The sequence below is a fragment of the Quercus robur genome, chromosome 9, assembly GCF_932294415.1.
Source record: "Quercus robur chromosome 9, dhQueRobu3.1, whole genome shotgun sequence".
Classification (NCBI taxonomy): Eukaryota; Viridiplantae; Streptophyta; class Magnoliopsida; order Fagales; family Fagaceae; genus Quercus; species Quercus robur.
This window is the reverse complement of record NC_065542.1, coordinates 3,108,070-3,252,248: the sequence shown is the minus strand read 5'-3', so window position 1 is coordinate 3,252,248 and position 144,179 is coordinate 3,108,070. Positions and strand designations below refer to the sequence as shown.

At 32.3% G+C, this 144,179-nt stretch overlaps 2 protein-coding genes and 7 long non-coding RNA genes across 14 annotated transcripts; 7 read left to right on the top strand and 2 right to left on the bottom strand.

Annotated features, from left to right (window-relative positions):
- Nucleotides 1–7,698: 7,698 nt before the first annotated feature.
- On the top strand, nt 7,699–13,543 carry LOC126700461 (uncharacterized). 4 transcript variants are annotated; one of them, XR_007647171.1, is made up of 5 exons: nt 7,699–7,944; nt 8,153–8,403; nt 9,907–10,010; nt 12,363–12,503; nt 12,918–13,543. It is a non-coding gene; the product is annotated as an uncharacterized LOC126700461 (long non-coding RNA). The 4 variants fall into 4 exon arrangements; XR_007647172.1 differs by having other exon boundaries at nt 7,700–7,944; nt 8,156–8,403; nt 9,907–9,971; XR_007647170.1 differs by having other exon boundaries at nt 7,700–7,944; nt 8,156–8,403.
- Nucleotides 13,544–31,642: 18,099 nt separating this feature from the next.
- On the top strand, nt 31,643–117,232 carry LOC126700432 (TMV resistance protein N-like). 2 transcript variants are annotated; one of them, XM_050398593.1, is made up of 6 exons: nt 31,643–32,349; nt 37,807–38,899; nt 39,052–39,267; nt 39,359–40,028; nt 113,205–114,420; nt 117,091–117,232. In XM_050398593.1, the coding sequence occupies exons 1-5, from the start codon at nt 32,069–32,071 to the stop codon at nt 114,407–114,409; spliced, it is 3,465 nt and encodes a 1,154-aa protein (XP_050254550.1). In that variant the 5' UTR covers nt 31,643–32,068; the 3' UTR covers nt 114,410–114,420; nt 117,091–117,232. The 2 variants fall into 2 exon arrangements, with proteins under 2 accessions (XP_050254550.1, XP_050254549.1); XM_050398592.1 differs by lacking the exons at nt 31,643–32,349; nt 37,807–38,899; nt 39,052–39,267; nt 39,359–40,028 and adding exons at nt 101,155–101,441; nt 107,455–107,976; nt 110,974–112,057; nt 112,216–112,431 and having other exon boundaries at nt 112,541–114,420.
- Nucleotides 41,791–50,093, top strand: LOC126700452 (uncharacterized). The gene is made up of 8 exons (XR_007647155.1): nt 41,791–42,497; nt 42,634–42,919; nt 45,208–45,340; nt 45,743–45,814; nt 45,949–46,003; nt 46,326–46,431; nt 46,594–46,990; nt 49,392–50,093. It is a non-coding gene; the product is annotated as an uncharacterized LOC126700452 (long non-coding RNA).
- On the bottom strand, nt 50,579–54,011 carry LOC126700445 (uncharacterized). Its single transcript, XM_050398632.1, has 3 exons — nt 53,708–54,011; nt 51,546–51,660; nt 50,579–50,875 (listed from the first exon to the last, which is right to left on the bottom strand). The coding sequence occupies exons 1-3, from the start codon at nt 53,948–53,950 to the stop codon at nt 50,802–50,804; spliced, it is 432 nt and encodes a 143-aa protein (XP_050254589.1). The 5' UTR covers nt 53,951–54,011; the 3' UTR covers nt 50,579–50,801.
- On the bottom strand, nt 77,619–83,372 carry LOC126700460 (uncharacterized). Of its 2 annotated transcripts, none has more exons than XR_007647168.1 (2): nt 83,132–83,372; nt 77,619–77,956 (listed from the first exon to the last, which is right to left on the bottom strand). It is a non-coding gene; the product is annotated as an uncharacterized LOC126700460 (long non-coding RNA). The 2 variants fall into 2 exon arrangements; XR_007647169.1 differs by having other exon boundaries at nt 77,619–77,900.
- On the top strand, nt 79,978–81,432 carry LOC126700479 (uncharacterized). The gene is made up of 3 exons (XR_007647193.1): nt 79,978–80,065; nt 80,780–80,844; nt 81,354–81,432. It is a non-coding gene; the product is annotated as an uncharacterized LOC126700479 (long non-coding RNA).
- On the top strand, nt 83,871–86,882 carry LOC126700474 (uncharacterized). The gene is made up of 2 exons (XR_007647188.1): nt 83,871–84,533; nt 86,491–86,882. It is a non-coding gene; the product is annotated as an uncharacterized LOC126700474 (long non-coding RNA).
- A 1,788-nt stretch (nt 117,233–119,020) lies between the features above and the next one.
- On the top strand, nt 119,021–121,879 carry LOC126700468 (uncharacterized). Its single transcript, XR_007647182.1, has 3 exons — nt 119,021–119,544; nt 119,645–119,981; nt 120,579–121,879. It is a non-coding gene; the product is annotated as an uncharacterized LOC126700468 (long non-coding RNA).
- Nucleotides 121,880–126,077: 4,198 nt separating this feature from the next.
- On the top strand, nt 126,078–131,961 carry LOC126700463 (uncharacterized). Its single transcript, XR_007647174.1, has 4 exons — nt 126,078–126,286; nt 126,495–126,742; nt 130,850–130,990; nt 131,405–131,961. It is a non-coding gene; the product is annotated as an uncharacterized LOC126700463 (long non-coding RNA).
- The last annotated feature ends 12,218 nt before the right edge of the window (nt 131,962–144,179 follow it).

Below are 144,179 nucleotides of genomic sequence, written 5' to 3'. Positions count from 1 at the left end.
AGAGTCACTGCGACAAGGGCCTGGCTACTCTTGCTTCAAAGTCTTATGAGCTTCTTTTGGAGCTTGCAACTTTATTACTAGGCAACTCTTCTGGCATTACTGTATCAGAAAACAAAAAAATTATCACTACAGATTTTTTAGACTAATTTATGGCTTTGTAGTGTCTGCATTTTAAGACATTATAGAAGATATTCGTTTCTTTGTGAGAAAATCTATGTAAAATTCTCCTGTTAATTTAAATAAAGGCATTTCAATAAACTATCAAATGGCTCTAGCTGAGTAAATCTTATATACATTTTTTTAATCGTGGAGTTTGGACTTGTCCTTCTTTCTGACTTTGAGCATCGCCATGGCATGATTGGCACCAATGAGTAACGACAACTCTGTGAGAGAGTTCATGTGACGTTATAGAAATAGTCATTACTCTTTTTGTCGTGTAGTTTTTGTTCTTGGTGCATCCAACAGCACCACCAAACCTCAGAACTAATTAAGAGTGACCATGCTGTTTTGTTCTATAGAATTTGTACTCTTCTCTATCTTATCTGCTACTCAAAAAACAAAGACAAAAAATTCAACCCTGACAAAAAAACTGAGTGAAATGCGACCTTCCCAAATTATCTTTAAAAAAAAAAAAAAAAAACATAAAATCTGTGGGGGGGGGGGGGGGGGGAAAAGACTAATAGGCCCATTTGAATATCTATACTGGGCCAAGGGCTCAGTCCATGAAAAACCCTTCCTCGGCCATGGAAAAATCCTCCTCAAATGGATATAGCCGAGGATAAAAGAGGTAACAGACCATCAATGACGAAACTCCAGACCATTCCATAGGGCAAGAAAAGCACGAAAGTGGAGAAAGACGACAGATAGAACGAAAGCGTACAAGAGAAGGCAACCTTTATTGTATTCAGTGCCTTGTGCCTGACACAGCCATACTTCCCTGTCCTTACAACTACTCCCAACAGCTGGAGGTAAGGGCGGATGGGACAAGTACTTGTCCTGAGGACCCCAGTCAGGAGGAGAAAAAAGACTATAAAAAGGGAGTAAAGAGAAACAAATAGGGGGATGGATCCCCAACACCTCGGGAGCACCAAGAAAAGCTCCTCAGATTCTGCTGAGGACTAATTCTCTCTGTTAAATTTGGTCCATGGGAAATACCTTGATGGTCGTCATTCACACACCAAAGCCCAGTTCTAGTAACCCACTCTCCACAAATTCATTGTTCAGGGCTCCTTGGGTCGGAACCACATAATTGTTGGGCTCGGACCCCGAATCGAGACCCTACAAAATCTATTTAGAAACGACTAGTAACTTCCCAACACTACAAATTGGTATACTACTATTGACATAGACTGAAAGACATGAACTCTAAACAATCAAGGCATTTTGGTTGTGTTGTTTAAACAACAGTTTTCGTTGTTTAAACAACACAACACGTATTTTCATAATACTTTTTCACCAACACGTATTTTTACTACACTTAAACAACGTTATTCTTAAACAACAGTTTTCGTTGTTTAAACAACACAACACATATTTTCATAATACTTTTTCACCAACATGTATTTTCATAATACTTTTTCACCAACACATATTTTCACTACACTTAAACAACGTTATTAGAACAATATTACCAAACGGACCTTAATATCAAGTAATCAAGAAAAATAATAAATTGTGTTAGAAATAAAGTTTGATTAGAATGTGTAAACTTTAGGCAATGAAAAGGTTATTTGGGATGTGTAAAGTCTATAGGAGAGATGTATATCCCTAAGTGTCTATAGGGGATCAAATGTATATCCATAAGTGTACTCATTATCCTATAAACTCTACAAGCATTCTAAGGTCTTATATATATGTGGGATTACTTTATTGTTATATATGATACACATCTATGAGAGATCAAAAGAATTGTGGGTGATCACTTGAATATAAGAATTTATCAATATATATTTCTTGTTTCTTTTACTTTGTTTTATATATATTTCCATCATTTCACAATAAATTGGTTTCTCAAAAAAATAAAAATTCACAATAAATTGGGTGATAGTATAGAGATATGGTAGACAGAAACTCAAAAAGACAGTAACTTTGATTTTTTTAGGATTGGGGTAGGTAAAAGAAAATCAAAAAAAGATAAAATATAATAGTAAAGGCAATTCCAATCAAGAAACTTCCTACAACTTTCCTTAACTCTCCAACTTAATCCTACTATAATAGTTTTCCTCTTCAATTATTGTCTCTCTACCTTTTTCTTTCTTTCTCAAACTGAGCACACGGAAAGTTTTTTTTTTACCACCAATTGTTTGTTCAAGCCTATTCGTCTCCTTGACCTCGACAACGTGGTCTGCATCCTCGAGGTCCTCCTTATTCTCTCATGCAATGTTTTGTGTGAATTCTCTGTTTTCTTTCTTCTTCTTCTTTCTTTTTAAAAAAAAAAATTTATTTAGGGTTTGTTTGAGATTCACTTATTTTGCTGAAATTGAAAATTTTTTGCTGAAAGTACAGTAGATAAAGGTAAAAGTTAGCTGAAATAGTACAATGTGATCCATAAATAGTATTAAAAAGTGTAATGAGACCCATAAATAATAGCAAAAATAATCTAAATAGTAAAATAAGTTGGCAAAAATAATTTTTGCCAAAGTTTGTGTTTCAATTTCTATTTGGATGATGAGAAAGCAGAGGGAAAGGGGAGGAACATAAATGTTTTTTCTTCGATTTTGTGTCTCATTTTTGTTTTATCTTTGATACAATTTATACTTACCAATTGTGATTGGCAAATTACAAAAGTTTTTCTCTTATCATTATTTGAAAAAAGTTAACTGTAAGCATATTCAGGAATAGTTGTAAATCTCATATAAATTTTTTTTTTTTTTTTAATTTTTGTTGATGGAAATCTGATATATTTTGTATTGCTTTGGTAAAATTAAATGGATGCATCATTTTAGTTTTGATAAATTACTTATTTGGTTTTTAATTTTTACATTATGTGTCAATTTGGTCCTTAATTTTTAAGCTAATACTTATTAGAACACACATGAAATTTTAAACCGGGTTTATAAGACATTACATAACTAGAGTACAACTACAAAATGACGTAACTTTTATAGTTGCAGACTAGGGTTATAAACAGTGGACACTAGACAAATACAACCTGTAGGAGCATTGAGCCTCAAAGCCCATTGTTTATGTATGTGTTCGGCCTAAGGCCCAAGCTGAGGACTAGAAACCGCCCAAGAAGGGGTAAACGCTATCAAGGGAATCCGTGTCAGTGGATGACGAGGTCAGTTTTGGTGATAGGGGCACAAGAGGGTAGGCCGAGGACAAATGTCACCTCGGATAAACAAAGTCGAGGTTCGGATAGGTGGTCTGCCGTCTAAAGAGACGTTCCCAGAAGTTCTACTGGCACATATAAGCACTGTAGAAACAAAATACAGAGGGAAGTCCTAAAATATCTAAGAAAAAAGCTACCACCGCATTTAAGGCTCTGCAGCTAACTTTCTAGCTGTATTAATGTGGAGAGGACACCTGAACAAGGCTATCTTGGTTGTTCCAACGCACAAATGAGCTTGAGGGGGTGTCCAATGGGATAGACACTCAAGTAGAGGCTGGGATGACCAACAAGTGGAAGGCCAAGATCGTTTAAATGGGACTATATAATAGAGGAAACCCACCATAGATGGGGAAATCGAAAAAATCAAGAGAGAAAGACTGTAGTAACTGAGAACCAAACTTGTAATCCAAATTAAGAACAATATATAAGAACGATTCTCCTTGGACCTTGCCAAGGACGGTTTTCTTCATCGTAACCTTGTGTATTTACACCTTCTTGTCATCTAAATCTACTGTTGTGTTCGTTTGACTCATTAGAACCCAGTTTTCCAACCCATCCTCTATAAATTCATTATTTTGGGCTTGTTGGGCGTAAGTCCATTTATCTGTTGGGCTAGGGACCCAAATCTAGTCCTTACACAACCAAACATCCTTTTTTTTTTTTTGGTTGAGAAAACAGTAATATTTATTAGAACACACATGAAAATAGTAATAATAGTATTTTAAATCAGGTTTTTAATACATTACATAACCAGAGTACAACTACAAAAGGGCCTAACCTATTAAAAAAAATTTATTACTACAAAAAAAAATTATCACAATCTATCAAATTTGGTCCTTAATTTCAAGTGTGTTAGATGGTATGTGTATTGCCATATCCATATGGAATAAAAAATTATATTAAAAAAAAAAAAAAAACCGTTTATGGTTTTGAAGCTGGGATTGGTAAAATTCCTACAATAGTGTCCTGGAAAAATTCAATATTTTCAATATCCCTTTAATTATAGCAAAATAACATGGGTACTAGAACGAATTTAATGTGGCTTTGGACAAAAAGAAAATTTTAATTCACATTTTCCGTTTAACTCACGAAAAACAATAGCACAACGGACAAAGTTTATATCACGGAAATTTAATGGAGAAACTGCTATATTCTAAAGTAAAAGGAATTAAGGTTTTTGTTAGTCAACTGATGCTTTCGGTGTTTTTCTAAATTTTTATAAAACAAAAACATTTTTTTTTTTTTTTTTTTTTTTTTTTTTTTTTTTTTTTTTTTATGTTTCTAACTGAGATATGGGTTCAAATCTCCTTTCCTCAACTATTGATTTTTTTTTTAAGCACTTTTATATTTCATGCTGAAAAGTTAAATTTGTACGAAAGGTTTTTTATTATTTTTTGGGATAATTACACTTTATCCACCTGTGGTTTGCCTCTAATTTTATGTGCTTACCCGTGGTTTAAATTTCGACACTTTGCCCATCGGTGATTCTCACCGTTACCCAGCCGTAACCCACCTCTCCAATTTTCGTTACTCCAACACAAAAAAGGTAAAAAACAGAACCCCAAATGGATCAAAACTCACTCTCTCCCAAAACTCACCCACTCCCATCCAACGCAACGAAGATCCACAAATGAGTACTATAATAGTACCTACACTTCTTGGCTATTATGGCGAGGCCACATGTACCAAAGCCATCACAACAAACAAGGACGAGTTCTTTGAAAGAAGGGAAATACTCAGCGAGATGTTTCAGATTTTCGTCGGTGACCGACATTTCAGGTAGACTTTTTTCGAGCCAAGGATAGGCAGAGCCCAAGGCGGCGACCCACAGCGCGAAGTGGGCCCCCCATTCCAGCGGCATGAGGTTGAAGTCGGTGAACCTCGATCTGCCCTTGATAGCCACGGCCCGAACCCGGGAGAACTAGGACATGGCCCGTCTGGGCGAGACAGAGTAACAGTTCCCGATGAAGAGCTCAGATCGGGTCAGGGCCTCGACTTGACACCACGACTTGCAGACCAATGAGGCGGCGTTGCAGTCCCGCTGGGAGGTGAGGAACTGGAGCACGTTCTCGAGGACGTTCTAAACTCAAATTGACTTCTAATTTAAACCAAAAAAAATTACCCATAAGAAATAAAGAAAAAATAAATTCAAATTATTAACCTTCATACACAATTTAGATGCATTTGAAGTGATTTTTCTCATCAAAATTAGAGGGTTTGAAATTTAAATTTCAAAACAAAAACTTGGAGGTGCAAGTCAAGAGATTGGGCCTGATGCTGTGTATATTTGGATTCAAGGTTTAACATCACTTGGAATTTTCCAGTGGGTTTAGGTGGTGCTCAATACTTGGTTCGATTGCATTTCTGTGATATTGTTAGTCATGCACTTAACTTGCTGTACTTCAATGTATATCTCAATGGGTACCTTGCTTATGAGGATTTTGATTTGTCAGTACTTACGTCCCATGTGCTTGCATCTCTGATCTATATGGATTTTGTTGTGGATCTTCGTTGCGTTGGATGGGAGTGAGTGAGTTTTGGGAGAGAATGAGTTTTGATTCGTGTGGGGTTCTGTTTTTTACCTTTTTTGTGTTAGAGTAATGGAAATTGGAGAGGTGGGTTACGGCCGGGTAACGGTGAGAATCACAGGTGGGCAAAGTGTCAAAATTTAAACCAGGTAGGCACATAGAATTAGAGGAAAACCACAGGTGGGTAAAGTGTAATTATCCCTTATTTTTTTATTTTATGGTTTATATATTCTGATAACAGCCTGCCTAAGTAATTGACAAAAAATAACGTGTCCATGTAATCAATAGTGTACACAAAGTGTCCATTATTTCTACTTGCACAAATAAGTATGCAGTGAAATTGAGTATAAAATTAGATGGGTTCCTATAATTTTATGAATAGTATTATAGTAAGTACAAGCTTTACTATATTGATTTTACTAACGAAATTGTTACAAATTAGAAATAGGCGATTTAAAATTCAGTAATGAAATGGTTGAAATTTTTGTAAACTTCATTAAGTAAAACTTGTAGTGTTTTTAGCATTTTCTTAATTTTATTATTTGAGTAGTTTTAGAAACATAATATATTGGCAACAAAACTTAGGTAATACTAGTCGCTAACCCGTGCGATGCACGGGATAGTTAAACAAAATTTATACACATTCACTTTTATTGGTACAATCATTTGAAAATAATTCTAACTAATACCCAAATGTAAGAGACGTATTGACTTACTATTTAAAGTAGCCTTCTGAAGAATTTACACATATTGTGTAACTGAGCCTTAATTTCTCATCAACAATAAAAACATGGAAATTCAAAACATGTAAAGAAAATAAAAATTACAACAATTAATTCCATTATCTTTCATGCTATACTTTGTAATTGTACGGAATTAAGTCAACTCAATTTAAGTAGTTGTAATAAAATTGGCTTCTACTATTCTCTATTCTATAAAGATATGAACATATTGGATTTCTCAAACAATTACCGGTATTGCAATAAAATGATTTATTATTGAAAATAAGAAACAAAGAAAATCTGTCTATAGCTTAAGAAACACAATATAATAAAATTAAAGAGATAAAATTTTCGGAGGACAAAATATTATAGATAATTTTAAAAACAGATTATACACTTAAAAGGGTTAGTAATTTATAGCACTTATCCCCCACTATTAGTATACAGATACCAAGTGCAGTCGTCGTAACCCTTTGAAAGAACCTTTCCCAATTGACCCTAAAAAAAAAAACACCTAATTAACAAAATTGATCCAAAAGGGTCTAAAAAGCACACAAAATCAATTCAAAAAACAAAAATATGAGACAAAGTAATTACTTTCCGTTGCCAATGAAATTGTCTTTTGTATTGCTGTTCCAAACTGCAACACTTATCTCTCTAAGGCCTTCAATTAACGAAAACACAAACTTCTCTTGAAATACCGGAGTATTATGACCATCTATACACACACACAAAACAAAATCAGCATAACTCACTATAACTCTATAGAAGCCTCAAAAATATAAAGAGAAATTAAAGGGGTTGAATTTGATATTTACGTTTGGAGAGGGAGAGTTTGCAGAAACTGTGGCTTTATATTTATTAATTTGATAGAGGGGTAAGGTGGCTAGGGTTTTGAGGGTAAGGTTGTTAGGGTTTTGAGGTGTTATAATGTTTTTATTTATTATTTATTATTTTTTAAATATTGTGCTGACGTGGAAAATTGTGGTGCTAGCAGAAGCTTCGGTTTTATATATATAGATTAGTTGTAATCTAAACCCACCGCTTTTTTTTTTTTTTTTTTTTTTTTTTCACCAAAAAACAACTTACAATTTGTCGTGAAATTGCAGTAATATAACATTTCTCTTATCGATCAGCTAAACTTCACTGGGTCATCGTTTTGCTAAAATATTCTAGGAAGGAGCGGACACCTTGCACGCCTACTCCACTCTACTTAAAAACAAAAACGCAAAAAATACTTGTGTTGAGTCCCCACGCCTCTGTGTGAAATTACAGTGCCTATTCCTTAATTAAGGAGGGAATTAATGTTTCAAGAGGCTTTCTGGCTTTCACGATCAGTACTGCAATTCCATTTCACAAATAAGTAAAGTTTTCACTTTTGCACACACCCATCTCATTTATTTCTCTCATATTATTCCCTCTTTGAAATGAAAAATACGCATCAAATGGTTTTCTTCTTCTCTAATTTATCTTTCCATTTAATTTTTTTTCTTCAGTCTTAATTGATAGTACTTTTTAAAAAAAAAAAAAAAATCTATTTTGTGTTTCAAGATTTACCGGTATATTTTCAGCAGCTTTCATGAGTACCCAAAAAGATTGGTCATCATGTCCTTCAACAGCAACATGGAAATATGACGCTTTCCTCAGTTTCAGAGGCAATTTTCTACAAAGTGGATCCATCTGATATACGGATACAAAGGAACACAGTTCGAGCCTTTGTTAAACATGAAATCCGTTTTAAGCAGAATCTAAAGGAGGTGCAAAGGTGGAAAGATGCTTTGAAAGAAGTTGCCAATATCTCTGGATGGCATTTACAAAATAGGTAATTTAATTTAACATATTTCTTTATTTAAAATGTTTCAAACAACTCTTCCTACAGCATTACGCATATGATTTTATTTTATTTTTGAGATAAGCATCAAGAATACTAATAACAGTACATCAAATTTTTATTTATAATACATCTAACAACAAGAATTAAGCATTTCTCCCAAAAATTTTGGAACTAATGAGTAGTCCAGCTCAATATAAGTTGATTTTTTATTATTTTTTTAAAATATTTAAATATCAATGAAAGAGTAAAAAATTCTGAGAATTGAATAAATTTGAAATTTTTATTATTTTAAACTAGGACAACAGTTTTTAATGTTACTAAAATATTGTTTATATGCATTTTAGAAACTTTGTGGACATTGTTATTGTAATTGTCACAATGCAACAAACTTTAGAATCACATCGTAGTTAGTGAATTTTCCTAAATTCAAACTATGAGGAGCTTGATCATAACTTACTTTTATGAGAAATTTATTTAGAAATGCAAATTTTCCTCTAATCTGATTAAACTATCTTCATTAGAAACCTATGATGCTTGTACGTATATGTTAATAGATGTGAAACCACCAACTATTTAAGATGCTCTCACAGGAGACAATCTTCATAGCTAAAAGCATTAAGTACCATTTTGTTTGTGTTAGGATCTTAGAGCGTTGGCTGATTCAATGTCAAATTTTGATGTATTTAAATCTTTCAATTTCATTGTATCTTGTATTTTGGGGGTTTTATTGGTATTGAGTTAGTGAGTGGAGGGAGGCATGTGCTGAAGTTGAAGCTGAAGTCTGCAGAATTCTGCTTCTCCAAAAATGAATGTGTCAAGCAAAAGTGTGGTACAAAATCAAGATTTGAAAAACCATCGCACAGAGAATTTGCCCCTTACTTCACTCGTACAAAAATTGATTACCTCTAAGTCATTGTCTTTCTTCTTACTCTTTAGTTTTGTTGGTTGCTGCATCATCTTTTTTCCTTTCCTTTGGCATATGCTTGAACTTATGTTTGATTTAATTTTAAATTCTAAATAGTATATTGCTAGCTGCAGCTTGTCTTCATTATTGGCACTTATTACAACAAAAGAATCATTAAAGGTTGTTGAACTTCTTGTCCTTTTTTCTTAATCAATTATATTTTTTCTTAAAGTTTTGCTGATTGCTGCACTATATTTTTTTCTTTCCTTTGGACACTTTTACTTAATTAAGTTTAACTTCAAAATATAATTTTACTAGCTGTGCTTTAGCTTCATTATTGGCACTTATTCCAGCTCTCATCTGGTCTGTTTCCTTGATCAAAAAACACATAGTAGTACACCTAGTTAATTTAATATGCGTATTATTAAATCTTATGGATTGGTTCAATTTGTAAAAGAATCATCCCCATTCTTGAAGCTACTCTTTTAATCCCAAAAAAAAGAAAAAGAAAAAATAGTTTTATAAAATAAACAATGATTAGGGTAATTTTGGTTCAGTGATTTGTGTTGGTTGCCCCATTGATGTAGGATTGTTGGACTTGTTCATGAGGAGAAACTGTCACATGGCCAAGAGAGAAGACAAGTGCATGCACGTATGCTTCTGATTTTCACTCGATCTAATAGATTGCAGGGTAAAATCTGCACTCTTGTTCATGTATAGATCACAATTAGAATGATTAGTTTGGAAAGACATAGCATCTAGCTTCCTCATAGAAGATTTTCTATGGTTTTGTAATAACCTTCAACCAAAGAAAATGCACTTTATCTGTTTAAGAGTTCAGCTGATTTTTCTATCCTTGTTTCTTTTTCTTTGAAATTTTTATTATTTTAATGTAGGATAGCAATTATAAAAGTTATTAAAATCATTTGTATTAGCATGTTTGAGGACATCGTTACTGTAATTCTCATAATACAACAAACTTTAGAATCAAATCTCAGTTAGTGAATGTTCAAATTTCAAACAATAGGAGCTTGATCATAACGTACTTTTATGAGTAATTAATGTGGATATGCAAATCATTGACCAAATCATTCAACCGAGCTCTTGATATATCCAAATATCATCAACATTGTACATAATTGATTGATCCATAGGCCATAGCATCAGTTATGTTTTTGGTAATTTGCTTAAGCTATCTTCATTAGGAACCTAAGCTTGTTCATAGATGTGCAGTAACCAACTATATAAAAAGCTCTCGCAAGAGACAATCTTCAAGGTAAAAAGCATTTGATTCCAATTTTATCTATTACCAAAACAATGCTATGAACAACTATATATTACTCGATTGTTGGACATGTTACGATGAATCAATGATCTACCATAATAGAGCATTGAATAGTAAGTATATTTGAATGGCCTTAGCCATGAAATCATGATACATGTTATTGTCTTATGTAATGCCTGTGTAGGAACATTGGTGAGACCTTAATAATATTGCAATCCCTTCTTTCTCTACTTTTTGTTGCTAGATATTCCTCCCCCCCCCCCCCCCCCCCCCCGGTTTCCTTATTCTTTTAAAACATTTAGGAGTTTCATAATTTTTTTTTTTTAATTTTATATATATATATATATATATATATCAGTGTAGTTTGAAAGAAAATGGGTGCTGCGACATGAATTTCCTCATTAATCTATAATATTAACAGTTTAAATTTCTTTTAACATGTAGCAGCTCTTTGATTATGTAAGTTTTTACCATAAGACTTTTGTGCTTTTGCCTCTTGATGTACTTGAAAGTTTCTCCACCTTTTTAAAAACTGTTGCTCTGAATTAAATTATTCATTGCAAGTTGTCCATGCCAATTTCAGATCATGAGCAGGCAAAGCTGACTGTGCCTATTTCACATGATGAAACAAACCAAGAGACCTATCTCCAAATCGTAACTTAATTAGGTTATAGCCTGTCAAAGAGACTCAAGTAGAATTAGAAGTAAAAGACAACAGTAGACAGTAGAGAATTCTGCCCATACAGCAGACTTAACTATAAATTGCTAATCATATCATCTGGTGCGTAAGCAACTGTGCTGACAAGGTTGAAAATTGGAGAAGGTAGTGATGCAGAAGATGCAAAAAGATTATTATTTAGTATTATTTATGTTTGCAAGTCAATTGTATTTTTATGTTTTAGGTCCTAGTAGTTTATTAGGCTATTAGTATTTTAATTTGGAAGTAAGGTTATTTTTGTAATAAGGCAATTAGGGTTTCCTAGCCAATTAGAACTAGGATTTAGCAATCCTTTATAAGCAACCTATTGTACTCCTTGAGAAGATATTTGATATTTTGATAAATGAAAAAATGGCCATTTAGTCTCTTTTGGTCTGATGCTGACTCCAGGTCCACCCTAGGTGTTGACTCTTAGTGGTTTTCTCGCTTGGTGTTGACTCCAAGCAAGGTCTAGGTACTGACTTCTAGGTCATATCTCTTTATTTTATTGTTATTTAAATTTTGTTCTGATTGTCTTGCGTCAAGTAGCCTACTTGGATTGGTAAGGCTTCTTGTTCTAGTTTTTACCGTTGTTTTATTATATCTAGAATTTAAGTTCTCTCAAAAACTTTCTAATTAGTTTTGTTATTTAGACTGATGCATTATGTTTCATAGTGGCAAGATGCTACGCTTTAATAATCCAAGCAAGGCCTAGGTGCTGACTTCTAGGTCATATCCCTTTATTTTATTGTTATTTCAATTTTGTTCTGGTTGTCCTGCGTCAGGTAGCCTACTTGGATTGGTAAGGCTTCTTGTTCTAGTTTTTACCGTTGCTTTATTATATCTAGAATTTAAGTTCTCTCAAAAACTTTCTAATTAGTTTTGTTATTTAGACTGATGCATTATGTTTCATAGTGGCAAGATGCTACGCTTTAATAATCATTCTTTTTTGAAGTATTTCCATTTTTTTTGTATTATATTTTGGGATATCCTTAAGGAAGTCGAAACAATCTGCTTCTGTTAATAAGTATTTGAAGTTAGCTTCTTTGACTTGGAAACAGGACCTGGTTAGGGAGCTATAATCTCCTGAAGTGGCTGCTCAAATTTCAACTGATACACTGATATGGCCTCATGTAACACATGGACGATATTTGATCAAAATAGCCTACCAATTGCTGCATGCGTTGGAAGTAAGGGATCAGGTAATGGATTCTCATCAGAGTTTCATGGCTCTTAGATGGAGAAATCTGCGGAGCTTGTAGCTTTCTTTGAATATGTGTTTTTGTGTGGAAGTGTTGGCAATAGTACATGGCCATTAAAACAGTTTAGTGGAAATGAAACATAGTGGATTGTACTAAGTGTGCTTTGATTATTTATTGCCAAAGTGCAGTCTTGCTCGGTATGTATGGTTTGGGTCAGATTTGACCCATAGAACCAATTTCATTTTGTCCTTCCTCTTTGAAGCAATGGTTGGCTCAATAGATGGAGGATCCAGAATTTAATAAACTAGAATATTCTCTAGATTGTTTTTCATAATCTCTGCAATAAAGTGAAGTTTACAAGTGCGAAACAGTCTGCTTATGAAGTGCTAATGCTCTAAATTTTTTGTTTTGCAGGTATTCAAAAGCCTATGATATACAAGTGGTGGATCAAAGTAACTGCTGGAGAGTGAGTACCAGCACTAGTGTATCTAGTTGTGGAGGAGTTACTAACAGTTGAGGAGCACTAGCAGAGAGATTGCAAATGGATTGGTTTTGTCCCTATGCAGCAAAATCAAGTTTTGGCAGGAATAATTATTGTAGTCTGTTGTAGTTACTGCCATTTGAAACTGAATGGAAGCTCAATCCCTGACCATTCAAAGTGCATTAACAAAGACTGATTGAAGACCACTAGTGCATGGAAGTTGGAAAACGCTAGTGGTTCATATATGCTGTGCTTGGGGGAGTCACTGCAAAGGCAATGGCCCTGCTACTCTCGCTTCAAAGTCTTATGAACATCTTTTGGGGCTTGTAACTTTACTACCAGCCAACTCTTACTGCATTTTTGTACCAAAAAACCAAAGGCAGAAAAAAGGCTATATTTGCACCTTTTTTGGACTAATTTATGTCAAACGTCTGCATGCAATTTATTAACATTTTAAGATAGGAATTAAAATTTCTCGTACTTGTTCAAAGTTTTGGTATACTTTGATTGTTGTTTTTATTTTCTCCCACAATGCAAAATATTATATTTTTTCTTGACAGCATTTGTGTCTTATGAGTGGCATTAAAGAAATTTCCAATAGAAAAACTTGGCTCAAATTGGTTAAGAGGTTGCTGATGAGAAGATAAATAAATTAAGAATACCTTCTCTTGTTTGGTAATGGAAGGAAGAAAATTGCATAATGAATTCAAATTTAAGAAGATCTAGTCTTTTCGGGCAGATAATAATGAATTTCTACTCTGCAACATTGGTTTCAACCAGGGCTGGACGCAACATATATAGTGGTAGAGAATTCAATTACACACAAGCATGATAGGAAAGTTCATTAGTGACTGCCTTTTTTCTTTAATCTTTCTTTTTAAGCGAACACGACGAGCTTTCTCTTCCTGTCCTATCCCAAGCGATTTCTGGGCATTTGCAATACCTTCTGGATCTGCAATGCTACACATCAAATAAACTATATTATAAATCCAATATCAGCTAGCCTGTTACAGTCATCAATACATTAATGGAAGGAAAAATGTCAAAGGTTTGATCACATGACCTAATCCTCAATGAACTTGGATGCAATCATATGCCCAAGATTAAATATTGATTGAGAGGTTCAGGTGCAATGTCAGCCAATTCTGAGCTTAAAAGTTTTACGAGGTAAAATACTTGATTGGACATTGAGAATCTCTATAAACCAATTATATTTTAATATCTATTTAGTAATTTGCTGGTCATATATTTAATTGAGATATAGACAGACAAATAACTGTCTCCCTGAATTTATATTTCTGTCCAAAAAGATGTAGGAATCAAACCCATTAAAACTGTTATTTCCAATGAAATTGTAGACTTGAAAACCCCAAATGCATTAAAAATGGTTCAGAAGCTTCACAAGCATACTCATTATGATGCAGATATACCACAACTCTAGGTTCAGTGAAAAGGGGAGGGGGCGGGGACTTAAAAGGAATCCTCAAAACTATTTAAGAGTGACGATGTTGTCTTGTTATATAGAAATTGTATTATTTCCATCTTCTCTGCTACCCATAAAATGTACAAAGAAATCAAAACTTACCAAAGAACTGAGTGAAAATGCGTGTGAAGAAGTTCAAGTTACGGGAAACATTGTAGGCCAGGCCATGGCAGGTGGAAGAGGTTTCACGATGGTGTCAATACCGAATACTCGTTGAAGAAACTGCATATACAAAAGAAGTATTATATCTCAAACTCAATTATGAATGGATTTAGATGGCCCGCCCCCAAGGGGGAGGGACCTTAAGAAAATAGAGTAAAGATATTATTGAGAACCAAATAAACAAAGACGTAAACTAGTAAACTGTAACTTCAAGCGGTGAATGACGCATAAGCTATAAAAATGTCAGTTGACAGGAAAACAGAACATGCTATAATATCATGGAAGATTCAAATATATAACCACACTTCATGAAACTGAGGCTTCAATCATATTAACAGCCAACCAATACTGTCAATAAAAAATAAAAAAGGGAATTCTGCCCGAAGAAAACAAAATAGCAGAATTTCCAAATCAAATTGAATACATAAAAGACAAAGCATCTTACGACTTCCAGAACATGATAACGACTGACAGTCTCATCAGTAAACTTGATTTCACTCTTTGCTGATGATGGGCCATTTTGGCAATATACACTTGCAGGAAATCCACCCTAGAAGATGCAAGCTATAATGGTCTTGTAACACTATAATGGTCTCTCCCTCATTTATGCTAGTGAGTTAGAAGCCGAAACTCATTAAGTGGTCTCTCTATTGTGGACAGAAAAAAGTGCTGTCTTTTGCAGAAGACAAAGGGCATTGGATACAGCAAGTCCTGAAATTTTAGATACGGGAACACAAGTCATCAAGAAACAAAAAGAAAAACCACAAAACAGAGACCTGGTAGTTACCTCGACAAGGGAATCATCGATCGTTGTCGTCTTGGAAGTCTTCTGTGGCTTCCTCTTCGCCCCTCCATGCCGCCGATGACATCAACTTCTTCTTCTTCTTCGCTGTTGTCATTGTCATTCAATTGCGTTTACAGAGAGGGGATAGTGTTGACTCGGAATACGTTATAGAAAGAGTTATTACGGCGAGATTTGTTTGGTCGTTACAGCTCCATCAGTGGCCTTTTAGTAAACCTGTTGTAACGCATTCTATCACATAAGCTTATATGAAAACCAAAGTGGACAGAATGGACCCAATAGGACCAAAGAGGATAGAAAGGACCGAATAGGATTGAAGTGGACCAAAGTGGACTGATTAGGACCGAATAGACCAGAGTAGACCGAATATAGAGCAAAGTGGACTAAATAAGACCGAACGAACAGAAATAGATTGAATAGGACCGAATAAGACTGAAGTGAGTTCAATTGGTCAATAGTTTGATCCATTAAAATGTATGCTTAATAAGTCTCTATATAATTTAAAATTCATGATATTTGAAATATCCTAAAATTGCACAAACAAATATTTTGTTTTTGGTTTTAGGGTCAAATACAGTTGGTCTAAAACTTTATACCCTATAAACAATTTTAGTCTATAAAATTTAAAATGATTGCTTTTAGTAAAATGACATTACCAAACTAAAAACAAAGTGTGTACATGATTGTCTTAGGTTTGAGAAACTTTTTATTCTATATTGACCTCATCAAGTTGAGAAATTTCTCACCCAAGCTAACATAATCCAAAATAGCTTTAAAATTTAACTCAACCCAACCTGTAAGGGTCAGATTGGAGCCATTTAGTTTGGTAAGGTCTAATAATAAAAAAAATCATTAAATCATTTAAATTCATTATTGAAAAAAATATTACAATATAGCCTAATATTTGAATTATATTAAAAATATATCAAAATATTAAAATAAATCAAACTATCAAAATTATACCAAGTCTCTAACTTTTGGGGGGGGGGGGGGGGGGGGGGCGAATTTAAATTAAAAAAAGTTTGTAATCAACCAGACCCAAAGGCCAAAGTCATAATTAGGAAACTTCCTATGTCTTTATTACACAGAAAATTAGTTGGCATGCCGCATGTTCAATCTTCTAAAGAACAATCCAAAACCCAATGCCCATTCTTAAATTTAACAAGAAATTTAGTAGAGTAGCACTAGTAATTGTTTTTTATTCTTCTTCTTTAAAACATGAAAAGCCCACCACGGAAGTTCCTTTTTTGAATTTAACGGCTCTTTGAGTTAAATGGCACCGCTTTTCTTATTTATTGCCACGACGACGTTTTGTCTTCTGTTACTACTTTTATTTTACGAAGCAACATTGTTTTGTCATTGTTGGTCCTTGCCAGATGTCAATGCCTCATTGGCTCCACGTTATTTGTAAATTTTGTTAGTTCTGTTAGAGTTACAACGGCTAGTTTGTTAGTTATATAAATAGATCTCTGGTTGCAATTGTCATCGAGTGATTCTTTTCCTCAAATCAAATTTCTGTTGTTTTCTCTCTCTATTTTGCACGCTTTTTTCATTTTACCTTGTTTACCGTGACATTCAATAAGTGAGAACACTGAGAAGGAGAAGAAAATTGCAGGTGAGTTTCAATTCAAGGTTCAGAAACATAAATAGTGGTAGAGTATCATAATTTATTAAGATAGTAGTTGTATATGTGCAGTTATTCTTTGTGATTAGGAAACCTCAATGTGAAAACAATTTCGAGTTATCTTATTGAGATGCAACAGTTTAAGTTTTAATAATGTAACTTTGAGATGCTATCTGTCTTTTATTATTAACTTAAAAGATATTTATACATATGAAGATGAAAAATACATATAACATGAAAATTTTAACTCTAAAGAAATTGAGTTGTAAGACAATTTTCCTTACCAAGTCATAGTCATGCCCTAAGTCATGTTGTTTTAACAAGTTGATGAATATTAGTCACCATTAGGTTAATCTATGTCAGTGTGTCCTATTTTCCTCTTTCCAGAAGCATGGAAACTAGGGAATGGTTAAACACTAAAATCAAAAACAATATAGAAAGTAAATCATAGCTAAACACTATAAGGTAAAAAATGAATATAGAAAGCAAATAGAATTTTCAGCGAAAGTTACCGCATGCATTATTTATCATATTTTTTCTCAAAAAATAATCATGTAGTCCACACTATAATTTGAAGTAGGGGTGTAATCGTTGTAGTTCAGTCGGTTTGAAGTGCGATTTTTCCATTGAACCAAAATTTTCGATTTGACCAAATTTGGCACCGACACCAAACTAACTGGATTACAATCGATTTAGTTTGGCCGACTTTTGATTTCTTCCAATTTCTTAGAAACCAAGTAGATCAAAGGGAAAAAAAAAAGCCTATTTCCCTTTGCTTTTCCACATTTTCTCAGCAACCAAACACCAAGCACAAAAAAAAAAAACTCAAAATCATGTATATATTCAGAGATCATACCAAAATAAGAAAATATATATTTCCCTTTGCTTTCCCACATTTTCTCACCACCCAAACACCAAGCACCAAGCAAAGTAGCAAACACACACCAAAAAAAAAAAAAAAAGAGAACAGCGAAGAAACGTATTGGCGAAGAGGTGTACTAAAGCAGCTTGATAGAGAGAGAGAGAGAGAGAGAGAGAGAGAGAGATTGGAGGAAGAGAATGACTAGAGAGGGAAAGGGGAGAATAGCTGCTGTTGAAGTGAGAGACAAATGTTGAAAAATAGTCAATAAGGTTATAAAGCAAACCCAAAACGACGTAGTTTTGGTAATAAGGAGAGAATAAATAAAAAAACTCTTATTATGGGTCGGACCTGGCTAACTGGTGGGAATGCGTGTATCCTTGCCACTAGGATATCATGAACTTTCTTGATATAATTTGTACAAATTAATATTTAATATATTTCGGTTCGGTTTCAATCGGGTCGATATATTTGGGTGGGACATCGAAACCGAAACCAAACTAAAATTTTGGCAACAGTTTGATCGGTTTCAGCCGGTTTTTTTGGTTTCTTGGTTTTGTGCACACCCCTAATTTGAAGAAAGCAATATCAAACGAAACTTCAAGGCAGGACTTAATGTCCTACTGTACTCTTTCCAAGATCATGGAAAGTGGGCTATGCTTTAATATGTTTTTCCTGTTTTCTTAATTATTACTTTAGATTTTGGATTTTAAAATAGGAAAATTGACATTATTTTCTTCAGATTCATTTCCAATTTTATGGTTTTGGAAGAATCGCAATATGGGATATCACGCAAACATTGATTTTTAATCTGTTGGGTGACTTTTGTCAAAACTACTGGGGAAAAAAAAAAAAAAACTAAAGTAAAATAAAAGGGATAATTACAGTAAACCCACCTGAGGTTAGGCCCGTTTACACTAAGCCTACCCGTGGTTCAAAACTTATCACTTTGCCCACCTGAGGTGCCTTCCGTTAGGGATCTGTTACCCACCTCTCCGTTTGCCGTTAGAAAAACACATTTTTAAAGAAAAACAAACATAACAAAGATCAAAAAGTTAAGACTTTTTATTGCTTAAGAACTTGTTTGAGAACAAAACACAGGAATAGCACAGATCAAATGCTATTCCTAATTAAAAGTGATATCATTGAGCATTTGTTTTTTTATTTATTTATTTTTTTTTTATAGATCTCTCCAACTTTTATTCAAACCAAACCAAACCCAAAAAAAAAAAAAAAATTCCAAATCCCAGAAAACACAAGCCACAAATCCAGAAAAAAAAAATCATATCTCGCCGGAGCGATCTCGCGTTCGCGAGATCGCGCCGTCGATCGCGATCTCGATCTCGCGACGGCGCGCTCTCGCGTTCGCGAGATCGCGCCGTCGATCGCGATCTCAATCCGGCGCGATCTCGCGAAGGCGAGATCGCGATCGACGGCGCGATCTCGAGACGGCGCGCTCTCGCATTCGCGAGATCGCACCGTCAATCGCGATCTCGATCCGGCGCGATCTCGCGAAGGCGAGATCGCGATCAACGGCGCGATCTTGCGACGGCGCGCTCTCGCATTCGCGAGATCGCACCGTCGATCGCGATCTCGATCCGGCGCGATCTGGCGAAGGCGAGATCGCGATCGACGGCGTGATCTCGCCGGCGCGAGATCGCGACGTTGATCGCGATCTCGCCTTCGCGAGATCGCACCGGCGAGATATGATTTTTTTTCTGGATTTGTGGCTTGTGTTTTCTGGGATTTGGAATTTTTTTTTTTTTTGGGTTTGGTTTGGTTTGAATAAAAGTTGGAGAGATCTATAAAAAAAAACAAAAATAAAAAAACAAATGCTCAATGATATCACTTTTAATCAAGAATAGCATTTGATCTGTGCTATTCCTGTGTTTTGTTCTCAAACAAGTTCTTAAGCAATAAAAAGTCCTAACTTTTTTATCTTTGTTATGTTTGTTTTTCTTTAAAAATGTGTTTTTCTAACAGCAAACGGAGAGGTGGGTAACAGATCCCTAACGGAAGGCACCTCAGGTGGGCAAAGTGATAAGTTTTGAACCACGGGTAGGCTTAGTGTAAACGGGCCTAACCTCAGGTGGGTTTACTGTAATTATCCCAAAATAAAATATGCGATAGCTGTACTCTTTCTTCGGCCATTGTATTGGGCCTATTGGTCGTGGTAAACCAATTATGGGCCTGTGGGGCTCCAAGGGAGTCTAGGGGGTTTCCTATTGTATCAAATCAAAATTTGAGATTGAAAAGTTTTTTTTTTTTTTTTTAAAGGGGTAAATAAATAAATATATAAGAGAAAAGTATAATTCAAGAGAAAAAAAAAGATGCAAAACCTATTGTTTACCTTTCAAAAGTGTTACGAGTTTAACTTTGAATTATTCAATAATTAAGTGATCAGCCTCTATCCTGTGAACATAGACAAAAGCATTGTGTTTTTGACAAGAGTATTGGACACAACATCCTATTGTCTTCTTTTCACGAACACGGAAAGTGGGTCATGCTGCTCCTAAGCCTTCTTTGATGACTGAGTTAATTTTTTGATTTATTGATTTTGAAACAACTGAGTTAAGTTTGACAAAAAAAAAATGATAAATTACACAAATTTCCCTTGAACTTCTTCAGCATGTATTTTCACCGAAATCCTCTCATAATAATAATAATAATAATACTGTTTTTTTTTTTATAAGAATAATAATACAGTTTTAAGCAATTTATGCAGCCCATTCCCTTTCCATAAAAGAATTGAAACTATACTATATAGCTGGCCACCACCATTAAGTTAATCTGTATTGGTAACTAAGGCGTGTCATATTTCTTTTTCCAATTTTTATCGAACATATGATTAATGGAAAGAGAGGACACTTCTTATAACTTTCCAAAATTCTCTAACATACATACCCCACCCCCCATCTGAATAATGGAAAGAGAAAGATATAAAGTCACCACGAAATTGCTCGCTACCCTCGTCTTCATGTTCTTGGTAGGTGGGAAAAAGAGAAAAGGGGGAAGATGCATGCACTGAAGAAATTGGGGAATCAATGACTTGCTGCAAGTCTTGCATATAACGTTAAAGATTGTAAAGGCACTGAAATAAAGTCTGTAAAAGAAAAAAAAAATAAAAAGAAAAAAGATATAGGAATCGGGAAGCCTTTTTGTTTTAACAGAAGAAAACTTCAAATCTTGAGGGACGAAGAATTGCCTATCTGAAAAACCCGCATAAATTATGTTCATAATAAATATATTTAAGCAAATTGGAAAACTTGGCACACAATTGGGTGATTAAAAAAAGCTAATTAAATTTCTGCTACCTGTACAGATTGTACTCCTTTGGTTAACTGTAATTATGTACTGGCTATACTAGTCATCAAGTCTACATTTATGTCTTGGGTTACGTTAGATCAATTGGCAATTCTTTTGCGATTAAATAAAAATTTAGATTTAAATTTTATCTACACTAAAAATAAAAGTCAATTTTTATCTATGTCTGGTGATAAAAAAAAAAAAAAATATATATATATATATATATATATATTATTGTAAAACTGATAGTTTGATACTATAAACTTAACTCTTATCATATAAAAAAGGGAAAAAAAATTGTAGTTACCAAAAACACTAAAGCAATTTATGCAGCACATTCCAATCTTATCAAACTATCTGTAATTATTAGTATGGCACTGCCATCCTAATAAATTACCCTGTAAAAAATTTTATGCTTGAGATTGAAGGCTGAAGCTTCACTTCCTGGGAAAACTATCAAATGCATGGAGCTGAATAAACTTTTATCATCACCCCTATTGAATTAAGCCATCGACTATGTTTTAATTTGATATTTAGGATTCTTCTGATATTTACTAGATGAATAAGCCAACAGGGATCAAAAAGCTCAAGTGTCACCTTATAATATGCTTAAGTGTCGCCTATGATTAGTGCACATAATTTTTTATTTTTACTAATAGTACCTATGGTGGTTCAGTGTAAGTGTTGAAATCTAATCATAAATTGACAAAAAATGTGAAATTGAATTTAAACTTGGGTGTACTATTACCACTAAAGCAACGTTTATACAGACCATTCTATCTCCATATATATGAATTGAACTTTATGCTTTATGCTTTATAGTTGGTCACCATTTAGGCCAATCTGTGTCCTATTTCCTCTGTTCGAAAGAGTGAAAAATGATTCATGGTTAAACACTAAAATAAAAAAGTAAAAATAACGCAGGACCATGGTTAAAGGAACAAATTAAGAAAGGCGCAGAAAGTGGATAGAATTTTCTCGAGTCTGGCCCAATTCACACTCTTATCAACCAAACTTTAAAGGCATGTGACCATGAAGTTAAGCTATGTCCTACTGTCCTCTTTTCAGGAACGTGGAAAGTGGGCTAGCTTGACTACGGAATTATCATCAAAGGTATTGAGAAAAAAAAAATCATATTTTTAGAAAACTTTAAATGATTCATTAACAAATATCCTAAAGGCATTTCTTAATCGGACACACGCATATATATTGTTAAAGTTAACATAATTGTCTTTTAAATCAATTTGAAGGAAAATTTTTAAAATCATTGAATGTCAATTTAAATAACTATTTATTTGTGTGTTTAACTCCATGACCAGTGACGGACCTACAGTAGGGCGTTCCCCCCCCCCCCCCCCCCAAATTTAAAAAAAAAAAACAAAAACAAAACTTGTATACATATGTAATCTGGAAAATTAAGATTTCCCTTAAATATATATATTTTTGGATTTCGTCTAAAATGTTGAGATATTGACCCACAACAAAAAATATATATATGGATTGAAAGTATAACATCAATAACCAACAAACTCTCATCCAAAAAAAAAAAAAAAGGACAAATGTGTTGAAATGTTTAAGAAACACTTATTTTATATGTTATATTTTGTCGAAATATTTATAATATCAAATGTTTAAGAAACACTTATTTTATATGTAGTATTTTGTTGAATATGAAATAGATGTTAGTTTTTATTTTCATTAAGGCTCTGTTTGTATTCGCGTTTGCTGCGTTGCGTTTCACTTTCTACGTTTTCTCCTTTTTTTTTTTTTTTTTTTTTGGTTCACGCGTTTTGTGTCTGTTAAGCGGCTACTGTTCATGTACGGTACATGAACAGTAGCCGCAACATTTGACCAGTTTAACGTGAACAGTGCATTCGTGCACTGTTCACGGACCCACAAATTTCATTTTTTATCAATTTTTTCATTAAAAATGGGTCCCACGATACTATTCACACATTTAAAAATTATTTTGCTACAGTGTTTTCAGTTTTCAGTTTTCAGTTTCAGCAAAATAAGTTCTATCCAAACACACACTAAAAAAAAATTGTTTTAAGCTTTGGCCCCCTCAGGTTCAAATCCCAATTCCGTTCCTATCCATGACTTATAAAAATCATATTAACTTATTCACGAATCATTATGTCTTTGTCCAACATGTAACATTGTAACCATTGACATAAGAAAATTGGTTAACTCATTCACGAATATCCAAAAACCATGATTATTTGACAAATTTTTAATAATAAATATTTATTATTATCCTATTAATATTTAAAAATGATTGTTATCAACAGTTTAAGAACATAAATTAATTCAAAAATCAATACATATTTTCTTGGGTTGGTCCATTTTTTTCTTTTTAGGGAATTCAAGTCCGTCTAAATTAATTATAGAATTCATCATTATCACGACACGTCATTTTTTTTATTTATTTAATCATCACAACGTCACATAATTGCTTCGAATAATAGTCAATGACTTATTTCTAATTTTTTTTTTTTTTTTGATAGGATCCAAAAGATAAGTTGCTATGACTAGACTTATTTACCTTATGAACATCATAAAAAGTGTAAATAAAGTTATAATTTTGATATTTTTAAGAGTGGACTAAGAGTCAATTCGGAAACTTTGGAGGAACTTTCCTAAACTCTCTAACATGAACAAAAATCAACAATTTATTAAAGTAGTAACCATTACTATCCGAAGTTCTCAATGACATACGCTTTGTCTCTATTATTTTCTCTTCTCTCAAACTCAGCACACACGCACAAAGAAAGCAATTATGTGCAATGGCATCTAGTTTTTGAATAGATATCTAAATTCTAAAGAGATAGAAAAAGAAAGCAATATAAATAGAACTTTATAATTTGTCAAAAAGCAATATGAACAGAACTTTATAGTTAGTCACCAAGAAGTTAATTCCAATCAGGAAACTTCCTACAACTTTCCTCAACTCTTCAACTTAATACCAATATTTTTCCTCTTCAATTATTGTGTCTCTGTTGTTTTTTCTTCTCAAACTGTGCACAAGGAAAGTTTTGTACCACCAATTGTTCAAGCTTATTCGTTTCCTGTTATATCAAATTAAATATAGAAGAAAAAAGTATAATTCAAGAGGAAAAAGATACAAAACCGATTGTCTACCTTTCAAAAGCGTTATGAGTTTAACTTTAAATTATTTATGTTTTGATTTTTTTTTTTCATAAAAATGTATAACTAACAAAATTTGGAAATAATTATATAAACTTAAAAAAAAATGATATTCTTTTCCTTAAAAGTTTAGACGCACAAATGGTTACTATATGGTTTAAAATTGTAATAATTTCATCATTTTATGAGTCTAACAAAAACTGATATAAACTGACTGATGATTATGAAATTATTAAAAATCATTATTGAGATTTATAAGTGGAATTTTGACTAAGAAAATACAATACAACTTACTCATCAGATATAAATAGTTAGATATATATATATATATATATATATATATATATATATATATATAAAGCAAATAAATACAAGGGGAAATTACATTTTACCAACTTGTGGTTTGCCCGAAAAACACTTTGCCTACCCGTGGTTTAAAAATTGACACTTTACCCACTTGAGGTTAGCTCTGTTTGTCTTTCATTATCCACCTCTATTAAAAACAAGGGAAAATTTGTATTTTTGTTACTTTTTATGTCTCTCTCCTCTCAAAACGAAAAAAACTAAAAAATCAAAGGAAAAGAAAATCTAAGAGCTAGGTTTTGTAAAAATTATTATTATAAAATTGATAGTTTGATACTATAAACTTAACTCTTATCATATAAAAAAAGGAAAAAAATTTGTATTTACCATTAACACAAGCAATTTATGCAGCTCATTCCATTTCCATAGATATATTGTACTTTATGCTTTATAGCTAAGCTCCATATAATGAGAACTTCATGAATTTCCCCATCAGATTCTATCAGAATGTCTTTGTCATATATTCCCTTAAGTTTATGCAAAGTGTAACTTTTTTCCATTAGAAATATTCTCATAGTCAAATTAATAATCTATATCAAGTAATCAATTAATCAAGAAATCTTCTCTATAAAAATAAAGATTAAAAGTTATCATTCTTTTATAAGACCTATTAAAACCTCGCTTACTAGGAGGTTGCCCATGAGTTACGTTTCCACAACATTTATCCTTATTGTTTCTACATTCCAACGGTTCCATTTTGATAAAGATATTTGCAAGTGCTGGTTCTACATCATATAATACTTGCTAAGTGTCATGTTGATATTAAATAATTTCTATCATCAGAATTGTTATTGTCTCACATCTTAGCCACCAAACCAAGATAAGTTAAGGTTTTGATACTAATTGATGTTGTGAGTGTGGAAGTTATAAGAAAATAATATCCAATTCACCATAAAATAATGGAGAAAAACTCTAATTTTTATTAAACTAAATTTGAATTGTTAAAAAAAAAAAAAGTTTAAAAACATTTACAAAACAAACATGAAGACCTATTTAAAAGCTTAGTAAAACTTGATAAATAAGAAAATATATTTTAAAATAAGTTTTAATTAATATTTAACCATGATAGAAATAGACCTAAAAAACTTTAAAAGCGATTAAAAATTAGAAAATATTAACTCTAAACTAAAAATAACAAAAATTATATAAAAAATACTAAAATTAATAAATTATATAAATTAAATCGTAAATTTTGTGATATAATTATTCCAAGATCACGTGTATTTTGTTTTCTTTTAAAAAAGACAGTGGACGTGGCCTTCAAGAAAGAAAAAGACTCGTCTTTTTATTGTTCTACTTTGTCAGTAAGTTCACTTCTTTCACAAAGAAAAACAATAAATAAAACTTGGTACTTTCTTGTTTTTCATGTGTATATCTAAGGCCTTTTCAGGAAAGTGCAAGGAATGGGATTAACTTATTCACCAATATCCAAAAGCCATGATTATTTGACTAATTTTTAATAATAAATATTAATTATTATCCTATTCATATTTAAAAATGATTGTTATCAACAATTTAAGAACATTAAATTAATTCAAAAATCAAAGCATACTTTACATGATTCTAGTGCACGCTTATAAATTATAGTTTCACAAGGCATGCATAGTGAAAAATTATTAACCAAAAAAAACACTATTTTAGACCCTAATTACCACTAACAAGTAACTACCAACATATATATATATATATATATATATATTCTAGATCTTAGTATCAAACTGATAAATTACCTTGTAAAAGATTTCATAATTAAATTTCTGCTACCTGTACAGATTGTACTCCTTTGGTTGACTGTAATTATGTGACTGACTGTACTAGTCATCAAGTCTACAGTTTATGTCTTTGGCTACGTTAGATCAATTGGTAATTCTTTTGTGACTAAATAAAAAATTTTAGATTTAAGTTTTATTTACACTAAAAATAAAAATCAATTTTTATATATGTCTGGTTATAAAAAAAAAATTATTAATATAAAAATGATAGTTTGATACTATAAACTTAACTCTTATCATATAAAAAAAGGTAAAAAAATAATAACTGTAGTTACCGGTAACACTAAAGCAATTTATGCAGCACATTCCAATCTTATCAAACTATCTGTAATTATTAGTATGGCACTGCCATCCTAATAAATTACCTTGTAATTAAAAATTTTTATACTTGAGATTGAAGGCTGAAGCTTCACTTTCTAGGAACACTATCGAATGCATGGAGGTGAATAAACTTTTATCATCACCCTTATTGAATTAAGCCATCGATTATGTTTTAATTTGATATTTAGGATTCTTCTAATTTTTACTAGATTAATAAGCCAACAGGGATCAAAAATCTTGTTAGCATTTTGTTGATTATATTATATGCTTGTCTGGGTCTTTAAGGTTTTGGCCCCACAAAGATTCACTTTTTTGTCAAATCTATTGAATATAGATTTTGTTTTTTATTCTTCTATTGTTTCTTTTCCCCATTTCACATCTATAATCATAGTTTGGTTGATATACAAATTTGAGTGTGAAGCTTTTGTGGCCAGTTTTGGTCCAGAGTAGATGGAAGATAAGGAGGGGGAAAAATTAAGAATCTTGCAAGAGTTTCATTTTTAGTTTTTGTGACATGGAGAATTATCATTTCTTTAACCCCATTTTATATATTAGTTGATGGTGTTTATCAAATCATATAGCTCAACTGAGTCTCTCATGTTAAAGCACTAATTTTTGCATTGCAAAACAAAAATCATTTTAGTTGTTATGCTAAAAAAGTTTAGTATTCTAAAAACTTGAATGTAAAAGGAACATATTAAATAACATAACTACAGATCTGATGTGTTCCGAGAAATGATTGTATGCAACCATTGCACCAGATATTTTCTTCTCCTTTTTCAATCTAATTAATTTTGACCCAAAAAATAGTGGGTACCTAAATTGGGTGGAGAAGAAAACAAAGACTCAACCCTGCTAAAGAAAGGTGTAGACTGGATAAAGCTAGTTCACAGTTCACACTTCATTTGACACGGATAAAGCAATCAGCCAATGACAATTGACTAAACACTGGTCTGAAGTTAAAGCTATGCTCTTCTCTGGAACTTGCATGGAAAGTTGGCTAGGCTTGACTACGACATTGAATTGTCGTTAAAGGTGTTGAGTTTTCCCAGGAGAAAATATCTAAGGGCTTTTCAAGAAAGCGCATGGAAATGGATTAACTTATTCACGAATACCCAAAAGCCATGATTATTTGACTAATTTTTAATAATAAATATTAATTATTATCCTATTCACATTTAAAAATGATTGTTATTGACGGTTTAAGAATATTAAGGTTGCGTTGGCATTCAGTTTTTTTTTTATTTAATTTATTTTTATTACTATTTAATTTATTTTTTGTAATTATTTATTGATCTTATTGTACTTTTTGGTACAATTCATGGATCATACGGTATATTTTAGTTACCTTTTAACTTTATTTACAGTACTTTTAGTAAAAAAATTACAGTTTCAGTTATTCCCAAACAGACGCTAAATTAATTGAAAAATCAAAGCATACTTTACATGATTTTAGTGTGCGCTTATAAGCTATAGTTTTACAAGGCATACATAGTGAAAAATTATTACGAAAAAACACTAGATTAGATCCCAATTACCACTAATTACCAATTACCTCTCAAAGGAAAAAAGAAAGGTTGTAAAGGACAAAAGGAATTGGGAAGAAGGGACTCAATATCGTACCGGAGGTCATTTTAGTTTGGTAAAAAAACAAAATATTTCGGTACTAATTAATACCAGTGTATCATTTCGGAATTATCGCTAATTTTATATAATAAAGGAGAGCACGCACTGTGCTACTGAATTATCATGATTGCTTACTCTTGCTTAACCAAAAATCGCTGAATTCCACTCACAATTTTTAATGAGACAAAAATTTCCCTCTCTTTCATATTGTATCTCACACCAATTTCTCACTTTTTCAATATTTTTCATTTCACTTTGCATCACTACTTTACCAACTTAAAAATTAAAAAATAAAGGGAAATGTTAACAGATTCTCTAAGGATATTGGTTAGTGAATCATTTTAGGAAAGTTTTTATAAGAAAAGAAAAAATATTTTGACAACTTTTTCTATTTCTCATAAAAGTGGTGTCAAACCTTTCCTAAAATAGTTTGTTAACAATTACCCTAAGGATATCCCTTACATGACCTAAAAATAAAAAATAAAACAATAGAAAATACTTGGGAAGGATTTAGGAAAGACTAATCATTATATTTACTAAAATATTCTAAATTATTCAGCAACACATGCAATACTCGAGAAATATAACATAATATATATATTTTTTTAATTTGAAATTTGATAATTATAGTAGTTATTAATAGACATTTATTATGATTATGTTTGTACGTGCAGGGAACATATATAATAATAATGACTTGTAAATTGTGAGGTCTTACAAGTTTATGTGGCATAATAATATTATAAAGTTAATCAAAAGTCAAACAACTTCCATTTATATATTTTGTAGATAGACTATAGATAATATACAATTATTACAAAATTATAGTTTTTTTAATATCCAAATTTTATTATATAATATATAATTTTAGGAGATGGGTTCAAGTTACACCTAGTATAACTCTAAAGAATTACAAATTTTTTAAACCATTGGATTTAAACAGATCCAATGGTAAAAAAAAAAACCTCATTAATACTAATATTCTAATTGATCTCATTTATTATCTATTATTTATGACATTCAATACATATTTCTCTCTTTCTCCTCCCTTATTTATTTATTTATTGTCCCAATTCCCAATTCAATGAAGTAGACATAAACTAGTTATAGTCAGTTTGATGTTTGCTCAATGTCTATATTATAATATTTATATAATTTGAATTACCACAATATTATAATCCATACTATATAGACATTTCTTTTTGAGCTCCATACTATATAGACGTCCATATTCGAAATTTGCTCAATGTCTATATTATAATATTAATATAATTTGAAGCAGACATTCCATAACCACAAACAAACCAAAATTTGAATTACCATGATGATAAGCCCCAAAGACAAAATCGACAAAGACCGTGATTGGAAAATAAACCTCCATTGTCCCCTAATCGTCGAGCGTGATTTCCTGGTCTCCTCGACATAGTGAAATACTTCTTCTCTTTTTCTTTCTAATTTATAAAAACAAAAACAAAAACAGAAAAACACGAATCTCCAACGTGGCTAAAGAGAGTGCATTGTTTAGTGAGAGAATAAGATCTGAATTTGGAAAATATCTCTGGTGAGAATTGTAATTGGGTCTGTATTATTGTACACACTGAATAGTGTGTGTGGGTAATGAAACTTTTGGTGTCGGTTGTGGAAATCCAATGGAATTGTGGTAAGTTTGTTAAAAAAAGTAGGGATAGAGAGAGAGGAATTATTGGGTGATGAAAGTTGAAAGATTTGAGTTTTTGAGTCAAGTCACTGTCTCTCATGGAGGTGGAACAATGGTGGAGGAGAAAGAGACAGAGAGAAACGTAAAGAGTCAAATATAATAATTAGCATTAATAAGAGTGTTTTTTTGATCATTGGATTTAAGTAAATCTAATGGTTTAAAAAATGTGTAATTCTAAAGAATTATATCAGGTGTAACTTAAACTCATTTCTAATTTTAGTTATTTTTTATTTATTTTTTATAAATTTAGTTCAGTTCTCACAGATCCTTATACAAGATTATACAAGACTATTTTTTTCCCTAGACCCATTTAAATATTTCTTTTTATCAATTTTCTCTTTCTAGTTTATTTATTCTTTAATGAGTAGGATAATTAATTTCATTCTAAGATTAAGAAAAAGTTGGTACCACCACCAGTTCATCACAATTAGAAAGAACAGTACAACACTCTCAAACATTTTTTTTTTTCCCCTTTATAGCATTGATGGGAACTTTTTTTTTTTTTTTTTTAATGTAAACGGTAGAAAGAGTTTATAAGCGGTATGAAAATGTACATAATATATTAATTAGGTAAAAATACCATTTTAGCCACTAAAATTTGGGGTTATTGTCATTTTTTTTTTTATGAGGGTTATTATCAATTTAGTTTCCTACATTTTGTTATTGTCGATTTGGTTGTTGTTATTTTCAATCTTAAATCAGTTTTTCTTAATGAGTTGATGGTAAAGGTTAATTTGCTATAAATTGTAAATAATATAAACTAAATTGGTAATAATATATATATATATATATATATATATATATATATGTTGAGAGAGAGAGAGAGTAAAGGTACAGGAAACTGCTTGGAAGGACTCCTACAGTACAAATGTTCCCTACCAACCAATCAAAGAGTAATTTTCCAATAGCTCTTCTTTTTATAACCCGGTCAATCGGTCATCATGCTCGTTGGCCCGCATGCACGAAAGTCCCTAATTCTAAGCCAAGTTCACACTGCAGTTTCCAGGATGCCGTTGCTGCGTTCTAAGCCAAGTGCAAGCCTTCGATTTCTATATTTTTTTTTTCTAAAGAAAATAGCACTAATATAAAAAGTAGAGATATAATAAAATGTGACATTATTTTTATAATATTATTTATTTTTAGTTGTAATCAATCTTAATCTAATAAAAGATTTAGAGATATTTGATAGAAAAATTTGAGTATTTTTAATATACCTATGAATGAAAATATATAAAAATATGTATAATATTATTTAAAATACTCAAAAACATGTTTAAAATGGACTACCAAACAAACCCTTAACTGTTTTGAAATTTTCGTGATAATTTTTTGCGTCCTAATTCAGTTGTAATTTTCATTTTGTAAATTTCCGTGTTTAGACACGCATCCCACTCTACCTTTTACTTTTTTTTTTTTTTTTTTTCTCAACCACACGTTTCCTTTCACCCTTGTCTTCTTCCACCTTTATATATTCTCCCATCCTTATCTTCTTTCTCTGCTTCTCATCTTCTTTCTGCTTCTCATTATCTCTAATAGAGCTACCTTTACGTTCCTTGCCCTAGGGCATTCTCCTTACAGAAAGTAAGATCTCATAAAGCTCTGATAACTCTCTTTCCAGGTTTCCATTTTCTTTGTACTGCAACTTCCTTTGTAACTTTTCCACAAAAAAGCTTGTTACTAAGTTTCCAATGGCTTCCACTAGCTCCGAAACACCATCTTTACCTGGTTCGGACTACGATGTTTTTCTCAGTTTTCGGGGTGAGGACACCCGCCATAGCTTTACAGACCATTTATATGAGGCATTTAGATCGAAAGGCATTGAAGCCTTTAGAGACAGCGAAAAACTCCAACTAGGACAAGAAATTGGTTCTGAGCTCATACAAGCAATAGAAAATTCCCAGTATGCAATCGTTGTTTTCTCAGAAAAATATGCCGATTCAAGGTGGTGCTTGGATGAACTTGCTGAAATTGTTGAATGCAAAAAAAAATAAGGGACTTAAAGTGGTGCCCGTCTTTTACCACGTAGATCCCTCCGACGTACGGAAGCAGACTGGGCCGTTTAAAAAAGCCTTTGACGAACATCAGAAAAATGACAGAATTGACAGAGAGAAGATCCAGAAATGGAAGGATGCTATGAGAGAAGTGGGGAATTTATCTGGCGAACATTTACTTCCACGTCAAAGGTAAAATCGTGGTTTATTTTACTAGCATTTTTTACACTGTTACACACACGTTTAAAGCGCATCTTGTATAAAAAGTTATTTCTATTTTAGAATAAGGATCTTTCTTTTTTTTTTTTTATTCACCTACTTTTCAAAATACCTATATCCAATTATCTATTTAACAAAACATTTCATATTAATTTTTCTTAATTTTTTTTAAAAAATTTCTCTTTTTTTCAAATTCAAAAACTAACGTTCCCTCTCTTTTTTCATTTTCAAGATATGTAATGAAAAAATAAAAAATTAAATGTAAAATAAATAATTTCAATATAAATTTACATGATATTTATAATGACGATGTATTTTTATACGGCTTTATATTCTGTTTGTTTTGATAATGATCATTTTTAAAAAATGTATCATTTTTAATTTTAAAAAGTATTTTTTATAATAATATCTCATTTTTCTATATTTGATATTAATCTTAAATCTGCAAAAGAAATTCTTAACTTTTTTTTTTATTTAAAGTTGTTTTTTAAAAAAATTTAGTGGAAAATAATCACTAAAATTAAGCCATAATTTTTCTATTAACTAAATATTGTTTTTCATTAACTTATTTTTTTATGCTATAAAATATTAAAAAACACAAAAAAAATAAAATATATATATATTTATAGAAAGTTTTCTATTTAAACAAACAGAGCAGACTAATTTTGGGGTTGATTAATTAAAATGTAGTACTTTTTAAAAGTTATTTCAACCAGAATTGTACTCTTTCAAGCGTGTGTAAAAGTGATTTTATATTAATTTTTTTAATTTTTTTCTCTTTCTTTCAAATTCAAAAACTAACGTTCCCTCTCTTCTTTCATTTTCAAGATATGTAATGAAACAATAAAAAATTAAATGTAAAATAAATAATGTCAATATAAATTTAATGAAAAAATTAAAAATTAAATGTAAAATGAATAATATTAATATAAATTTACATGATAATTATAATGACTATGTATTTTTACACGATTTTACATTATTTGAAATATATTCCGATTGTTTTGATAATGGTAATTTCTAGAAAATGTATCATTTTTCAAAAAGTATTTTTTATAATAATATCTCATTTTTTTATATTTGATACTAACCTTAAATTGGCAAAAAAAAATTCTTAATTTTTTTTTTATTTTGTTTACAGTGAGATAAAATTATTTTCTAAAAAAATTTAATAGAAAACAATCTCTAAAATTAAGTCATAATTTTTCTATTGACCAAATATTGTTTTTCATTAACTTATTTTTTTTATGCTACAAAATATTGAAAAACATAAAAAAAAAATATATATATATATATATATATATTTACATACAAAGTTTTCCATCTAAACAAACTAAACAGATTAATTTTAGGCTTGATTAATTAAAATGTAGTACTTTTTTTTTTATTATGCAAGCAACTATAACTGTGACCCTAAGTCATTTCAACCAAAATCGTACTCTTTCAAGCGTGTGTAAAAGTTATTTTTTTACTTTATCTGCAATTTGTGTCTCTTGTACCACCCAGTCAAAAAAGCTGTCTCATTTAGGATTTTTTTTTTTTTTTTTTTTTTTTTTGAAATGGTAGAAAACTTTATACATAAAGAATGAAAAAATATATAATAAAAGTAAAACTAGGTGAACATAGAGATATATATATATATATATATATAAAGAATAAAAAATATATATAATAAAAGTAAGACTACGTGAATACTCTATATGTTTACTTGGAATTTTAGTATTCGGCCCAAATTCATCTCGGCCCCCTAGTATGATCCTTAGCCCAAACATATAACAAAAATTAGTCCAACGAACGGCAAAATTAAACCCAAACAACAGCAAAAAATATAGATCTCTAGCCCATTTTTAGCCCTGCAAAAACATGAATTTTTGTTGGTTTCATATTTTAAAAAGTAAATGACAAAATTTGAAGTACAGAATATGATGAGTTTTTTTTTTTTCTTTTTTTTTTTTTTTTTGGAGAAGAGAATATGATGAGCTTAAAGTCTTAAACTTGTCAAATTAAAAAGATACCCCAAAGAAAAATCTTAAATGGTGGGAAGTGTGGGGGAAAATAGATACTTCATTACATTTGAAAAATAGTGAAGGAGTTAATGAAATTTTTTAAAAATAATAATATAATTAGGCAAATTAAAATTTTAATAAAAAAAGTGCTTCAAATCAATTAAAATTTAGCAAATTGCAGTTCAATCGGTTGAAGGTCTCTCTCGATCGGTTGAGCTATTCAGTTTCTGAATGCATTTTTCTGCCGCTTGTAGGTTCTTTAATCTTGACTTATATCAACTTAAGCAATGTCTAAACCACTTCAAAGACACTAAGATCTTATTCTAGACTAGTTTTTGTTCTCAATTTTCCAACATACAACATATTTAGAACCTAAACATTTAAGACTAAATATTTAGAACCTACCAATCCTAATTCAAGATAAATTCATGAAGAAGTGAAATTTCTTTAGGGTCTAACCATGAAAAGAGTTATTTAAAGCAAGTATAACATAAATCAAATTTCTACAATAATACAACAAATAAAAAAGTCCTATGGATCTTAACATAAATAAATGCTATGTATAAATTGCTCACATTATATAAATAGCAAAGAATAAACTCAACATCACAAATAAGACATTTAAGTTGTCATGTCCTGTGTGTTGTCCCAGCAAGAAGGGTCACACTTATATGGGTTCATCAATGAATATGGAGATTTATCAAGTATGACTTTTTTTTTTTTCTTTTTTGAGAAGAAGACAAATGGACTTCATTAATCAAACAAGGCTAAATTGCCTAAAGTACATGAGTAATGTCTTGTGGCACATCTTCCATGTAGAGCAGGAAAGTAGGACTTACATGTTGGATTTATAGAAACCTCAAAAGGAATGAGTGTTATTTATATAAATGTTGTTGGGATGAGTGTCATCTCAATAAATCTCAAGGAATTTTGATTTAATTAACCCTAATTTTAAGTATAATAATATATGATTTGATGTGATTTTGACATCAGCTTATATAATTATAGCTGATATCAAAAAAAAAAAAAAAAATTATAGCTAATTTTAATGTGAATGTTTTGGTGACAATAACTAAATGACCAATAGTTATATAATTCTAAAACTCTCATATATTGTACCAAATATATTGTAATTTTGCATGGAATAATATTCTTAGGAGCATCCGCAACCCAAATGCTATATGGCATATATTGAGATATTTTAGCATTTCAGCCTTCAAATGTTGCTCTAGCCGGACTTGCAAAATGTGTGGGTTGTAAAAAGTTTTACAATACTGCTACAGTACCATCTTACAAATAAGATGGTACTGTAGCAACATTGTATAATTATAAATTATTATTATATTATCTGATTCTTCTCTCTCTTCCTTTCTCATTCTTTCATTTCCCTCTCTCTCTCTTGTCTTCTTCTCTCTTGTTTGTTCTCTCCTCTTCAGACCCAAAGCCATGGTGGACATGAATGCCATCACCAAACCACCATGGCCGGACTCACTGCCACAGGCCCCACCGCAAGCCACCGTCAAGGCCACCGCAAGCCACCTGACCAAGCCTCTCTCTTCTCTCTCATCCCCTCTCTCTCTCGCCATCGCTGCCAACGCCAAGCTTCTCGTCTTCTCCGTGGATCATGGTGGGTTGTGGTGGATCATCTTCTCCATGGATCGTGGTGGATCATCTTCTACTTGGATTGTCTTCTCTGAGTTCTGGATTGGGTTTTTTTTTTTTTTTTTTTTTTTTTTTTTTTTGCTGTGATGGGTGCTTAAAGGAATTGGTTTGATTTTTTTTTTTTTTTTGTGGGTTCATGGTGGTGGAGTTGGGGGTTGCCGTGGATTGGTTTGATTTTGATTTTGATTTTGTGGGTTGCCGTGCTTGTCGGAGTTTGTGGCTGGGGTTTCAAGCAACAGTTTGGGTATGTTCTAGTAGCAAGTGGTTGTGATTTGGGTCTTGAGTTTTGGGTTTTTGTTTTTATTTGGGACTTGGATCGTCTTCTCTGAGTTTTGGATTGTTTTTTTTTTTTTTTTTTTTTTTTTTTTTTTTTTTTTTTTTTTTGTTGCTGTGATCGGTGCTTAAAGGAATTGGTATGATTTTTTTTTTTTTGGTGGGTTCATGGTGGTGGAGTTGGGGTTGCCATGGTTTGGTTTGATTTTGATTTTGATTGTGGGTTGCCGTGGTTGCCGGAGTTTATGGCCGGGGTTTCAAGCAACAGTTTGGGAATGTTCTAGTAGCAGGTGGTTGTGATTGGGTCTTGGGTTTTGGGTTTTTGTTTTTATTTGGGTTTAGGGATATATTATTTTATTATGTGAAAATATTATTTTAATGAGTAGAATAGGAAAATAAAAATTGGGTTGCTGAGAGTATTGTAAAATTGTATTGTATAATTGATAAAGTGACTTTTTGGGATGGTAAAATAGGATGAGATAGGAATTCCGGATGTGGATGCTCTAGGCAGGCATAAGTCAATTTATGTCAATTTTTGTTATTTATAGTTCACAGTAACTTATTAAGGGCGACAATTGAAACAATTAAAACAGTTAATGATTTGATGTACAATACAATTAAACAAAGAGAAAGATTCCACTGTTTAATGGTCAACAAGGCTATTTAGTCGGCTCTTTTATTTTTTATATTTTATTATAATGATTTTTTTGATAGATTTAGTAGACTTATTAAGGAAAATGCTAAGGACACAAAAAATCCCACAATTATTGCCACAATTTGTCACATGACAAACTGTGAATTGTGGAGGTCCAATGATGGGTCCACACCTCTACCACTCATAACTCACCACATGGCAAATTGTGGCAAAAGTTATAAAAAAAAATTTGTCCCTTGCATTGCTCGACTTATTAATGACCATTGCTATCGTAAGCAATGGGATTGGATGATGACATTGAATTTCCTCATTTCTAAATAGTCTGCAGCTGCTTGTTTTCCCTCCCGTTCATAGATTTTCTTCTTCTTCCTTACTCCCTGTAAATTATAGCTCTAGTTTGGAAGGCCAAGATCTTGGGAAGTAGGGAAACGTTTCATATGAAATTACACATAAAGAGGTATAAAACATGTTAAAGATTGAAGATGTAAAATCTAGGAAATTTCAACCACAATTTTTTATGAAAATTAAGAAAGGAATCAAGGAACAGTTCATAATTGTATTGCTAAAAATGAACGATGGTAAGTTGGTAACCCAATATCTATATGGGTAGTTAAAAAAACTTATATGGGTAGCTCTTTGGATTTTGGCTCGAAGCGTTTAATTACATTATTATAAAAAATAATATAAAAAAGAAGCATTCGATTACATCTATTTGTCCCAATTTCATTTTTAACAAACTAAACTTAATGCCATATATCTATTAAATTTATATTATGGATATATCCTGCACTGGTAGATTCAGATTCACAGCTTATTATTCTCTCTTTTTTGTAGGTCTGAGGCAAAATGTATTGAAGTCATTGTGAAAGAGATATCAAATAAATTGAGTAATACATTCTCAGTAGATACTGCTGGACTAGTAGGAATAAAAACCCGAGTTGAGAAATTGAAGTCACACTTAGCTATGGAGTCAAATGATGTTCGCATTATAGGAATTTGGGGGACAGGAGGAATGGGTAAGACAACTCTTGCTAGATTTGTTTATGATATGATTTCCAATAAATTTAAAGCTTGTAGTTTTATCGCTAATATTAGGGAAGAATCTAAAAATTTTGGTTTACGTAAGATACAACAAAGACTTTTGAGGGAACTTTTGAATGATAGAGATTTGAAGGTACACAATGATCATGATGGAGTTCTCATGATTAAAAGAAGGTTACGTACAAAAAAGATTCTTCTTGTTCTTGATGATGTAACTGAATTAGACCAATTGAAGAAGTTAGCTGGGGAGAATTGTTGGTTTGGTTCAGGTAGTAGAGTTATGATAACAACAAGAGATAAGCATTTGTTGAAGTCGCGTGAAGTAGAAGAAATATATGAGGCTGAAGTCTTGAATCATGAGGAAGCTCTTCAACTTTTTAGTTTGAAAGCTTTGAAAATGGACCATCCACCTGAAGATTATGGAAAGCTATCTCAAGCTTTTGTAATTTATTGTAAGGGTCTTCCTTTGGCCCTTGAAGTTTTGGGTTCTTTCTTGTTCGGAAAAAACATTGATGAATGGAAAGATGGATTGGATAGGCTCAATGAATTTCCTAAAAAAGAAATACTTGATGTGCTTCAAATAAGTTTTAATGGACTAGAACCAGCAGAAAAGGATATTTTCTTATATATTGCATGTTTTTTTAATCACATGTATCAAGATGTTGTCATAAAACTACTTGGCTATCTTGGGCTTTATGCTAAAATTGGATTAAGGGTTCTCATTGATAAATCTCTAGTAAAATTGCATGAAAATCAATTGTGGATGCATGATTTACTACAAGGAATGGGCCGAGATATAGTTCATCAAGAGTGCCCTAAAGACCCCGGGAAACGTAGTAGATTGTGGTCGTTTGAAGATATTGACGATGTGTTGACAAAAAATATGGTAAGGGGTTATTGAAAGAAACTAAGCATATATCTTATTTTACTATTCAACATATATTTTTTTTTAATAAAGAATGATATGGAGTTTAAATTATATTAGTCTAGTAATAATATAACACATTTTATACTAATCCCTCTTATTCTTATTAATAGGGAACAGAGGCAATTCAAGGCATGGTACTAAAGTTGCATGAACCAAAAATGTTATATTGGAATCCTGAAGCCTTTTCAAAGATGCAAGATCTAAAATTGCTTGAAATTTGTGGTGTTCAACTTATGCATGATCTCAAACATCTTCCTAATAGCTTAAGAATTCTTGATTGGAGAGGGTACCCTTCAAAATCGTTGACATCAAGTTTCCCATCAAAGGTAATTTAGGTGCCCTTATACTACTTTTTTTATAATAAGTTTGTTTGTAGAAGCTAATTGTTTCTCTCATTTTTTTTTTTTTTTTTAACAGAGTTTTGAGAATTTGAAATTCATGAATCTGAGTGAATCTCTAAAACTTATTGAAGCTCCAGACATCATTGAAGTCCCAAATCTTGAGAGTTTGGTTCTTAAAAGTTGTATAAATTTACGTAGGATTCACCCATCAATTGGAACTCATAAAAAGCTTACTATTCTTGATTTACAACGGTGTGAGAACCTCATGAGTCTTCCAAGCAAGTTTGAATTAGAGTATCTTGAGGAACTTAATCTTACTGAGTGCTCAAAATTAACAGAAATTCCAGAATTCGGGAGAAACATGAAAAGGGTACGCATCCTTTATTTAGGTTCTACTGCAATTACAACACTACCACCGTCAATTGAGCATTTGACTGGCCTTGTTGAGTTGACTGTAAATAGTTGCAAAAATCTTGTGCATTTACCTAATACCATTTTTAATTTAAAGTTGGTTAGAAAAGTCTCTCTCCAGTTTTGCTCAAAATTGGATAGACTGCCAGAGAACCTAGGGGATGCCGAAAGTCTAGAGGAGTTGGATTTGTGGGAAACTACTATAAGAGAGGTCCCTTCTTCCATTGGTCTCTTAAAACATCTTCATTCCCTAACATTGAGTGAATGTAAGGGGTTATCAATGCCAACAAGTCCTCATCCCATCGACTTGCTATTCTCTTTATCAATGCCAATAAGTCCTCATCCCATCGAGGTGCTATTCTCTTCTCTATCTCTATCACCTGCGTCTCCTTTGACCCACTTGCTTTTAGGTGACTGCAATCTCAAGGCAATCCCTAATGACATTGGTTCCTTAGTCTCTTTAAAATGGTTGGTTCTAGATGGAAATGATTTTGATTGCCTTCCGGAAAGCATCATTCAACTTTCGAAATTGAAATGGATGCACTTGAATAATTGCACAAGTCTTCGATCATTGCCAAAGCTTCCATTGAATATTGAACTCGTGGAGGCAAAAGGTTGTATCTCACTGGAAATGTTACCAGATCCATTAAAACCAAGCGATTCATGGGAACCATCTCTCAATCTTGAAAATTGCTTTAAATTGGCTGACAATCAAAGCTGCATAGACTGGTTTATCTCAGGGATAAAAAAGTTCCTCAAGCTCTCTCCCTCTCTCCCTCTCTCAGTCCTAAAAGAGTCATATAACATTGTTTTTCCTGGAAATGAAATTCCCGAGTGGTTTAGCTACCCAAACATGGGGAAAGAAGTGAAAATAAAAGTACCTTCTCATTTGTGTAAGAACGTGGGAATTGTTATTTGCGTTGTGTGCCCCACGCTTGACTATTCGTTGACAGCCAATGGAAAAGAAATTTCTTTTGAAAGTGGCTCATTTATTGAGGTTTCAGCAGATCACCTTCGGCTAGTCTATGTGACTCCTCAATTCTTGGACGAGGAATCAAATAAATTATTGAGGGAAGGTGACGTGAATGGATCCAGTCAGATTATAATTAAAACTGAAACCCATTATTCAAGCGTGAAGGTAAAAAAATGGGGGTTCCATATGATATACAAGAAAGACATAGAAGATCTTGACATGGATGTTCTCCATCATAATTTCGACAGTTTGTCAGTGGAAGTGGAAGCAAGCTCTGATTACAATATGGCTGGACCCAGTGGAGAAGGAAGCTCTGATTGTGAGGAGTCAAGTGAGTACGAGGGTTGCGATTGGGAGTAATCTAGTGAAAGTGACCTTGATTATTAGTCAACATTTTTCTCCAGTAAGTCACTGTCTTTCCTCTTAATTCAAGTTCTGTTGGTTTCTGCATTTTCTTTTTCTTTTACTATACATTTATTAATGGATTGCCCACCACATGTTTGACTAGAGTTGTAAATGAGACTCCTAACGATTTGACAGCAAAGAACGGCAAGAAAATGCTTTTGTTGGTGTTTTAAAAGCATGCTTTTAATGTGATTATAAGTGAGTAAACATCAAAACTGGAAGTTGCTGCCAAATCTCATCTTAAATAGACATATCTTTTTCCTTTGCATTTTCTTAGCTAGACTTTTTTTTCCCCTATTCTATTTTTTCCTCCCCAGGCATTTAGGAGCTTAACAGAATATATATAATGTCAAGTTTGAATGGAAAGGGTGCTGTAGCCTATCACATGTATTGCCTCCATCTGCAATATAATTACCTCATTTATCTGTGATATTAATACTTTAAAACTCATTTTATAATTGCTCTTTAATTATGGAAGTGTTTGACATATGATTATTGTTCTTTGGCTCTTGATATTCTTGAAATTTTCCAGGTTTTTTCAGATCATGACCAAGGTCAACCACCCATGTCCATTTCACATGTTCATCTTTATAGTAATTAGACCCAAGCAGGCAAGCAAGTATTTAACAAGATTGAAAATGGGAGAAGGTAGTATGCTTAGATTTGTAAACCCCACTTTACTTGTTATTCTCGTTTTGATGCATTACACCTATAATTTAAGTTTTGTCACATTTTCTTCATTGTTTTGCCATTTTAGCCTGATTTATTACATCTCATAGTAAATTGATAATATACCTTTATAGACATCCTAGTATATACATACGGTTCTAATTTTTTTGCATGTCAATAAAGGGGTGTCTTATGAAACTGTTTAGTTTCTATAAATGTCGTGGCAGATGTGCTACTCAAAGATACTTTTAGCCCGGGTGGAATTCTGGATACGTTTGAAAACTCTATAGCCGAAATGATTCTGAGAGAATTTTACAAATTCATGTTTGTGTTACTAACAAGCTCATAAGGTCTCATTTTAAATCTGGTGCTTATTTGGTTGAAAAGGATACTGGCTGTTGCTTAGCAGAAATCGTAGAAACCATGCCAGCAGGTCCTTTTTTGATCTCACTAGCACAACCATAAGTGAAGACCTTGAGCATTGGAGCCATTTTGTAGGTTACAATCACCTTCTAAAATTATTGTCATTTTTTGGAGGATTTTATTGAATTTTCTTCTTGTGAGGGCAGAATTGAGAAGACTTGTGAGGACTTTTTTCCTGTGTGTCAAAGATGCAGAAACCTTAGACCTTATTTTTTTCCCTTGTCATCTAGAGAAATCTGGTTTGGTTTGATCTGTCCATTAGAACTAATTTCATTCAGCCTTACTTGATTCAGGCATGGATGAAGAGAAATCAGGGCAATTTAGAGAACTTAAAGTACTTCTCGTTGTCTTTTGTCTCTATCTTATGGTATATTTGGACTTATAGGAACAAGGCAACTGTGAAGAAAGTGCCTTTCTCTGCCACTAATGTGGCCATGTTTTTTAAAAGTTTGTTTGATTTCAATGCGCAGGGTAACTAACGGTTCAAAAAACAAAGAAAAGCCTCAACAACAGCAAGAAAAGCAAATCCAGACCTTTAGAGAGGGTTCAACTGCAACCAATCCTGCTGGAGGAGAGCTGCAAGGGTAGGGGATGGAAATAGCGGGGATCCAATTTCTTTTTTAAAAATAGAGAATATGCATGTCCATAGCTGCTTGTGAGGAGTCAAGTGAGTGATTAGTGACCTGAGATTTTTTCATTGGAAGGAATTTGTGAAGTGACCCAGAAGGTTGATCAACGCTTTTCTCTCTATCGCCCGTAAGTCACCATCCTTCTTAATTTGAGTTTTGTTGGTTGATGCATCATCACTTTCCCTTTCCTTTGGCATATACTTGTACTCTTTTGGGTTAATTTTAACTTCAAAAAAGTTTCTTGCTAGCTGTACCTTAGTTAATTATTAGCACTTATTCAAACTCCCTTCTGGTTTGTTTAATCAAAAAACACAAAGCAATACTCCTAGCTAATTTGATACACATATAAAAAACAGAGTCTTATGAAATAAACAATGATTAGGGTCATCTTGGTTTAGTGATTGTGTTACTTGTTTGTGCTGGTTGCCCCCTTGATGTTGGATAATTGGACTATTTCATGAGGTGAATCTGTCACATGGCCAAGAGACAAAAAGATAAGTGCAGTCCGTTGTATACTTTTTAATTTCTCTTGTCATTGTTTTGAAATTTTTCAAGGTGCAAAAACAATATATGCATGCCACTGCAAACATTACAATCAAAATTATTTTTTATCTCATTACATATTATATATGTGAAGTCATGCATAGATTGCAGTCAGAATGATTAGTCTAGCTAGGGGTAGCATCTAGCTTCCTCCCTAGTTGAAAGTTCTCTAAAGTTGTGTACTAACCTTCAACCAAAGAAAATGCTTCTTTTTTTTTTTCTTTTTTCTTTTTTCTGTTTAAGAGAACAGCTGCGTTTTCTGTTCTAGTTCTTGTTCCTTTTATTTTTGATTTGCTCCGAAAATTCTTATCAATTTAAAGTATGACAACAGTTATATAACTTTTCCCCACTCCACTTGCTATTAGCTAAGACAGTTAGGATTCCAATTCTAAAATGTACAAACTTTACAATCAAATGTAGTTATAAAATTTAAAATCTTTAGCAATGAGGAACTTGATAATAACTTTTATGAGGAATTAATTTGGATATTTAAAATATCTGTAAAGAACAAATCATTAAAACAAGTTCTTGATACATCCAAATATCAACATTATTGACAATTGATCATATCGGAATAATTAGTCTTCCAACAGGTTGTGTCCAGCTTCCTCCCTTATTGAAGGTTTTTTAGGGTTGTTTACTAACTTGAAACCAAAGCAGATGCTCTTTTTCTGATTAAGAGAATAACTGATTTTTCTATTCATTTCTTTTTATTTTTTGCTTTTGCTTTTCTCTGAATTTTTATTATTTAAAAGTATGACAACAATCATAAAGTTAGTAAAATGACTTGTATTAGCATGTTTGAGGACATTGTTATTGCAATTCTCATAATGCAACAATCTTTAGAATCAAATCATGGTTATTGACAGTTCAAAATTTTCAACCATGAGGAGCTTGACCATAACTTACCTTAATGGGGATTTAACTTTGATATGCAAAATTTCTTCAATGACCAAGTCATTACCATGTTCTTGATATATCCAAATATTGTCATGTTGTTGACAATTGATCAGTTCATTGATCAACAGTGAAAGGTCTGCATCGGCAGCAGTAATATTCTTGGTGAACTGCTTAAACTATCAGCATTGGGAACCTAAGCTTGTACCTATATATTAATAGATTTGCCCAGTGTAGTCAAAGGCGAGCCGGGCGCTCGCCTAGGCGCCCGGGCGAGGCGAGGCGCCACTAAGGCGCCTCAAAGGCTCTAAGGCGAGGCGCCTTTAGTGAGGCGCTCGCCTTTAGAGCCTAGGCGAGCGCCTTAAGCCATGAAAAAGGCGCTAAGGCGAGAGCCTGAAGTTTTTTTTTTTTTTTTTTAATTTTTTTTATAGATGTTTGTTGTGAAACCTATTTTTAGACTATTAATTTCAAAAGGCATGTTATAAAACCTATTGTTAGTTAAATTAATTTACAAATTTGTTTTGTAAGACTTATTGTTATATAGAAGCTTATTGTAAAACGTATTGTTAGAACTAACTAATAGAGCCTAAACCATGTTAATCCTATATTGAAATAATTTGATAGACCTAATTTCTTCATGCTACACATTGAAAAACACTTCATTATAATATTATAATGCACTAGGTACATATGATTTAAGTTCTATATGTATAATAAATATATTAAAAATTTGGCGCCTCGCTTTACTCGGGCTAGTGCCTTTTTGTCGCCTCACGCCTTGGGCAATACAAGGCCTTGGCGCCTTAAGGTCGCCTTTCGCCTTTGACTACCTTGGATTTGCCATCACCAACTAATTGAGAAGCTCTCACAGGAGACAATCTTCAAAGTTAAAAGCATTTAGTCCAATTTTATGTGTCACCAAAAAAATGTTGTGAATGACTGCATATTACTCAATTGTTAGACCTGTCTTGTCAGATCTGTGATTTACCACAAGAGAAGCGCGTTTGGATCTATTACTAAATGACCTTAGCCATCTGATGCCTTTATTCAATGTTGGGAAATCATCAAAGACTTCATCTTCCCATGTAATGCTTGTGAAGAAGAATTGGTGAGACCTTTATAATATTTGAATTTCATTTTTAAAGTGTCATATCTTTCTTCCTTTGATTTCTTATTTAGATATTTCTTTTGTTCATTCTTTCTTCTCCTTCCTCTTTTACTTCAGAGATTTAGGAGTTTAATAGGTGCCCTATGACATATCTTTTTTCTATTGTGCTTTCTTATATATATATAATTTAGTAGACAAGTACTACCACATGTAAATGCCCCGTTACTTTTTAATAGTAATAGTTTAAAACTCTTTTTATACCTAGTACTGCTCTTTAATTGTTTAAGTTTTTACCAAATAAATTTTGTGCTATTTCCTCTTGATGTTCTTGAAGTTTTCTAACTTTTATACCTTTAACTCTAAATGAAATTATTGACTGAAATTTGTACTTACCTATACCAGATCATGAGCAGGGCAAAACTGTTCATGCTCATTTCACAGGATAAAACAAACCAGAAGACTTGATCTCCATAGGTAACTTAGCTTGGCTACCCTATCAAAGTGACTCAACTAGAATTAGAATCAAAGGATAACGGAAGTTAAACCTGAGCCTACAACAAACTTAGCCATAAATTACTAACCTAATTCTCTGGTGCATATTCAATCAGGCAAGCAACTGTGCAGACAAGGTTGAAAAATAGAGAAGCTATCCTGCTTTGATTGGTAAGCCCTGCTCTAATTGTTATCGTTGTTTTGATGCGTTACATCCAGAATATAAGTTTTCATATTTTTCTGCTTGGTTTTGTCTTTTTAGCCTGATGTATTGTATTTTGTAGTGGAAAGATCCTACAGTTTTATTTTGATGTGTTTTGTCTAGAATTTAAGTTTAGTCATGTATGTGTGTGTCAATCTTTTTCAATAATAAAAAAATATTATTTTGCTAAGTTATAAAAACCTTACTTTAGTAATCCCTCAATCAAGTCAAAATAAGCTACTAGTATTAATAGGTATTTAAACTTATCTTTACACTTTGGCTTGAAAACAGGACCTGATTAGAGAGCTGTGCTCTCCAGAAGTAGCTGCTCAAATTTTAGCTATCCCAAGCTGTGGAGTTACTGATAAGCTGCTATGGCCTCATACAACACACCATAGTGAGTGAAACCAAGTGTCTTATGCAGTGAGGAAGACAATTTCGATTGTTCATTCCTGAAGCAGGTCTTGCTTGGGCTGTATAACCTCAACACAGTGATGTTTGAGGGTGCAAAAAAGTGTACTTATCATGTGTTAATGCTCAGTAAAGCTTTGTTTTGTAGGTATGCACAAGCCTATGATGCACAACATGTTGATTAGAGTAACTACTGGAGAGTTCCAAGGGGAGTGTGTCCAGTTGTGGAGGGATGGCAAGTGTTGCTGACAGTTGAGGGGCACTGGCAGAGCAGATGCAAATGGGGTTGTTTTGCCTATGTAGCTAAATCATGGGCTGGCAGATAATTTTTCAGCCTGTTCCAGTAATGCCGTATGCAAAAAAGTGAAAGCTTACTGTTTGAGAAGCATATTTTCCAGGTTGTTCTGGTTAGTGGAAGATTGGAGGACCTGTGGAAAAGAAGAAGGTTCCTTGGCAACTTGGTGCGTTGATTGAAGAACACAAGTGCAAGGAAGTTGGAGAATGCCAGTGGTGTACATTTGCTGTGTACAGGAGTCACTAATGAGGTTAGAGTCCTGGTTAATTTTGCTTGTAACTCTTTTATGAACATTTTTTGGGCTTGTAACTCTATTAAAAGAGAGTTAACTTTAGCAGTCTGGATAATATATAGCCAATTTGTTTCAATAGTAGGACTTTAGAGTTACTTTCAGCAAAAATTGTTCATGTTTAGTTGATATTCTCCACATGTTAATAGATAGTCAAAATTGCTAATGAGCTGGGTAGCTCAAATGGTATTTTCTACCCCCCCCAAATTTTATACCAACAGGTAATGCTAATGAGCCTGAGAGTTGGCTTGGAATGTCAATCAACAAGGCTAGTCAAATTTGGATAGCATTAGTAAATTACCGTTTCTCCCAAAAGTTTAAACCGTTAAAAAATTGTGAATCTAATCATTTAACCATAATTTAACACTTCCCCTCACATGCAAGCTTAAATCCCTTCCTAAAAAGTAGGGCCTAATTTGTGGGGTTTTTAACATTTTAAATTAAAGATAGAGTAGAGACAGGATTGAACTAAGGATTTCGTGCTCTTATTCCATGATTAATTACATATTCACCCAAAAACATAATAATTACTTAATTAGTAATTTATCAAACATTTATGGGAGAAAAATATTCGTATAGTTGCAAGTTGCAACTCAAGAGATATCTATAGCAAAGTAGAAAATTACTAGATTATAAACGAATCTAGCTAATAAGGAAGAAGCATTGCCTTGCAGGCTTGCATTTAAAGCAGATAAAAAATAAGCTCACATTTCTCTCAGCATCTTCATCGTACATTTTGTCACAGTGAAAGGTCTGAACTATGTACAAAAGGGCAAAGATTAATAGCAACATCACTCAAAGAGATCAAAAATTAACAAACAATGCTGTTATGTATAATCCTATCTGGTGACATTTTTACTTTTACCTCATATAAATGTAAATGTTTTGCTCTAAAATATGAAAAATCAACAAACTATTCAATGAAAAGAAATGGAACCAATGAAGTCACATCATGAGAAGGCATGAAATAGATTAAGTTACTATTACTAGATTTATTGGACACCCTTTCATTAATTGGCATGTTCAGTTTTTTAAAGAACAATGACGTTATTTGTAAAGTGATCCCATTATTCATTTTAAAGAGGCCTAGTTGTTAGTTTGAAAGGGTAGAGATTCTTCAGTTGATGTCAAAGCAGCTCTAATATCAATGATTTTGATGTCGATTACAAACTTTGCTTGCTCCTAGCTCTTACTTTTTTTTTCCCCAAAATACTTTACTATCTTCATTTTCAATTTTTAACTAAGTAAGTCACCCTATCAGTTTCGAATGTATGATTAAAGAAAACTAAAGTAATATGACCTGCTTGAACACTTTCTTCAGCTACTTTACACTGCTAATACTAAATTAATTAGTGGATGTATTAGTCATAAAGTTTCCAGATTCTACTAAAGCATTTATGCGTGATACATCATGATGGAACCTTGATTGTGAATAGATAGAAAGAAAGCCATACAAATAAAAATAAGTTTATAGCTTTTCAAAAAAGTAAAACGAGTAGGACTTTATATAGCTGGGCACTAGGAAATTACACAAAATGTGTAGGAGTAATTGTCATCAAATTTGCACTACATTACTAATCCCAAAAAATGAAGAAAAAAAAAGTTTTCATAAAAGCATGATAAAGCATATTCATCCCATCACCACCACCACCAGCAAAAGATTTTGATTCATTAGAATCTACTCATGCATGTGTCTTACTCTCTCACATGTTTGAAAATAGTTTTGCCCCATTAGTTAATCTTTCTAAAGAATGGGTCAATGCAAGGTCAACACAAAAATTTACACTTTGACTTGGAACACAGGACCTGATTAGGGAGCTATACTCTCCTGAAGTAGTGTAGTGGTTGCTCAAATTTTAGCCACCCCTCTCTCAAGGTGAGGAGCTACTAATAAACATATATCGCCTCAATGTAACACATTTTGATATCAAAATTAAGCTACTGTTGAAAGTGGGGGAATTCAGGTAATGGATTCTCATTGGAGGGTCATAGCTCTTAGATGGAGACATCTGTGAGAATTGAAGCTTCCTTTGAAGTTAATAATTGTTATGTGGGAGTTTGGCATGAGGACTTATTGTTTAAAACAGAATAGTGAAATGAAACATTGTGAGTGATAGTAATTGTGTGAGGAAGAGGAAAATTTGGTTCATTTATTCTTGAACTGCAATCTTGCTTGGAAGGTATTGTTCGGATAGATTTGAGCCTTAGAACTGAGTTCATTTCTCCTTGCTCTTTGAAGCGGTGGTTGGCTCAGTGGATGGAGGATCCAAATTTTCAAAAACAGGAATATATTATGTTCTCTAGATTGATGTTTAACGGTGCAAAATTGCTTCTAAAGAAGTGCTAATGCTTTGTTTTGCAGGTCTGCACAAGTCTCTAATGCACAACAAGCAGATCAAAGTAACTGCAGGAAAGTACCAAGGCAGGTGTATCAAGTTGTGGAGGGTTGTAGGTGTTGCTGACAATTTAGGGACGCTAGCAGAGATAGTGTGAACGGGGTGGTTTTGGCTTTGTAGCCAAATCAAGTGCTGGCAGGCTGTTGCAGTTCATCCATATGCAACCAAATGGCATGCAGCTAGATGCCCCTGTTCGGAAAGCATTAACTAAGGCTATACAGCTTGGTTTTTGTAGACTTGTTTCCATCATTTCTAAGAGTGGAGGAACTCCTTTTGAGAAGAAGGTTTCCTTGGCAACTTGCTATGCTGATTGAAGGCCACAAGTGCATAGAAGTAGGAGAACTTTAGTGGTTGTATATTTTGTGCATAAAAGAGTTGCTACAGATGTTGGGGTCTTGCTGTTGCTTCAAAGTCTTTTGAACATTTTTGGACTCTACTACCAGCCAACGCTTCAGACATTATTTTGTATTATAAACCATACCCAAAAAGAAAAGAGAAGACAAAAAGAAAGAAGTTAAATTAACACCTTTTCTGGACTAAAGCTAGTTGCAACTACATGCAATCATTAACATTGTAAGACATCATATAAGAGATTCATGTCTTTGCGTGAAAATCATATTCATCTCTCCTTTTAGATTCAAATAAGAGCAATTGAATTAACTATCTAATGGTTCTGATTGAGTAGCATGCTTTATTTTTTTTGGTGCCCTACAAATGGATTGTTCTGTCAAACTTCTATCAAATACAGAAATTGAAATTTCTCTTCCTTATGTAAAGGTTGTTATATACTTCGATTGTTTTTATTTTTTCCCACGATAATGCAAAATATTTCATGTGTCTTTTGGGTCACATTAAAATAATTTTTTAACATAAAAACTTGGCTCAAATTGGCTAGAGGGTAACGATAAGAAGATAAATGAAGTTTACAATGACAAACATTTTGTTTGTTAATGGAAGGTTGAAATTTGCTTAATTGATTTCCAATTTAAAAGGATCTAAGCAAGATCACCTAGTCTTTTCAAGCAAAAAAAATGGTTAATTTCTGCCATGCTGCAAAAACATGAGCATTTGGTTTCATCCAAGGTTAGGCAAAACATATTAAGAAATCTCATTAGTACTTGTTCTTTTTTTTCAATGAATATCACCAGTGAACTTATTGAAACTCTCATATAGCTCATGATGCAATTCCATTTGCAAAGTCAAAAATTTTTATGAAGGGGTTCCACTGAATTTTTAGATTACATTTTCAATCTTCAGATATTATAGATTCTCCAAAAAAGAAATATTCAGATATTAAAAATAATTTTAAACAGTTATATCTAAAATCCTACCCCCCCCCCCCCCCCCCTTCCTTTTCCTTTTTTATTAATCTCTTTTCAACGAACGCGACGAGCTTTCTCTTCCTGTCCTATCCCTAACGATTTTTGGGCATTTGCTATACCTTCTGGATCTGCAATACAACAAATCACATAAACTACATTACAAATAGAAAAATCAGCTATTCTATAACAATCATCAATGCATTAATGGAAGGGAAACATGTCAAAGGTTTGATCACATGAAACAATATATATATATATATATATATATATATTTTCACTTTCAAAGAACTTGGGTGCAATCATGAGACCAAGTTAGCTATTATTTGAAAAGATCAAACCAAAATATAGACTCAGGTGAAACGTCTTTACCAATTCTGAGTTTGAAAGCTTTGCAAGGTAAAATACTTGATTGGACATTGAAAATCTCTCTAAACCAGTTGTATTCCCTGAATTTATATTTCTTAGCCCTTCTAAAAGATGTAGGAGCCAAGCCCATTGTAACTTCCAGTGAAGTTATAGACTTGATAGCATATGCATTGAAAAAAGGTTCAGATGCTCCAAAGCATACTCATTATACTCCAGAAATTGCACAACTCTAGGTTCAGTGAAACAAATAGATTACTAGAAAATGAAAAATAAAAGAGCCAGAAGGAGCAAAAACAGAAGCTGCAGAAGAAGACTAGGAAAAAGAACCCTCAAAAGTAATTAAGAGTGACATCGTTATCTTGTTCTATAGAATTTCTAATATATACCATCTTCTCTGCTACCCATAAATGGCACAAAGTAATCAATACTCACCAAAAAACTGCGTGAAAATGCGAGTGAAGAAGTTCAAGTTGCGGGAAACATTGTAGGCCATGGCAGGTGGAAGAGGTTTCACAATGGTGTCAATGCTAAATACTCGTTGAAGAAACTGCATACACAAAACTCAAAAGAAGTATCATATCACAAACTCAATCATGAACGGATTTAGATGCAAAATTATACAAAGTTAGCAGATGGAAGAAGAAAAGAGGAGTAAAGATATTATTGAGAGCCAAACAAACATAGATGTAAACTGAATAATTCCAAGCAGTGAGTGATGGATAGGCTATAAAAGTCTCAAGCAACAGAAAAACAGAACATGACAATAAAGACTATATCAATTAATTGATATACATCCTACAGACATGCCCTTGCCCATAATAACAATGTGGATATTGATGGCATTCACACACACACACACACACAAAAAACCCTCAATCAATTTCAGTGATCTACATCATAGAAGGCACAAATATGTAACCTCACTTCACAAAACTGAGGCTTCAACCATATTAAGAATCAACTATATGAAGCTTCAATAATAAGAAGCTTCAACCTCATGTTAATTGCCTTACCACTTATAACAAAAGCTTAAACAATTAAGAAATAGTAGATTTAATCATCTAACCATTATTACAACACTTACTCTCACAAGTGGGTCAATACTCCCCTTTAATAAGTAGAGCCCAACAGATTTGATTGTGAAATTTTTTTAATCGAGAGGGTAGAACAAAGATAGGGTTAACTCAAGACCACCTCATTTGATACTATAATAAACTATCAGATGTCACAAAAGCTTAAACTGTTAGAAAATTGCTGGGATGCAGGGACGCGGCTCCCAGGCCAGCGCACCCGCGTCCGACGCGGCAGGACGCGGCGATGCGGGAGGGACGCCGCAGACCGCGCGTCCGTGCCGCGTCGTGCCACATGGCCGTTCCCGAATCGGGCCGACGTGGCCCAAATCGGCCCGACTCGGTCCGTATCGGCCTGTATCGGCCGAAACGGCCGAGTCAGGCCGAAATTCAAAAAAAAAAAAAAAAAAAAAAAAAAAAGAGGTGCAAAAGTAAAAGTATGCTTAGCAATATATTTGTGTTTGATTGTCTTGTTGATTATCTTTTATTTTGTTTTAGTTTCAAACTTATGAGTTGTATTCTAATTTCCAAACATCATGGAATGTTTTAGTTTCAATCTTGTGGATTATATTTAATTTATGAACATTATGTTTTAGTTATTATCTACTATTGCTCTTAAATTTGGTATTTGTTTATATAATGTGAAAAAGTAAAAGTATGCTTAGCAATATATTAAACATATATTGTAAAAATATTTTTAATAATTTTTTAATTGCCGAGTCCTGCCGCACCCGCACCCACCTTTTTCAAAAATTGCCGAGTCCCGCACCCGCACCTGCACCCGCACCCGCATCCGCACCCAAGTCCTGAAACGCACCCGTGCTTCATAGGAAAATAGTGAGCTTAATCATTTAACTATTACTCTAATTGTTTGAAACAAAATGACCTGCCATGTTCTATCAACTTTTACCCTATATTGGGTAAAAGTTCTCATCCACTACAAGAATAAATTTCTTCTTTCTTTCCTTCTGCTTTCAGTTTTCCCTGCTGGGTAGAAGTTATCAACCACTACTACAATGGGTTATCCCCAGTTGTATTTCTAATTTGGCGTATTATAGTAATACTGAGGTTTTGAGTAGTTTAACCCAGAGATATCATAGAGTTGCAACACATTGGCCAACTGGTAGGAACTCACATTCCCCATTCATCCTTAAACAAATTAAAAATCTCTCATATAACACATAACTCAAATCTATTAAAGCACACAATTGAGAACAACCAGGAATCCCCCAACAATGCAAAAGGGTACACTATTAATGACAAAGACATGAACTTTAAACAACCAATAGCAAGTAATCAGGAAACAAAGAATTGGTTAAGCATAGATACACAAATTAAACCAAGTAATCCAGAATTTTCTCAACTGGGTAACCAAAGAAACACAATTTAAAGCAAGTGGCCAGGAAAATAAGAATTGGGTAACCAAAGAAACAAAATTTAAAGCAAGAAATCAAGAATTCTCTCAACTGGGTAAAGAAAAAAAAAAAACCAAGAAACAAAAATGAAAATCAAGAAGATAGAGACCTGGTAGTTACGTTGAAAGCTGTAGCGAAGCTGGGGGTCAATCTCGACGAGGGAATCATCATCGTAATCGTCATGGTCGTGGCGTTTGGACTTGTCTTTCTTCTTGCGAGGCACGTGCATCACTGACTCGGCTCCAGGCTGCTGCTTTGTGACTTTGAGCTTCGCGTCTTGGAACTCTTCAGTGGCTTCCTCTTCGCCCCTCCATGGCGCCGATGACATCAACTTCTTCTTCCCAATTGCCATTTTTATTCAATCGGAGTTTACAGAGAGATAGAGAGAGGTAGAGTGTTGTTTGTATAGGTGATAAGGTTTGTGTTTGGCTATGTGGGTTATTATTGCTTGCATTCTATGTTAGGTTAAAGCCCATTCCTGTTTAGTGTAACCTTTAAATAAAAGGGAATAGTTATGGTCTTTAAGCTTCATGTTTGGTTAGGGGCGTCTAATTGATGAAGTTTAATGATTTAATATTACAGATACAACAATTTTCAAAATAGTAGACTTGTCAGGTTTTTATTGATTCTTACATGGTCCTATTTTTATTTACTTATCTAATTACTTTGACAATTGCAAAATTTTTTTGTACATTTGGACTTGTTGTTTTTCATGAATATGATGTTTTGGAACTTTAATGCATGCATATGTAACTATAAGTATACCTTTAAATCTATATAAGTTTATAAAAAAATACTAATCTTTAAGTTCTCCCAAAAATGTGAGTTAATTATGATTGCTTAGGTCAAGTCACCAAATTGGTTTTTGGTGTATTCAAGTTTTGGGGGAATCTAGATGCACTTTAGTACTTAGATTCCCCTTAAGCTATTTGCATTAAAACATGGGAATATATCTTTTCAAAATTACTGTAATTGTAAATGTTTATTTAAACCAAACAATTTGTCAATTAGTAAGTGGAAATTGCTTGTGCAACTCAAAATTGATGGTGCAAAAATGGAGAATGGAGATCTGGTTATTTTCACATGTTAGCCCCTATGGTGTGTCCAATTCTTGGAGTTCCATGTTGATTAGAAGTGTACCCATATTTGAGTTTATTGCGCTATTATGCAATTCTTTTGGTATCTTTTAGACAAGAGACCTAGCTTTGGCATATGGCTTTATCTATACCATACATGTGCTGATGTGCATCCTATCTTGTCTCACGGATGTGAATTTGGTTCAAACCATTCAATTTTGCTTTGACCCATTTATCTTTCCTTCTTTTCTAGACTTTTTGCTATTGGGCTTTTTATAGCCATCTGTGAACACTGGTTTTGGCCCACTGATACTTAGCTTATTTTGTGATGATAGAATGGTAAAATTTGTAAAATTTAATATGATCTATGACTAAATCCAGGATAGACAAACGAAGGAATTGTGCAAGTTGATTCAAGCAAATTTCTTGAAAGTTTCAGCATGAACATGGGGTGCATTACAAATGGAATGGCTGAGGTCTTATCCCAAGAAATGACCATGAAAACTTTATTTTTCTCAATCCTTGTCTCCTTTGTGATTTTTTTTTTTACCATAATGATGATAGAATGGTAAAAAATTTCCACCATACAATGTTGGACGACAAACTATGGTGGTTGTTAATTTGATTTGATAATTGTTCAACTGTGCATGTCAGTTTTTTGCCTTTTTCTATGTTGTTGGTGATGTTATTTGCGAAACTGTTGATGATTTAAAAGGGAACCCATGATTTGCGATCATCAGAAGAATAATTGTTCTTTTTTTTATAGGATCTTAAAAATAAATAATTGTTACAAATGATTATTCCTTTCTTATCTATTTTGATTACTAACTGATATTCTTTCTTTCTTTTTTTTCTTTTTTTTTTTTTGAGAGAGAGAGATTACTAACTGATATTCTATTATGAAATTTTCTCCAAAAAAAAAAAAAAAAAAAAGATATTCTATTATGAAATGTCCCACTTTAAAAGCTTAATAACACAATTTTATAATTTTTCTAACTAGTCCTTTATCATTTGAAAAGTCAATACTAATTTCCTTTTGATTTATTTGGGTTTAAATTAAGACCGGTAGCTTTTTTTTTTTTTTTTAAATAAATTAAGACCGAAAACTTTCAGTTTTAGAATTTAATAACTTTTTTTCTTTATTTCCATGATAATATTCTCATAAAAACTTTAAAAAACAAAATGGGAGAGAAAATATTAATGAACCAATGTAAAAAATATTTGAATTTATATTGTAAAGATTGAAGGTAAATATATTATAAAACCCATGCTATATTTTTACTATATGACTTATTCGTATTATAATGAATTCAATATAGAGTTTATATAGTAGAGAATCACTGGTTCACCCTATACTAATCCAAAGGCTAGTTTGCTAGTTCAATAATTATATAGGCTTACAATAAATTTGGGTCTCTAACAAAACTAACCAAATTTTAAGGTTTAGTTTGTTATAATTTCTAATTTTTAGGGTTTAATTTGAACCACCCCTGAAGAACAGGGTTTAAAATGTAATTTGCTCTAAGATTTATTGACATCTGTGCCTATTTTTTTCTCAATATGACAGACCACTTTTCTTTAGCCCTGCTGATTAGTTTTTTTTATTTATTTATTTTTTTAACATAATAAGACATTCTTATTTTGTTAAGAACTTGTAACTCAATTGTGTGTGTGCATTTGTTTCTTACCAAAAAAAAAAAAATTGCATTGTCTAATCTTATTTAGGAGAACCAGAATTTGAAATCCCCATACACCACTTTTTAGTAACAATTGGATTTAAAAAATAAAAACACACTGTTGTTTTTATAGTACAACACATTGTATTTCTTATTGAAAAGCAGGGCGACTATATTATGATCACTTTTTCCTACTCCTATTCTATGTTCTCATCAATTCCCCATCCAACCCTAAGGTTATGTACATAAAAAATGATAATTTATCCATTGGTAGAACATTTTTAATTGGGAATGCTTTCTGGTTTTTCTTTCATATGGCAACTTTTGAATTTAATTAGGACCCCACTATCAGTTGCCATCTTTTGAAGTTTCATGTGCATAGAACTTGGTGGATCTACTAACCCCTATAGATAAGTTATACCTACTACATTTATTGCTAAGAAAATGTAGTTATAGGTAGTTATAACTACTACATTGAACAAAGAGACACAATTCCCATTCCCCAGCAATGCAATTAGCTGGATAGTAAACTTTTTTCTGCCCAAATTAGTAGTATCAAGGACCAAAGATGGTCACCCCACATTATGTTTATTTAGTAATTCTCAGTAGTATAATTCATCCAATAAAAAATTTTTAACAACTGAAAATATATATGAAAGGAAAATCCCAGCTCCAATTCTCTCAAGTAAATAATAAATCTATGACAAAACAAGAATTGTGGGGGAAAAAAAATACAGGCAAAAAGAAAAAGACACAATGAAACCTCTAAGGACAAAAGGGTCTACCAAGGCGAGCCCTGTGACTTGGGATAGTGAAGTGCCTTATTCTCCCTTCTTGTTCTGTCAAATACCCTTCACAGAGAAAAGCCTTAGAGAACTTGTCCTCCACAACTCTATCAACATCATGCACAAACACATCAGTCTCACCCTCCTCTCTATTCCTAGCCATCAATCCAGCTGTGTATATAGCACTCATTCTTCCTGGGGCATTATCATGGTACCCAGTAGGTGCATCCACCATGATCAAGTCCCATTCTATGTCATACACTTCACTTGGAAAGAGGGAGAGAGTGATGGAGGACGGGGCGGCTGAATGAGAAAGAGATGCTAGGTTTTTAGTTTTATATAAATTCAAAACGACGTCGTTTGATAATAGAAATTTAAAAAAAAAATTGAAAAATACTGTTTTGAGGGTTAGAACCTTAGACAGGAGCTTGAAAAACACACGTGCTTACCACTGAGGCAACATACATTTTTCGTAGTGTATCTTACCTATAATAATATATATCGGTCGGTTTTGGTTTGGTTCTCATACAAGTCCACAATAAATTATTTATTGATTTGTTATTTTTTTTATTTTTTCAAGTTGGGCTTACATATATATATATATATATATATATATATATAAATTTCTTGATTAATTTATTTTAAAATTATTTTAGTAAAACTTAAAATGATGCTGTTATTAATATATATTTAATAAAGAAAATGATCGATAAACCCTTCAAATTACAACAACATAAAATGTGATTAAAAAAAAAAAGCAGGGCATCAGCTTGCAAGTCCTTTTATTAATCTTATTGGCGCAACCATAAGTGAAGACCCAGAGCTTTGGAACCAGTTATATAGGTTACAATTACCTTGTAAAATGATTATCGTTCCTTGGAGAATTGAATTTTCTTATTGTGATGGCAGAATTGAGAAGGTATCTGATGACTTAGTTCTTTGAGTTAAAGATACTGAAAGACCATATTTTATTTTTTTTTCCTTTTCATCTAGAGAAATCTAGTTTGGTTTGATCAGTACATTAGAACTGATTTCATTTAGCCTTATTTGATTCAGGCATTGTTGAAGAGATGGACAAACAGAGGGAGATTTGGGGATCTTAAAGTACCTCTCATTGATTTTTTTTTTTTCCCTCTATTTTATGGTATATTTGGATTATAAGAATAAGACAACCGTGAAGAAAGAGCCTTTCTCTGCCACTAATATGGTCTTGTATTGTAAAAGTTTGATTTCAATGTGTAGGGTAATGGAAGTAACAAAGAGGTGGTGGCAGAGCTGATGAAGGACATTCAGATGTTTAGGAACAGTTGACATGTTTGGGTTTGGACAAATGGACAGTCATCCTTTGGCAGAGCCTTAATCTCTAGCAACCATTGCTCCTTACTTCTTTGTGAACATTAGCTTTGATAGTACACAATGCATGTATATTTTTATTCTAGTGTTGTTTTTGTTCCTTTGTAATTTGTATTATTATATCATGCCTCAAATCCACTACCAAAATCAATAATGTTTTTTGAACAAAATAGAAATCCACAGAATATTCAAATTACATTTTGCTGTTTAGTGAGAAATTCCTTATTATTTATGTTGATGACGACAAACTTTGTCCCGGTTAGCATTTTATTCTCTCATAATTATCTTCCGTTTTGTTTAACATAGTTGAATAATTTTTTGTCTTTCTTTTCTCACTGCTTACTTTCATACCTACTTTATTTAAGCAATTGAGTTTTTAACCCCGCTGAGGATGTGCATGCTTGCACTTAACTATACCTCTTTGATTCCAAAACCCAATGCCCATTCTTAAATTTAACAAGAAAATTAGTAGAGTAGTACTAGTAATTGTTCATGATTCTTCTTTAAAACATGAAAAGCCCACCACGGAAGTTCCTGTTTTGAATTTTATGGCTTTTTGAGTTAAACGACACCGCTTTTCTTATTTATTGCCACGACGACGTTTTGTCTTCAGTTACTACTGTTATTTTACGAAGCAACATTGTTTTGTCCTTGTTGGTCCTTGCTAGATGTCAATGCCTCATTGGCTCCACGTTATTTGTAAATTCCGTTAATTCTGTTGAGTTACAAAGGCTAGTATGTTAATTATATCTCTGGTTGCAATTGTCATCGAGTGATTTTTTTTTTTTTTCCTCAAATCAAATTTTGTTGTTTTCTCTCTCTTTATTTTGCACGCCTTTTTCATTATACTTTGTTTACTGTGACATTCAATAAGTGAGAACACTGAGAAGGAGAAGAAAATTGCAAGGTGAGTTTCAATTCAAGGTTCGGAAACATAAATAGTGGTGAGTATCATACGAAGATAGTAGTTGTATATGTGCAATTATTCTTTGTGATTAAAAAAACCTCAATGCGAAAACAATTTATCTTATTGAGATGCAACGGTTCACGTTGTGACAATGTAACTTTAAGATGGTATCTATCGTCTATTATAAATTTAAAAGATAGTAGTTGTATATGTGCAGTTATTCTTTGTGATTAAAAAACCTCAATGTGAAAACAATTTATCTTATTGAGATGCAACAGTTCACATTGTAACAATGTAACTTTAAGATGGTATGTGTCTTCTATTATAAATTTAAAAGATAATTGTACATATGAAGATGAAAATTACATATAACATGAAAAATTTAACTCTAAAGAAACTAAGTTGTAAGACAATTTTCCTTACCAGCTCATAGTCATGTCCTAAGTAATGTTGTTTAACAAGTTGATGAATATTAGCAGGGCTGGCCCAAGAAAATTTGGGGCCTAAGACGAAAATTTTATATGGGGCATTTTTATATGTAAACATTAATTTGATGTAAATATAGAAATTGGTGAATAATATTAACTAAACTAAGGTTAATTTCATATAGAGGATTGAATATCACAGTTGAACCATAAATTTAAACAAAAAGAACTAAAAAAATATTATTTTTTTAAAAAGAAACTTACTTTAACTTGGATATGACTATGCATAGTCAAGTCCATCTGTAATCTAAATTTTAATTTTATATATTCTTTTTAAGAGAAAAAGATAGACATATATTATTTGGTATGTGGCATTGTAAGAGATTAATTTTCAAAAATTATGGTCTCAAACTATTAGAGGAGATTTGTCATCATTGATGATCTATCACATTTGTAGCATCTTTTTTTTTTAGGGTTTCAATTGGTTTAAATTTCTATTGGTCTCCTATTTTGGAAGCCTTGTTAGAAATGGAAGAAAAAAAAATACTAAAGATATTACAAAAAGGTCACAATATAATGTGATAATGACTATAATTAATGAATTTCAACAACTTAATTTATTTGTATTTGAATTATTTTTTTTTTGTGATTGGTGATATGTCAATTAAACCTATAGTAAAATTTGTGATATTTTTAGCATCACTCTTAAAAAAAAAGTATGAATTATTTAAAAAATGTTATATTTTTATAAAATTTTTGGCATTTTAGGAAGGGAGATGAGGCCTTTTTTTAATAGGGATTTAAAAAAAAAAAAAAATTGTGAGGCCTTAGGCCTAGGCCTTGGGCCAACCTTGTATATTAGTCACCATTAGGTTAATCTGTCAATGTGTCATATTTACCTCTTTTCAAAAGCGTGGAAACTAAAAGACTAAAGTCACCATTAGGTTAAACACTAAAGTAAAAAACAAGTAGAAAGTGGACCAAGACTAAATAATATAAGAGCATTCTCATCAGCTCTTTTAACACATCAAAAGTCTACTTTATTATTTTACCACATCATTTTATAATTCGCTATATATCAAATCTTCCATTTTAATATTACACCACATTAAAAAAATAAAAATAAAAATAAAATAAAACCCAGCTATATTAAAAAAATAAATAAAAACAAAAACCAAATCAACCACATCCCACCACCACTGGCCATCACCTCCATAGCCCACCACCACCACTGCCACTATCACCGTCCATAGCCCACAACCCACCACCACCCAAATCAACTAAACCACCACCTGCCACCTACAATTTAGAAAACAAACACAGAACTCATACCACCCCCATAGCCCACCATCACCCACAGCTCACCCATCATATTAGAACCCACCATCACCACCATTACAACCCACCTCTACTGCAAACCAACCACCACAATCAACCCACAACCGCCACAATTACTCACCAATATCAGATCAACCCAAATTGCAGCAAAAAAAAAAAAAAAAAATCACAACCAGAGAGAGGCAAAGTGAAAGGCGGACAGAGAGGAGAGGGAAGAGGGAGAGATCGACGGCAGCTTCGGGGTGAGATCGGCCGTGATTGGAGAAGGTGAGATCGAGCGTGGCTGAGTGAGATCAATGGCGACTGACGATATTGACAGCAGCTGGGCGAGTCGGACTATAAGCGAGATCGACGACGGCAGCGGCTTCAAAGGGTGAGAGAGATTGAGAGGAATCAGAGAGAGGAACAAAGGTAACAAAGAGGGAACCGGTGAGAGAGAAGAGAAAAGAATAAAGTGAAAAGAGAGGAGAGAGAAAAGATAATAAAAAATATTAAAATTTATACAATTTTTGTCCGTACACTCTCATATTTAAGATTGTACTGTTCACTCATGCCAAATATTTTGGCATTTACAACATCTGATAAGGGTGGTTTTTTGATGTTTGGTGTGTCAAATACCAAATATTTGGCATTTGACACCCCTGATGATAGTGCTTTATTGTTAAGAATAAACGTAGAAAACGGATTGAATTTTTAGCGAAAGTTACTGCATACATTATTGGTCATCCATTTACTCTAAAAATAATCATGCAGTCCACATTATAATGATGTCTACTTTGAAGAAAGTAAAATCAAACAAAACTTCAAGGCAGGAGGTATATCCTATTGTACTCTTTCCAAGAACGTAGAAAGTGGGCTAGGCTTGAAGACCAACGAAGCAGTTGACCTAGTACCATCTTTCCGAAAAATGGGTCATGGTCAACACAAAAATCAAAAGGAGGAAGTGCATAAAATTTACTTGGCTCCATGAGATAATTTCCCCTGAAATTGGAAGTGGCCCAAAGTAGAACACACTACATGCTTTTAGCAGATAACCATGAAGCTACACCTATTGTCCCCATTCCCCAAATTAAAAAATAAAATCCTATGGCCCCTAAAAACTCACTATTGTAAAATTTAATATAACCTTAGTATACAAACATATATTGAAAAGAATTTAATGACTCCAAAATATGATAGGAGCAATCTCAACAGAAAATGTTATGTCACTCTTTGCTAATGATGGGCCATTATATGGCAAAATACACTAACAAACATTCCACCCTAGAAGATGCAAATTAGCATTCCACACTTACAAGCATAGAAACAATTGTTTCAATTGCAGGACTTCGGAGTTAATTCCAGTAATCATTGTTCTTGTTTAATTGATAGTACAGCTAATTAGTAAGGGGTTGTGTCATTTGTTTAATGCTTGGTCCACCAAACCAAAGTGACCAACTTAGTAAACATATTGTCAAGCATATAATAGCATAAAAGCATTATGAAAAGAGTCCAATTGTTCAACAGTTTGATTTGATAAAATTTCGCCTTCACAAATCTCAATATATATAAGTTTCAAAGTCTGATAATATTTTGATTTTCATTTTAGTGATTTTTAGAGATTTCATTTTATGAAAATTATGAAAAGCGTATTCTCTATATATATATATAGAGAGAGAGAGAGTTAAAGTCAAAGTTTAGAGAAAGTTCAATTAGTCTAATTTTGCATTATGTGTTCCATCTAACTTTTAAATTTTTGTATCTAGTGAATTATTAGGTGCAAAAATAGAATAGTCTAAATCCAATTATATTATAAATTGGATTTCAATTGGAATAAAATTTTCGTGTCTTATCTAATTTTGTAATTTTTGTGGCAAGTGAATTATTGGGTGTAAAATTGAAAAATCCAAATCCAATTTGATTCTAAATCATATATGTGTGTGTAATTGTGATTATTTTTAAATATACCCGATACATATACATGAGATTATACACTAGAAAAGTTATAATTTTGGTTTATTTTTATGATCAGTGGAGTAAGTACCGGGCAATCAAAGAAAGCTCATGTGACACGTTTTAGTCCATCCTAATTGACAGGTTTGAAGAAACCAAAATTCAAAGTCAAGAGTAAATGCATTCAAAGAATAATAACTAGTCCGTGTAGTAGGGATAAAAGAAAAGGTGTTGGAATCATATTTGAGAGTATTGCCTAAGCACAAAAACAAACAGTCTGTATTCAAAAGGTTTTAGAGCTTTACAACAGCCAATAGCTGCAATTCTCCAAATCCGTAAGTTATTACTTTTCTTGCACACGTCCATGTCTTATATTTTTCTCTCCTTGTAATAAAATATATCCACAACAAATTGTTTTTCCTCTTCTCTAATTTATCTTCCTTCTAATTTTTTCTTCAGTTTTAAAATTTTAATGGCATGTACCTATTCTATGAATTGTGCTATACTTTTGAAACAGATGGTGGGGTTGAGGCCTGAGGGTCTGTGCTGGGTTTATGTGGCCGTTGGTCTGTGGGTCAGTGAGTTTTGTGATTTGGACTTGATGGTGGGGTTAGGACTTAGGAATCAAAATCTTGTGTTTAATTAGTTCCGTTACGAATATAAATGAAAAAGGAAAAACCCAAATACCCAATAAATATTCATCCCCCCACCACCACCACTGAAAGATTTTGATTCGTTGAAATCCAAACATGAATATGTCTTACTCTCACATGTTTGAAAAAATGGGTCAAGGTCAACACAAAAATCAATATATTTACAAGTACTTCACCGTAGAAGATACAGATTAGTATTGCCCTCTAAAAAATGATCACTACTCTAAAAGGAGACAAGTAAAGCTCTAGGGGTATGTCTGTAAATAAACCAAGCTGTCTCGGAGTTTGTTTACGTTCGTTTGTTTAGTAAATAGGCTAAGCTCAAACCCGACTTTAGGCTCGATTATTAAATAGGTCAAGTTCAAACATAATAATGTGTTTGTGAATAGGGCTTGAATTAATTATATATAATTCTATACATTTATATGTATACATGTTTAAAAATATATTTATATAGACTTGAAATTAGGTTATACAAGTTGGCAAAATAGTTCATATGACATAAAATTATTATTTGTAGTTTATTCACAATATAAACAATCCATTTGTAATAATAATAATAAAAAAAATCATAGATTTGTGAAGGGTAAAACATTTTAGTAATGATTTTACTATAAATAAGAAAAAAAATAAATTAATCAAGTAGCTCATGAGTCATGAGTAAGCTCAGCTTGTGTTCAAAATAAAATTTAATAAACAAGCCTTAACTTTTAATACTTGGTTTTGCTCAGCTCATTTACAGCCTAAGAAGGCTGAACTTAGGCCAAGTTTAGCACTTAGGTAATAGAACCAATTGTTTCAATTGCAGGATTTCAGAGTTAATTCCAGCAATTTCAGCATATAAAGAGCCATATGTTTAAATTTTGTCACATCTAAAAAAAAAAGAAAAAGAATTATCTGAAAATGAGATGAACTTTCCCCCCCTATATAATGTGCGTACAAACGACCATTGCATAGGCTAATCACATCATAATGGCATATCAAAAAGATAAAGAAATCATGCACAATGGATATCACATCATAACAGTATCTGAATTCTGAACATATAGAATGAAAGAAATATGAATAGAACTTAAATTGGTCAAAAACCACAATAGATAGGACATTGCCTAAGAATAAAAAAAGAAAGAAAAAAGAATATATATATATATATATATATATATATTTATATAAGTTTACAATTTCTTCTAGTATCAGATATACGGTGGCATTGTTTCAAGAAGTTTTAGAGCTTTATAATCCTTGTGATTCACCAAATCCTAAGTTCTCACTTTTATTGAATCCATCTCTTTTATTTATTTTCCTTCTAATTTTTTGTTCAAATTTAATTGAATGTACTTTGTTATCTAATAAATTGTGGTTCACGGTTTATCAGAATATTTTCAATGGCTTCTATGGACACTGAAAGAGCCTCATCATCTTCTTCTTTCACACCTTGTTGGACATATGATGTATTCCTCAGTTTTAGAGGTGAGGATACACGCAATGGTTTTACAGACCATTTATATTTTGCTTTGAAACAAAAAGGCATTTTTACCTTTAGAGATGATGAAAAACTTGAGAGAGGAAAATCAATTTCACCAAAGCTCTTGAAAGCAATTGAAGAATCGAGATTTGCTATTGTCATTCTCTCAAGAAACTATGCATCTTCAATATGGTGCCTAGATGAACTTGCAAAGATCATTAAATGCATGAAAGAGACTGGAATGACAATTCTACCTATTTTTTATAAAGTGGATCCATCAGATGTACGAAAGCAGACAGGAACTTTTGCAAAAGCTTTTGTTAAACACAAAAAGGAGAACAAAAAGAAGGTGCAAAAATGGAGAGCTACTTTGAGAGAAGTGGCCAATTTCTCAGGGTGGCATTTGCAGGATGGGTAATTTAATTTAATATTTTTTTTTTTTTAGATTGAAGAAGAGATTTGAAATTGAATCACACTTAATTCCATTTAAAGTAGTGTAGGAATTAATGATATTTACAAAAAATAATTTGTCAAAATAAAATTTTATTGAAAAAAGAGCTTCAAATCAATTTGTTTACTAGCTTGTAACTTATTTTATAAGTACATTCGCATTTAATGATAAACTTAATTAGATACATATTAGAGGTTCCTATCTATTTTAATAATATTACGTTCTAGAATTGATAACATTTGCTAGAGATGTAAATTATTCATTATTAATTGTCCTATTTTAGTTTAAAAGAACATATTGTTTGCTGAATTATTCTTATACTTAATTAATATTTCTTAACCTAATTTTTGTTATTTTCGTGTAACTATTTATATTTTTCATGTAAGTTGTGAAAGTTGATTTATTATGAAGAGGTAATGAAAAGGTAAAGACACTTTTTAGAATATAGTAAAAAATTTCATAGAAATTTATAATTAAATTAATGATAGTTTTTTTTAATAGATATGAGAGGGTTTTTTTTTTATTTTTTATTTTTAGAAAACTTTAAATGGTTAAAATGAGTGCACTAGTTTTTACTAGGCATCAAGTGGAATGAGTAGAAGTGATTTTAATTCGGCTCATAGTTCTAAACATACTATAAGTAGTTTAGATCAGAGGGAATTCACACAAAATTAGAAAATGTGAAATCTAATTGATATGATATTTGGCACAAACTTAAAGTGTCATTGGAATCTAATTAGCTTGTAACCTTAGCATAGATACATTTACAATAAATATAATTAGATGCATATCATAATTTTTACATAAATTTAATATTATGATGGTCATTCTTTGTAGTTGAATTGGCACCTCCGCATGCACAAAGTACTTGAGGGTCTAGGGTGAAAAGGGTTCGAACTGCGGGATTAGCAGCATGTTGTAATTATTTCTGTAAAAAAAAACTCTTAAAATATCATTTTAAGAATATTATTTGGTAAAACTGGCAGAATTTTTAATTCTTGTTTATTTTATTTTATAAAATAAAAAATGAAAAAAAAATTGTTACTTCTTAACTTAATTTTTTTTATTGTGATTAATTTTTTTTTTCAAGTGTTCATTTTTAAAATAATATATGAATAACCAAGTTTTAGAGCATCATGTACTTTTTCATTAAAATTCATAGTTCGACCAATAATAAGTTTTTTGTTTTTAAAAGAAAATCCGGCTTAGTTTAAATAGATTAGAAGTGGTTTAATATGGGATCCATATAAAAAGGGTTAGAAGTAGTTTTAGAAGCACTTAAAATTTGTCTTGAATAGGTTGTAAGTATTATGCATTCAAAGTTTTACATATAACTATAATATACTTTTACTATGATTTTTTTTGTAAGTTTATATTTATGAAAATACATGTAAAGAAATTTTATACAAAATGAGAGACTGAATGACACAAGGCACAAATTGAAACCCCTTTAAAATATAGAGAAACTTGGCATCAAATTAGTGGAAAATTAAACAAAATTGGAGTTCATTTAGAATCTAATTTCGATTCGTAATTGATTTTTAAAATAATTTGCACATTAGTTTAATATATATGATGATTTGGATTTTTATTGAACTTCCACTCCAATATATTATGAGAAATGCTATGTCCACAATATTTTCAAAACAAATCTTAAGTGATAGATTGTTATTAGCTATTATGAGTGGGCAAAAAAGTAATTTAAGTTGTGGATTCAAATTAGAAGTTTAGAACCAATAACAACTTACCACTCATGATTTATTGTAAAAGTGTTGTGAAAATATTGTGGATGTAGTATTCTCATATAGTATACACATAACTACATTTATAGCAGGGAGGGGCTTAATGATAGTTGTAATAATAATAAGGCAAATAGGTAATTAATTCTATTTGACATATTTCTTTCTTAAATAATTAAAAAATACTCTTCCTTATCTTTAATCTTGTTTTAAACCATAAGCATACCTACATACATGTTCATGATTCTTTCTATGTTGTCTTAAGCCATTGAACTTATAAGTTTCTATTCACTTAACATAATAAAACATTGGATTTCTACTTCTTTTCTTTTCGGACCATTTTTTGTGGTTTGAACTCAAAATATACTGTTCTTTGTTAATTGCAGGCCAGAATCAAAAATTATCCAAAACATTGTGGGAGAGCTATGGCATAAGTTGACTTATGCATACTCAAAAGATATCAAAGACCAAGTAGGAATAATTTCTCGAGCGGAGAAATTGAAGTCATGTTTGACTATGGGATTAAATGATGTTCGTATTATAGGGGTTTGGGGAATGGGGGGAATTGGTAAAACAACTCTTGCTAGAGTTGTTTTTCATATGGTTTCTAATAAATTTGAAGGTTGTTGTTTTCTTGCAAATGTTAGGGAAGTTTATGAAAAAGAGGGTTTAGTGCGATTACAAGAACAATTTATTCTTCAAATTTTCAATGAAAGTATGAGTATACAAGATGTTTGTCATGGAGTTTCAGTGATCCAGAATAGGTTACGTCATAAAAGAATTCTTCTCGTTCTTGATGATGTAAACCAATTAGACCAAATAAATAAGTTAGCTGAGAAGCGTATTTGGTTTGGTTCAGGTAGTAGAGTTATCATAACAACAAGGGATAGACATTTACTAGAAATACTTGAAGTAGAAGAAATATTTGACGTTGAAGGATTGAATTATAATGAAGCTCTTCATCTTTTGAGTTTGAAAGCTTTTAAAAAAGTCCATCCTCCCAAGGATTATATAGAGGTATCCAAAGATATTGTGTATTATGCTAATGGTCTTCCTTTAGCTATTGAGATTTTGGGTTCTTTTTTGTTCGGTAGAAGTATTGATAAATGGAAAAGTACATTAAATAAGCTTAAAGAATTTCCTAATAATGAAATTCTCAAAGTACTTAAAATAAGTTTTGATGGACTTGATGAGGTAGAGAAGGAAATATTCCTACACATTGCGTGTTTCTTTAATCATAAGATCAAAAATGATGTAGTAAAAATACTAGCTTATCTTCACCTTTCCCCTAATGTTGGAATGGAGGTTCTTGTTGAGAAATCTCTCATAAAAGTTCGTGGCAATAGATTGTGGATGCATGATTTACTACAGCAAATGGGTAGGGATATAGTTTACCAAGAGTGCCCTAAAGAACCTGGAAAGCGTAGCAAACTATGGTCATTTCGGGACATTAACAATGTACTCACAAATAATAAGGTAAGAGGTTACCTTCAAAACTTGAGTGTATACTCTTTTATATTATTTAACAAAGTCTAATATAGAGTAAGTTTGGTCATTCTACATTTTGCAATTCACTAATCCCCTTTGTTTGTGCAGACAAAAACTACAGTAAAGGGTATGAGAGAAACTAAGCATATATCTTATCATATTATTCAGCATATCTTTTTTTTTTTTTTAAAGAATAATGGAGTTTAAATTATAATAGTGTAGTAATAATACATTTTATACAAATCTCTCTTATTCTTATTATTAGGGAACAGAGGCAGTTCAAGGCATAGTATTAGAATTTTATGTACCAGAAATGGTAGATTGGAATCCCGAAGCCTTTGCAAAGCTGCAATATCTAAAATTGCTCAAAATTTGTGGCGTTCATCTTATGAATGATCTTAAACATCTTCCCAATAGCTTAAGATTTCTTGATTGGAAAGGGTACCCTTTGAAATCGTTGCCATCAAGTTTCCAATCAAATGAGCTTGTTGAACTTTGCATGTGTTGTAGCTACATTGAACGACTTTGGAAAGGAACAAAGGTAATTTAGGTAATCTTATACAATTTTTAATTTATTAAGTTTGTTTGTTGAAGACTTGAAGCTAATGTTCTTACACTTTTCTTTTTGGTTGCCTTTCAACAGAGTTTTGAGATGTTGAAATTTATCAAGCTAACAAAATCTCAAAAACTTATTGAAACCCCAAACATCATTAAAGTCCCAAATCTTATGACATTGGTTCTTGAAGATTGTATAAATTTACGTACGATTCACCCGTCAATTGGAATTCATAAAATGCTTACTATCCTTAATTTAGAAGGATGCAAGAACCTCACAAGCCTTCCAAGCATGTTTGAAATGGATTGTCTCACGTATCTTAATCTTTCCAGATGCTCAAAAATAAAACAAATTCCAGAATTCGGGAGAAACATGAAACGTGTACACACACTTCTCTTGGGTGGTACTACAATTACAAAACTACCCACATCAATTGAGCATTTGACTAATCTTGATTCATTGAGTTTATGGGATTGCAAAAATCTTGTGTGTTTACCTAGCACCATTTGTAATTTGAAGTTGGTTAGATTAGTCGATCTTTACGGATGCTCAAAACTAAATAGACTGCCAGAGAACCTAGGGAATGCCGAAAGTCTAGAGCGGTTGTACGTGAGTAGAACTGCTATAAGAAAGGTCCCTTCTTCCATTGGTCTCTTAAAGAATCTTAAAACACTGTCTTTCAATGAATGTAAGGGGTTATCATCATCATCATCATCATCTAATAAATTGTGGAATGAGCTCCTCCCTTTTTATTCAATGCCAAGAAGTCCTGATCCCATGGATGTGCTATTCTCTTCTTTATCAGGTGCATGTTCTTTGACCGGCTTGAACTTAAGCAATTGCAATCTCAAGGTAATATCTGATGATATTGGTTCCTTATTCTCTTTAGAACTTTTGGATCTAAGTGGAAATGATTTTGTTTGCCTTCCGGAAAGCATCATTCAACTTTCGAAATTGAAATGGGTGGTGTTGGATAATTGCACTAGTCTTCGATCGTTGCCAAAGCTTCCATTGAATATTGAATCCATTTATGCCGAAGGTTGTGTTTCACTGCAAATGTTACCAGATCAATTAAAATCAAGAGATTTATTGGAACCATCTCTCTTTCTTCACAATTGCTTTAAATTGGCTGACAATCAAAGCTGCATAGATTGGTTTATCTTAGGGATAAAAAAGTCCCTTAAGATCTCTCTCTCTCCCACTAAGAAATATGAGATTGTTATTCCAGGAAGTGAAATGCCAGAGTGGTTTAGGCACCAAAGCATGGGGGCTGAAGTGAATATAAAACAACCTTCTCATTTGTATAATGAGTGGATGGGAATTGTTGTTTGCATTGTGTTTTGTTCACATGATGTTGATCACCAAATCAGTTGCTTAATTCCCCTATACTGTTCATTGACAGCCAATGGAAAAAGAATGTCTCCTGCACTAGGCAGTAGCTTAATTCCTAAGGTTTTACCAGATCACCTTTGGCTACTCTATGTAACTCCTCAATTCTTCGATGAGAAATCAAATAAATTATTGTCTGAAAGTGATGCGAATGGATTCACTCAGATTGGAATAAAAATTGAAACAGGAGGTCCAGGTGAGGAGGTTAAAAAATGCGGGTTCCGTATGATATACAATAAAGACATAGAAGATCTCGACCGAACAATGGCCCAGCATAGCAACAGTAGCATCTCTCCTTATGAGAGCATGGCTATGATAGTGGAATGTGACAAAGCCAAACGAAGTTGTGATGATTACGATGGGGCTGGACTCAGTGGAGAAGGAAGCTCTAATGACATATCAAACCCAAAAAGGATTAAAAGGCACACAGAAACCCATGGTAACTCTGATTGTGAGGAGTTAAGTGAGTACAAGGACTGTGATGAGGAGTTAAGCGATTGGGACGAATCTAATGAAAGTAACCCGGATGGTTAATCAACTTTTTTCTTTGGTAAGTCACTATCTTTCCTCTTAATTTAAGTTCTGTAGGTTTCTGCATATTCGTTTTGTTAATGTGATCATTTATTAATGCTTTTGTTGGTGTTTTAAAAACAGAAGAAATAATGTGATCAAAAGCAAGTAAACATCAAAACTGGAAGCTTTTGCTGCCAAATGTACTAGTTTATTGTTCAATCTCATGTTTTTTTTTTTTCTATTTAAAATTAAGCTTCACACTCCATCAAATTTTCATTAAGTGTAGAATCTCCACAATGTGAAACACACACATTGAATCAAATTAATGTAGAGAGTAGAGAGGAAAGAGATGCAGAGAAATGTGACAGTGAGGACTTGTAAGAGTCCCCTCTCCTTTGCTCAGTAACACTGACACTAACTTTACTAGCTGCTTACCGGACTCTATCCTCTGCTACATCCTCTCAATTCTACCAACCAGAGCTGCTGTATCAAAATCTTAGCTCTGTGGATTTAATGTCCAGAAACTAGACTCTTTGCTATGCCCTGTCCTTATGTAGAAGTCCTTGAGCACAAGCTCATATTGTTTGCATCACAGGTAGTTCAAAATGAATTAACAAGAATCGTATGAATTTATGATTGCAATTGAGGACAAAACTCAGAAAGTTAATAATGCCACTAATTGTAATCAACAAATTAGGTGAAGATGGAAGAGGTAGGGACCATGAATTTAAGATTGCCATTGATGATTGAACACAAAGTTCAAAAAGTTAATGTGAATAATAGATAGTATTGATTCTATTGAATAGTAAGTATTACTTAATGGCCTTAGCCATGGGCTGCCATTATTTTGCAATTTTACGAATATCTTACACCTTATCATCCCATGTGATCCTTGTCCATAGGCATGGGGGAAACCTTAATAGTATTTGAATCTCATCTTAAAAAACATCTTTTTCCTTTGCATTTTGTTTGTTATATTTTTTTTTTCTTTTGTTTGCCACTGTTCTTTTGTTTGCCACTGTTCTTTCTTTTGTTTGCCTTCATCTGTAATATAATTACCATATTGATCTGTGATATTAATACTTTAAAACTAACTTTATAATTGCTCTTTAATTATGGAAGTTTTTGACAGATGACTATTGTTCTTTGGTTTTTTGATGTTCTTGAAATTTTCTAGGCCCATTTCAGATCATGACCAAGGCAAACCATTCATGCCTATTTTACATTTTCATCTTTATGGTATGTTCTTGTTTTTGATCTGTCCATTACAACTAATTTCATTCAGCCTTACTTGATTCAGGCATGGATGAAGAGAAATCAGGGCGATTTAGAGAACTTTAAGTACTTCTCGTTGTCTTTTGTCTCCATCTTATGGTCTATTTGGTTTTATAGGAACAAGGCAAGCGTGAAGAAAGAGCCTTTCTCTGCCACTAATGTGGCCATGTATTTTATAAGTTTGATTTTAATGTATAGGGTAATTATCAGTTCAAAAATCAAAGAAAAGCCATGACAGTAGTAGGATAAGCAAATCCAGTCCTTTAGAGAGGATTCCAACTGCAACCAATCCTGTCAGAGGAGAGCTACAAGGGTAGGGAATGGAAATAGTGGGGATTCAATTTCTTTTTAAAAAATAGAGAATGTTCATGTCCATGGCTGGTTTTGAGAAGTCAAGTGAGTGACTAGTGACCTGAGATTTTTTCATTGGAAGGAATTTTGTGAAAGTGACCCGGAAGGTTGATCAAATATTTTCTCTAGATCACTAGTAAGTCACCATCCTTCTTCTTAATTTGAGTTTTGTTGGTTGATGCATCATTGCTTTTCCTTTCCTATGGCATATACTTGTACTTTATTGGCACAAATTCAAACTCTCATCTGGTTTGTTTCCTTCATCAAAAAACACAAAGCAATACTCCTAGCTAATTTAATATGCATATTAATGAATCATGAGGATTCGTTCAATTGGTAAAAGAATCATCCCTGTCTTTTTTTTTTTTTTTTTTTTTTTTTTTTTTTTTTCAGACATTTAAGAGTTTAATAGGTTACGTCATATACGTGTATCTGATGTCAAGTTTTGATGGAAATAGGTGCTGCCACATGTAAGTGCCCTGTTAATTTGTAATATAGATGGTTAAAAACTCCTTTTATGCAGGATTTATCTCTTTAATTATATCGGTTTATACCATATGACTTTTGTGCTATGGCCTCTCTATGTTCTTGACTTTTGGTCTAGTGTGTATGTCAATATTTCCCAATAAAACGAAAAAAAAAAAGCATTTTAAGATTCCATTTAGGAAGTCAAAACGAGCTGCATCAGTTAATAGGTACTTAAAGTTATCTTTACACTTTCACTTTGAAACAGGACCTGGTTAGAGAGCTATACTCTACACAAGTGGCTGTCAAATTTTAGCTATCCTTATCTCAAGGTGTGATAAGCTAAAATGGCCTCATATCTCCTAAACATGGTGAGTGAAATTGTATCTTATAAGAATGAGGAAGAGGAAAACTTGGATAATTATTCCTGGAGTGTAGTCTTTGCTTGGGCTGTATGGTTTTGGTCAGATTAGACCCTAGGAACTTTGTGCATTTATCCTTGCTCTTTGAAGCAGTTGTTGACTTAGTGAACGGAGGATCTACATTTTCATAAGCAGGAATATGTGATGTTCTCAAGATTGTCATATCATAACTCTGTTGGCCTTCTGGTATAACCTCAACAAAGTGATGTTTGAGGGTTCAAAACAGGTGCTTATGAAGAGTAAATGCTCAATAAATCTTTGTTTTGCAGGTATACGCAAGCCTATCATGCAAATTTGGATCAGAGTAACTGTAGGAGTGTACCGAGGCGAGTGTGCCCAGTTGTGGAGGGATAGCTGGTCTTGATGACAGTTAAGCAACACTGGCAGAGATGGTGCAGATGGAGTTGTTTTGCCTATATAATGTTTTGGCAGGAAAATTTTGAAGGCGTTGCAGTTCTGCCATATGCAGCCGAGTGGCAGCTAGATGCCTAGGTGTTTAGCTTTGCATCATTCATCTCTTATGAGTAACGTTAAAGAAATTTCCAATAGAAAGACTTGGCTCAGATAGGATGTTGATTGTTGATCATAAAGTGTTTCAATTCAAAAGAATCTAGAAGAAAACTTCTGCAAGCATATTTTCTTTTTAACCACAGAAAGGAGTATCCCCCAACTGCATTTCTAATTTGCTATGCATGAAAGAAAGTGTATGAAACAGCATGACATTTCTTCTTCTTCTTTTTTCTTTCATTAAAAAATATATATATATATATATATGTATGTATTTAAGTTTTGGTTTAGTGTACTAATGTTAAGGTTTTAAGTTCCCTAACCCAGAGTAATATTAAAGAGTTGCAACACATATATCAGACAATGGTAGAATGTAGGACTTTTTAAACTTGGAAATCTGTACAGCTCTCACATTATTCCCAAATCATCATTTATTTGATAATGAGATACAAATTATAGAGAAAATGAAACATCTAAAAAAATGTTTTCCTTTAAATGTAGAGCTTAATTTTTACCATGTATGTTAGTAGCGAGTTTTAATATAATAATAATATATAAGACAATATGTAACCAGTTTTTAGGAGAATGCACTTGTATAAAACGGAGATAAAACTTCTTATTTGAAACATGAAAAATAATGTTGTATAATTTAGGGATGAACATAAAAAATTATAACCCAAATATTGGATACAAAAATGTTGACATAACTATTATAAATTTTCATATCTTAGTGAATTCTACGATCATGCAAATACAAATAAATATTTGGGTCAAAATTGGACAAAAGTTATATGAAATAAAAAAAATTGAATACCACCCACTAATTGATTCTCCAAACAAAAAAAGAAAAAGAAAACGGACTAATCAAAACACCAAAAGAAAAGATATTTGCATTAACATCAAAAAAATAACAACAATTTTTAAACAATAAAAATACATAAATCAATCTTTTTCTTCAAATATCGTTCAATCTTGAATTCCATAAACATATTAAGATGAAAAATATTAAAACAAATGAATGAATAAGGTTAGAGATTTATAGCAAAATATGTGTGTGTGGGAGAGAGAGAGAGAAAGAGAGGTACCTCTAGTAGTGGAGAACAAAAACAAAAATGCAATTGTGAAACAAATTTCTCATCGAAATTTCTAAGCTTGTTGCATATAAGAGGGATAAAAATAGAATATATTTATATATAAAATTATAGAGGGGAAGAGGGAAATGAAACTTATTAACTAAAAAAGAGGGGATGAGGAAGATGAAAGGTTGAGGAAGATGATGAAATATTATAGATGTGGATAATTGAAGTAAATGTAATTGTAATTGCTAAAATAATGATGTGATATAAAAGCAAAAACACTTCCTATCATTAACATCAAAAACTAAAAGTTAGGAAAAATATTATATACATTTTATTGTTATATGTGTACAATTTAATTTCATGTGTTGAAAAAGCAAAAAAATAAATTGACTTGTAGGCTTCTTTTCTAATTGTGATGTATTTAATTATGGTTCCAAAATAAATTTTAAAAAAAAAATCTTAATTGACAATTAAATTGCACATATATTACTCAATTAAAGTATTTTTTTCAACAAATTACTTTTTCGTAGAATAAAATACTTGAATAGTCTTTGGAAGGAGAATGGTTAGGAAAATAAATAGGCAAATGACAAATTAAGAATTAGTGGTCATAAATAAGAATAAAAATGTGAACTTAAATACCATATTAAAGAAAAACATTTATTTCATTCAAAATTTTTAATTATATGTCACGTGTATAGTATCATGGCAAACATATTGACATGTGCAAATAATTTTTTGACACTTAACATTGTTTGTCCATATCATACCAATTAAATATAGGAAGTTGTCATGTGTCATTGCCATATTCTTTGAAAATGAATAAAAAATATAGGAAGTTGTCATGTGTCATTGCCATATTCTTTGAAAATGAATAAATGTCATCGTAGCATGCATCTACCAGTTTTAAGATCCAACTTTTATAATTTACTAGTAAGTTGCCCATGTAATGCACGGATAATTTTGTGATATTTTATGTAAGACGATTTTGGAGAATGTTGTACATATATTATAAAGAAAAAGTAAACTAAATTAGAGTAAAGAAACACATACTTCTCAAGGTAAGATTCATTTTTCTCTTTTTTTTTTTAATCATCAAACCAAAAATAAATGCAAAAGAGTAATAGGACCATAAAAATCAATTAATTTGTGCTATGTTCACATATTGCATACCATTAAATGAAAATATGCCCAACTCTTTCATCGTCATCCACTTATCGATAGGGAGACATTAAGACATAGTGTGGGCAAATGTGTATGCATGTATCTTATAGATGATTTAAAATCATGGTAGAATATGGTTTTACATTGCGTATCAAATATTCTCTCTACTTATATACCCAAAATAAAAACTATCCAACTAAATTACACAAATGTAAATAATATTTAAGCCCCTAATTTAAATATATAAAAGAAAAAAAAATACCCGTAGGAGTTTCGGCGGCTTGATAGTGGTAGGAGGCTAGTATGACGGAAGTGGCGGCCACTCAAATTCCTCTTTCTCTCTCTTACAAATGCTTTGTCAATCTCAGGTCTTTTGTTTTGGTAATAATGAAACAATGCGTTTCATTTAACAATCCACAACATTTTCATGTCTCTCTACCTCTCCCCATAGCTTTATTTGGTTAGTTATTACTATTAGTTCTTAATTATTTATATATTTTTTGCTTTTGTTTTTAATACTAAAATGGGGAGTATGCTAAAATACATGAAGAAGAGAGAAAAGTGTAGTGTAAACTTAGACAATTAATAAAAGATTAATGAGATAATAGTAAAAATAAATTAATATGAACTTTTGGGTAACAGTAAAAAAAACTTAATGAAAAGAGGTGAAAAATGGGTTAAATGCAAAATTAGAGCACCACATGACAGAACTTTATGCACTCCTACATGAGGTTTTTGCTTTTATATATATAATAATATATTATAGATGGGTAAGTTTACAGCTATTGGCAGCAAATAGTGCATCTCAAATTACAAAAAGAAAAGAAGAAAAGAAATATCCTACAAAATATTCTGCGGTGGAGACACGCTGTATGATATGTAATACTTACGTCGAGTCACATGGTACAGGCACATGTGAGACGGTTCGTCAATAGAGTTTAATTAGATGATAAACTATAGGTTAATAATTTTAGTCTATTTATATTGTCCACGTGACCTAAAGAGGGAACAAAAACAAAAGAAAATATTAAATTCACATAAGAGGGCGTCCACTAGACACAATCACAACTTGTAGAATTCATATGATTGCCTCGTAAACAATATTTAATGAAACACGAAAAAAACACAAAATGATCTTTGTTTTAAGAGAACACATATTTTGTTGTGAAAGTAAATCTTCCTTTTACATTATTTTGGATGAAGACATTGAGTTTCCTCATTTCCGACTATTTTGCTTCTTTTGCCTCCCTTTCTTAGGTTGTTTCTTCTTCTTCCCCACCCCTTCTAGATACTCTGATAGCAAGGCCAGGGTCTTAAGATTAAGGGAAATGTTTCATATGAAACTATATCTAAAGAGGCAAAACAAATTAATGATTGAAGATGTAAAATCTAGGAATATAATATTCTTCAAACACAATTATCTATGGAAATTAAGAAATGACTCAAGGAACGATCCATAATTGTATTGTTAAAATGAACCATAACATAGCATTTAGTATATGGGTAGTTCCTTCGAGTTTGGCTTGAAGCATTCAATTACATTTATGCGTCCCAATTTCAGTTTTAACCAACTACACTAAATGCCATATATCTACTAAATTTTATTTTGGGTCCTATTTATTTAGGTCAGACTCACTGCTTATTATTCTCTTTTCTTTGCAGCCCTGAGGCAGAAGTTGTCCAAAAAATTGTGCAAGAGATATCTAATAAATTGAATAAATTCATAGTAGATACCAATGGACTAGTTGGAATAAATTCCCGAGCTAAGAAGTTGAAGTCACTTTTAGCTAGAGTCAAATGATGTTCGCATTATAGGAATTCCGAGTATGGGAGGAATGGGTAAAATAACTCTAGCAAGAGTTGTTTATGGTATGGTTTCCAATCAATTTGAAGCTTGTAGTTTTATTCAAAATGTTAGGGAGGAATCTGAGAGACATGGTTTACTTTGGTTACAACAAAAACTTTTGAAAGAGCTTTTGATGGGCAGAGATATGAATATACAAGATGTTTATCATGGAGTTCTCAAAATCAAGGAGAGTTTACGCTACAAAAAGATTCTTCTTGTTCTTGATGATGTAGATGAATTAAAGCAATTGGAGAAGTTAGCTAGGAAGAATGATTGGTTTGGTCGAGGTAGTAGAGTTATCATAACAACAAGAAATAGGAGTTTGTTGGTGGGACCTTAAGTAAATGAAATATATGAGATTGAAGCATTGAATAATAATGAAGCTCTTCAACTTTTTAGTTTGAAAGCTTTTAAAAAAGATCAACTTGACGTTGATTATATGGGGCTATCCCAAGCTTTTGTAGATTATTCCCAAGGCCTTCCTTTAGCCCTTGAGATTTTGGGTTCCTCTTTATTTAAAAAAAGTAAAGATGTATGGGAAAGTGCATTAGACAGGCTAAAAGAGTATCCTGACAAAAATATTAGCAATGTGCTTAAAATGAGCTATGATGGACTAGAAGAAATAGAGAAGGAAATTTTCTTTTATATTGCATGTTTCTTTAATAATAAGAATCAAGAAACAATCATAGAAATATTAGATTGTCTTAAGCTTTACGCCAAAATTGGATTCAGTGTTCTAATTGATAAATCTCTCTTCAAAGTGTATAAAAAGCAATTGTGGATGCATGATTTATTACAAGAAATGGGTCAGGATATAGTTCGTCGAGAGTCCCCTAAAGCCCCTGGGAAGCGTAGCAGATTGTGGTTGTATGAAGATATTGACAATGTGCCGACAAATAACACTGTAAGTGGTTATTGAAAGAACCTGAGCATGTACCTCATTATATAATTCAACAACATAGTGTAACTTAGAGTTGTTATGGTAATCATACATTTTGTAATCCACTAATCCCTTTTGTTCATGATTATTAGGGAACAAAAAAAGTTCAAAGCATGGTCGTAGAGTTACCCTCTACAAAAGATGTGGATTGGGATCTTGAAGCCTTCTCAAAGATGACAAATCTAAAATTGCTCATAATTGATAGCGTTCACTTCAAGCACAGTCTCAAACATCTTCCTAATAACTTAAGATTCTTGATTGGAGAAAGTACCCTTCAAAATCTTTGCCATCAAGTTTTGAGTCAACTGAGCTTGTTAAACTTTGCATGAATTGCAGCTACATCGAACGACTTTGGGAAGGAACAAAGGTAATTTAGGAACCCTTATACTTCTTCTTTTTGAAGTATCATTAAACTAAAATACTTTGTAGAAGTTAATTGTTTTGTCTTTTATTTTTTGGCTTTTGACAGTCTTTTGGGAGTTTGCAATTCATCAATTTGAACAAGTCTCAAAAACTTATTGAAACCCCAGACTTCAGCAAAGTCCCAGCTCTTGCAAAATTGGATCTTGAAGTATGTGCTGCTTTATTCTGCAATGTAAAGGAAATCATCATTCATGTCACCGTCCTATGTAATGCTTGTGTAGAAGCATCTTATTTCAATCCCACTTAAGAGTAACATCCTTTTCTCTACCTTTTGTTACTGGGTTATATATATATATAAGATTAATGATTTAAAACTCTTTTAATATGAAGCGGCTGTTTAATTATATAAGTTTATACCATAAGACTTTTGTGCTTTTGCCCCTTGATGTACTAGAAAGTTTTTCCACCTTTTTAAAACTTTCATGAATCAAATTATTGACTGAAAGTTGTCCATACCCATTTCAGATTGTGACCAAGCAAAAGTTGAAATGAACCAAATGACCTATCTCTAACTTAATTGGGTTAGACCTTGTTAAACAGACTCAAAAAGAATTAGAATTGAAGGACAGCAATAGACATTAGAGAAACCTGACCATACAACAAACTTGATTATATATTACCAACCATAACATCTGAGGGAAATTTGTCTTAACATTACTCAGACTTGAGAAGGCAAGCAACTATGTAGACAAGGTTGAAAAATGTAGAAGGTAGCCTGCTTAAGCCCTCCAGTTGTACTTGCTATCATTGTTGTATTATATCTATAAATTAAGTTTTCTCACATTCTCAAATGTATTAAATTTCACAGTGGAATGATGCTACACTTTGATAATCATTGTCATTCATTTTTGAAAATTTTAAAATTTTTATATAATATTTGGGGTTTCCCTTAGATAAGTCAAAAGAATCTGCATCTTTTAATAGGTATTTAAAGATATCTTTACACTTTGTCTTTGGAAACAGGACTTGGTTAGGGAGCGATACTCTCTTGAAGTTGCTGCTCAATTTTTAGCCACCCCTATCTCAAGGTGAAAAGCTACTGATAAGCTGATATGGCCTCAATGTAACACATAGTTGATATAAGGTCATAATTAAGCTATTATTGAAAGTAGGGGGAATTCAGGTAATGAATTCTCAAGGGAAGGTCATAGCTCTTAGATGGAGACATTTGTGATTCTATGGGGATTGAAGCTTCCTTTGAAGTTTATAATTTTTGTGCGGAAGTTTTGGCATGAAGACTCATTAACACATAATAGTGAAATGAAACATAGTGAGTGATAGTAAGTGTGTGTTATGCAATAAAAAAGAGGAAAACTAGGATTATTTATTCCTGAAGTGCACTCTTTCTTGGGCTGTATTGTTTGGATTAGATTTGAGCATGGAACTAAATTCATTTCTCCTTGCTCTTTGAAGCAGTGGTTGGCTTAATGGATTGAGGATCCAAAATTTTAAAAACAGGAATATTTGGTGTTCTCTAGATTGATGTTTAAGGGTACAAAAAAATCTGCTTAAGAAGTTCTAATGCTTTGCTTTGCAGGTATGCACAAGTCTTTAATGCACAACAGCAAGATCAGAGTAACTGCAGGAAAGTACCAAGGCAAAAGTGTCCAAGTGTGATAATTATATATTGTGGGACACTAGCAGAGATGGAGGGTGGTTTTGGTTATGTAACCAAATCCAGCGCTGGCAGTCTGTTATTGTTCTTCCATATGCAACCAAATGGCATGCAGCTAGATCAGATGCCTGGCTATACAGCTTGGTTTTTGCAGACTTGTTTCAATAATTTGAGAAAGAAGATTCCTTGGCAACTTGCTATGCTGATTGAAGACCTCAATTGCATAAAATTTGGAGAACACTAGTGGTTATATATGTTGCGCATAAGAGAGTCACTGTAGATGTTGGGTCCCTGGCTACTCTTGCTTCAAAGTCTTATAAACATTTTTGGACTCTACTACTAGCCAACTCTTCTAACATTATTGTATCAGAAAAGCAAACCCAAAAAGAAGAAGAGGAAGTTATCTTTACACCTTTTATGGACTAATTTATGCCTTTGGCATATGTCTGCATGCAATCATTAGAAGCAACAAATCCTTTTCCTCTGCAATTTATTAGTAAGATTTTTCTTTTCTTTCTTTTTATCCTCCTGTCATCTTCTTTTCAGACATTTAGGAGTTTAGTAGAATATATATAATGTCAAGTTTGAATGGAAATGGGTGCTATCACTTGATTTTCTCATCAGCCTGTATCATTAATAACATTGCTCTTTAATTATGCATGTTTTTACAATATGACTTTTGTGCTTTGAAATGCTTTTAAGGCCTCTTTCTAACACTGATTTATTTGGTTTAAAAAGTATACTGGCTGTTGCATGCTAGGAATTGTAGAAACCAAGCGGGCAGGTCTATTGTTGATCTTATGACACAAGTTTAAGTGAGGACATTGAGCTTTGGAACCAGTTATGTAGGTTATAATTACCTTCTAAACTACTAAACTAATCAGACTTCATTAGCAGTACAAACTAATCAGACATTGCTACTAAACTACCAAACTACTAAACTTGGCTTTAACTACCTTCCAGCTATACTTAACAATCAAATACACAGTCAAGACTCCAATTTGATCAAATTTGTCTTTCTAACTTGCTATGCATGAAAGGAAAATGTTTGAAACAGCAGGACCGGCTATCGTCTATCACATGAAACTCTAGTGTAGTAAAGTTGTACCTAGAAAAAAAATGACTTTAAAAAGTAGCACATGAGCAAATATGCTAAAAAGATGAAAGCTAAAAGCAGATCCAGCACGCACTCAGCCAGTCAGCCATTGTATTATAGACTATAGTTCTCATTAACTAGTAGAATAGATTTGTTCTTTCTTTTCTGTTTATTAGTTTTCTCTGATGGGAAGAAGTTCTCATCCTCTACTAATAATTTGGTTTGTTGTGGTAATACTAAGGTTTTAAGTTCTTTAATTCAAAGTCATACTCATATCACAGAGTTACAACACATTGCCAACTGGTAAGAGCTCACATTCCCAAATGATCCTTAAACAAAAACATTAACAACCTCTCATATAACACATAACTCAAATCTAGAAAAACACAATTAAGAACCACCAGGAATCCCCCAACACTGCAAAAGGGTATACTACTAATGACAAAGACACGAACTTTAAACAACCAATAGCAAGTAATCAAGAAACTAATAAATGGGTAACCAAAGAAACACAATTTAAAGCAAGTAATCAAGAATTCTCTCAACAGCAAAAAAAAAAAAAAAAAAAAAAAAAAACCCCACAAAACAGAGACCTAGTAGTTACCTCGACAAGGGAATCATCAATCGTTATCGTCTTGGAACTGTTCAGTGGCTTCCTCTTTGCCCCTCCATGGCGCCGATGACATCAACTTCTTCTTCTTCGCTGTTGTCATTTTCATTCAATTGCTGTTACAGAGAGAGGGGTAGTGTTGTCAGAAATTCGGAATACGTTATTGAAAGAGTTATTACCGTACAGTACATAAACCTATTGTTAACGCTTCTATCACACAAGCTTTATGAAAACCAAAAAGTACATAATGGACTGAAGTGGACCCAATAGGACCAAAGTGGATAGAATATAGCGAACGGTACAGAATAGAACCGAAGTGGACCGACAAGTATAGAATAGACCGAATAAGACCAATATGGACAGAATAGAACTGAAGTGGACCGAATAAGACCGAATGGACCCAACTAGACCCAATAGGACCGAATAATTCAGAAGTGAGTTTAATTGGTCAATAGTTTGATTTGTTCAAATGTAGGCTTAATAAGTCTCTATATAATTTAAAAGTCATGATATTTGAAATATCCTAAATTTGCACGAGCAAATATTTTGTTTTTGATTTTAGGGTTAAATACATAGTTGGTCTTTAAACTTTATAGCCTATAAAAAAGTTTAGTCTATAAAATATAAAAAGATTGCTTTTAGTAAAATGATATGACCAAACTAAAAAAAAAAAAGTATGTACATGATTGGCTTAGGTTTGAGAAACTTTTTATTCTGTATTGACCTCATCAAGTCCAAAAATTTCTCACCCAAGCTAACATAACCCAAAATAGCTCTAAAAATCAACTCAACCCAACCTGTAAGGGTCAGATTGGAGCCATTTGGTAAGGTCTAATAAAAAAAAATATCATTAAATCATTTAAATTCATTATTGAAAAATTTTACAATACATAAAATTTTTTAAATTATTAAAAAGGAGTTATATTATTTGAGTTGAAATGCTAATCCGATACAGACTCAAGCTATGCTTGGGGGGAAATTTTTTAATTTAGAAAAGATAATAATCAACCAGCCCCAAAGGCCAAAGTCATAATTTTGATATATAATTTTACGAGTGGTGTCAGTAGAAAGAAATTATTTAAGCAAAGCTGAACATGACAATTATCCAACAAGTGGACTAGGTGAAAAAATGTGGGTTGCGAAGGACATTGAAGATCTTAACCGAACTATATGACTGAGAGAAGCAGCGGAAGTTACGAAGCGAAGAGAACCCGTGAAGACTATGATGGGGCTGGAAGCTCTAATGACAAACCTCACCCAAAAAGGATTGCAAGACTCCCAGAAATTATGGCCCACGGTAACTCTGACTTTGAGGAGTCAAGTGAGTACAAAGACTGTAGTGAAGACTGAAGAGCTAAGCGAAAGTGACCTTGAAGGTTAATCAACTTTTTTCCCTGTACGTCACTGTCTTTCTTCTTAATTCAAGCTCTGTTCGTTGCTACAATATCTTTTTCTTGTGTAAAAATATTCATGGATTACCCACTATATGTTTGATTAGAGTTTTTAATGAGACTCCTAGAAATTTGACTAAGACGAACAAAAGATTGCAACAAAAAGCTTGTTGTTGTTGTTTATAAAGCAGAGAAATAATCTGCTTGAAAGCAAATATACATCAAAACTGGAAAGCTTTTGCTGCCAAACGTACTGGTTTATTGTTGTTTCTTTCCATTTAAAGTTATACTTCACTCCCTCAAATTTTCATTAAGCATAGAAACTCTCCACAAAGTGCAACACACACACACACACTGAATCGGAAGCAAAATGAGTGCAGAGGAGAGAGAATTAGAGAGAGGGAGAGCAAGGTCTTGCAGAGTTCCCTCTCCTTTGCTTGACAAAATGCCCTCAGTAACAGTAACACTGCCACATCCTCTCGTTTTTACCAACCCAAGGTGCTATCTCCACAAGTGTTCTGTCAAGCGAGTGGAGGCATCTCTGAACTCTTGTCCCTATTCCTGATTTAGGCCCATACTTTGGGTGGCAGAATCAAAATCTTAGCTTTGTGGATATAATGTCCATAATTTAGACTCTTCGCCATGCCATTTTCAATCCCATACCCCTACGCACATTGCGCAGCTGTTGCTTAACCAAATGTCTTTCCTCCTACATTGACACATGGTCTGCACCACCATTCCACATGTTATGGAAAAGCCTGATCTAACCATTACTAATCCTTTGATGGGGCTGCTTTTCTGTCTTTTCTTTTCTACAATGTTAGTGTCTCTGAGTTTGATACGTAATATTTTTCTCAATCCTCCTTCTGCTTCTAGTTTCCCAAATCTAAGGATTCTAGTACTTAGATCTGCAGAGTATGCAAACTCTGAATCTCTCCCCACCCTCCTCACTGCCCTCCTTGTCCTCATTTAAAAGTGACATGTATTTTTGTAAATTAGATTTTTCATTCCTTTCTTTATTTTGTTTCCCCCTGGTATATTTTTTTCAGACATTCAGGAGTTTAATAAAATATTTGTAATGTCAATTTTGAATGGAAAGGCTGGTATCTGCCTATCACTTGCATTGCCCCCATTGATTTGTAATATTAAAAGTTTGAACTCATTTTATACATAACATTGTTCGTTAATTATGGAAATTATATCATATTGAATGGTAAGTATTACTAAATGGCCTTGGCCATGTCCTACTTTTATTTTTAAAGTTAGGAAATCACCATAAACCTCATTCTTCCATGTGATGCTTGTGCAGAAGCATTGGTGAGTCCTCAATAATATTTGAATCTTATTTAGAACAGATATCTTTTTCCTCTGCTTTTTCATAGTTATATTATTCTTTCTTTCTTTCTTTCTTTCTTTCTTTTGTTTTGTTTTTTTTTCCCAGAGATTTAGGAGTTTGATAGGTTACATTGTATATGTGTGTCCGATGTCAAGTTTTGATGGAAATGGGTGCTGCCACATGTAAGTGCCCTGTTAATTCGTAATATAGATGGCTAAAAACTCCTTTTATGCAGGATTGTTCAGTTTAATTATATCGGTTTACTGATAAGCTGATATGGCCTCATACAACTCCCAAACATGGTGAGTGAAACTATATCTTATGCTATGAGGAAGAGGAAGGATCATTTATTCCTGAAGTGTAGTCTTTCTTGGGCTGTATGCCTGTATGGTTTTGGTCAGATTAGACCCTTAGAACTTTGTGCATTTATCCTTGCTCTTTGAAGCAGTTGTTGACTTAGTGAATGGAGGATTTACATTTTCAATAGCAGGAATATGTGATGTTCTCTAGATTGTCATATCATAAATCTGTTGGCCTTGTGGTACAACCTCAACAAAGTGATGTTTGAGGGTGCAAAACAGGCTGGCTTATGAATTTTTAATGCTCAGTAAAGCTTTGTTTTCCAGGTATGCACAAGCCTATCATGCACATTTGGATCAGAGTAACTATAGGAAAGTACCGAGGCGAGTGTGTCCAGTTGTGGAGGGATAGCTGGTGTTGCTGACAGTTAAGCGACACTGGCAAAGACGGTGCAGATGGAGTGGTTTTGCCTAAATCATGTGCTAGCAGGAAAATTTTGAAGGTGTTGCAGTTCTGCCATATGCAGCTGAGTAGCTGCTAGAAGCCTAGCTGTTTTGCTCTGCATCATTCATCTCTTATAACATTAAAGAAATTTCCAGTAGAACTTGGCTTGGATAGGGTGATGATTGTTGATCACAAAGTGTTTCAATTCAAAAGAATCTAGAAAGGATATTTTCTGCAAGCATATTTTCTGCATCATTCATCTCTTCTGCAAGCATATTTTCTTGTTAACCAGAGAAAGGAGTATCCCCTATTGAATTTCTAATTTGCTATGCATGAAAGAAGTGTATGAAACAGCATGACATTTCTTTTTTTGTTTCCTTCTTTTAAAAAAAAAAAAAATCTTTTCAGTTTATAATAAGTGTACTAATATTAAGGTTTTAAGTTCCCTAACCCAAAGTAATATTAAAGAGTTGCAACACATCAGCCACTGGTAGAATATAGGACTTCTTAAACTTGGAAATCTGTACAGAGCTCACATTATTCCCAAATCATCATTTAACATTTACAATCTATGATGTAACGCATAATTCAAAATTATTTGCAACAATCAAGAACAACCATTTATTTACCCAACTGCCAATGCTACTGAAAGGGTTCACCACTAATGACAAAGACCTGAACTTCAGACAACCAACAAGTAAGCAAGTAAGCAAGAATTCTCTCTCTCTCTCTCTCTTTTTGGGTGAATAAAAAAAAATGTAATCCAAAAATTAATTAAACGCCCGCAAAATAGAAAATAGAGGCCTGATAGTTACAATGAAAGCTGTAGCCGAGCTGAGGGTCAATCTCAGCTACAGACTGCATTGTGACTTCGAGCTTTGCCTGAGATTTTTCGTCTTTACATCAAACTCATGGCCTGAGTAAACTTTTTGTAAAACATTCTATCACATTATACTAACTCAACCAGGAATAAGCTTTCTAAAAAGAGTTTGATTGGTTAACAGTTTGATTTGATAATACTTCTCACTATTATTTTATGGGTCTTGTTAAGTAAAAATTTTATAACACAATCAAGTCACTTTTTTTAGGAGTCAAGGCACTCTTTAACTAAAAGTTCATACTTTAATGAATTTTTACTGTTTCTCGAAGTAGGTAGCTAGAGCCCGTTTGAACTTTGAAGCCTCTTTAATGATTGTCTAAGACACTTGTGAACAAAAGCCTAATTTTAAAAATCATCCTATTGAATCAAATTTTCACTTGATTGTCCCTTTGCAACTTATATGATGTGATCCATTTCACAGTTGATTTCAATGCTTAATTGTTGATAACGTGGCAACTTCTTTCATAATGGGAAATACTGTTTGGGATGATAGGTTACTAAAATAATAGTTGTTCATGTGCATTAGGTATTCTTTGTGATTATGAAAGCTCAAAGCAATAACAATTCTGATTTATCTTATTGAAAAATCCAACCGTTTAAGTTGCGAAGATGTAAATTTGAGATATTATTTTAGTTGGTTTTTATACTGTAAAGTGTCTGCCTTAAGAACTAATGCACAATCCTCATATACTATCGTCTTCTATTATAAATTCAACAGATATATATACATATGAAGATTAAAAAAAGTACATATTTAATTTTGACATATTATTGATATTCAGCTAATGATTTATTATTTATTAATGGATCTTGGTGAGGACTCAAATATAATCTTAATTCATTGCTGAGCCTCAGTTCTCTCTAGCTCTTGGGAAGCTTCCTTGGGTCCATGGTTATGAGAAAAGAGTGAGGCCTTTGGGGTCTTTGAGTTGAAGTGGGCTTGGGTTTTCAGTAATCTTTGATTTTGGTGCTGAGCAAGATTAAGAGAGTCTTTGTCCATTTTTCCTAAAATTTCCCCTTCTCTTTAATTGGTTCTTGCTTCTTTGAATTACCCTGAGAACCCAATGCCTTAAGCTTCGTTGAAATACCCATATTATTAGGCCACTCATATTTCAAGCCCAAAGTAAGTGTTAGTGAGACTGAAATCACAGAGCCATTTATCCAGTGATGTTCACTACAGTCAACACTTCCGAGAGTGTCATTAGAGTGCCAGGAGTTCTGGTCTTTTGCAAGCAAGAGTATTGGAGGAAATCACAATTGAAGGATTCCAAAGATTCTAGGACAATTACGGTAGGAAGCCAAGTGGCGCGCTTGTAGAGGTTATATAGAGTTTGTACCTCAGTGGTGTCCCCTTAGTGGAAGCAAACAAGGTTTTCAGACCCGAACCATTCATTGAACCGTAAAAAGGAGAGGTTCAAGGTTTTTGAGGTCGAACAAAGGTCAAACCGTGATGATGTCATAATTCATTTAATAATAAATTAAAGACTAAATATAGATATTAAATTTATAAAACTAGTAAAATTGACAATATATCTATATATGTGAGGGAAATTTAATGATTTTCAAGCATATATTTAATAATTAAATAAAAAAGTTAATAAAATAAAATAATAACCATGAAAACATTAAAATTTATGATTAATTTTTGAAATAAAGTTGAATATCTTTGAAGGATTTTAATTATAATTTTTTTTATTTCTTGTAAGAAATGGATAGTTTAATTAAGAAGAATAAAATTGTATTAAGTTGTTTTAAAAAAAAAAAAAATTGTTAAGGGGTTGGACCGCACGGTTCTCACTGGTTCGTGGGGTCCAACGCTGGTTTTAAGGGTTCATGGAATTAACAAAAAATCCGGTTCTTTATGCTTAAAAAATCGGTTTTCATCCCGATTCCCGATTTTCACGGTCCGACCTCCCGGTCCGGTCCGGTTCTGAAAACCTTGGAAGCAATGAAGTCACTTCATGAGAAGGCATGTAACAAATTAAGTTGCTATTACCAGCCTCGATTTTTTGGACACTGCTTCATTAATTGGCATGTTCATTTTTTTAAAGGACAATTACGTTATTTGCAGAGTAATCCTATTATTCATTTTAAAGAAGCATAGTTATTATTTTGAAAGGGTAAAGATTCTTCAGTTGATGTCAAAGCAACTCTAATATAAATAATCTTGATGTCAATTACGAACTTTGCTTGTTCCTAGCCTTCACTATTTTTTTCCCTACAATATTTTTTACTCTCTTCATTTTTAGTTTCTAAATGTCTATAGTTTATTTGCACCCTTTGCCTTTTGTCATAAAATTATTCCTACTTATCATAGAGAGACCAAAAAATAAAAATCAGCCTTACTAAGAAACCCCAAAAGAAATTACTCTAAATAAGAAAGAAAAAAGAGTAAAACAGAAACCAAGTGCAAACACAGTTACACATCCTTATCATTGTTATTGTGGGGGTGATAGACCAGGGAGCTCATACCAATGTATATGTTAGGCCAAAAGCCCAGTCCAAGGAAGAACTCCTCCTCGGATAGGTAAGGCCGAGGACAAAGGGAACGGCCTGCCATCTAGAGTGACACTCTAGGCCATTCCATAGAATAGGATAAGTACTAAAAAAGAAAAGGACAAAAGGAGACATAGAAATATCTATGAGAAAGCTGCTACTATTGCATTAAGTACTCTGCAACTAACAGAACCATACTTTTCAGCCTTTACAACCACTTCTAACGACTTTAGGGATGGGCTGATGAGACAAGTATCAGCACTACCAATCTAAATCTACACATGAACGGTGGAAATGTGAGGGAGATAGTATAAAATAGAGGAGAAGGGAAGAACAAGGGGGGGCGGATTGGTAACAAAGGATTATGAACAATATATTAGGAATCAACCTCCTCGGATAAAATCCGAGGACGTCTCTCCAAAGTAAACCACTGTTATTTCTTCTTTCTTTATCACTTAGACTTGTTAGTCGATCGTCTGATTCGCTAGGATCCAAGTTTCTAACCCATTATCTATAAATTCATTGTATTGGGCTCATTGGACCAAGACTCCATACACCTTGGACTTGGGTCCTAAAATTGTGACCCTACAGTTATCAATGACCTGAAGTGAATAATTATTTTGCACTTTGCTTATATTAAATTAGTTAGTGGATGTATTAGTCATAAAGTTTTCAGATTCCACTAAGCTTTTAAATAAAAATAACTTTATAGTTTTTCAAAAAGAAATTAGAGCAGGACTTCTAAGAAATTACACAAAACGTGTAGGAGTAATTGTCATCAAATTTCCACTACAATGCTAATCCAAAAATAATAAAAATATCTTAAAAGCATGATAAATCGTAAACAAGACTTTACTAGTTACCTGAAACTTAATCTTTCTTCTCTTTTTTCTTTTTTCTTTTTCTTTTTTTTTTTTTTTTTTTTTTTTTTTTTTTTTTTTTTTTTTGAGAAAGTTCCAAAATCTCTTCTTCAACCATAAGAAACTTCACCAGTTGAACTAACTAGACCCCACTTTCTTCTCTTTTTCTTAATGGGAGAGTAAAAACTTATATATATAGAAACCGCATCTTATACATAGTATCGCACATGTGACTGCAAAAGTAAGGTGCGGTGCAGTTATGGTTTTGACTAAACTCTAAACCGCACCACACCGTACCGCACAGCACATGTAACCACAAAAACAAGGTAAGGTAAGGTGCAGTTATGGTTTTAGCTAAACCGTACCGCAAAGTGCGGTGCTAAAAATGGCCCAAAACCAAACTGCACCGCACTGCACCGCAAACACCCCTACTACTGACACTCTACCAAAATAAAGAGTCATCTCTAAAGTTTACAAGAATTCCATTGTTCATCAAGGCCTATTCATATTTCTTCAAATCAAAGTGGGGATTCTCCTTTAATCTAGTTCAAGATCAAGCCAACGGCCCTCACATCAAATCAAGCACATTCAACTATTCATTCAACTTGGAGACATCAAAGCACGATTCAAGATCAAGCTTCATAGCCCCTTCGGATCATAATGTTTCTTGGAGATTAAATCAGAGGAATTTATTGTACTCTTTCATTGTAAAGATTCATACAAATGATTGTACTCACATATATACAAATCAATACAATTGATAATTTGTTACACTATTTCGTGATCGTGTGATTCTTCTTTTACGAAAATTGTGTGTACAGTACTTATCTTCCATTTTGTTTAACATAGTTGAATAAGTTTCTCACTTTCACATCTACTTACTTTGTTTTAACAAACGATTTGTTGACTCTCTCTTTGATTTCAATACGGCAATACCCAATGCCCATTCTTAAATTTATTAGTAGAATAGTCCTAGTTGTTTATGATTCTGCTTTCCTAAAACATGAAAAGCCCACTTCTTGTTTTTGAATTTAATGGCTCTTTACGTTGGAAAATTATTGAATACTCCGAGAATATCATAAATGCATACTCCCTCTTCTCACATGAATTGTGAGTCCCACCATAAATTTAAATAGTGGGACCCACAGTTATATGAGAGAGGGGAGTACGCATTTATGGTATTCCGAGAGTACTCAATAATTACCCCTTTACGTTAAACAACACCGTTTTATAATTTAATGGCACGACAATATCGAGATCATTTTGCCATTAAAGAAGAGCTATATATGTAATTGAAAAATATATTAAAATCATGTTGTGTCATTTAAAAAAAAAATTAAAATTTTTACTTTTTCAGCTTCTCTAAATAATACTTATTTTCCTTCTATTTGGTACCGCTAGTTAACCTAGAAAAAAGTAATTATTATATATAAATTTTAAAAATATTATGATTTTTTTTATCCTTAAAATATATTTGGACCACCCTAAATTTTTTGAGGCCCAACATAATTAAAAAATAATTACTTGAATTAGAAAAAAAAAAAAAAAAAAAAAGATCTCTAAATTTATTACTAGCAATTAATATACAAATTTTTTTTTTAGAGTTTCAAGTTCTAACCTATGGCATCCGCTCCTAATAATAACTCTTTTATCGTCAGACAAAGACACCAATTAATTTTTTATATAGGCGGGGATTGAACCCCAAATCTCTTATTCAACCATTAGAGACTTTACTAATTTAGCTAACTAGAACCCACTAAAAATAAGTTAAGTAAAAAAATTTAATTCCCAAATCTCATGGGTAAACATTGCTTTGCACAAAAAGCAAATAGAAAATAACTGCATCATGTGTTATACATAGTGAAAGGTCTCACCTTTATACCAAAGAGCAAGATAATGGCAACATCACTCACAAAGATCCAAAATCGACAAACAGGTATATATACGTACTCTGCAGAGAATTAATTAATTAGTGGGTATATTATTGGTCATAAACTCACTAAAGCATTTATGAGTGACTCATCATGATGGCATTATGATTTTGAATAGATAGAAAAAAAAGTAATATGAACAAAACTTTATAGTTAGTCAAAAAACAATATCAACAGAAGACTTTATAGCTAGTCACAAGAAAGTTACTCTTTTCCTTCTTTTCAACCACGCATAATGTAATAGTATTTGGCCTCCCAGCTGGAAGGGGAGAGTTTTGTTGACTGACTGGGCTTTCTTAGCTCAAAGTGATGTTTCCTATCACACTATCTACGTTCCAAGAGTTGTAATTAGTAATGTCAGTAGCCTAGCTAAGTTGGCAATCACTATGCCAATTCACTGCTGTATGGTCAATCGAAACTTTTTGTAGCTATATCTTTCTGAATAGTATCAAAAAAAAAAAAAAAAAAAACCACGCAAAATGGATAGAGTCAAATTTCCACTCACGTACTAAAATAAAAAGTTTCCTCTAAAGCAAGTAAAAAATTTCTAATAAAAGCAAAATAAAGTGTAATCAAAACTTTATACTGATTACCACGAACTTACACTTTCTTCTCTTCTATTTTTTTAATGAGGGATTAAATTATTTGCATATTTCACTAATTAACTTCATCCCATATGATATGACACATTTAAAGAAGAAAACCAAAAAAGCAAAGTCAAGAGTAAATGCATTTAAGAATAACTAGTCGGGGTATTAATTAAGGATAAAAGAAAAGTAACTTTAGAACTGTATCCAGAAGCGTTGTTTTAAGAGGTTCTAGAGCTTTATAACCAATTGCACACATTTATGTGTTTTATTTCCCTTCTTGAAATAAAATCTCCACAATAAAATGTTTTAGCTACTTTACTCACTGCTTATGCTAAATAAAATTAGTGGGTGCATTATTGGTCATAAAGTTTATAGATTCCACTAAAGCATTTATGAGTGACTCATCACGATGACAAACTTTTTTTTTTTTTTTTTGAGAAAGAAGACTATGAATATCATTTAAGTCAGCCATAATCGGCGAAAAGTACAGAATGGAGATGTGGAGGAACATCCTCCATCCACACCTGAAAACCTATCACATGTTTTGCATGTTTTGCTAGGTTATGAGCAACAGTATTGCCAATTCTACGAGTATGGGAAAAAGTAATACAACTGACATCTGTTAAGGATTTGGCCGAAGCAAGAATGTGACCAAATGAAGATAAGGATTCGTCATTCCTTTTGAGAGCGTTGATCACCACGGTGGAGTCACCTTTTGATCATCACGATGACAAACTGATTCTAAATAGATAGAAAGAAAGCAATATGAATATAACTTTATGGTAGGTCAAAAAGCAATATAAACAGGACTTTATAGCTAGCCACTAAGAAGTTACTCTTTTCTTTCTTTTCAACCACACAGAATGTGTAAAGTAATTGTTATCAAATTTCCTCTCACATACTTGTCCCAAAAATTAAAAAAAAAAAAAAAAAAAAAAAAAAAAAAAAAAAACTCTAAAGCAAGTAAAAAAGTTCTAATAAAAGCAAAATAAAGTGTAATCAAAACTTTATATTGGTTACCACGAACTTACACTTTTTTCTCTCCTATTTTTTTAATGGGGGAGTAAATTATTTACATATTACACTAATTAAGTTCATCCCATATGATATGACACGTTTAAAGAAGAAAACCAAAAAAGCAAAGTCAAGAGTAAATGCATATAAGAATAACTAGTCGGGGACTCTCGGGGTATTAATTAAGGATAAAAGAAAAGTAACTTTAGAATTGTATCCAGAAGCACTGTTTTAAGAGGTTCTAGAGCTTTATAACCCTTGTTTTTTTTTTTTTTTTTGAGAAACTAGAGCTTTATAACCAATTGTACACATTTGTGCCTTTTATTTCCCTCCTTGAAATAAAAATCTCCACGACAAAATGCTTTCCCTCTTCTCTAATTTATCTTCCTTCTAATTGTTTTACTTCATTTTAAAATTTTATTTGAAGTACTTTTTGTATAAAATTGTGGTTCTAAGATTTATTAGGATATACTACGAGTTATTCCTTTGAAACTATGTGTTGCGTTTAGTGGGTCGGTGGATTTTTTGACGTGGGTCAATGCAAAGTAAGCATTAAAATCAAAGAGGGTAGAATTTTCCACCGAAAGTACTGGCATTTAATATTTATTGATGATCAAGCTTTTCAACTTTCCAGAAAGTACTGGCTTTTTCATGTAGCATAAGTGAAAATGACGAGGAAGGAATCATGAGGACTTTTCTTTTCAGGTCAATTCGCTAAAGGACAAGAAGGGGACATCAATCAGTTACCTCTTCTTTAGCGGAAGATGCTGAGAAATTATCATAGTGAGGAAAAGTTGTTTGGTAATGGCAGATAAAGTGGCTTTGTAGAGGTCACAAAGTGAATGGATTGCTTTTGTTTTATTAAAGTAACTAATCAAGATTAATACTGCAAGGGAATCTTTATCCAACCATCTGAACAATATTACATGGTATAGTTGAAATAACATTAGATTATTTATTTAATTATATTTAAATTAAAAATAAAATAAAATCTGCAATAGATATGCTCTTTCTTTCTTTTTTTTTTAGGATAAAGTTTTAAACAATTTCAATCTATGGTATCTGATTCTGATAATTATATCTTTTTTTATTATCAAAAGAAGACACTAATCGATTTTTGGTGTAGGTAAAAATTGAATCTTAGATATCTTATTCAAACATCAAAAACTTCGGACTTTATATTGGCCTAATTTAGTTGTGGTTAACCAATTATGGGTCTGTAGGGTTCCAACTACAATGGAATCAAGGGAGTCCAGCGGGTTTCCTGTTACATCAAATTAAAATCTAATGTTCACAAGTTATAAAATAAAGGGTAAATAAATAAATATAGAAGAAAAAATTATAATTCAAGAGGAAGAAGATATAAAACCGATTGTCTACCTTTCAAAGTGTTATGAGTTTAACTTTAAATTATTTATGTTTTGATTTTTTTTTTCATAAAAATGTATAACTAATCAAATTTGGAACTAATTATATAAACTTAAAAAAATGATATTCTTTTCTTTAAAAGTTTAGACGCACAAATGATTACTATATGGTTAAAAATTGTAATAATTTAATCATTTTATGAGTCTAACAAAAATGGATATAAACTGTATTGATGATCATGGAATTATTAAAAATCATTATTGAGAATTATAAGAGGAATTTTGACTAAGAAAATACAATACAACTTACTCTTTTATATACTATATAATAGATATACTATATTTTTATGAGTTTGCTAACATTAAAAATACTGCTTCATATTCTCATGAGTGGTATTTTATTATATAAATTGGCCTTAAATATTATATATAAAAATTATAATGCATGTGTTGTGCTTGTTCGTGTAAGCTCGTATAAATTTACATATGTTTGTGAGTATATAAAAATGCATGTATGTGGGTTCCTCAACTAGTAAAGTCTCTGATGGTTGAATAAGATATTTAGAATTCAATCCCCGCCTACACCAAAAACCGATTAGTATCTTGGTCTAATGATAAAAAGTTATTATCAGAAGCAGACGATAGCTCTTGATACATGTATGATAGTTATAAATTTCTCCCTCGTGAACTTAAATCGTAGCTATGTTACTTTTTTCTAGGTGTCTTATATAAGGATAGAAAATGAAATAGTTTGATGAGACAAATTTCTTATATCCAAAAAAAAAAAAAAAAAAATCAAATTATGCTGACCATTCCTTATAATGGCCTCTATATTATATTATAGAAAAGCAAAATAAATTGAAATTTTTTCCTAGTCACACACTCTAGTGATGACACCACACAGGGGTATGTTTTGATGGTAGGAGTCCTTATCCCAACATCTAGAGATGATTGGTTTGAGCGATAGCACCAGCAAGGCCCATGTGGTACACATGGTATTATCAATTGTCATCGTGTGATATGGGGTCGATGAGCTCACACCGGAGACCCCCTTTTTTTCATTCAGCCCAAAAAAAAAAAAAAAAAAAAAAAAAAGGCTCACATGATGACAATATGTGTCTTCTATTTTCTCTATTTGTAAACTGGTCAAGTGATGTAATCTCTCACGAGATTAGAATCCACACATGCACTGTCTCACATGTTTGAGAATAGATGCCCCATCAGATAATCTTTCCGGGAAATGGGTCATGGAGGTGAACACAAAAATAAAAAAGAGCACGAAAGTGCATAGAGTTTACCTCGCTCAATGGGATAATCTTCCCTGGAACTAGAAGTGGGCCAAAGTAGAACACTACAATCAAGGAGAGTAGAGTTTTCCTCCCAATACTACTGCATGTATTGATGATCAAATTCTACTAAAGCATTTTTGCAGTCCACACTATGATTTTTACTTCTAAGTGGAAAAAATCAATATCAACATACTTTTAGCAGATAACCATGAAGCTACACCTATTGTCCCACTTCCCAATTTTTTTTAAAAGCCGATGACCCCTAAAAAATTACTATTATAAAGTTTAATATAACCTAAGTATACAACAGATAATAGAACCAGTTGTTTTAATTGCAGGACTTCAGTGTATTGTTCTTGTTTAATTGGTTGGTAGTACCAATGAGCTAAGTAGTAAGGGGTTGTGTCATATGTTTAATGGATGCTCCACCAAACCAAAGCGACCAACTTATTAGTAAACTTATTGTAAAGAATAGAATTCGCTAAAAAGCATTATGAAAAGAATCTAAAATTGTTCAACAGTTTGATTTGTTAAAATTTCGCCTTCGCCTCAGTATATGTTTCATGGTCAGATAATATTTTTTTTTTCTTAAATAATTCTTAGAGATTTCACGTTATGAAAATCATGAAAAGAATAAAAAGTCAGTAACTTAGATATTTTTAATTTTTTAGGAGTGGAGCAAGTGCGAGGAAACCAAAGAAAGCTCAATTATCTGGTCCCAACGAGCAGTTGATTTTCAGCCAACTTTACTCTACTTCCTCTCCCTCTTCTCAATTCAAGCCGGCCATAAAAGTTAGATAATATTTTGTTTTGATTTTAGAAATATTTGGAAATTTTACTTGATGAAAATCAGGAAAAGCGTAATAAAGTTAATTAAAGTTATGATTTTGACGGAGTTTGACAGTTAGTTAGTTAGTTAAGTAGATCAGTTTAAGTAGTTTTAGGTAAGTTAATTCTAAGCTAATCACATATTTCTCTCTTTCTATATATATAATTTTAAAAAATTTAAAATCATATTCTGTCATTTAAAAAATTAATTAATTTTTTTCTTTTTCAGCTTCTTTGAATAACACTTATTTTCCTGCTTGACCACTGGCTAACCTAGAAAAAAGTAATTATTATATATAAATTTTAAAAATATTATGATTTTTTTTATCCTTAAAACATATTTGTGACACTAACCACCCTAAATTGTTTTAGGCTCAACATAATTAAAAAATAATTAATTGAATTTAAAATTAAAAAAAAAAAAAAGATCTCTAAATAAATTTGTTACTAGAAATTAACCAGTTATGACAAAAAACTTTAGTTCACTAATCACAAGTAAACAAGAAATTTATATAAAAAAGTTGTTAGCATATAATGAAATGATACAACAGGAAGTTGAGAATAAAAAATAATTATAATGATGTTCAAATAGATTGTAATATAAAAATTCTTAATAAGAACATCAAAATATAAGAAAAATAAATTTTAAATAAAAATTTATTAGTATTTAATAGACATTTAAATAATAAATAAATGAAAAAACTCCTTTTAAAATATCACCTTTGGCCCCAAATAGCTAGAGCCAGTCTGTATATAGCATTAAACAAATCAATAGATCTTTTCTTGGGTCTGTCTTCTTTTTTCTTTTTTCTTTTTTTTCTTTTTTTTTTCAAGAAACTCGGGTCTGTCTAAATTAATTATGGAATTCACCATTATCACGATGTCACTTTTTCTTATTTAATCATTGTCATGATGTCACATAATTGCTTTGAATAATCGTCTATATATATATATATATATATATATATAGATAGATAGATAGGATCCAAAAGATACGTTGCTGTGACTAGACTTATTTACCATATGAAAATCATGAAAAGCGTAAATAAAGTTATAATTTTGATATTTTTACAAGTGGACTAAGAGTCAATCCGGAAACTTCGAGGAACTTTCCTAAGCTCTCTAACATGAATAGAACTCAACACTTCATTAAAGTACAAAGTACAAACCATCACTGTCCACAACTTCTCAATAACAAATTAGGATCCGGTAGGTATTGCATCGGGTGCAATTTACCTTCCTTTGTCTCACAAATTTTTTCTGAACTTTTTTTAATTAATGGTTGAGATTAAAAAGTTGCTTTTTTGCAACTATCAATCTCAACCATTTTTAGTGATTGCATTAGTGATCTCAATCCATGCTGGTCACCAAGAAGTTAATTCCAATCGTGAAGCTTCCTACAACTTTTCTCAACTCTTCAACTTAATACTAATAGTTTTCCTCTTCAATTATTGTCTCTCTTTTTTTTTTTCTTTTTCATTGCCTTGCAGTATCTTCATCATACATTGCCCTGGTGAAAGGTAAACTTTGTACAAAAGGGAAAAGATTAATGGCAACATCATTCACAAAGATCAAAAAATGACAAACAATGTAGTTATATACATACCCTCAGTCTGCAAAGAAATAAGCCCAATATAATCCTACATAGTGAAATTTTTACTTTTTACCTCATATAAATGTAAAAGTTTTTCTCTAAAATTTGAAAAATCAACAAACAATTCAATGAAAAAAATGGAACCAATGACAACACTTCATGAAAAGGCATGGAATAGATTAATTTGCTATTATCAGCCTGGATTTTTTGGACACCCTTTCATTAATTGGCATGTTCAGTTTTTTAAAGAACAATTACGTTATTTGACGAATGATCCTATTATTCATTTTAAAGAAGCATAGTCATCAATTTGAAATGGTAAAGACTCTTCAGTTGATGTTAAAGCAGCTCTAATATCAATGATCTTGATGTCGATTATGAACTTTGCTTGCTCTTAGTTCTCACTTTTTTTTTTCTCACATTATTTGTTCTTAAATAAATGTCTAATTCACCCTATATATGTACTTTTTTTTTCTCAAATATATTATTTGTGACCTGAAGTGCATAGTTATTTTGCACTATGCTTATATTAAATTAATTAGTGAATGTATTAGTCATAAAGTTTTTAGATTCCACTAAGCATTTGAATAAGAATAACTTTTCATAGTTTTTCAAAAAGCAATTAGAATAGGACTTTTAGAAAATTACGTAGAATATGTAAGAGTAATTGTCATCCCATGTCTCATAAAAGCAGTAATTGTCATCCCATGTCTCATAAAAGCATGATAACGCGTAAACAAAACTTTACTAGTTACCTTAAACTTATCTTTCTTCTCTTTACTTAATGGGAGAGTAAATTACTTGCATATAGCCCTAATTAAGTTCATCCCGTGTCTCACACTCTCACATGTTCGAAAATAGTTTTGCCCCACTGGATAATCTTTCTAAAAAAAGGGGTCAATGCAAGGTCAACACACAAATAAAAAAGAGCACCGAAAGGCCATGGAATTTACCATGCTCCTAAGAAAATTTTCCCTGGAAGTGGAAGTGAGCCTCACTTGGAGGGTAGAATTTTCCACCGAAAGTACTGGCATTTATTGGTGATCAAGCTTTTCAACTTTCCACGTACAAAGTTGGTATTTAAAAATAAAATAAATAAAAAAGTTTTCCACCAGAGCATTTAGCGTCTGCGTCGGCGCGTTTCACGTCTGCGCATTTCCTTTTTTTTTTTTTTTTTTTTTTTTTGCACGCGTTTCACTGCTTCAAGAGACATAGAGCACTATTTATATACTGTTCACACACTTTTCATGCACTGTTTACAGGACCTACAATCACTTTATTCAGAAAAAAAAAAATTAAAAATGAATTTTACGGTACTATTTACATATTTAAAAATTATTTTGTTACAGTATTTTCAATTTTCAACAAAATTAACTGTATCCAAACAGACCCGAAAGTGAAGAAAACAATATTAACAAACTTTACAGCGGATCACCATGAAGCTAAACCTACTCTTTTTCAATAAATAAACAAACAAGTGTCCCCCTCTTTTCTCTTTCACAAACACGGAAATAATAGAGGCCGTTCCTTTATTAAAAAGGCAATTATATAATAGGATCTGAATCCGACATTGTTTCCAAAAAAAATTAAAAATTTCTCTAAACAATACTTATACTAGTTACCAGGAACTTACTCATATATTCTTCTCTTTTATTTTTTTATTTTTTTGGATGAATCTCTTTTATTTTCTTAATGGTGTAAATTACTTTGCACATAGCACTAATAATTAGGTTCATCCCACATGTCCCACACCTAAAGAAACCAAAAAAGCAAAGTCAAGATTTAATAAGTCGGTAGTAGTAAGGATAAAAGAAGACATTGGAATCGTTTTTTCCTCATACAAAGTTGAGAGAGCATTGCCAAAGCACAATAACAAATACTACAAAATAAGAAAATTTTCTATTAGAACTCTATCAGGAGCGTTGTTTCAAGAGGTTTTAGAGCTTTACTTCACAACAGCCAATTGCTGCAATTCTACATATCCGTAAGTTCTTACTCTTCTTGCTTGTATTCTTGTCTTTTGTTTCTCTCCTTTCATTCCCTCTCTGAAAAAAAAAAAAAAAAAAACACATCGAATCGTTTTTTTTCTTATTCCTTGAACTATTTTCCTTTTATTTATTTTCTTCAGTTTTAATTGATACCTTATCTATGCTCATATATGGTGAATTCCTTACAATTTGGATGAGAAAATGTCTAATCTATTGGTGATGCTCTTATATACCAAATACAATCTTAGTGGATGTTTGTGTCTTGTGAAGCATTTATGCTGTTCACATCACAATAATTCTATGAGATAGTGATGGAACAAATCAATATGAATAGAACTTTATAGTTGGTCAAAACGCAATATATATATAGAACTTATATAACTACCACCAGGAGGTTATTCTTTCCTTTTTTTTGAGAACGCTGAGTGAGTGTGTTGACACTTGACGATATTTGTCATCAAATCTTTACTCCACCAAAGTACTTACCTGCGAGAGATACAATTTTAGGCCCCCCATATTACAGCTGAAGTCAATTTTAAGCTTATAATTAAGTCCACTGTTTAAGTCATTAGCCAATAAAAATATGCATGGACATTAAACACAACAACAAATCCCAATCACAACAAAAACACCCCACACAGTGTTTGCAGAGAGAAAAACCCGAAAATTGGGCAAAAAAAAACTCTCAGGGCCTATAGCACCAAACCATCCACTAAACAAGAATAGTTGCAATACAAATAACTTATAGAACCTTGTAAGTTAAGTAATGACTATGTACTTGAGCCTCCAGCACCAACTAGCAATTAATTCCTCAAATCTTTTCTTTTAGTTAGTCTTTGGATCCACGAATTTATCCACCAATATCAAGACAAAGTCTCCTTAGCCACTCAAAGGCCCCTTAGAGATTTAGGGATTGCTTCAATTTTTCCAAACACCAAATAGCACCAAGAACTTAGAAGGTTTCTTTGTGCATATTGGATTTAGACTCTTCTCATGGAATTTGGCAATTAAAGAGGGAGAAGTTTGATAGAATTGAGAAGGTCTTAGCTCTAGGCTTTTAGGTCACTCCATAGCTCTTCATTATAGAAATTGGGTTTAAAATTTTGTGAGAAATTGGGCGTTGAGTCTAAGGGTCCATTTGGTTGAAATGGTGGAAAAGTGAGAGAATAGAAAATGGGGAAGGGATATAAAAGTGGGAGGATAAAAGAGATTTAGTTTTCTTTCTTGTGTGTTTGGTTTGGGGTGTAGAAAAGTGAAAGGATGGAAAACTTATTTATTTGGTTGAGAAGAAAAATGAAAAGATAAAAAATAAAGTTTGTATAAAATTACTATCGCACCCCTATTACATAATACAAGAAATAATTTCCTTGCAATTATTAAAAAAAATACTTTTTATCAATAAAAATTAAAAGAATATCATATTATAAAAATTAACATATTATTAATATTATAATATTATTTTATTATTTTATTTATATATAAAAATTAGAGGTGCCTTCTTAAATAAAAAAGAAAAAGAAAAAAAGAGTGAAAGCCACCCATTTAATACCACCACAGTTGATTAAAAAAAGGGAAAAACAAAAAGCCAAAAAATGCAAAAGTAACTGTTTAAAGCTTTGAATATATATGCAATACGAATTCAAAAAAAAAAAAAAAAAAAAAAAAAAAAACAACGACAACAACGAATAAAAATTAAAAAAAATACTATCGCACCCCTATTACACAATACAAGAAATAATTTCCTTGCAATTATTAAAAAAATACTTTTTATCAATAAAAATTAAAAGAATATCATATTATAAAAATTAACATATTGTAGGGACACGAATCTCTAGCGGCCCAACAACGATGCTGGGCTCGCCTACAGAAAATCCCTTACAATAACATTTGTAGAGAGTGGGCTTGAAAGGCCATCGTTGGGTCACAGGGCGCTAGTTCAGGCCGGGCTTTAGATGAACCAAGACAAGAAAAGGCTTTAGTTTGGATATTCAGGCCTTACACCTTTGTATCTTGAGAGATTTGTCTCCTCGGATCATGTCCGAGGAGCACTAATGTTTTCTTCGGTTACCCGACGGTGGGTTTTTCGGGGTGATGCGCATATATTCTCCGGGCATTCTCCCTCCTGAAGTTTTTTCTCAGGAAGTGAGATGGGGGCCTCTTCCTTATTAGTTTACCTTTCCTTTTATACTAGCCTACGTTTGTTGTCTCTCGTCCACGTGTAGGGTCGATCTTTCCAGGACAGATATCTGTCCCATCAATCTAATCCCGAAATTGTTGGAGATGATCAATAAAGCCTAAAAATCCGGCTCTGTTGGGTGCAGTGTCATATCAGTGAAGGGTATTAAGGACAACTGCCCCAAGATATTTTCTGATCTCTCAAGTTAGCTTGTATTCCACTCTAATCTGGGAGACTTTGGGTCTGCCGAGGACTAAGCTGTCCTCGGCTGTATCTTCGGGTCACTTTGGGCTTCCTATTTTTGGACTTGGGCCCTGACCTCCTTTAGTTTGGGGCCTATGGACTCCCCATAAGCGAGCGAGCCGGGCCCCTAAACTATTGGGCCCCACACATATTATTAATATTATAATATTATTTTATTTATATATAAAAATTAGAGGTCCCTTCTTAAATTTAAAAAAAAAAAAAAAAAAGAGTGAAAGCCCCCCATTTAATACCACCACCGTTGATTAAAAAAAGGGAAAAACAAAAAGCCAAAAAATGCAAAAGTAACTGTTTAAAGCTTTGAATAAATATGCAATACGAATTCAAAAAAAAAAAAAAAAAAAAAAAAAAAAAAAAAAAAACAACACAACGACAACAACGAATAAAAAAGCAAGACATTGAAAAGAAAAAAAAGAACACAATGTGAACATAATTCAATTCATAAACAATATGCATAGCTAGACACACTGAAAGGAGAGGGGTAAATCTGGTATTTGGCTAGCATGGAGTTTTTCCTTCGGTTTTCTCTCTAAATTGGGGAGAAAACATTTTGATGGGTTCAGGAGGAAAACACTTGGGGTCCCATCAATTTTTTTTCCCTCCCGTCTCTTTAACCAAACAACCATCAAAAGTGTTCTCTCCCATTTTCTCTCTCTCTCTTTTTTTTTTTTTTTTTCATCCTCCCTAAAATCCACCTAATCAAACATACCCTAATCGCCTGTTTGGAAGTTTAGAGAGGGAGTAGAGGGGAGGAGAGTAGTGGGGAGGAGAGTAGAGGGGAACGATTCCCCTCCACCTTGTTTGGATGTTTTTAAAATTAGCAAGGGGGAAGGGGCTCCGTTCCCCTTGTTTGGATGTTTTAAAAATTAGGATGTAGATGAGAGGAAATTATTAAAATAGAAAAATTTACTCCTATTTGAAAATGGACTTGCAACATTGGTCTATTATTAATTTAGAAATGGTAAATTAGGAAATTTATCTAGTCAATAATTTATCTACTCTACTTTACTCTCCCTCCAAATCTCTCCAATTTGAGAGAATTAAAAATGAGGGGTTAGAGGTGGTTGAAACCCCTCCAAACCCCTTCAAACTCCTCATTCTCCTTCCTTAAAAAACTACCAAACAAGGTAATTGAATTACTCTCCTTCCCTCTACTCTACTCCCCCTCCTTTTTTAAACTTCCAAACAGACCATAAGGGCCCATTTGGATTAAAGAGGAGTGAGTAGAGGGAAGTAGAATAGAGTTGGTTAAAAATAAGTTAATAAATTGTAACTAATTTCTCTCGGGTATTGAGCCGTGAGAGGCAACAAAGAGGCGAGGATGCTGCCTTAGGCTTTCAGCAATAATTTAAACACTTTTTTCAATAAATTATTACATTTCATATAATATACTTCAATTATATTCCAAAATTTTAAATTTATCAAATCCAATTATCAAAATACCAAAATTAATCAAAATAAAAAAAATAAAAAATAAATAAATAAATCATATACATAGTAGGCTGGGTTGGGTTATATGGGTTGAAAAAATTATAAATCCGACATGACCAAAGGCTCCAAACATATCTTTCTCCAAAAAAAAAAAAAAAAAAAAAAAAATTTGAGTGCAAACAAAGTAACCTATGTCTTTATCAACGATATGAAGTGCAAAATTAGGTAGGCAAATAAAAGAAAAATAAAGTAATTATGCACTGCTTGTACCTTTCTTCAGCTACTTTACACACACTGCTTATAATAAATTAATTAGTGAATGTATTATTAGTCATAAAGTTTTCAGAATCCACTAAGAACATGTTTGGTTCGCTGTCATGTGTCCTTAATTTGATGTACATTATAATGATGTGACATTAAGATTTTTGGTTTATTTTATTTTTTCTAATACTATCATAATTTAAAATTACAAAATATATCACATCACCTTAATCTCATCACCTTTCTAAACAATGTAATGTTGTGTTCTTGTATTGAGATTACATTAATGTAAGATTACAATAACGTAATATTACGATGTAATGTAACATCATGTTGAACTAAATGCCCCCTAAGCATTTATGCGTGTCACATCCAATCAATGGCATCAAGAATATATAGAAAGATAGCAATATGAATAGGACTTTATAGTTTTTTTTTTTTTTTTTAATTTTTTAAACTGATTAGAACTTATTGTCCCATCTCCAAAAAAAAAAAAAAAAAAAATCTTTATTGTTAATCTACATTCAATATAAATACTATAAACACGACTTTATAGTCGGCCGCCAGGAAATTCCTTGTCATCAAATTTCCACTAAAACCCTTAAAAATAAAAAATAAAAAGTTTTCACTAAAGCAAGTAAAAAAGCCAGAGGAAGTAATATAAAGTATAAACAAAACTTTAGTTAAAATTTAAAAAGACCCAATGAGAAAGTTTTCACATTCCCGTGCTTTTAATTATGTATTGTTCATTTCGGTAATGACGAAATTTTTATTTCGTAGGTTCTAATTAGTTCAACTGGTAAAATCTCTGATGGTTGTATTAAGAGTGGACGTCATAGGTTGAAACTCTCTTTAAAAAAAAAAAAAAAATTCTTGTTTCAAGTGATCATGTATAGTGCACGTGACCATTTTATCATATAATCATTAAAAAAATTATTGTTTTTAATGAATTATAACAATAAAAATTCTTTCTAAATTAAAGTTTAATAAACAAATTCTTAAAATGCAAATTGGCCGTGAGTCGTGAGCCCCACTTGGGACCTGGCGGTATGGGTTTGAGGGCTATTTCTATTTGTATTTGGTGGCGTTTTCCTGGATTTATATATGGGTCATTACTGAAAGCCTCAAGGTGTATAATACAAAATTAAAAGCACAGAGGGTGTGTTTTGAAATTGACCCAAACCTCAGGGGTCTTTATGCAATTTGGCCAAAACGTTTTAGCTGACTAGCAGGAACTTGAACAAAAACTTTACATCTGGTCACTCTTTCTCCTCTTTTCTTTTCTTAATGGCTAATGGGGGAGTAAATTACTTGCGTATTGCTAATTAAGTTCACATCCCATGTGCCACTCGTAAAGAAGCCAAATAAAAAAGAGTTCAAGACCAAATTGCATTTTAAGTTCAAATCTCACACTTCGATGTTTTCAATTAAAATGTCAAGGGTTCAAATTCCCTCAACTTCAACTATCGAATTATAAAAAATGAATAATAATAACAATATGTGGAAAAAACTAGTTGTGGTTAGTTAGCTAAAAAGAAAAGTACTGGATCGGTTGAGACCTTTTAGAAAAGTGGGAGATAAATCAGAAATAAGAAGCTCTTCAATTAATTAGAATTGTATTCAACAAGCGTTGTTCCAAAAGATTTTAGATTCTTTACAAAGAATTGTTGCAATTCTCCAAATCTTTAAGTTCTCACTTCTCTTGCACACATCCATGTCTTATATTTCTCTCCTTTCACTCCATCCTTGATATGAAATGTCTACCCAAAAAAAAAAAAAAAAAAAAATCTCTTCGCCAATCTATTTTCGTTTTAATTTGTTTCTTCAATTTTAATTGAATGTACTTTTTATCTAATTTTTGGTTCAACATTTTCTAGGATAATTTCAATGGCTTCCATGAGCACTGAAAGAGCCTTGTCACCATCATCATCTTCTTCTTTTACACCTCGATGGAAATACGATGTGTTCCTAAGTTTTAGAGGCAAGGATACCCGAAATAATTTCACAGACCATCTATATTTTGCTTTGAAACAAAAGGGCATTTTCACTTTTAGAGATGATGAAGAACTAGAGAGAGGAAATTCAATTTCACCAGAGCTTTCAAAAGCAATAGAAGAATCAAGGTTTGCTATTGTCATATTCTCAAGAAACTATGCATTTTCTACATGGTGCCTAGATGAACTTGCAAAGGTCATTGGATGTGTGGAAGAGACGGGAATGATAGTTCTACCAATTTTTTATAATGTGGATCCATCTGATATACGGAAACAAATTGGAACTTTTGCACAAGCTTTTGCTCAACACGAAGAACGTTTTGAGGAGAACATAAAGAAGGTGCAGAAATGGAGAGATGCTTTGAGAGAGGCGGGCAATCTCTCTGGGTGGCACGTACAAAATAGGTAATTTAATTTGAGATATATTTTTCTACCGTATGTGTCAAACATCTCTCCCTATATTTACCGTGTGAATTATACTATCAAACATATACACAAGATTTTGACTATAGTATATTCTACATTTAATATGTGAACATTATATTTCTTATGTAATCTATACTATATCAATAATGGTTTCGCTTTTAATTTAGGAAAACAATCTTCATTAAATAATAAGAAATAAAATTATAGAATTTGAAAGAACAAAATATCATGACCTTAAATGTCGGATAATAATAAAAAATGTTGGAACGTGTGAGAAAAACAAAGAGTTATAAAGATTAAAGAGGTGGTTATCTTTTAAAATCAAATTATCCATACATACATATAAAGTGGAGGAGTTAATGATAGTTATAAAAATTAGGGAAAATAAAATTTTATTAAAATAGGATCCCCAAATTAACCTTTTTACTAACTTATAACTCTCTACATATTCACAGACACATTTAAGAATATGGCAAGACTTAGGTACAGTACTTAGGTGTTGTTCCTTAGGTTCCTCTTTTAAGATTCTACCATGTGGATTTTTGTTCATGGGATAAAAATGTATTTTTTAGTTAAGTAGTTACATTGCTGAATCTTAAGAGGGGGACCAAAGTTTTGTCCTTAAGAATAAACACAATTAGATATATATTAAACATTCATACCTAAGCTTAATACTACTGATTTCGTTTTAGTATTTTTGTTAATTCTTTGAAAATACTTTGTAATGAATCTAATGATAACTTTTTAATGAAAATACTTTGTAAAATTTTATTGAAATAGGATCTCCAAATTAACCTTTTTACTAACTTGTAACTCTCTACATATTCACAGACACATTTAAGAATATGGCAAGACTTAGGTACAGTATTTAGGTGTTGTTCCTTAGGTTTCTCTTTTAAGATTCTGCCATGTGGATTTTTGTTCATGAGATGAAAGTGTATTTTTTAGTTAAGTAGTTACATTACTGAATCTTAAGAGGGGGACCTAAGTTTTGTCCTTAATAATAAACACAATTAGATATATATTAAACATTCATACCTAAGCTTAATACTATTGATTTTGTTTTAGTATTTTTGTTAATTCTTTGAAAATACTTTGTAATGAATCTAATGATAACTTTTAATAGAGTGTGCAAATTGTTTATTATGAATTCCTTGATTTTATTTTTTTATTTTTAAGAAAAGGTAATTTGACGATTTATATACTTAAGTTTTACATTTGAACGTAATTTTTGTTAATTTTAACATAATGAATTTACTTAATGTTTAAAATTTTAAATTAGTTATGAAAATTGAGTTATTATAAAAATATAAAGAAGATAACAACCAATTCATTAGAACATAATAGAATTTTTCATTGACATTTATACTTGAATTAAAAACAAGTTTTAAGGCCAAAAAGTTCAATTCAAAAAGTCTATATTTTACCCACAATAGAAAAACTCTAAAACAAATAAATTCAATCTCAAAATCAAAGCACATAGTAATTCATCTTATCTCCAAAATCAACATGGGTGATTCATAGTAAGTTAATAAATTCAATAGATGTTAACATAAAAATTAGCTATGTATATAGAAACAATAGCTCATATTATATGAATAGCAAAGAATAAACTCAGTATCACAAATAAGACATTTAAGATGTCATGCCCTTTGTATTGTCCCAACAGGATGGGTCACACCCACATACTGCCCCCATCGATAGGGTCACTAGAAAATAAACAACACCCACATACTGCCCCCATCGATAGGGTCACTAGAAAATAAACAACTGCCAATTAAAATCACAACATCACAACTTCCACAACACGAATGAATTATAATCCGGATAGTGTACAAATACGATCAAATGAGTTTCACAAATGCAATAGCAATAGCTCAAAGATATAAGAATGGAATTTGAGATTAAAAGGGTCACATGAGATGGTACAATGTCTAAAGAAAATGGCAATGAGTTGAGGACACTCAAAAAAACATGGAAACTTATCAAGAATTAACTTTTAAATGGGTTCATCAATGAATATGGTCAAACAAGAGGAATAGTGTGTAAAGTCTCACTTATATATTTGGATCTATAAAAACCTCAAGAGGAGAGATTGTTATTAATATAAATGTTTGGGAGGAGTGTCATCTTGATAAAACTTGAGGAATGTTGGTGGAATTTACTCTAATTTTAATTATTATAGTCTGATATGATTTTGAGATGAGCTTATATAATATCTAATTTTAATGTGAATGTTTTGGTGCCAATAACTAAATGACTAATTGTTATATAATTCTAAAACTCTCATATATTGTACCAAATATCTTATAATTTCACATGGAATGATTTTTTTTAAAGATAGGTTTGAGTCAAAAGTTATTTCAAATTTTGTTATTTTTAGTCAATAGCAACTTATTAAGGGCACAAATCGAAACAATTAAAAAGGTTAATGGTTTTAGTTGATAATTTTAGAAATTGAAGGTTAATTTGAAACCAATCCAAGCCTTATGGGAATTATGTAATTTATAATTCTAACACAACTCCTAATTAGATTAATATTCTGACAATCAAAATAATTCCGCTATTAGATCACACGTTCTAGTAGGTGTAATTTTAAGTTGGATTCCACTGTTCAATGGCCAACAAGGAGAATGACCGTTGCTATCATAAGAAATAGGATTGGATGATAACAGTAAATTTCCTCATTTCTAAATATTTTGCAGCTGCTCTCTTCCCTCTCTTTTGTAGGCTTTCTTCTTCTTCTAATTGTATAGTTAAAATACGGGTAGTTCTTTGGATTTTGGCTTGAAGCATTCAATTACATTATTATCAAAAATAAAAAATAAAAAAGGAGGCATTCAATTACATAAATTCAACCCAATTTCAGATTTAACCAACTAAACTTAATGCCACATGTCTACATAATTTTTTTGTTGGATATATCCTGTCCTTGTAAATTCAGATTCACAGCTTATTGTTCTCTCTTCTTTGTAGGTCTGAGGCAGAATGTATCCAAGACATTGTGCAAGAGATATTAAATAAATTGAGAAATACATTCTCAGCACATAAGGGACTAATAGGAATGGAATCCCGAGTGGAGAAATTGAAGTCATACTTAGCTATAGAGTCAAATGATGTTCGCATTATAGGAATTTGGGGGACAGGAGGAATGGGTAAGACAACTCTTGCAAGAGTTGTTTATAGTATGGTTTCCAGTCACTTTGAAGCTTGCTGTTTTATTGCAAATGTTAGGGAAGAATCTAAAAAATGTGGTTTATGTAAGTTACAAAAAATACTTTTGAAAAAACTTTTGATGCTAGAAAATTTGAATCTACAAGATGTCGATGACGGAGTTCAAATGATCAAGAATAGGTTACATAACAAAAAGATTCTTCTTGTTCTTGATGACGTAAATGAAGGAGACCAATTGAAGAAGTTAGCTGGGGAGCATTGTTGGTTTGGTTCAGGTAGTAGAATTATGATAACAACAAGAGATAGGCATTTGTTGGTGAATCATGAAGTAAATGAAATATATGAGGCTGAAGTATTGAATCATGATGAAGCTCTTAAACTTTTTAGTTTGAAAGCTTTTAAAAAGGACCATCCAGCAGAAGATTATGAAAAGCTATCTCAAGCTTTTGTAGATTATTCTAAGGGGCTTCCTTTGGCCCTTGAAGTTTTGGGTTCTTTCTTGTTCAAAAAAAGCATTGATGAATGGAAAAGTGGATTGGATAGGCTCAATGAATTTCCCGAAAGAAGAATTCTCAATGTGCTTCGAATAAGTTTTGATGAACTACAATCACCAGAGAAGGATATTTTCTTAAATATTGCATGCTTTTTTAATCACAAGAATCGAGATGACGTCATAAAAATACTAGACTATCTTGAGCTTCATGCTAAATTTGGATTGAGGGTTCTTATTGATAAGTCTCTCATTAAATTGCATGAAAATCAATTGTGGATGCATGATTTACTACAAAAAATGGGTCAAGATATAGTTTGTCAAGAGAAAGACCCCAGGAAACGTAGTAGATTGTGGTCGTTTAAAGATATTGACAATGTGTTGACAAAAAATACGGTAAGGGGTTATTGAAGTAAGGGGTTATTGAAAGAAACTAAGAATATATCTTATTTTGTTATTCAACATAATTTTTTTTATAAAGAATTATGGAGTTTAAATTATATTAGTCTAGTAATAATACATTTTATACTAATTCCTCTTATTCTTACTAATAGGGAACAGAGGCAATTCAAAGCATAGTACTAGAGTTGTATGAACCAAAAAAGGTATATTGGAATCCTGAAGCCTTTTCAAAGATGCAAGATCTAAGATTGCTTAAAATTTGTGGTGTTCAACTTATGCATGATCTCAAACATCTTCCTAATAGCTTAAGATTTCTTGATTGGAGAGGGTACCCTTCAAAATCGTTGACATCAAGTTTCCGATTAAAGGTAATTTAGGTACCCTTATACTACTTTTTTTTTTTTATAATAAGTTTGTTTGCAGAAGCTAATTGTTTTACTCCTTTTTTTTTTCTTTATCTTTTTTGGCTTTAAACAGAGTTTTGAGAATTTGAAATTCATTGAGCTGAGTGAATCTCTAAAACTTATTGAATCCCCAAACATCATTGAAATCCCAAATCTTGAGAGTTTGGTTCTTAAAGATTGTATAAATTTACGTAAGATTCACCCATTAGTTGGAATTCATAAAAAGCTTAGTATTCTTAATTTAGATGGGTGCAAGAACCTCACAAGTCTTCCAAGCAAGTTTGAAATGGAGTGTCTCATGGAACTAAAACTTTTTGGTTGCTCAAAAATAACAAAAATTCCAGAATTCGGGAGAAACATGAAATGTTTACACAGCCTTGATTTAAAAGGTACTGCAATTACAACACTACCCACGTCAATTGAGCATTTGACTGACCTTGATTGGTTGGATTTATGTGATTGCAAAAATCTTGTGCATTTACGTGATACCATTTTTAATTTAAAGTTGCTTAGAGTAGTCTATATTGAGGGATGCTCAAAACTGGATGGACTGCCAGAGAACCTAGGGAATGCCGAAAGTCTAATGTCTTTGAATTTGAGCGAAACTGCTATAAGAAAGGTCCCTTCTTCCATTGGTCTCTTAAAACATCTTCGTTCGCTAATATTCAGAGGATGTAAGGGGTTATCATCTAATAAATCGTGGTATGAGCTCCTCCCGTTTTGTTCAATGCCAACAGGTCCTCATCCCATCGACTTGCTATTCTCTTCTCTATCTCTATCACCTGCGTCTTCTTTGTTCTGGTTAGATTTAAGGGACTGCAATCTCAAGGCAATCCCCAATGATATTGGTTCCTTATTCTCTTTAACATGGTTGTTTTTAAGTGGAAATGATTTTGTTTGCCTTCCGGAAAGCATCATTCGACTTTCGAAATTGAAATCGATGTACTTGAATAATTCCACAAGTCTTCGATCATTGCCAAAGCTTCCATTGAATATTGAAAGCGTTGAGGCAGAAGGTTGTATCTCACTGGAAATGTTACCAGATCCATTAAAACCAAGCGATTCATTGGAACCATCTCTCGGTCTTCAAAATTGCTTTCAATTGGCTGACAATCAAAGCTGCATAGACTGGTTTATCTCAGGGATAAAAAAGTACCTCAAGCTCACTCACTCTCTCCCTCTCTCAGTCCTAAAAACCGAGCCTCATTATCCATATTATCCATATGCCATTGTTATTCCTGGAAGTGAAATTCCTGAGTGGTTTAGCCACCAAAGCATGGGGAATGAAGTGAAAATAAAACAACCTTCTCATTTGTGTAAGAAGGTGGGAATTGCTTTTTGTGTTGTGTTTCGTACGAATGATTTTCATTCATATGGCTCTCTTGGATATTGGTTGATAGCCAATGGAAAAAGAATTGAGATTGGTTACTGTCCCTCAATTAAGAAGGTTTCATCAGATCACGTTTCGCTAGTCTATGTGGTTCCTCAATACTTGGACGAGGAATCAAATAAATTATTGTGGGAAGGTGACGTGAATGGATTCAGTCAGATTAGAATTAAAATTGAAAGCTGGCGTGTCAAGGTAAAAAAATGGGGGATCCGTATGATATACGAGAAAGACATAGAAGATCTTGACAGAACAATGGTCCAGTATAGCAACAGCAGCATCACTCCTTATGATGGCATGGATGTTGTCCATCATAATTTCGACCATTCGTCAGTGGTAGTGGAATGTCACAAAGTCAAGTGCAGACGTGATGATTACAATGGGGCAGGACCCAGTGGAGAAGGAAGCTCTAATGACATACCAAACCCAAAAAGGATTAAAAGGCACACAGAAGCCCATGGTAAATCTGATTGTGAGGAGTCAAGTGAGTACAAGGACTGTGATGAGGAGTTAAGCAATTGGGACAAATCTAATGACAGTAACCCTGATGCTTAATCAACTTTTCAGTAAGTCACTGTCTTTCCTCTGTTGGTTTCTGCATTTTCTTTTTCTTTTTTCTTTCAGTGTACATTTATTAATGGATTGCCCACCACATGTTTGACTAGAGTTATCAATAAGAGCAATTTGAAACAAAGAATGGTAATACTCCTAGCTAATTTGATATGCATATAAAAAACAGAGTCTTATGAATTAAACAATGATTAGGGTCATCTTGGTTTAGTGATTGTGTTACTTGTTTAGTGAATCTGTCACATGGCCAAGAGACAAAAAGATAAGTGCAGTCCATTGTATGCTTTTTAATTTCTTTCGTCATTGTTTTAGAATTTTTTAAGGTGCAAAAACAATATATGCATGAGGTGAATCTGCCAGTGCAAACATTACAATCGAAATTAATTTTTATCTTATTACATATTATATATGTGAAGTCATGCATAGATTGTAGTCAGAATGATTAGTCTAGCTAGGGGTAGTATCTAGCTTCCTCCTTAGTTGAAAGTTCTCTAAAGTTGTGTACTAATCTTCAACCAAAGAAAATGCTTCTTTTTTTTTTTTTTTTTTTTTCCTGTTTAAGGGAATAGCTGAGTTTTCTGTTCTAGTTCTTGTTCCTTTTATTTTTTATTTTTTTGCTCTGAAAATTCATATTATTTTAAAGTATGACGACAGTATATAACTTTTCCCCACTCCACTTGCTATATAGCTAAGACAATCAAGATTCCAATTCTAAAATGTACAAACTTTAAAATCAAATGTAGTTATAAATTTAAAATCTTCAGCAATGAGGAACTTGATAATAACTTTAATGAGGAATTAATTTGGATATTAAAATTTCTGTAAAGAACAAATCATTAAAAAAATTCTTGATACATCCAAATATCAACATTATTGACAATTGAACGCATCAAAATAATTAGTCTTCCTAGAGGTTGTGTCTAGCTTCCCCCCTTGTTGAAGGTTTTTTAGGGTTGTTTACTAACCTGAAACCAAAGCAGATGCTCTTTTTCTGATTAAGAGAATAACTGATTTTTCTATTCTTTTCTTTTTATTTTTTGCTTTTGCTTTTCACTGAATTTTTTATTATTGGAAAGTAGGACAACAATCATAAAGTTACTAAAATGATTTGTATTAGCATGTTTGAGAACATTGTTATTGCAATTCTCATAATGCAACAAACTTTAGAATCAAATCATGGTTAGTGATTGTTCAAAATTTTCAACCATGAGGAGCTTGATCATAACTTACCTTAATGGGGAATTAATTTTGATATGCAAAATTTATTCAATGACCAAATCATTACCATGTTCTCAATATATCCAAATATTGTAATGTTGTTGACAATTGATCAGCAGTAATATTCTTGGTGAACTGCTTAAACTATCAGCGTTGGGAACCTAAGCTTGTACCTATATGTTAATAGATTTGCCATCACCAACTAAATGGGAAGCTCTCACAGGAGACAATCTTCAAAGTTAAAATCATTTAGTCCAATTTTATGTGTCACCAAAACAAAATTTTGAATGACTGTATATTACTCAATTGTTAGACCTGTCTTGTTAGATCCGTGATTTGCCATAAGAGAAGTGCGTTTGAATCTATTATTAAATGGCCTTGGCCATCTGATGCCTTTATTTTACAATGTTGGGAAATCATCAAAGACTTCATCTTCCCATGTAATGCTTGTGAAGAAGAATTGGTGAGACCTTTATAATATTTGAATTTCATTTTTTAAGTGTCATATCTTTCTTCCTTTGATTTCTCATGTAGATATTTCTTTCTTTCATTCGTTCTTTCTTCTCCTTCCTCTTTTACTTCAAAGATTTAGAGTTTAATAGGTGCCCTGTGACATATCTTTTTTCTATGGTGCTTTCTTACATTTATAATTTAGTAGACAGGTACAGACACATGTAAGTGCCCTGTTTCTTTTTAATAGTAATAGTTTAAAATTCATTTCATACGTAGTACTGCTCTTTAATTGTTTAAGCTTTTACCAAATGAATTTTGTGCTATTTCGTCTTGATGTTCTTGAAGTTTTCTAACTTTTATACCTTTAACTCTGAATAAAATTATTGACTGAAATTTGTACTTACCCATTTCAGATCATGACCAGGGCAAAACTGTTCATGCTCTTTTCAAAGGATAAAACAAACCAGAAGACTTATCTCCATAGGTAACTTAGTTTGGCTACCCAATCAAAGTGACTCAACTAGAATTAGAATCAAAGGATAACAGATGTTAAACCTAAGCGTACGACAAACTTAGCCATAAATTACTAACCTAATTCTCTGGTGCATAGTCAATCAAGCAAGCAACTGTGCAGAAAATGTTGAAAAATAGAGAAGGTATCCTGCTTTGATTTGTAAGCCCTGCTCTAGGTGTATTGTTGTTTTGATGCCTTACATCCAAAATTTAAGTTGTCATATTTTTCGGCTTGGTTTTGTCTTTTTAGTCTGATGTATTGTATTTTGTAGTGGAAAGATCCTATAGTTTTATTTTGATGTGTTTTGTCCAGAATTTAATTTTAGTCATGTATGTGTGTGTCAATGTTTTTCAATAATACAAAAAATATTATTTTGCTAGGTTATAAAAACCATACTTTAGGAATCCCTCAATTAAGTCAAAATAAGCTACTACTATTAATAGGTATTTAAACTTATCTTTACACTTTGGCTTGAAAACAGGACCTGATTAGAGAGCTGTACTCTCCAGAAGTGGCTGCTCAAATTTTAGCTATCCCTATCTCAAGCTGTGGAGTTACTGATAAGCTGCTATGGCCTCATACAACACAACTTAGTGAGTGAAACCAAGTGTCTTATGCAATGAGGAAGACAACTTGGATCATTTATTCCTGAAGCACAGTCTTGCTTGGGCTGTATAACCTCAACACAGTTATGTTTGAGGGTGCAAAAAAGTGTACTTTTCATGCTAATGCTCAGTAAAGCTTTGTTTTGTGGGTATGCACAAGCCTATGATGCACAACATGTTGATTAGAGTAACTACTAGAGAGTCCCAAGGCGAGTGTGTCCAGTCGTGGAGGGATGGCAAGTGTTGCTGACAATTGAGGGGCACTGGCAGAGCAGATGCAAATGGGGTTGTTTTGCCTATGTAGCTAAATAATGGGCTGGTAGATAATTTTTCAGGCTGTTTCAGTAATACCATATGCAAACGAGTGGAAGCTTACTGTTTGAGAAGCATATTTTCCAGGCTTTTTTCTGAGTGTTAGGAATCTGAGCTTGTATATATATGTAAATACATGTGCAATCACCATCTAAATAAAAAGGTCTCACGATAGACAATCTTCAAAGCAAAAACAAGTCTGATTTTATCTGTCACCAAAACATTGCTGTCAATGACTCAATTATTAGACCTGCCACATAATAAAATATGGAACTGTAACTATCAGTAAATAGCCTTAGTCATGTGCTCCTTTTATTCTGCAATGTATGGAAACCATCATACATATCATTGTTCTATGTAATGCTTTTGTAAAAGCCTTTGTGAGACCTTAGTAATATTTCAATCCCATTTGAAAGTAACAAATCTTTTTTCTCTGCTCTTTGTTACTTACCCCAGCACACACCCCACCCCCCCCCCCCCCCCCCCCCAGCCCACCCCTTTCTTCTTCTTTCTGGACATTTAGGAGTTTCATATATGATGTTGGTTGAGTTTGAAAGAAAAATATGAATTTCCCCATCAACCTGTAATATTAAAAGTTTAAAACTCTTTTAATATGTATCAAGACTCTTTATTTATGTAAGTATTTACTATACGACTTGTGTGTTGCCTCTTGATGTACTTGAAGGTTTTTCCACCTTTTAATAATCTTCATTCCCACTTAAGATCATGAAAGAAACTAAAAGACCTATCCCCAAGTCGTATTATAATTAGGTTATACCCTGTTAAAGAGAATCAACTAGAATTAGAATTAAAGTACAGCAGTAGACAGTAGAGAAACCTGAGCATATGACAAACTAAATCATAAATTACTAACCAAATCATCTGTTGCATATTCGTCTTTACGGTAATCAGACTCGAACAGGCAAGCAACTGAGTAGATGAGGTTAAAAATTGAAGGTAGCCTCATTAGCTCTCCTGTTCTAGTTATCTTTCTTTGGTGTATTACATCTAGATTTAAAGTATCATTCCCTTTGGTTTTGTTATTCTAATCCTGATGTATTCTCTTTCATTGTGGAAAGATGCTACACTTTGAGAATCATTCAAATATATGTATATGAATAATTGTCATTCCTTTTTTGAAAAATTTATATTATTGTATTATCTTGAAGCCAAAAGAATCTGTATATGTTAATAGGTATTTAGAGTCATCTTTGCACTGACTTGGAACAGGACCTGGTTAGGGAGCTATACTCTCCCGAAGTTGCTGCTCCAATTTTATCTACCCCTATCTTAAGGCAAGGAGTTACTGATAAGCTGATATGGCCTCATGTAATGCGTGGTCGATATGAGGTCAAAAGAGGCTACCAATTGCTGCAGGCATTGGAAGTAAGGAAAATAAGACAATGGATTCTAATTTGAGGGTCATAACTCTTAGATGGAGAAATCTTGTGGATCTTAAAGCTTCCTTTGAAGTTTGAAGTTATTTTATTTATTTATTTATTTTGTGGAAGTTTTGGCATGAGGACTTACCGATTAAAACAGAATAGTGAAAATGAAACATAGTGAGTTATAGTAGGTGTGTCTTATGCAATGAGGAAGGGAAAAACTTGGATCATTTATTCCTTCTGCGCTATCTTGATTGAGCTGTATTGTTTGGTTCAGAATTGACCCTTAGAACTGAGTTTATTTATCCTTGCTCTTTGAAGCAGTGATTGCTGCAATTGATGGAGGATTTTAACCTTTCACAAACTGGAATATGCATATGATTTCTCTAAAATGATGTTTGAGGGTACAAAAATGTCTGCGTCAGAACTGCTAATGCTCAGTAAAGCTCTGTTTTTCAGGTATGTATAAGTCTATTATGCACCAGGCAGATCAGAGTAACTGCAGGAATGTACCAAGGCAAGTGTGTCTAATTGTGGAGGATTGCTAAGTGTTGCTTTGTGGGACACTGGCAGAGGGTATGAATGGGTTGATTTTGGCTGTAGCTACGTCAAGCGCTGGCAGGAAAATTTTTGGTAGGTGTTTGCAATTCTGCCATATGCAACCTTGGCATGCAGCTAGATGCCCGGCTGTTCAAAAAGCATTAACTAAGGCTATACAACTTGCTATTTGCAGACTTGTTGCTTCAATAAGTAGTAGAGGAGTGGAGGAACTCTGTTTGGGAAAGATGGCTCCTTGGCTGACCATGCCCATTTCACATGATGGAACAAACCAAAAGACCTATCTCCAAATCGTAACTTGATTAGGCTATATACCATCATATAGACTCAAGTAGAATTAGAATTAAAAGACAGCAGTAGACAGTGGAGAATTCTGACCATACAACATACTAAACTATAAATTACTAACTCTGTCATCTGGTGCATATTCATCTTTACAGTAATCAAACTCAAGCAGGCAAGCAGCTGTATAGACAAGATTGAAAAATGGAGAAGGTAGCCTACTTGGATAGGTAAGCCCTCTTGTTCTAGTTGTTTTTGTTGTTGTATTATATCTAGAATTTAAGTTTTCTCATTGGTCTTTTTATTTAGCCTAACGTATTATGTAACGACTCACCCCAATTGAGTAGATATTGTCCTCTTTGTGGCCTATATCTCTCACGGTTTTGTTCTCCCCTCAAAGCACACAACAATGGGGTAAAAGACCTCTACACATTAAAGAGAGATCACTCCTTATTAACACATCTCCATGGAATCCCACATCGCTTAGGGAAGCACATGGGGATGTATTTATAAGGAGTGATCTCTCTTTAATGTGTAGAGGCCTTTTTCCCCATTGCTATGTGCTTTGGGGGAAGAACAAAAGTGTGAGAGATATGGGTCCCAAAGCGGACAATATTTACACAATTGGGCGGGTTCGTTACATATTATATTTCATAGTGGAAAGATATTATATTTCGTAGTGGAAAGATGCTATATCATTGCCCTTCCTTTTAGAAGTATTTACAATTTTTTTGTTGTTGTTGATATTTTGCTTTATTCTTAAGGAAGTAAAAACAATATACTTCTGTTAGTAGGTATTTGAACTTTACACTTTGACTTGGAAACAGGACCTGGTTAGGGAGCTATACTCTCCTGAAGTGGATGCTCAAATTTAGCTTGCTGTATCTGAATGTGAGGAGTTTCTGATACACTGATATGGCCTCATGTAACACATGGTCAATATGCAGTCAAAATAGGCTACCAGTTGATGCATGCATTGGAAATAAGGGAAACTCAGGTAATGGATTCTCATCGTAGGGTTATAGCCCTTCATTGAAGAAATCTGTGGAGCTTGAAGCTTCCTTTGAAGTTAAGAGTTTTTGTTTGGAAGTTTTGGGAAGAGTACTTTGCCATAGAAACAGAATAGTGGAAATGAAACATAGTGACTGATACTGTGTCTTATGCAATGAGGAAGAGGAAAACTTTGATAATTTATTCCTGAAGTGCAGTCTTGCTTGGTCTGTATGGTTTTTGTCAGATTTGACCCTCAGGACTGAGTTCATTTGTCCTTCCTCTTTGAAGCAATGGTTGGCTCAGTAAACAAAGGATCCAAATTTTCATTAACAAGAATCTGTTATGATCCCCAGATTGTTTATCATAACTCTGCAGGCCTTGGGTATCACTGCAATAAAGTGATGTTTGAGGGTGCAGAATAGTCTGATCATGAAGTGATAATGCTCAGTAAAGGTTTTGTTTTGCAGGTATGCACAAGCCTATGATGTACAAGTGGTGGATCAGAGTAATTGTAGGAGTGTATCAGCGAGAGTGTATGTAGTTGTGGAGGGATAGCAGGTGTTGCTGACAGTTAAGGGGCACTGGCAGAGAGAGTGCAAATGGGTTGGTTTTGTGCCTACGCAGCAAAATCATGTTTTAGCAGGAAAACCTTTCTGCCATTTGCAACTGAATGGAAGCTTGATGCCCAGCTGTTCGAAAAGCATTAACTAAGTCCATACAGCTTGGTTTTTGCAGACTTGTTTCAATAAGTACTGAAGGAGTGGAGGACCTCCGTTTGGGAAAGAAGGTTCCTTGGCAACTTCATGCGATGATTGAAGACCACAAGTGCATAGAAGATGGAAAATGAAGAACGCTAGTAGCGTATATATGCTGTGCATAGGAGAGTCACTGCGACAAGGGCCTGGCTACTCTTGCTTCAAAGTCTTATGAGCTTCTTTTGGAGCTTGCAACTTTATTACTAGGCAACTCTTCTGGCATTACTGTATCAGAAAACAAAAAAAGTTATCACTACAGATTTTTTAGACTAATTTATGGCTTTGTAGTGTCTGCATTTTAAGACATTATAGAAGATATTCGTTTCTTTGTGAGAAAATCTTTGTAAAATTCTCCTGTTAATTTAAATAAAGGCATTTCAATAAACTATCAAATGGCTCTAGCTGAGTAAATCTTATATACATTTTTTTAATCGTGGAGTTTGGACTTGTCCTTCTTTCTGACTTTGTGCATCGCCATGGCATGATTGGCACCAATGAGTAACGACAACTCTGTGAGAGAGTTCATGTGACGTTATAGAAATAGTCATTACTCTTTTTGTCGTGTAGTTTTTGTTCTTGGATGCACCAGTCAGCACCACCAAACCTCAGAACTGATTAAGAGTGACCATGCTGTTTTGTTCTATAGAATTTGTACTATTCTCTATCTTATCTGCTACTCAAAAAACAAAGACAAAAATTCAACCCTGACAAAAAAACTGAGTGAAATGCGACCTTCCCAAATTATCTTTAAAAAAAAAATCACAATCAATAAAAAAATTAATTAAAAAAAAAACACAATATAAAATCTATTTAGAAACGACCAGTAACTTCCCAACACTGCAAATCGGTATACTACTATTGACATAGACTGAAAGACATGAACTCTAAACAATGAAGGCATTTTGGTTGTGTTGTTTAAACAACGCAACACGTATTTTCATAATACTTTTCCACCTACATGTATTTTCACTACACTTAAACAACGTTATTAGAACAATATTACCAAACGGACCTTAATAGCAAGCAATCAAGAAAAATAATAAATTGTGTTAGAAATAAAGTTTGATCGGAATGTATAAACTTTGGGCAATGAAAAGGTTATTTGGGATGTGTAAAGTCTATAGGGGAGATGTATATCCATAAGTGTACTCATTATCCTATAAACTCTACAAGTATTCTAAGGTCCTATATATATGTGGGATTACTTTACTGTTATATATGATACACATCTAAGAGAGATCAAAAGAATTGTGGGTGATCACTTGAATATAAGAATTTATCAGTATATATTTCTTGTTTTTTTTACTTTGTTTTATATATATTTCCATCATTTCACAATAAATTGGTTTCTCAAAAAAAAAAATTTCACAATAAATTGGGTGATATAATAGAGATATGGTAGACAGAAACTCAAAAAGACTGTAACTTTGATTTTTTTAGGATTAGGGTAGGTAAAAGAAAATCAAAAAAAGATTAAATATAATAGTAAAGGCAATTCCAATCACGAAACTTCCTACAACTTTCCTTAACTCTCCAACTTAATCCTACTATAATAGTTTTCCTCTTCAATTATTGTCTCTCTATCTTTTTCTTTCTTTCTGAAACTGAGCACACTGATAGTTTTTTTTTTTTTTTTTTACCAACAATTGTTTGTTCAAGCCTATTCGTCTCCTTGACCTTGACAACATGGTCCGCATCCTCAAGGTCCTCCTTATTCTCTCATGCAATGTTTTGTGTGAATTCTCTGTTTTCTTTCTTCTTCTTCTTCTTTCTTTTGTTTTTTTTTTTTAAAAAAAAAAAAAAAAAAAAAAAACTATTTAGGGTTTGTTTGAAATTCACTTATTTTGCTGAAATTGAATTTTTTTTGCTGAAAGTACAGTAGATAAATGTAAAAGTTAGTTGAAATAGTACAATGTGATCCATGAATTGTATCAAAAAGTGCAATGAGACCCCATGAATAGTAGCAAAAATAATCTGAATAGTAAAATAAGTTAACAAAAATAATTTTTGCCAAAGTTTGTGTTTAAATTTCTATTTGGATGATGAGAAAGCAGAGGGAAAGGGGAGGAACATAAATATTTTTTCTTCGATTTTGTGTCTCATTTTTGTTTTATCTCTATACAATTTATACTTACCAATTGTGATTGGCAAATTACAAAAGTTTTTCTCTTATCATTATTTGAAAAAAGTTAACTGTAAGCATATTCGGGAATAGTTGTAAATCTCATATAATTTTTTTTTTTTTGTTGATGAAAATCTGATATATTTTGTATTGTTTTGGTAAAATTAAATGGATGCATCATTTTAGTTTTGATAAATTACTTATTTGGTTTTTAATTTTTACATTATGTGTCAATTTGGTCCTTAATTTTTAAGCTAATACTTATTAGAATACACATGAAATTTTAAATCGGGTTTATAAGACATTACATAACTAGAGTACAACTACAAAATGACGTAACTTTTATAATTGTAGACTGGGGTTATAAACAGCGGACACTAGACAAATACAACTTGTAGGAGCATTGGGCCTCGGAGCCCATTGTTTATGTATGTGTTCGGCCTAAGGCCCAAGCTGAGGACTAGAAACCGCCCAAGAAGGGTAAACGCTATCAAGGGAATCCGTGTCAGTGGATGACAAGGTCAGTTTTGGTGATAGGGGCACAAGAGGGTAGGCCAAGGACAAATGTCACCTCGGATAAACAAAGCCGAGGTCCGGACAGGTGGTCTGCCGTCTAGAGAGATGTTCCCAGAAGTTCTGTAGGCACGGATAAGCACTATAGAAACAAAATACAAAGGGAAGTCCTAAAATATCTAAGAAAAAAATTGCTACCACCGCATTTAAGGCTCTGCAGCTAACTTTCTGGCTATATTAATGTGGAAAGGACAACTGAATAAGGCTAGCTTGGTCGTTCCAACGCATAAAGGAGCTTGAGGGGGTGTCCGATGGGATAGATACTCAAGTAGAGGCTGTGATGACCAACAAGTGGAAGGCTAAGATTGTTTAAATGGGACTATATAATAGAGGAAACCCACCATATATGGGGGGATCGAAAAAATCAAGAGAGAAAGACTGTAGTAACTGAGAACCAAACTTGTAATCCAAATTAAGAACAATATATAAGAACGATTCTCCTCGGACCTTGCCGAGGACGGTTTTCTTCATCGTAACCTTGTCTATTTACACCTTCTTGTCATCTAAATCTACTATTGTGTTCGTCTGACTCATTAGAACCCAGTTTTCCAACCTATCATTTATAAATTCATTATTTTGGACTTGTTGGGCGTAAGTTCATTTATCTGTTGGGTTAGGGACCTAAATCTAGTCCTTACACAACCAATGTGGGATAAACATTATTTTATTTTTATTTTTTGTTGAGAAAACAATAATATTTATTAGAACACATACGAAAATAGTAATAATAGTGTTTTAAATTAAGTTTTTAATACATTACATAACCAGAGTACAACTACAAAAGGGCCTAACCTATTAAAAAAAATTTATTACCATAAAAAAAATTATCACAATCTATCAAATTTGGTCCTTAATTTCAAGTGTGTTAGATGGTATGTGTATTGCCATATCCATATGGAATAAAAAATTATATTAAAAAAAAAAAAAACCGTTTATGGTTTTGAAGCTGGGATTGTAAAATTCCCACAATAGTGTTATGGAAAAATTCAATATTTTCAATATCCCTTTAATTATAGCAAAATAACATGGGTACTAAAACGAATTTAATGTGGCTTTGGACAAAAAGAAAATTTTAATTCACATTTTCCGTTTAACTCACGAAAAACAATAGCACAAGGGACAAAGTACATATCACGGAAATTTAATGGAGAAACTGCTATATTCTAAAGTAAAAGGAACTAAGGTTTTTGTTAGTCAACCGATGCTTTCGGTGTTTTTCTAAATTTTTAAAAAACAAAAACTTTTTTTTTTTTTTTTTTGATGTTTCGAACTGAGATATGGGTTCAAATATCTTTTCCTCAACTATTGATTTTTTTTTTTAAACACTTTTATATTTCATGCTGAAAAGTTAAATTTGTACGAAAGTTTTTATTTTTTATTTTTTTATTTTATGGTTTATATATTCTGATAACAGCCTGCCTAAGTAATTGACAAAAAATAACGTGTCCATGTAATCAATAGTGGACACAAAGTGTCCATCATTTCTACCTGCACAAATAAGTATGTAGTGAAATTGAGTATAAAATTAGATGGGTTCCTATAATTTTATGAATAGTATTATAGGTAGTACAAGCTTTAATATATTGATTTTACTTACGAAATTGTTACAAATTAGAAATAGGCGATTTAAAATTCAGTAATAAAATGGTTGAAATCTTTGTAAACTTCATTAAGTAAAACTTGTAGTATTTTAGTATTTTCTTAATTTTATTATTTGAGTAGTTCTAGAAACATAATATATTGGCAACAAAACTCAGGTAATATTAGTTATAATCTAAACCCACCACTTTTTTTTTTTTTCACCAAAAAACAACTTACAATTTGTCGTGAAATTGCAGTAATATAACATTTCTCATATTGATCAGCTAAACTTCACTGGGTCATCGTTTTGCTAAAATTTCCTAGGAAGGAGCGGACACCTTGCACGCCTACTCCACTCTACTTAAAAACAAAAACGCAAAAAATACTTGTGTTGAGTCCCCACGCCTCTGCGTGAAATTACAGTGCCTATTCCTTAATCAAGGAGGGAATTAATGTTTCAAGAGGCTTTCTAGCTTTCACGATCAGTACTGCAATTCCATTTCACAAATAAGTAAGTTTTCACTTTTGCACACACCCATCTCATTTATTTCTCTCATATTATTCCCTCTTTGAAATGAAAAATACGCATCAAATGGTTTTCTTCTTCTCTAATTTATCTTTCCATTTAATTTTTTTTTCTTCAGTCTTAATTGATAGTACTTTTTTTTTAAAAAAAATTCTATTTTGTGTTTCAAGATTTACCGGTATATTTTCAGCAGCTTTCATGAGTACCCAAAAAGATTGGTCATCATGTCCTTCAACAGCAACATGGAAATATGACGCTTTCCTCAGTTTCAGAGGCAATTTTCTACAAAGTGGATCCATCTGATATACGGATACAAAGGAACACAGTTCGAGCCTTTGTTAAACATGAAATCCGTTTTAAGAAGAATCTAAAGGAGGTGCAAAGGTGGAAAGATGCTTTGAAAGAAGTTGCCAATATCTCTGGATGGCATTTACAAAATAGGTAATTTAATTTAACATATTTCTTTATTTAAAATGTTTCAAACAACTCTTCCTACAGCATTACGCATATGATTTTATTTTATTTTTGAGATAAGCATCAAGAATACTAATAACAGTACATCAAATTTTTATTTATAATACATCTAACAACAAGAATTAAGCATTTCTCCCAAAAATTTTGGAACTAATGAGTAGTCCAGCTCAATATAAGTTGATTTTTTATTATTTTTTTAAAATATTTAAATATCAATGAAAGAGTAAAAAATTCTGAGAATTGAATAAATTTGAAATTTTTATTATTTTAAACTAGGACAACAGTTTTTAATGTTACTAAAATATTGTTTATATGCATTTTAGAAACTTTGTGGACATTGTTATTGTAATTGTCACAATGCAACAAACTTTAGAATCACATCGTAGTTAGTGAATGTTCCTAAATTCAAACTATGAGGAGCTTGATCATAACTTACTTTTATGAGAAATTTATTTGGAAATGCAAAATTTCCTCTAATCTGATTAAACTATCTTCATTAGAAACCTATGATGCTTGTACCTATATGTTAATAGATGTGAAACCACCAACTATTTAAGATGCTCTCACAGGAGACAATCTTCATAGCTAAAAGCATTAAGTACCATTTTGTTTGTGTTAGGATCTTAGAGCGTTGGCTGATTCAATGTCAAATTTTGATGTATTTAAATCTTTCAATTTCATTGTATCTTGTATTTTGGGGGTTTTATTGGTATTGAGTTAGTGAGTGGAGGGAGGCATGTGCTGAAGTTGAAGCTGAAGTCTGCAGAATTCTGCTTCTCCAAAAATGAATGTGTCAAGCAAAAGTGTGGTACAAAATCAAGATTTGAAAAACCATTGCACAGAGAATTTGCCCCTTACTTCACTCGTACAAAAATTGATTACCTCTAAGTCATTGTCTTTCTTCTTACTCTTAGTTTTGTTGGTTGCTGCATCATCTTTTTTCCTTTCCTTTGGCATATGCTTGAACTTATGTTTGATTTAATTTTAAATTCTAAATAGTATATTGCTAGCTGCAGCTTGTCTTCATTATTGGCACTTATTACAACAAAAGAATCATTAAAGATTGTTGAACTTCTTGTCCTTTTTTCTTAATCAATTATATTTTTTCTTAAAGTTTTGCTGATTGCTGCACTATATTTTTTTCTTTCCTTTGGACACTTTTACTTAATTAAGTTTAACTTCAAAATATAATTTTACTAGCTGTGCTTTAGCTTCATTATTGGCACTTATTCCAGCTCTCATCTGGTCTGTTTCCTTGATCAAAAAACACATAGTAGTACACCTAGTTAATTTAATATGCGTATTATTAAATCTTATGGATTGGTTCAATTTGTAAAAGAATCATCCCCATTCTTGAAGCTACTCTTTTAATCCCAAAAAAAAGAAAAAGAAAAAATAGTTTTATAAAATAAACAATGATTAGGGTAATTTTGGTTCAGTGATTTGTGTTGGTTGCCCCATTGATGTAGGATTGTTGGACTTGCCCCATTGATGTACAATGTTGATGATATTTGGATATATCAAGAACTTGGTTGAATGATTTGGTCAATGATTTGCATATCCACATTAATTACTCATAAAAGTACGTTATGATCAAGCTCCTATTGTTTGAAATTTGAACATTCACTAACTGAGATTTGATTCTAAAGTTTGTTGTATTATGAGAATTACAGTAACGATGTCCTCAAACATGCTAATACAAATGATTTTAATAACTTTTATAATTGCTATCCTACATTAAAATAATAAAAATTTCAAAGAAAAAGAAACAAGGATAGAAAAATCAGCTGAACTCTTAAACAGATAAAGTGCATTTTCATTGGTTGAAGGTTATTACAAAACCATAGAAAATCTTCTATGAGGAAGCTAGATGCTATGTCTTTCCAAACTAATCATTCTAATTGTGATCTATACATGAACAAGAGTGCAGATTTTACCCTGCAATCTATTAGATCGAGTGAAAATCAGAAGCATACGTGCATGCACTTGTCTTCTCTCTTGGCCATGTGACAGTTTCTCCTACAACAAACTTTAGAATCAAATCTCAGTTAGTGAATGTTCAAATTTCAAACAATAGGAGCTTGATCATAACGTACTTTTATGAGTAATTAATGTGGATATGCAAATCATTGACCAAATCATTCAACCGAGTTCTTGATATATCCAAATATCATCAACATTGTACATAATTGATTGATCCATAGGCCATAGCATCAGTTATGTTTTTGGTAATTTGCTTAAGCTATCTTCATTAGGAACCTAAGCTTGTTCATAGATGTGCAGTAACCAACTATATAAAAAGCTCTCGCAAGAGACAATCTTCAAGGTAAAAAGCATTTGATTCCAATTTTATCTATTACCAAAACAATGCTATGAACAACTATATATTACTCGATTGTTGGACATGTTACGATGAATCAATGATCTACCATAATAGAGCATTGAATAGTAAGTATATTTGAATGGCCTTAGCCATGAAATCATGATACATGTTATTGTCTTATGTAATGCCTGTGTAGGAACATTGGTGAGACCTTAATAATATTGCAATCCCTTCTTTCTCTACTTTTTGTTGCTAGATATTCCTCCCCCCCCGGTTTCCTTATTCTTTTAAAACATTTAGGAGTTTCATAATTTTTTTTTTTAATTTTATATATATATATATATATATATCAGTGTAGTTTGAAAGAAAATGGGTGCTGCGACATGAATTTCCTCATTAATCTATAATATTAACAGTTTAAATTTCTTTTAACATGTAGCGGCTCTTTGATTATGTAAGTTTTTACCATAAGACTTTTGTGCTTTTGCCTCTTGATGTACTTGAAATTTCTCCACCTTTTTAAAAACTTCTGCTCTGAATTAAATTATTCATTGCAAGTTGTCCATGCCAATTTCAGATCATGAGCAGGCAAAGCTGACTGTGCCTATTTCACATGATGAAACAAACCAAGAGACCTATCTCCAAATCGTAACTTAATTAGGTTATAGCCTGTCAAAGAGACTCAAGTAGAATTAGAAGTAAAAGACAACAGTAGACAGTAGAGAATTCTGCCCATACAGCAGACTTAACTATAAATTGCTAATCATATCATCTGGTGCGTAAGCAACTGTGCTGACAAGGTTGAAAATTGGAGAAGGTAGTGATGCAGAAGACGCAAAAAGATTATTATTTAGTATTATTTATGTTTGCAAGTCAATTGTATTTTTATGTTTTAGGTCCTAGTAGTTTATTAGGCTATTAGTATTTTAATTTGGAAATAAGGTTATTTTTGTAATAAGACAATTAGGGTTTCCTAGCCAATTAGAACTAGGGTTTAACAATCCTTTATAAGCAACCTATTGTACTCCTTGAGAAGATATTTGATATTTTGATAAATGAAAAAATGGTCATTTAGTCTCTTTTGGTCTGATGCTGACTCCAGGTCCACGCTAGGTGTTGACTCTTAGTGGTTTTCCCGCTTGATGTTGACTCCAAGCAAGGCCTAGGTACTGACTTCTAGGTCATATCCCTTTATTTTATTGTTATTTCAATTTTGTTCTGGTTGTCCTGCGTCAAGTAGTCTACTTGGATTGGTAAGGCTTCTTGTTCTAGTTTTTACCGTTGTTTTATTATATCTAGAATTTAAGTTCTCTCAAAAACTTTCTAATTAGTTTTGTTATTTAGACTGATGCATTATGTTTCATAGTGGCAAGATGCTACGCTTTAATAATCCAAGCAAGGCCTAGGTGCTGACTTCTAGGTCATATCCCTTTATTTTATTGTTATTTCAATTTTGTTCTGGTTGTCCTGCGTCAGGTAGCCTACTTGGATTGGTAAGGCTTCTTGTTCTAGTTTTTACCGTTGTTTTATTATATCTAGAATTTAAGTTCTCTCAAAAACTTTCTAATTAGTTTTGTTATTTAGACTGATGCATTATGTTTCATAGTGGCAAGATGCTACGCTTTAATAATCATTCTTTTTTGAAGTATTTCCATTTTTTTGTATTATATTTTGGGATATCCTTAAGGAAGTCGAAACAATCTGCTTCTGTTAATAAGTATTTGAAGTTAGCTTCTTTGACTTGGAAACAGGACCTGGTTAGGGAGCTATACTCTCCTGAAGTGGCTGCTCAAATTTCAACTGATACACTGATATGGCCTCATGTAACACATGGACGATATTTGATCAAAATAGCCTACCAATTGCTGCATGTGTTGGAAGTAAGGGATCAGGTAATGGATTCTCATCAGAGTTTCATGGCTCTTAGATGGAGAAATATGCGGAGCTTGTAGCTTTCTTTGAATATGTGTTTTTGTGTGGAAGTGTTGGCAAGAGTACATGGCCATTAAAACAGATTAGTGGAAATGAAACATAGTGGATTGTACTAAGTGTGCTTTGATTATTTATTGCCAAAGTGCAGTCTTGCTCGGTATGTATGGTTTGGGTCAGATTTGACCCATAGAACCAATTTCATTTTGTCCTTCCTCTTTGAAGCAATGGGTTGCTCAATAGATGGAGGATCCAGAATTTCATAAACTAGAATATTCTCTAGATTGTTTTTCATAATCTCTGCAATAAAGTGAAGTTTACAAGTGCAAAACAGTCTGCTTATGAAGTGCTAATGCTCTAAATCTTTTGTTTTGCAGGTATTCAAAAGCCTATGATATACAAGTGGTGGATCAAAGTAACTGCTGGAGAGTGAGTACCAGCACTAGTGTATCTAGTTGTGGAGGAGTTACTAACAGTTGAGGAGCACTAGCAGAGAGATTGCAAATGGATTGGTTTTGTCCCTATGCAGCAAAATCAAGTTTTGGCAGGAATAATTATTGTAGTCTGTTGTAGTTACTGCCATTTGAAACTGAATGGAAGCTCAATCCCTGACCGTTCAAAGTGCATTAACAAAGGCTGATTGAAGACCACCAGTGCATGGAAGTTGGAAAACGCTAGTGGTTCATATATGCTGTGCTTGGGGGAGTCACTGCAAAGGCAATGGCCCTGCTACTCTCGCTTCAAAGTCTTATGAACATCTTTTGGGGCTTGTAACTTTACTACCAGCCAACTCTTACTGCATTTTTGTACCAAAAAACCAAAGGCAGAAAAAAGGCTATCTTTGCACCTTTTTTGGACTAATTTATGTCAAACGTCTGCATGCAATTTATTAACATTTTAAGATAGGAATTAAAATTTCTCGTACTTGTTCAAAGTTTTGGTATACTTTGATTGTTGTTTTTATTTTCTCCCACAATGCAAAATATTATATTTTTTCTTGACAGCATTTGTGTCTTATAAGTGGCATTAAAGAAATTTCCAATAGAAAAACTTGGCTCAAATTGGTTAAGAGGTTGCTGATGAGAAGATAAATAAATTAAGAATACCTTCTCTTTTTTGGTAATGGAAGGAAGAAAATTGCATAATGAATTCAAATTTAAGAAGATCTAGTCTTTTCGGGCATATAATAATGAATTTCTACTCTACAACATTGGTTTCAACCAGGGCTAGACGCAACATATATAGTGGTAGAGAATTCAATTACACACAAGCATGATAGGAAAGTTCATTAGTGACTGCCTTTTTTCTTTAATCTTTCTTTTTTAGCGAACACAACGAGCTTTCTCTTCCTGTCCTATCCCAAGCGATTTCTGGGCATTTGCAATACCTTTTGGATCTGCAATGCTACACATCAAATAAACTATATTATGAATCCAATATCAGCTAGTCTGTTACAGTCATCAATACATTAATGGAAGGAAAAATGTCAAAGGTTTGATCACATGACCTAATCCTCAATGAACTTGGATGCAATCATATGTCCAAGATTAAATATTGATTGAGAGGTTCAGGTGCAATGTCAGCCAATTCTGAGCTTAAAAGTTTTACAAGGTAAAATACTTGATTGGACATTGAGAATCTCTATAAACCAATTATATTTTAATATCTATTTAGTAATTTGCTGGTCATATATTTAATTGAGATATAGACAGACAAATAACTATCTCCCTGAATTTATATTTCTGTCCAAAAAGATGTAGGAATCAAACCCATTAAAACTGTTATTTCCAATGAAATTGTAGACTTGAAAACCGCAAATGCATTAAAAATGGTTCACAAGCTTCAAAGCATCTTACGACTTCCAGAACATGATAAAGACTGACAGTCTCATCAGTAAACCTGGTCTCACTCTTTGCTGATGATGGGCCATTTTGGCAATATACACTTACAGGAAATCCACCCTAGAAGATGCAACCTATAATGGTCTTCTAACACTATAATGGTCTCTCCCTCATTTATGCTAGTGAGTTAGAAGCCCAAACTCTTTAAGTGGTCTCTCCATTGTGGACAGAAAAAAGTGCTGTCTTTTGCAGAAGACAAAGGGCATTGGATACAGCAAGTCCTGAAATTTTAGATACGGGAACACAAGTCATCAAGAAACAAAAAGAAAAACCACAAAACAGAGACCTGGTAGTTACCTCGACAAGGAATCATCGATCGTTGTCGTCTTGGAAGTCTTCTGTGGCTTCCTCTTCGCCCCTCCATGCCGCCGATGACATCAACTTCTTCTTCTTCTTCGCTGTTGTCATTGTCATTCAATTGCGTTTACAGAGAGGGGGTAGTGTTGACTCGGAAAACGTTATAGAAAGAGTTATTACGGCGAGATTTGTTTGGTCGTTACAGCTCCATCAGTGGCCTTTTAGTAAACCTGTTGTAACGCATTCTATCACATAAGCTTATATGAAAACCAAAGTGGACAGAATGGACCCAATAGGACCAAAGAGGATAGAAAGGACCGAATAGGATTGAAGTGGACCAAAGTGGACTGATTAGGACCGAATAGACCAGAGTAGACTGAATATAGAGCAAAGTGGACTAAATAAGACCGAACGAACAGAAATAGATTGAATAGGACCGAATAAGACTGAAGTGAGTTCAATTGGTCAATAGTTTGATCCATTAAAATGTATGCTTAATAAGTCTCTATATAATTTAAAATTCATGATATTTGAAATATCCTAAAATTGCACAAACAAATATTTTGTTTTTGGTTTTAGGGTCAAATACAGTTGGTCTAAACTTTATACCCTATAAACAATTTTAGTCTATAAAATTTAAAATGATTGCTTTTAGTAAAATGACATGACCAGACTAAAAACAAAGTGTGTACATGATTGTCTTAGGTTTGAGAAACTTTTTATTCTATATTGACCTCATCAAGTTGAGAAATTTCTCACCCAAGCTAACATAATCCAAAATAGCTTTAAATTATTAAAAAGGAGTTGTGTTATTTGAGTTGATATGCTAATCCGAACCAGACCCAAGCCATGCTTTGTGGGGGGGGGGGGTGGGGGGGGTGTGGGGGGCGAATTTAAATTAAAAAAAGTTTGTAATCAACCAGACCCAAAGGCCAAAGTCATAATTAGGAAACTTCCTATGTCTTTATTACACAGAAAATTAGTTGGCATGCCGCATGTTCAATCTTCTAAAGAACAATCCAAAACCCAATGCCCATTCTTAAATTTAACAAGAAATTCAGTAGAGTAGTACTAGTAATTGTTTTTTATTCTTCCTTCTTTAAAACATGAAAAGCCCACCACGGAAGTTCCTTTTTTGAATTTAACGGCTCTTTGAGTTAAATGGCACCGCTTTTCTTATTTATTGCCACGACGACGTTTTGTCTTCAGTTACTACTTTTATTTTACGAAGCAACATTGTTTTGTCATTGTTGGTCCTTGCCAGATGTCAATGCCTCATTGGCTCCACGTTATTTGTAAATTTTGTTAGTTCTGTTAGAGTTACAACGGCTAGTTTGTTAGTTATATAAATAGATCTCTGGTTGCAATTGTCATCGAGTGATTTTTTTCCTCAAATCAAATTTCTGTTGTTTTCTCTCTCTATTTTGCACGCTTTTTTCATTTTACTTTGTTTACCGTGACATTCAATAAGTGAGAACACTGAGAAGGAGAAGAAAATTGCAGGTGAGTTTCAATTCAAGGTTCAGAAACATAAATAGTGGTAGAGTATCATAATTTATTAAGATAGTAGTTGTATATGTGCAGTTATTCTTTGTGATTAGGAAACCTCAATGTGAAAACAATTTCGAGTTATCTTATTGAGATGCAACAGTTTAAGTTTTAATAATGTAACTTTGAGATGCTATCTGTCTTTTATTATTAACTTAAAAGATATTTATACATATGAAGATGAAAAATACATATAACATGAAAATTTTAACTCTAAAGAAATTGAGTTGTAAGACAATTTTCCTTACCAAGTCATAGTCATGCCCTAAGTCATGTTGTTTTAACAAGTTGATGAATATTAGTCACCATTAGGTTAATCTATGTCAGTGTGTCCTATTTTCCTCTTTCCAGAAGCATGGAAACTAGGGAATGGTTAAACACTAAAATCAAAAACAATATAGAAAGTAAATCATAGCTAAACACTATAAGGTAAAAAATGAATATAGAAAGCAAATAGAATTTTCAGCGAAAGTTACTGCATGCATTATTTATCATATTTTTTCTCAAAAAATAATCATGTAGTCCACACTATAATTTGAAGTAGGGGTGTAATCGTTGCAGTTCAGTCGGTTTGAAGTGCGATTTTTCCACTGAACCAAAATTTTCGATTTGACCAAATTTGGCACCGACACCGAACTAACTGGATTTCAATCGATTCAATTCGGCCGACTTTTGATTTCTTCCAATTTCTTAGAAACCAAATAGATCAAAGGAAAAAAAAAAAAAAAATCCTATTTCCCTTTGCTTTTCCACATTTTCTCAGCAACCAAACACCAAGCACAAAAAAAAAAAAACTCAAAATCATGTATATATTCAGAGATCATACCAAAATAAGAAAATATATATTTCCCTTTGCTTTCCCACGTTTTCTCACCACCCAAACACCAAGCACCAAGCAAAGTAGCAAACACACACCCAAAAAAAAAAAAAAAAGAGAGAACAGCGAAGAAACGTATCGGCGAAGAGGTGTACTGAAGCAACTTGATAGAGAGAGAGAGAGAGATGGGAGGAAGAGAATGACTAGAGAGGGAAAGGGGAGAATAGCTGCTGTTGAAGTGAGAGACAAATGTTGAAAAATAGGATTAATAAGGTTATAAAGCAAACCCAAAAAGACGTAGTTTTGGTAATAAGGAGAGAATAAATAAAAAAAACTCTTATTATGGGTCGAACTTGGCTAACTGGTGGGAATGCGTGTATCCTTGCCACTAGGATATCAGGAACTTTCTTGATATAATTTGTACAAATTAATATTTAATATATTTCGGTTCGGTTTCAATCGGGTCGGTATATTTGGGTGGGACATCGAAACCGAAACCAAACTAAAATTTTGGCAACAGTTTGATCGATTTCAGCCGGTTTTTTTGGTTTCTCGGTTTTGTGCACACCCCTAATTTGAAGAAAGCAATATCAAACGAAACTTCAAGGCAGGACTTAATGTCCCCAAGATCATGGAAAGTGGGCTATGCTTTAATATGTTTTTCCTGTTTTCTTAATTATTACTTTAGATTTTGGGTTTTAAAATAGGAAAATTGACATTATTTTCTTCAGATTCATTTCCAATTTTATGGTTTTGGAAGAATTGCAATATGGGATATCACGCAAACATTGATTTTTAATCTGTTGGGTGACTTTTGTCAAAACTACTGGGAAAAAAAAAAACTAAAGTAAAATAAAATATGAGATAGCTGTACTCTTTCTTCAGCCATTGTATTGGGCCTATTGGTCGTGGTAAACCAATTATGGGCCTGTGGGGCTCCAAGGGAGTCTAGGGGTTTCCTATTGTATCAAATCAACATTTGAGATTGAAAAGTTTTTTTTTTTTTTTTAAAGGGGTAAATAAATAAATATATAAGAGAAAAGTATAATTCAAGAGAAAAAAAAAAGATACAAAACCTATTGTTTACCTTTCAAAAGTGTTATGAGTTTAACTTTAAATTATTCTATAATTAAGTGACCAGCCTCTATCCTATGAACATAGACAAAAGCATTGTGTTTTTGACAAGAGTATTGGACACAACATCCTATTGTCTTCTCTTCACGAACACGGAAAGTGGGTCATGCTGCTCCTAAGCCTTCCTTGATGACTGAGTTAATTTTTTGATTTATTGATTTTGAAACAACTGAGTTAAGTTTGACAAAAAAAAATGATAAATTACACAAATTTCCCTTGAACTTCTTCAGCATGTATTTTCACCAAAATCCTCTCATAATAATAATAATACAGTTTTTTTTTATAAGAATAATAATACAGTTTTAAGCAATTTATGCAGCCCATTCCCTTTCCATAAAAGAATTGAAACTATACTATATAGCTGGCCACCACCATTAAGTTAATCTGTGTTGGTAACTAAGGCATGTCATATTTCTTTTTCCAATTTTTATCGAACATATGTTTAATGGAAAGAGAGGACACTTCTTATAACTTTCCAAAAATTCTCTAACATACATACCCCACCCCCATCTGAATAATGGAAAGAGAAAGATATAAAGTCCCCACGAAATTGCTTGCTACCCTCGTCTTCTTGTTCTTGGTAGGTGGGAAAAAGAGAAAAGGGGGAAGATGCATGCACTGAAGAAATTGGGGAATCAATGACTTGCTGCAAGTCTTGCATATAACGTTAAAGATTGTAAAGGCACTGAAATAAAGTCTGTAAAAGAAAAAAAAATAAAAAGAAAAAAGAGATAGGAATTGGGAAGCCTTTTTGTTTTAACAGAAGAAAACTTCAAATCTTGAGGGACGAAGAATTGCCTATCTGAAAAACCCGCATAAATTATGTTCATAATAAATATATTTAAGCAAATTGGAAAACTTGGCACACAATTGGGTGATTAAAAAAAGCTAATTAAATTTCTGCTACCTGTACAGATTGTACTCCTTTGGTTAACTGTAATTATGTGACTGGATATACTAGTCATCAAGTCTACATTTATGTCTTGGGTTACGTTAGATCAATTGGTAATTCTTTTGCAATTAAATAAAAATTTAGATTTAAATTTTATCTACACTAAAAATAAAAATCAATTTTTATCTATGTTTGGTGATAAAAAAAAAAATATATATATATATATATATTATTGTAAAACTGATAGTTTGATACTATAAACTTAACTCTTATCATATAAAAAAGGGAAAAAAAATTGTAGTTACCAGAAACACTAAAGCAATTTATGCAGCACATTCCAATCTTATCAACCTATCTGTAATTATTAGTATGGCACTGCCATCCTAATAAATTACCCTGTAAAAAATTTTATGCTTGAGATTGAAGGCTGAAGCTTCACTTCCTGGGAAGACTATCAAATGCATGGAGCTGAATAAACTTTTATCATCACCCCTATTGAATTAAGCCATCGACTATGTTTTAATTTGATATTTAGGATTCTTCTGATATTTACTAGATGAATAAGCCAACAGGGATCAAAAAGCTTAAGCGTCACCTTATAATATGCTTAAGTGTCATCTATGATTAGTGCACATAATTTTTTATTTTTACTAATAGTACCTATGGTGGTTCAGTGTAAGTGTTGAAATCTAATCATAAATTGACAAAAAATGTGAAATTGAATTTAAACTTGGGTGTACTATTACCACTAAAGCAACGTTTATACAGACCATTCCATCTCCATATATATGAATTGAACTTTATGCTTTATGCTTTATAGTTGGTCACCATTTAGGCCAATCTGTGTCCTATTTCCTCTGTTCGAAAGAGTGAAAAATGATTCATGGTTAAACACTAAAATAAAAAAGTAAAAATAACGCAGGACCATGGTTAAAGGAACAAATTAAGAAAGGCGCAGAAAGTGGATAGAATTTTCTCAAGTCTGGCCCAATTCACACTCTTATCAACCAAACTTTAAAGGCATGTGACCATGAAGTTAAGCTATGTCCTACTGTCCTCTTTTCAGGAACGTGGAAAGTGAGCTAGCTTGACTACGGAATTATCATCAAAAGTATTGAGAAAAAAAACCATATTTTTAGAAAACTTTAAATGAACCATTAACAAATATCCTAAAGGTATTTCTTAATCGGACACATGCATATATATTGTTAAAGTTAACATAATTGTCTTTTAAATCAATTTGAAGGAAAAATTTTAAAATCACTTAATGTCAATTTAAATAACCATTTATTTGTGTGTTTAACTCCATGACCTGTGACAGACCTACAGTAGGGCATTTGCCCCCCCCCCCCCAACAAAATTTAAAAAAAAAAAAACTGGTATACATATGTAATCTGAAAAATTAAGATTTCCCTTAAATATATATATTTTTGGATTTCGTCCGAAATGTTGAGATATTGACCCACAACAAAAAATATATATATGGACTGAAAGTATAACATCAATAACCAACAAACTCTCATCAAAAAAAAAAAAAAAAGGACAAATGTGTTGAAATGTTTAAGAAACACTTATTTTATATGTAGTATTTTGTTGAATATGAAATAGATGTTAGTTTTTATTTTCATTAAAAAAAAAAAATTGTTTTAAACTTTGGCCCCCTCAGGTTCGAATCCCAGTTCCATCCCTGTCCATGACTTATAAAAATCATTTTAACTTATTCATGAATCATTATGTCTTTGTCCAACATGTAACATTGTAACCATTGACATAAGAAAATTGGTTAACTCATTCACGAATATCCAAAAGCCATGATTATTTGACAAATTTTTAATAATAAATATTAATTATTATCCTATTAATATTTAAAAATGATTGTTATCAACAGTTTAAGAACATAAATTAATTCAAAAATCAATACATATTTTCTTGGGTCGGTCCATTTTTTTCTTTTTAGGGAATTCAGGTCCGTCTAAATTAATTATAGAATTCACCATTATCACGACGCATCATTTTTTTTATTTATTTAATTGTCACAACATCACATAATTGCTTCGAATAATAGTCAATGACTTATTTCTAAATTTTTTTTTTGATAGGATCCAAAAGATAAGTTGCTATGACTAGACTTATTTACCTTATGAACATCATAAAAAGCGTAAATAAAGTTATAATTTTGATATTTTTAAGAGTGGACTAAGAGTCAATTCGGAAACTTTGGAGGAACTTTCCTAAACTCTCTAACATGAACAAAAATCAACAATTTATTAAAGTAGTAACCATTACTATCCACAAGTTCTCAATGACATACGCTTTGTCTCTATTATTTTCTCTTCTCTCAAACTTAGCACACACGCACAAAGAAAGCAATTATGTGCGTGTCATATCACGATGGCATCTAGTTTTTGAATAGATATCTAAATTCTAAAGAGATAGAAAAAGAAAGCAATATAAATAGAACTTTATAATTTGTCAAAAAGTAATATGAACAGAACTTTATAGCTAGTCACCAAGAAGTTAATTCCAATCAGGAAACTTCCTACAACTTTCCTCAACTCTTCAACTTAATACCAATATTTTTCCTCTTCAATTATTGTGTCTCTGTTGTTTTTTCTTCTCAAACTGTGCACAAGGAAAGTTTTGTACCACCAATTGTTCAAGCTTATTCGTTTCCTGTTATATCAAATTAAATATAGAAGAAAAGAGTATAATTCAAGAGGAAAAAGATACAAAACCGATTGTCTACCTTTCAAAAGCGTTATGAGTTTAACTTTAAATTATTTATGTTTTGATTTTTTTTTTTTCATAAAAATGTATAACTAACAAAATTTGGAAATAATTACATAAACTTAAAAAAAATGATATTCTTTTCCTTAAAAGTTTAGACGCACAAATGGTTACTATATGGTTTAAAATTTTAATAATTTAATCATTTTATGAGTCTAACAAAAACTGATATAAACTGACTGATGATTATGAAATTATTAAAAATCATTATTGAGATTTATAAGTGGAATTTTGACTAAGAAAATACAATACAACTTACTCATCAGATATAAATAGATAGATAGATATATATATATATATATATATATATATATATATATATATATATATATATATATATATATATAATAAAGCAAATAAATACAAGGGGAAATTACATTTTACCAACTTGTGGTTTGCCCGAAAAACACTTTGCCTACCCGTGGTTTAAAAATTGGCACTTTACCCACTTGAGGTTAGCTCTGTTTGTCTTTTATTATCCACCTCTATTAAAAACAAGGGAAAATTTGTATTTTTGTTACTTTTTATGTCTCTCTCCTCTCAAAACGAAAAAAACTAAAAAATCAAAGGAAAAGAAAATCTAAGAGCTAGGTTTTGTAAAAATTATTATTATAAAATTGATGGTTTGATACTATAAACTTAACTCTTATCATATAAAAAAAGGAAAAAAATTTGTATTTACCATTAACACAAGCAATTTATGCAGCTCATTCCATTTCCATAGATATATTGTACTTTATGCTTCATGAATTTCCCCATCAGATTCTATCAGAATGTCTTTGTCATATATTCCCTAAGTTTATGTAAAGTGTAACTTTTTTCCATTAGAAATATTCTCATAGTCAAATTAATAATCTATATCAAGTAGTCAATTAATCAAGAAATCTTCTCTATAAAAATAAAGATTAAAAGTTATCATTCTTTTATAAGACCTATTAAAACCTCGCTTAATTAAAAGGAGGTTGCCCATGAGTTACATTTCCACAGCATTTATCCTTATTGTTTCTACATTCCAACGGTTCCATTTTGATAAAGATATTTGCAAGTGCTGGTTCTACATCATATAATACTTGCTAAGTGTCATGTTGATATTAAATAATTTCTATCATCAGAATTGCTACTGTCTCACATCTTAGCCACCAAACCAAGATAAGTTAAGGTTTTGATACTAATTGATGTTGTGAGTGTGGAAGTTATAAGAAAATAATAACCAATTCACCATAAAATAATGGAGAAAAACTCTAATTTTTATTAAACTAAATTTGAATTGTTAAAAAAAAAAAAAAAAGTTTAAAAACATTTACAAAACAAACATGAAGACCTATTTAAAAGCTTAGTAAAACTTGATAAATAAGAAAATATATTTTAAAATAAGTTTTAATTAATATTTAACCATGATAGAAATAGACCTAAAAAACTTTAAAAGCAATTAAAAATTAGAAAATATTAACTCTAAACTAAAAATAACAAAAATTATATAAAAAATACTAAAATTGATAAATTATATAAATTAAATCGTAAATTTTGTGATATAATTATTCCAAGATCACGTGTATTTTGTTTTCTTTTAAAAAAGACAGTGGACGTGGCCTTCAAGAAAGAAAAAGACTCGTCTTTTTATTGTTCTACTTTGTCAGTAAGTTCACTTCTTTCACAAAGAAAAACAATAAATAAAACTTGGTACTTTCTTGTTTTTCATGTGTTGACAAATTGACTTGGACTTGTACGTACGGTAGTAACCCATCTTTTTCAGCCACACATTACACATTGAAAAATACAACAAACTAAAAAGAAAAGAAAAGAAAAGGTGTGTACTGGATAAAGCTGGTTCACAATTCACACTTCGTTTGACACGGATAAAGCAATCAACCAATGACAATTGACTAAACACTGGTATGAAATTAAAGCTATGTCCTACTCAGGAACTTGCATGGAAATTAAGTTTGCTAGGTTTATTGCGAAATTGAGTGCTCGTCCGATAGGTGTGTTTAAATAATAATTTTTAATCTTTTTAAATATTTGTGTAGATAAAAAAATATTTAAAAATTAAAAATATGTGTTTGAACTTTCATCTCAATCAGCCCTGAATGGTTGTTAAAGGTACTGAGTTTTTCTAAGAGAAAATATCTAAGGCCTTTTCAGGAAAGTGCAAGGAATGGGATTAACTTATTCACCAATATCCGAAAGCCATGATTATTTGACTAATTTTTAATAATAAATATTAATTATTATCCTATTCATATTTAAAAATGATTGTTATCAACAATTTAAGAACATTAAATTAATTCAAAAATCAAAGCATACTTTACATGGCTCTAGTGCGCGCTTATAAGTTATAGTTTCACAAGGCATGCATGGTAAAAAATTATTAACGAAAAAAACACTATTTTAGACCCCAATTACCACTAACAAGTAACTACCAACATATATATATATATATATATATATATATATTCTAGATCTTAGTATCAAACTGATAAATTACCTTGTAAAAGATTTCATAATTAAATTTCTGCTACCCGTACAGATTGTACTCCTTTGGTTGACTGTAATTATGTGACTGACTGTACTAGTCATCAAGTCTACAGTTTATGTCTTTGGTTACATTAGATCAATTGGTAATTCTTTTGTGATTAAATAAAAAAATTTAGATTTAAGTTTTATTTACACTAAAAATAAAAATCAATTTTTATATATGTCTGGTGATAAAAAAAAAAAATTATTAATATAATATTGATAGTTTGATAATATAAACTTAACTCTTATCATATAGAAAAAGGAAAAAAAAATAATTGTAGTTACCAGTAACACTAAAGCAATTTATGCAGCACATTCTAATCTTATCAAACTATCTGTAATTATTAGTATGGCACTGCCATCCTAATAAATTACCTTGTAAAAAATTTTATACTTGAGATTGAAGGCTGAAGCTTCACTTCCTAGGAAAACTATCGAATGCATAGAGCTGAATAAACTTTTATCATCACCACTATCGAATTAAGCCATCGATTATGTTTTAATTTGATATTTAGGATTCTTCTAATTTTTACTTGATTAATAAGCCAACAGGGATCAAAAAGCTTGTTAGCATTTCGTTGATTATATTATATGCTTGTTTGGGACTTTAAGGTTTTGGCCCCACAAAGATTCACTTTTTTGTCAAATCTATTGAATATAGATTTTGTTTTTCATTCTTCTATTGTTTCTTTTCCTGGCCCATTTCACATCTATAATCAAAAGTTTGGTTGATATACAAATTTGAGTGTGAAGCATTTGTGGCCAGTTTTGGTCTAGAGTAGATGGAAGATAAGGAGGGGAAAATTAAGAATCTTGCAAGAGTTTCATTTTTAGTTTTTGTGACATGGAGAATTATCATTTCTTTAACCCCATTTTATATATTAGTTGATGGTGTTTATCAAATCATATAGCTCAACTGAGTCTCTCATGTTAAAGCACTAATTTTTGCATTGCTAAACAAAAATCATTTTAGTTGTTATGCTAAAAAAGTTTAGTATTCTAAAAACTTGAATGTAAAAGGAACATATTAAATAACATAACTACAGATCTGATGTGTTCCCAAAAATGATTGTATGCAACCATTGCACCAGATATTTTCTTCTCCTTTTTCAATCTAATTAATTTTGACCCAAAAATAGTGGGTACCCAAATTGGGTGGAGAAGAAAACAAAGACTCCACCCTGCTAAAGAAATGCGTAGACTGGATAAAGCTGATTCACAGTTCACACTTCATTTGACACGGATAAAGCAATCAGCCA

What these genes read in the sequence shown, in the direction of transcription:
- LOC126700445 (XM_050398632.1), bottom strand. Translation starts at nt 53,950, where the DNA reads ATGGCAATTGGGAAGAAGAAGTTGATGTCATCGGCGCCATGGAGGGGC. An exon ending in GCTTTCAACGTAACTACCAG is followed by an intron (nt 51,661 to 53,707) that starts GTCTCTATCTTC and finishes TTGTGTATGCAG; the next exon opens with TTTCTTCAACGAGTATTTAG. An exon ending in CATTTTCACGCAGTTTTTTG is followed by an intron (nt 50,876 to 51,545) that starts GTGAGTATTGAT and finishes GTTGTATTGCAG; the next exon opens with ATCCAGAAGGTATAGCAAAT.
- LOC126700432 (XM_050398592.1), top strand. Translation starts at nt 107,465, where the DNA reads ATGGCTTCCATGAGCACTGAAAGAGCCTTGTCACCATCATCATCTTCT. An exon ending in GGGTGGCACGTACAAAATAG is followed by an intron (nt 107,977 to 110,973) that starts GTAATTTAATTT and finishes TCTTCTTTGTAG; the next exon opens with GTCTGAGGCAGAATGTATCC. An exon ending in ATGTGTTGACAAAAAATACG is followed by an intron (nt 112,058 to 112,215) that starts GTAAGGGGTTAT and finishes TCTTACTAATAG; the next exon opens with GGAACAGAGGCAATTCAAAG.